The following is a 144179-nucleotide window of genomic DNA, read 5'->3' as shown; positions in this document are numbered from 1 at the left end:
TTCTTTAAGATAATTCTGAAATATATAATATATAATTTTTGAAAATATTATCTTTTAAGAAATACTTTGTCAAAAGAGATAGCAGCGTCAATTAAGATTTTTATAGGAGTTAAAGCGGATTTTTCTCTCCTGCCCGAACAACTTTTTATTTGCTGTCAATCGAGAAGGTTGTGTGGCTGACTCGATTGAAATTCAATCGGAAGTGAATTGCAGAAACTGCCCGAATGATTTCCAGTCGGAAGTAATGCTGAAGTACGGTTCACCCTCCAATTCGGCACATTTTAGTTATTATCTGAAGTCAATAGACATTGAAGCTGCCTACATAGGAAACTTTAATTTGATACATATAAATTTACACCACACATATAAATAGAGATAATGACAATTCTAACCATTAAGTCGTTCGGTCAGAAAAGCAAAATCAAAATCAAAATCGATTAAATGCGAACAAATATTGTTCAACACACACAGAAACACGGAGTAAAAAAAGAACGTGTAAAAATACCAAAAAAAAAGTTTTACGGGTGTGAACGGTGAATCCGCTCTTAAAAAATGGAAAATTTTTCCAACCACTGCTATTTTTATCCTCATTGCAGAAATTAGAGTTTCACACTCACACTGGTACTGCGCTTTTCCCAGCTCAATTTTCACTCAATTATGAGTTTGCCGATACAGAACAGGGAGGCGAACCATGGCCCGGACGGAGAGGAGAAGATCCTGTTCCATTACTTTGTTCGCGGGTATTTCGAAAGCGTAAAGGCAACATCCAAGTACCACGAAATGTATTTCTTTATGGCCGAGGTGGCGCAAAGAATCTCACATGCTTGTATCGTTTTGAGGCCGGCTCGTCGGAACGTGTTCGATTAGCTTTGCATAATGTTACGTTTGGCGAGGGTACAGCATGTACAACTGACCCCGATCTACATACCGGGCGACCGCGTTGTAATCAACTCGACCCAGAAGGACGTATTACGGAATTGCGTCTGTTCGATGTGCCATTTCGCGATGTGAAAATACAACTGGGTTGTTTTTGTGACAACTCGAGTACACTTTATAGTAATGCGCCATTAACCTTTATATCCAATTCACGTGTCATGGAGCTATCATTCACTGTGACTCGTCTAAATATATCGGAAGATTTTGCAGATGTTTACTTTTTCGCTTCATATGAATTTAAAAGAGTCAGTGAGTGTCGTAAACGACTTAAACTGAAAGGCGCTGGCGGTGAAGATGAAATAAAGTATCCTATGAAATCACAAGATTCTAGTTGTGAAGGTCTATCCTGGTGCATTGAAGCGCAAACATTGGAACACTCGTTATTCGTGCAGACATGGGGCTCTTATTTGCCCACAGATCCTACTTCAGAGGACGCTATGCGTTGTCATACGAAAAACCGTTTAATCATATATGCGGGTCGACCGCTAAAGGTAATGCGCGTTATATGTCCGGCGCAGAGCGGACCGAGACCGACATCATTGCATATATTTTCGGAGGATTGGACAAATGGTCAGCCATTATTTTCCAATAAGTAAGTTTGATAGAATCGGTGCATAAATATCGATTGTTATTGTAATAAATTATGTTCTTTTTTTTATTTTAGGCCTGTCAGCTTAGTTTTGGAACCAATACTAAAAGAACCCGGTGATATCGCCTTCACATGGTTGGAAATATATCGCACTCGGAATTCCTTAATCCAACAGCTAGACCTACAAAGCAACACCAGCGTTATGACTGGCGGTACTGTTGGTGGTAATGACACACTAACCGATATCGGATTCTATCCAAAGGAGTCCGATTGCGAATATAAATGCCCCGAGTTGGATGCGTGTATTGCGGGGAACCTGTGGTGTGACGGTAAATGATTTTTATGCATAGTTCTTCATTGCACTATCCAAAAATATTCCATCACATACCTTCTTATCCTGATATTTTCCCACAAACACAGCTACCTGTATTCTGCTGTCTTACAGCTGTATTGGACAGTTTGTTGTTTTTAAGTACAGGGGTTTTACAGGAGAAAAATCGAGTAATTACAAAAATTGAGCAGTATTATATTTGATTTGTTGAAGTAGAGTCAGTCTGTCTTAGTAGAGACAGCTCTACATAACCTTAATAACATATGAGAGAGCTCATTGCACAAACAGCTGCTTTTGTTCATATTAAAGGAGACTTCAACAATGTTAAAGGCGAAGCAATCACTGTAACACTCGCTAATCTTGGGTTAAAACCTAGCTTAATAGGCTTCATTGGCAAAATGCTAAATAGCAGAATCATTCAAGCGGATCTATGAGAATCGGTACTCAGGAGATTGGTGAGTAGAGGTACACCGCAAGGCGGAGTCCGCTCACCGTTTTTATGGAACGCAGTTGTGAATAAAATTCTGTTAATACTAGAATCGGTCTCTGGTAAATTTGTGTCTACATTAAGATACTTAATACCAAATCCTCTATATATACTTTCTAGATGGGCAGAAAAGTGTAGTTTAGGAGTCATATTGTGCACTAGGAAAAATAGAATCACTCAGTTAAGTTCAATTATACTTAAGGGAGAAGCTCTTGTCATTTTGGACTTGAAAGTCAAACATCTTAGAAAGTGTTAGAAAAGCTATCCTAGCTTTTTATGTCTGTAAGAGAGCTTTAGGTAAGACCACGGAAATCAAACCTATGGTGGCTCATTGGCATTATACTGCAGTTATGAGGCCCATTCTTCTATATGCAAATGTTATCTGGTGGTGTGAAATAGACCTAAGAAGCAGAGATCAGCGGAATTAGAAATATGTGGCCTCATGAAAACCACGCCATCCATGGCTTTGGACATCATATTACATCTGCCACCTCGATCTCTTGTGCAAATATTCAGCGGCCTATTTCGCTTTAAGGCTAAGAGCGAGCTCACAATGGAATACTGTCACACATGGACATTCAACCATCTTAAACACCTATACGAATATACCTAATGATTGTGATTATCACCCTCCTATTCTCTTTCAAACGAATTTCTCAGTGAAAATTCTTTCTAGACTAAAATGGCTTGAAGAAAATCCATCACCCAACACACCCGTTGAGATATACACTGACGGATCTAAAATGGATACCGGTGTAGGATCAAATTTTACGAAGTGTGCTAAAAAAATGAGGCGAATTTTCAAATTATAGCAATATAGAATCTTTAGTTTGTTCGTGAGAGGCGTAAATAAGACAAGTGTTTTGCGGGTTTAGCGATTTTCTGCTATCGAAAAAATGGATCAAAGAAGTTGCATAAAATTTTGTGTAAAAAATGGAATCAAGTGCCCAAAAAGACTTGAAATATTTACAGTGGCATACGGTGAGAGTACTCTGAGTCAAAAAAATATTTACAAGTGGTACAAGCTTTTCATAGAAGGTCGGAATAACGACGCTCACTCTGGACGGCCCAGCACATCAACAACCGATGAAAATATAGAGAAAGTGAAGAGAATTGTTTTGGAGAATCGTCAAATTACAATAAGAAAAGTTGCTGAGGATATCGGCATAGTGGTTGGCTCATGCCATGCAATCTTTGCGGAAATTTTGGGCGTTGCGAAATTGCTGTAATTTAACCAAAAACAACATCTCATGAGCATGGCTCAGGAATTGTTGAAAGACTTCAATGATGATCGAGATTTGCTTAAAAGGGTATAACTTGTGACGAATCATGGATACATGGTTATGACATCAAAACCAAAGCCCAATCGTCCCAATGGAAGAGTCCAGGAGAGCCAAGAGTCGATAGCAGAAAATCGCCGAACACACAAAGCACTTGACTTATTTATGCCTCTCACAAACAAACTAAAGATCCTATATTGTTAAAACCGTATCTTCGAGACGAGTGTACCAACATAAAAAAATAATAATCGAAAGTCGAATGTACGGAGCCTACAAAATTTGACACCTTCACCTTATTTTTTGAACACACCTCGTATTGGGAGAAGCTTTTTATCAGAGAATCCTGTAAACGAGCAGAAATTAACGCTTATCATGAAGCCTTAAGATGGTTAGAGATAAACAGAATATCATCAAAAGATATCTGCATTCGATCAGATAGCCAAGCTGCCCTACGGGCTCTGGATGCATCCCAAATAACATCAAGGAGCATCTAACATTGTCGCCAATCTTTTAGTGAGATAGATAAACAGTATCGCATTATCTTATGCAGGGTTCCAAGCCACAGAGATATACCAGGGAACTCAAGTGCTGACCAACTGGCAAGAGAAGGTACCTGTATGCCAAACATTGTAAATAATTTTATGGGGGTAACTCTCGCAATTTCTAAACTTATTGTTATGGATGACCTAATCAATTCTGTAAATCAAAAATAGATTAGTGTCAATATCTATGAAATTTCTAGGCAAACATGGCCAAGGCTAAATTTACGTCTATCCAAGAATACGGATAAACCGATATGGATAATCTATACAGTTTAGGTGTTAAAAACCTTTTAGAATGGTTCAATCTGGAAGGGAAAACGTAGCCTAGCCCCTGTGGCTCACAACGGGCCCATTTCGTGGCCTAAGTGGCATCGCTGTTCCTTTGTGCGATGCGGCTTCCAAACCTACCTACCTACTTGTTGAGGTTGTTGCTACATCTTGAAAATATATGTAAATTGTAGACATGAAAATATGTATTAGTATTTGATGTGAGACAAGTTTTATATTTTTATCCTAAAAATTTGCAAACATTTATTGAAAGCATATGATTAATAAAGGGTTCTGGGACGATTGGTTTCTAATGAAATTAGTCGCAATCGGAATGATGTATCTTGCCCGCTCTCATTAATCTTTCGTTCATACAACACTCCTTACATAAACTAACCTCACAAGTAAATGTACTGTGAAAATTTTTGAGAATATCATAATGAGTTTTGCGGCAGTGCAGCAACCCTAATAGCTGGCGGTCTATACACTCATGAGGCGCAATATTCTCGTAACCCAAATAAAAATACAACTTATTGTATGAAAATATTTTAATTTGAAATACGATTTTTTCCAAAATTTTCTTCTCTAGGTCACAATAACTGCCCATCAGGATTTGATGAATCTGAACAGGAGTGCGGTTCCGCGCGCAAACTACTTGAACTGCCTGGAGGTGTATTTGCAGCGCTTGGCTGTATAGCGGCGGCCGTTACTGCCTGCCTCATATTCTGTATTTTTGGTTTATTGAGGAAGCGTAAAAAAACTGTCGGCCAAAAGATTACCATAAATGGTACACTCAAAAAGGACTTCAACAAGGAGTCACTGTTTATTGATCCAGCCTCTTGACACGGGCTACAGCCGGTCGAGTATATACATGTCGATCGGGAAACGACTGTGTGATATGTTGCCGTTAAATTTTAGTGCTGCTATTGCTGTCGCTTTAACATTACTCCAACGAGTACGGAAGAGGCATACGCTAAGGATTTATCGATCCAGCATGCATGACCGAGTATGTGTATTGTGTGCCCTAATTAAATGATATACCATACCTATATATAAGGAATTTTTCTAAGCGCTTGTTTTCAAAATACAACAATTAAAAGGACAACAACAAAGAAAACAGTTAGAAATGAGCAAACGCAGATAAGCAAAATTAAGATAAGAAAACAATACAATCACTGCCTTTCCGTGATTAAATTTTCAAACAGAATCAAAGATTAATTACACTGTGCGACAAAAAAGACCACCAAGGATCGAAATGAGTTACACGTTTGATAGGAGAAATCTTACAAAGTACTGTGTCCAAAACTGTTGAAGGTATCTTCCAAACTGTTTAGTTTTTTACTTTTAGCCTTTCCATATCTTTAAGTAACAAGGTAAAATTATATATTGTTTATATTTAATCTGAGAGTTGTCACTGACCTACATATCTAATCTTTATTATAACGAGAAGACCGTCGGATTTGTATGTATGTATAATCAAAATATGTACTCATACTCGTATTATCGGTGGTCGCTGTAGCCGAATGAGTTGGTGCGTGACTACCATTCGAAGGTGCGTAGGTTCGAATTTCCGTGAATGAGAGCTCAATTGATAGAAAAGGTTTTTTTAATAGCGGTCAAATCTCGGCATGTAATGGCAAACATCCGTGTGTATTTCTGCCGTGAAAAAGCTTTTCATAAAAAATATCTGCCGTTCGGAGTCGGCTTGAAACTGTAGGTTCCTCCATTTGTGGAAAACATCAAGATCCGCGCCACAAATAAGCGGAGTATCTGGTTAAATATCCAAAAAGTGACAGTCGCTTTATGGCTTCTTAAAATTTGTACCATCGCCATAAGAGACAAGTGAAGGAATGAACAGAAAGAATATACGGGGAAAAAGTTATAGCCGAGCAAAAAGAAACGGAAAGTACTACTCACTAAAATCAGGTTCAAAGCCCCGGTACCGAAATACCAATTGATAGAAAATTTTTTTCTAACGGCGGTCGCTCGTCTGTAACCATCTGCCATTCGGAGGCGGCATAAAACCGTAGGTTCCGCCATTTGTGGAAAACATCAAGACGCACACCACAAATAAGGAAAGTTCTTAAAAAGGAAGATCTACTATATATCAATGAGGGACACCTACGTAGGCTTAATAGATTCTAGAAAAGCAAGCCAATATGCTATGAACTAAGTCCTGGGTCTGCTTAGTTTGTTTTGATCTCAAAAGGTCGGTTTTCAATGGAAAATATGTACATCTTTTGTTAGTTTTTTGACTGAGCTTCTCATTCAATTCAGGGAGCGCATCTTGGCAATGTCCCACAAATGGGGAAACCTGCAGTATTCGAAATACTTGTAGTGTAGAGTGAGGAGTTCACGAAACAGAGCAACTGCCTTGGCAAAAATTTAAACAGACAGATTTACAAAATACTTTTTATGCGACTTGCTACCCATTACCCATTAGCTCTTGAGTAAATTTGGTTGTTTTCTGACAAGAAATTTTATTATTATTATTATTATTATTATTTTCTGACAAGAAGCGGCCACTATTAAAAGAAATTGTTTGTAGCATCTGATGTTTCAAGAAGCAGGATATGAGTGGTGACCTAAAAAAAATATCTAGAAACAAATTCAAAATATGAAATAAACACTCTCAGTTCGAAAATAAGTAATGTATTATTCTCTTTGCTATGCTGGTGAAATTTTGGAAAGTTAACATATGTAGATCAAAAACGTACTTTACCTATGCTGTAATCGAACGTGTACACCTTTAACCTGGTCTTCTCAATTTGTCGCACAGGTTTATTTGTAAGATATTTTTTACGTGCATACTTGTTTGTTATTGTTATAAGACTTTTTTTTACTAAATTAGTTAATATTTTTACTATTATTACAATATTATTAATTTTTATGAAAACAGTGAAAGACACGCTCTTTAAACACATAGCAATAGTGGTGCCAAAATCAAAATACCCAATCAGGGCTTGTAAATGATAACTTAGCAGTTTACTTTTAAGACATTTTTTATATATTTTTTATGGTAACTAAGGTTATTTAAAAAAAAATATTCCGCTGCGGAAAATGTCTTACATATGTATGCATGAGCTTGTAAAAGGTTCTTCCGAGAGAAGTTGTAGTATTCAAGATAAAGTGTCGCCTGGAACTTTGATATAAGGCACTTCATTATAAGGCACAACAATATCTAATGTACAGGGTCCGCCATATAACTTTACGGAATTAAAAATGCTATAAAAAAGAAACTACTCAATATTTTTCCAAACTGTTTTTTTTTTATTTTGAACTACAATCCTTCCGGTTAATGATGGAACACAACTTCATTCATACGGCTGCCTCTGCTAGCCATGCACCATCCCATACGATCGGTCCAATTTTTCACACATTTTCGATTGTATGCGGCTGTATTTTAGCTATGACATCGCGTATGTTGGTCTTCAGTGCATCGATTGTTGCTGGTTTGTTGGCATAACACTGGTCTTTGACGGCACCCCAAAGATAATAATCCAACGGCGTCAAATCGCAGCGCCGAGGCAGCCAAACGATATCAGTATTTCGGCTGATAATGCGACCTTCGAAGACAGTGCGCAAAAGATTGATTGTAGCATTCGCTGTGTGGCAAGTAGCGCCATCTTGTTGAAACCAAATGCCACCAATATCCTCCTCTTCAATTTCTCGGAACAAAAATTCGTTCAACATGGCCCGGTAACGCTCTCCATTGACGGTTACGGCCACTCCTCGCTCATTTTCGAAGAAAAATGGACCAATGATGCCTCTCGGCCAAAATCCGCACCAAACAGTGACTCGTTGTGAATGCATCGGCTTTTCTTCGAGTGCGTGCGGGTTTTCTGAGCCCCAAATGCGGCAATTTTGCTTGTTAACATACCCGCCGAGATGGAAATGAGCTTCATCCGAGAGATGATTTTTCGGTAAAAGTCTTCATCTTCTTCAAATCGATCCCAAGCCCATGAAGCGAAGCGAAATCGCAATATTTCCCAGTGTTATAGAGGCGATTAAGTTAGAATTAGGTGGCCGCCGTAGCCGAATGGGTTGGTAGGTGACTACCATTCGAAATTCACAGAGAGAACGTTGGTTCGAATCTCGGTGAAACACCAAAAGTAAGAAAAACATTTTTCTAATAGCGGTCGCCCCTCGGCAGGCAATGGCAAACCTCCGAGTGTATTTCTGCCATGAAAAAGCTCCTCATAAAAATATCTGCTGTTCGGAGTCGGCTTGAAACTGTAGGTCCCTCCATTTGTGGAACAACATCAAGACTCACACCACAAATAGAAGGAGGAGCTCGGCCAAACCCCCAAAAAGGGTGTACGCGCCAATTATATATATACAATATATGTGTTAGAATTGCTCTATGTATGTAGAGCACTGTTTTATTTACGCTCTGGCAATAACCTTGTTTATAGCCTTTGTGTCCAAGTATACCGCAACATGGTTTTCGTACGATGTAAAAGCGCCACATTTATGACCCACAGGGATTTTCATTTCCAGCAACTCAAGTTTGTGGATTTTACTCGCTACTTCATTAAGCCGAACTTCCGACACTATTGAGAAATACAGTTTTTTAAGTTTGCTAAATACTTCAAAAGTTAATGGCTGCGTAAAACTCTAGCTGCACACATACTATGGCATCCTTGTAGAAGCCGTCGGCCAGCAGGTTGATAGGTACCTTAACTTTAGCGAACTTGATTACTGACAAAGTAATACTGCACGCTACCAGTAACCACATGAACAAAAAGCGTTTTTTTATTCAAATTTTTTTTTTTTATAGAAATCATTTTCATTTTTTATGGAATATACATCCATAATATTGCATATAGCTTAAAACTAATAAGTAATTTTCAATTCACGAAAGTCAAGCCCAAATCATACAATATTGACAAATAAGTTTTGAGATTTCTTTCTGTTTAATCTTCTTTTACCACTTAATATGAAAGCTTCTGCATTAATGCGTGTTTTTATGTGCTTTTAGCACGTTTTTTGAATTAATCTGATATAGTTTTTATAGCTAAATCCCTCTGCAGATCTTTATTGGGCACGTACGAGGGAGCTTCAACGATTCTCCTGATTGCTTTGTTGCTGTTGAAAAACTCAAAATATTGAGAATTGCATGCTGTTACACAAGTGAAAATTATAAAAAAATGTGAGAAGTCAAAAATTAAAACATCTGCAACTTGCTGCAACTATGTTTAGTTTCTGTTTTTATAGATACAGACGTGCATTTGTAGAGAATTTATTTACGGAATTTATACGCACTCGACCAGGGTATCTAGCAGTCATACATGAACACTTGTTTGGCATAATCGAGCCAAGTTGGTGCGTGTACTCCCCTTAAAAATGTGACTACATTAGCGGTATTAGTTAGAAGTTTAAAATAACTGCTGTAACAGCCGACAGTGCAACCGATTCTAAAAACTTCAATAGTCGCCATTATGTAGAGTTACATTGGTAAATGGTCATATTTTCAACAGGGAATAATTATGATGGTTTGATTTGAATTTAACAACAATTATTTACACCACTACATATATACATATGTATATTTATTACGCTCTTAATATCAATTATTAACCATAGTCTTTAGTAAACTGTAAACGAGTATTAATTATTTCAAATGATTGGGTATTTTGAAAATATTGAATATTTGTAATGCAAGTTTACTTTTAAGACATAAACTTAAGAATCGATAATGTTGTATGAGTATGTCCAATCGTAGCGAAAAGGTTGAAATAGGAAAACAAAACTATTGTAAATTAGGTACCTTTTAATTAATGGCATGAAAAAGTAGGTTATATTAGGAGGGATGACAAAATAAATGCAAAGAAAAATCTAAAATGATAGAGATACATTATAGAAACAAGAAACAAAATACTTTTATTATTATTCAGCTATCTCAAAAGCTCAATCAAACAATTGAAGGCAAAACCAAAAATACAAAGCAAATACCGAGAAACCGAAAGAAGCAGCAAAAGCAAAACGTAGCATTTACGAAAATGTGCTCACTTACCTACATTATAAGTACTGTGGCTTAAGAAATGTATTGCTACTTCTTACAAAAACCAAGCATTCGTAAACATTTTTGAAAGCAAGTAGTTAATATTGAAATTAGATGCATTACATATGTCAATCAATACATAGATTCTAGTGCGAACTCATTTCAGTGCCTGTTTTGGATTAAGCTAACGGTCGAATTGAAGGTTTATATTGTGTTTGTATACTTAATTTATTACACACAATAACTAATATTTTTGGCTGTTAGTAATTGATTTTTTACTACTATACGTGTATTAAAAAAATATGTGCTTTTTACTTGCATTTAATTCTCAACATCACTAACATTAATGAAATGTACTCATTCATATGAAAGTCGGCATAGGAGATGTAGGAGGTGTAGGAGCAACACAAATATGAAACAATGCAGGCGCTAAACTCCCAAATAAGATCCAATGATATTTTTTGGTTTTAATCTAGAATTAAAGCAAGAAAAATACTTCAAATTAATACAATACTTAAATTTTCTTTTCAGAGTTGTACTCTTTTACTACAATGTCGACTTAGGCGTGGTAATATATTGTCTAACTGAGAAGAAGAATAATAAACTCAATTATGGCCTGTCCTTTTGCTAAATAAGAACTCCCTGCCTAAATATTCAGGCACTTTATCAATATCTGTATATCGACATATAACTGCCATACTTATTGGGGCATACTTGGTTAGTTCTAATATGAGTAAATTATATTATCTTCACTCTTTTTCTTCATTATGCCAGTTATATCTCAAGTTCTTTTCTCACCATTTAGTTTAAATACTGATTTTTGGTTTAAATATTGATTTAGCCAGTATCCTGTTTCCGAATTCAATGAAAACTGTATTCAATGAGAACAATCAAAACGCATATTTAGTAATGTTTACGAGATTTTGCAGCTAATCTGTCATATGTACATAAATATGTGAACGGGTAGATTGTTTTTTTTTGGGGACTTATTGCTAATTATTGAATATGATAGCACTCTTTAAGTTGCCACGTTTGCTTTCAGTTACTTAGCACATAACAGTGACTGTCGCATTCCACCTGAAAGTAAATCTACTAGCAGATGCGATCCAACAGTGGCATAACCGCAATATAGTATACTTTTTTTAAATTAAATAATTGATAATCATCATATAACCACCCTGTATGTATAATATTCATTGCTGAATGGGGATGGATTGCAACACACAAAATTTCTCAAGAAGTTTCACTTCCTGGGTGTCCACTTACTTCGTAAATACATACTAATATTTAACTGAAACCCTAGGGGTCACTTAATATAATATAAAATTTTAAAGGTAAAGAACAGCCAGTATACTCGTATAATTTCGTGCAGGCAGTGTAAAGGCTCCTAGCGGGCATCACTTGCCGCACAGACAAAAGGCTTTGTTAGCAATATATGTACTTATAGGTATGTTAAAGGGTGGTTAAGTTTGAAGGGCTGGTGTTGATTTTGAATAAAATACAATTTTTTTAGGAAATTATTGTCATTTCTCTTTATAATGATAATATTGGTATGGTTTAATTACGTATGGAACAAAATATTGTCCAAATAGCCGCCGCGAAATGCAGAAAAAAACTTGGCGTTTAGGTGTGGTTCACATTCAACATCGGGCCTTGAAATTTAACCACCCTTTAGATACTAGACATAAAGGTGGTGACCAACAATAACGTTTTGTACATTGGAATGTCACGATAGAGGAAAATAAAAAAAGAAAAAGACGAACTGCGTTGAATATGCATTTGAAGCTAGAAGCACACGACAACAGTGAAATTTAACGACTTTTCGTCATTTCATTTTGTGCTGACATCCGAATGTACACGGCGGAAGAAAAAAACAAATCAGCTGGTCTAGTGATTTCACCTATAATAGATTCATCTTGATACTAGCCGATCAATCAGCCGTATTTATGGTATAAGCAATCCTATCGCCCCTCGGCAGGCAATGGCAAGCCTCAAAGTGTATTTCTGCCATGAAAAAATTATTCATAAAAAACCATTTGCCGTTGGGAATCGGCTTAAAACTGTAGGTCCCTTCATTTAAAACAAACACATAAAATTGGAAGAGAAGTTCGGCCAAACACCCAGCAAAAGGATGTATATATATTCCTTCCGCTCTTATGTGCATATCAAGGGTCTTTCACCTAGATGTTGTTTTAATTTAAGGCATGAAATAATTAAGATTCTTTCGGAATTCATTATTTTTAATCAAAATCAGGCTCTTAACAACTATATGTGAAAAATTGCATAAATGTCTACATTTAAACGCTAATAGTCAGACCCTTTAGATAACAATATCCTCTGACGAGCGTGTATAAAAGTTTGAAAAGAAATTCTCGCCTTCAGCTCACAAATATCTCATCACTTGATTTTCTCAATCATATCCTGAATTGAGAAAATGTTCGACACAGTATGACCAGTCATAAAGCAATTTCAGGAAGTAAACTTACATACCACTCTTTGATCAGGAAGTGATTTACATGCGCAGTGTGACTGCCTGTGTAATGATTTAAGGATTGGCAGACTTGCTGAGAGCACTTTCCTTTCCATGTCTGATGGCTGTTTTTTGTAGGTATAATTTTTTTCTAATTTCAAAAGAAATGTACTGAATATGCAATGCCTGCATTTATGTATATTTACTACACTACTTTTATAAGATTATATTATATATGTACTTAAGTGCATATATTTATATCAGATTAATGCATTTGATTGAACCGCTTTGAAAATTTTGTTCGTCTTATACAATATTTTTAATTATACATCTTAGTGCACCTAAACAGTGCACGACGTTCTACAGGACACGCTTTTAGTTAATCTATATACAAAAATAGTTTCTATAGATTTACTATTTTACGGTACGAATACTTATATATTCAGTATACCTTAAATACACAAAATTTTTGAATTTATTAATCGAAAGAAGAAAACTATTTAGAGGAAACTAAGGTCCTGTTTTAGCAAAACAAACAAAAAACAAAAACTAACCTCGGTCTTTGCAACACATTTGAACTTTTACTTTAACACCGGAAAAATTTATGTACATACAGAAAATAAAAGAAAACAAAGAAGCCAAATGCCTAGACTCGTGACTACTGTCCGAATCTCAGCACAGCCCTATCTTTAAAAAATATTTTATTGAACTACTATTTTTTAATATACTTTTCATTTTAATATAAAGTGGAACAAGACAGGCCCTTACTGCGCCATTAAAGACGCCAAAAAGAAAAAAAATTTAAAATGAATTAAAGAATAAGAAGTAGTTATAATTAAGAGTAGATGAAATATATTCTTTAGGGCACATACTTAAATAAATAAAACACGGAAATTTAAATATAAGGGAGTGGAAGACAAAGTGATGAAATTTATTGTAATACTCGTAAGTACGAGCATCAATGGGAATGTCCAAGTGCCAACACTTAAAAAGTTACGTTTATTAATTGTTTTAATCTAAAGCAAAAGCCATGCATTTTATATTGCATGGCTCCAAAAGTATGTAAGTGCCAATAGTTTATAAAACATTACATAATTTTTTTTTTGAGATACCTGTTTTGCAATAACCCTTTATTTAAAGATAATAACATGGAATTTGCATTCTATAAAGATTGTTCTCCGGTATAAATCTTATTACTCAGATTGCAAGAAGGAAATGCAGGCATCATAACTAATCGGGATCTAACCAAAATAGCCTATGAATTCATTCAAGTAGGCTCTTTTTTTATAATTTTGTGATCTACAATCACCCAGAAATACTCTATTTACTTAAGATTTGGAGATTTAGTAACATAGTTGAAAAACATGTTCAATCCATTATCACTTCGAAGCTCACAAGTTGAGTGACTGGACTACCTCGGGTCGTTATCATGGTGGAATAAACTACAGGGTAACATTTTTCTTGATAGAAAGGTCAACATGTGCTATTTTACAAACTATTGCCAATCACCTTTACTATTCAGATATGCCTGTTACCTAAGAAAGCACATTAGAATAAAACATACCATTGTCGACCCTACGTCTTATTAATTTGGCAATTTGATAATTCTTATTCATCCAAGCTTTCTTTTTGATGGCCACGTAACGTATAAATTGTTCAAATTTATTTTACGAAATGTCTGAGGTCTTGCAGATTTCTTGCAGTGTAAAATCATCAGCCTATCCTTAGCGATTTTTCACCTTTTAATGCAAATGCTTTATCGGGTAATGCTAGGAATAACAGGCCAGTCTCATCTGTATTATAAATGTTTCGCGAATTATATAAATAAAATAAATAATTGGCGCGTACACTTCTGTTAGGTGTTTGGCCGAGCTCCTCCTCCTATTTGTGGTGTGCGTCTTGATGTTGTTCCACAAATGGAGGGACCTACAGTTTCAAGCCGACTCCGAACGGCAGATATTTTTATGAGGAGCTTTTTCATGGCAGAAATACACTCGGAGGTTTGCCATTGCCTGCCGAGGGGCGACCGCTATTAGAAAAATGTTTTTTATTAATTTTGCCTTCACCGAGATTCGAACTAACGACCTCTCGGTGAATTCCGAATGGTAATCACGCACCAATTAATTTATATCCTTCAATCAAATATGGTACCTTTTCGGTAAAAGTTTTATCTTGATGGATGATACACTAAAATCGTCGTAATTGAGTCTCGCTGAAATTTTTTTCGCTTTGCTCCTTATAAGTGTGCCTGACAAAGGAATGCCTTTATTTCCAAAAAACATTCGTAGCACAATTTATCAATATTCAGTCCTTGGGCTTTAGCAGACTGATTAAAAACAAGTTCTTCGTATTTTGGGGATTCCCTCTATACATGCAAGTGTTATTGAATAAGCAACAGCTGTATGACTATGGTAGAGAGTAAACGTAAAAACAATGTTGTAGGCTTTCCGGTTATGAGGAATTAAAATACACTTTGGAGTGAAAAACAAGTGTCCACAACCTGTTATGAGAGAGTTGTCCAATCAAGAGGGACAAAAACCATTAAAAAATGTTAGTACTGAAAAAACTGTCCGTTTATGGGAGGTGTGCGTTAGGAGAGAGTACACTGTATATATATTATGACTCGTCTCAAATTTCAAGTGAATAAATCAACTCCCAAAATTCGAATGCAAACAAAAATAATAATTTGCTCGATTTGAATGCTCGAAGGTTGATTACTCATGGCTACTACATGTATTTCTTAAATAAATTCCATATGGCTATGTACTTGCAAACTCGTATCTGTGTTTACCGGTCATTGGACGATCGGTACACACGTGGAAAAGCTAGGTTTACTTACCATTTAACCCCCATTGCAGAAGCTGTAGGTAGCTTTCAAAGAAGACTGTTCAGACTCCCTCTGTATATGTCCGGATTCGGCAGCTAGACAATTAAGGTCACTCTTAAGGGGATCCCTTCAAAACGGCGCTTTAGTGCTACTTGTGGAGTGCCAGAATCGTACTTCAACCATTACACCTACCTAAACTATGTAAAGGGTTTTCCAATAACAGGTGTTATCTCTTGCTATCGAGAGATGATTAACGATTTTTTATGGCTGGAATTGGCTGGTATTGATCTGGTCAACGTTTATTTTCAACAAGACGGCACTACGTGCGGCACAAGCAACGAAACCATTGATCTTTTACGGGAAAAGTTTCCGGACCGTATTATCTCTCGAAGAGGTGATCACAATTGGCCACCGAGATCTTGTCATTTAACACCTTGTGACTCTTTTATTTGGGGCCACCTGAAAGAGAAGGTATACACTAACAGCCCAGGGTTGATTGAACATCTCAAAGATGGAATTCGTGAGGCTATCGAGGACATAGGGCAGCCACTTTGCAATTCGGTTATGGAAAATTTCATGAAAAGGATATTGTCCTATAAACGTGGTCGTGGTGGTCATTTTTCTTTGAATATCAAAATAACACCTCTTATTGGAAAATCCCTTGCTAGCCGGATAATTCGGAACTGCCAAAAATTGGCTTGCCTTGTCACTGTTTTGGCGAAATGCCAATTTTCTTGTAAAACTTGGAAGCAAGATAGGAGATGGAGTAGGCTTCACAGGATTGCCTTCTGAGCGACGTTGTCAGCAACAAATTTAGGATTTTCAACTCTCATTCCTAAGAGAAAACTGAAAGGTGCGCAGAGTGATTGTAGTTTAGTGGTTTCGTCTATTTGTTCAACAGAGAAAATAAATTAAGAACCCGAGAAGCAAGCAGGGTTTTGAAAGTTCGGAACTCAGAGAGGACGTAGGTTCGAATCCCGGTGGGAGTGCAAAATAAAGAAAAAATGTTTTCTAAAAGCGGTCGCCCCTCGGCAAACAATGGCAAACCTTCGAATACATTTCTGCCATGAAAAAACTCCTCATAAAAAAATATCTGCAGTTCGGAATCGGCTTGAAACTGTAAGCCCTTCTATTTATAGCGCACCTCGGCAAGCAATGCCAAACCTTCGAGTGTATTTCTGCCATGAAAAAACTCCTCATAAAAAAAAATCTTCAGTTCGGAATCGGCTTGAAACTGTAAGCCCTTCTATTTGTAGCACAACATCAAGAGAAGCACCCCAAATTGGAAGAGGACCACCCAAAAAAGGGTTTACGCGCCAATTACTACATATTTTCACCATTTTAAATTGAAATCCATATGTTATACTTTTCTCTTAGTTTTAATCAAAAATATCGGTTTGTAGATAATGTATACCTGTGTATGTATCCTTATATGAATGTAAAATAACTTATATTACTTTGTCTTCCATCCCTTTTCACGTAAGAGAATACATACGTTCATATATTTATAAGAATATATAAAATCTCGAAAGTGTTGTGACGATGATGCACTAATGTAAATCTTTTGTTATACGTAAATAAATAATTTAGAATAAGACTTACACTTGCATACATAAATACCTACAAACATACATACATATAATTAAACGATATGCACATAAGTACGTATGTACATACATTAGTAGGTATGTATAAGGAACCAAAAGTATAGCCAAATAAGAGAACATTTGTATTTACATACATATACCATATGCATATGAGAGCAATTGCTATGTATAGGTACATAATAACATACTTGTGTATAAATATATTATACATACATACATCCATACATACATACATGCATACATACGTACAATTATAATGTAAATTCCTGCACCTGTGGGTAACGACTTTGGTCTGTTGTATTGAATAAAATAGATCATTATTTATAAAAATGCACCACACCTACGAGTAGATAACCAAACCTTAGAGAATATGATTAAATGATGTTTCCAGCATAAATGTTTTAAAAACATATAATAAATAGTTCATATATAAAAAAAACATCACAAAAAATAGGCAAATAAAAACACACAAAAATTAAATATTGCATAATTTATTCTTTGGTGTCCGCACTTTCAATAAACAAACATTAGTAGGTAAGGAAAATCATATGAATTAGAATTGCATCATAAATTCTTTATAACATTTTAAATAGCAAATAACGACTATTTTGATACCCAGCGTATACCCCCCTCGAATGAGCTAAGAGGTGATTTTACCTATACGTCCATACACACTAAAACTCCAGTAAAAATTGAAATATCTGAAAAAAATGTAGTAAGTCACTAAATATGGTCATTAAATGTCAACTGAAAACCATCCCGTAGCAATTGTGTTTAACTGACCGAATTTACCACCGAGAGTGGATCAGCTGATCACCACCCGTCAACCCTTACCTGCAATTCTATTTCGGCCACAAGACCATGACAATACTTAAACTTCCTGTTTCAGTTGACTAATTTGTTTTAATTGTTTCAATTGTATTCCTTGGAGTACATCTGACAGGTTGCATGTGCCATAAGCTATAAAAATATTTTACTATATTAATTTAACCCACTAATTTTTCTTTAAACCTTCAACAGAACACGAAAAAATTAAAAATTTATTACAAAAATTTCCCTGCATCAGCTGCTCGTTCTTTCTTTGTTCATTCACGAAATTTGTCATAACTTTATCTCTTTGAACCATGGTTCCCACTACCCATAATTCTATACTGCAAGTCCAAAGAAGAAAAAATATTTAATTTTTTGCATAATGTAAAACTGTAAATAAATGTATTCGTCCTCTGGATTACCAGTTTCAACAATGGCATGTACGCATAATATCAAGGCGTGTTCGCTCTAGCAACTACAACATTTACATTTCCTTACGATACGAACGTATGTAAAAGGTGATCAATTTAGGGAGATCGGATTTTAAATTGAAATAAAAATAACGAAAATTCAAATTGGCAATCTTTTTTTATTATTGTGTAGAACCATGACTTTTTATTTTTTAAAGATATTCTCCTTTAACTAATGGCCGCAAATACGCCGTACTCCGGTCATCCGTAAATACTAATTTGGAATGACTCGCTGGAGGGCTTCGGTCGGTATCTCGAGAAGCTGGTTTATCCACAAAGCTTTAGATTTACCCTACTAATAAAAGTTCAAAGGTGTGATATCACACGATCTGCGACCCCCACTGGTTCGAGACGAGAGATAAATTTCTCTCCGAAAGTAACGCCGTCTTATCGAAACAAATGTTGGGGAGATCGCGAGCTTCAATTTCCGGCATCAAAAAGTCGTTTATTATGGCGCGATAGCGTTTGCCATTCACTGTTGCATTGGTGCCATACTCCCCTTTGAAGATGTATGGGCCGATAATTCCTCCAGCACATAGGCAGCACCAAACACTTGTTTTCAATGTATGTAATGGCTGTTCTTGAATGGCTTCTGGTTTCTCTTCAACATAAATGCGACAAGTTCGCTCGTAGCCATTAAGCCAAAAATGGACCTCATCGCTGGACACCATAAGTTGGCCTGAGCGGGCGATGAACACTTTTCTCAGAGCGCCGATTTTCGCTACATAATTGAACAATTTGTAAACGTTGAGACGTAAGTCATTCCATTATGAAAAGTCAATGAATTCTGAAAACATTAGGTATTTAGTTTCATCGAAAAAGTATAATACATCCAATCTGATGCACCCTTTATATGCACATATATGTGGATATATGTGAAGACAGTTTTGTCATAGCACTAACTTTAGATTTTCATAGACATCGGTACATATGTATGTGCATGCGTGTTTATAAAAAAAAAAATTATTCAGTCGAGCCGAAAACTTTTCGCTACGTCTGAATTTGTGTCGGCTTAACTTTTTAATCAAATTAGCCTTTTGGCTGCTTTATACAGAGCGCCAAAAATATCCCAAGCACATTTTGCGATGATAAAATTTTTAATGAGAATGAGTTCATTTGGCTTAACGCTCGGCATGTAATTGCAATAGCTTAACAGCCAGACCGCCTTCGCTGGTTCCGCTTTCGGAGATATACCGTCAACAGCACTCAATAAGGCCAGCATGATGAGAAAGTTCAGTTCTTCAGGATAAGCATATATTCAATAATCAAACCAAATAAGGCAAAGGTTCGGCCATCCGAAGCATAATTGTGAGAGTAACTTTAGCTGCCACCAAGACGAATTCACTAAACAAACCGCCCATCCCAACTGACGGAAACAAATCAGCTGATTCCTTTACATGCGCTGAGAGCCGGTTAATGGTTTGTTGAGCAGTGTTGCCAATGTATTATAAACAAGTATTAGTGATTTTTGCTGTAAGCGCAGATACGTATGCGCGTAAAAACACAACTATTATTATTAACTTAACGGGCGACTTGCCCTTAACACCTTTCTGTACAAACATAGCTCATGCAGTTCATCGAATCATAACATATATGCAGAAAATACAAAAAAGGGGATAATGAAAACAAATATATATATAATTGTTTACTTTTGAATTGTCAAAGAAGCGTAAGTCATGTTCCATTTCATTGTACTTACTCTGTCCAAAAAATATCTGGAGTTGTTCATTTAAAAAGCGTGCATTACACATAGGTATGTTACTCTATACTGTCGCAGAGTTTAGGCGTGATCTGTAAATTAGCTTGTTTTTGGCATTTAATTATATCAGTCAACCGCAGGTGTGGTCTGAGATTTTCACTATGGATAAAAATATCAACCAAAGAATTTGTGTTAAATTTAGTGTTTTGAACGGGATTTCGTTAGCCGAAACATGATAATGTTCCAAAAATACGCGTCTACGAGTGGTATAAAGCTTTGCAGAGGGCCGAGAAGCCGTGGAAGATCTGCCCCGATTTGGTTGCACATCAACGTCTTCAACGAATGAAAACGTCGACAAAGTCAAGGAAATGGTGCTGGAAAACCATCATTTAAGTTTCACGGAGGTAGCTCGTTACCTTAGCGTGTCTCACGAATCAATTCGCAACATTTTACAGCATCAATTGGGCATGAGACGTGTGGCTGCTCGACTCGTTCCAAGAGAGTTGAATTTCTTGCAAAAAATTCATCGAAATGCCTGAAGACATGATTGAGCAAGTGAATTCGAGTATATTAGTTTTACATGCAAACCAGCCAACAGGCGGCTGAATGCCGCTATCCATATGAGCCGACCATTTGAGTCGATTGAGGTCATTAAGGGGAATTCGCTGCAGGAGCTGAAGAAGGTCTCTTCAAATGCATTTAAGAGGTACCTCGATGACTGGACTAATCGTTGGCATATGTGTATTGCTTCGAATGGAGCCTATTTTGAAGGCAAAAAAATAAATTTTGAAGGTTAAACAATTATTTTGCGTTTATTGAACAATTTCCAGTACTTTTCTGACAGAATTTAATACACTTTGCTTGTATGTTCATTGTACATTTATATGAGTCACAAAATGTCTGCCAAATGTAAATAGTTTTTGTTTTCGATTTTCAAAAATATTATTTACGGATCTATAGAAGTAACAGGAATTCCATGCGAAAGAAATAAAACGTGAAAAATTGCAATATCCAAATGGATCTTCTACTAGCTTTTCGCATTACTGTTATTACAGTGCTCCTAATTTTGATAGTTATAGTTCTTACGCTGCGGATGGCAATTGAAATCACTTGATCGCATAAATGCATACAAACATGAGTACATACTTACTAATGTATGTACAGATATGAAAATCGTTTTATTTACATATATACAGATATCCTCGCGGTGCCATTGAAAATAATATAATAAGGATTACAAGCCAAAGAAAAATTGTTTCATGTACATGTGTAGTATATTATATATCTACCTCCTTGGACCCTGCAAGATTCGGACAAGCTGCAACTGGTGTCAATATAAATATGAATATGAGACTTAATTGATTGCAGCCATTGTAAGGAGTTCTAATTCCAGTAATTATGTTGTTTATGCTTTTCATGCCGTGTTATTAATTTTTTTCTTTCGAAGTGTGACGTTTATTAATATGTTGGAATAAAAAATAAGAACAATTTAACAACAGCTTTGAAATATGAAGCATTCAGAAGGGAATTAAAATGTAATGACTATAAACGCTCAGACTCTTTTATTCCTTAAGCATTAGAGATGATTAAGTCCAATGTGCGAAACCACTGCGGGATGCTAATTTGCAACTAACTGTAAGTTTGATAAATTGTAAATTTTAATTTATTTAGATTTCGAAGCAAAAAGGGATACTGTTTTGGTGGCATAAATTAATCTTCTTTGGTATGGTTTCTCGAAAAAATCCCAAAAATGTAAAAGCTCGATGGTTTGCTTGTATTTTATATACAAGTATTCCTAACCCACTAATCCGATTGCGATAAAATTTTAGAGAGCTTTTGTGAGTTTGTCTTGGAAGGTTTACAATTTTGTTTGGAACCGATTAGTGGTTCTGGTGTCAATATATCATGGAAAAGCGTGCTTACAGAAAGTTTTTTTGGAAAATTAGACACGCTAAAGCTGTGGTCACTATATTTTTAATCTCTTTATGGATCAGTATTAACTAAAAATACGTGTATTTGAAGATAAGTAAGGAAGGCCAAATGCGGTCAGAAGTGAGCTTTATATGCACATTTTAGTTAAACTAAATTTGGGATGACTTTGAGTTTTAGGAACTAAACAAACTCATTGGCAAAGAGTATTTTGCTGCAGCAAGAGAGCTTGTAACATGCAATCTAAATATAATATTATTTATGTCGGATCCATAAATCCATCCAAGTTTCATCGAAATATTGAAATCATATCGTTCACACGGAAGGACAAATGAAAAGATGGACGGACAGACATCGCTAAATCGATTGCTCTCACCATTCGGAGCATTTTTGAACAGCAGTATTGAAGCACTAAGTCTACGTAAACGTTTGCAATCCTGTTGCAAATTTGAAGCTGATATTCTCTGATATTCGGCACTTATTTTCTTAGACAGGGAAAGGTGAGTAAGAATAATGGGATTTTCTATAAATACTTTCTTTGATAATCTCGATATTGGTGACAATTTGTATGATGCCGATTTATAAGACTTTGCGTGCAATAATGACTGAATTTATGACAATTACAACGCTCTACTTTTGTCAAAATTACCTGAATTTCACTTCGAACGTTATACTTTAAAAAGTCGTGCAACCCAGCGTCGGTGGTTGCACCTCGAACAAGCCCAGTGTCATTCTGAGGGTATAGCTAGACCATGAGTTTAAACGCGTACAGTTTCCCATTCGACACGCATTCGAAATGACCATCCACAAATCGCAAGGGCAGCTACTGCAAGTCTGTGGATTGAATCTAGAAAACCCATGATTCTCACATGGTCAACTATATGTTGCGTGTTCACGAGTTGGTAAGCCATAACCTACTCGGCCGACCGGTAGATTTTTCTTCCTCTTGATTGGCGTGCTAACTTAAGTCATTTTGACCGAGTTTAACAAAGTGCGCCAGTCGTTTCTTTCTCATTCCTGATTGCCATTTACTTAGGAGTGGTAAGGACGATTCTTCAGCGTACGGTACAAGCAGCACACAACTTCCGGGCTTCGCCCAAATATCCTCTGGGTAGCTTCCGAACATCCATTCGATATCGAGCTAATGTGAGAGGCGAGAAAACCTAGTATATCTCGTTGTGCGCTAGGTTTTGAACTTATATCTTCTTCCAATGAAAAAGTAAACAAAGCCGACAGGCAACTCCTTCTTAATAAATCACTTTAGAAAAACAATTTATTTTTCTATATATATTTTGAAAGACTTTTGCTCAAGATCTAAAACCAGGACGGTCATTGATACTAATCCAACCTTTATCGATATTAAGCATCCTGTATTTTCGAGGAAGAGCCTAAAGATACGAGTCTAAAACGTTTCTACGACAGTAGGATCTACGTTACCGAAACGACCCGGATTTACATCCAGCCAAGAACTGTCACACCAGCAGTATTCCCCGTATCTAAGTATGAGGAATGTTTATGATATAACAACAACAACAACGACGACAAGTCTAAAACTAAAATTCGACAAAGTTAGGGTTTTAAAATTTTAGAGCAATACACATACATATATCTAGAATAGCTTTCACTCGGTACTACTTTAACGAATTTTCTATCGTTTATTGCGTTGTACTTATAGGTAACAGGTTTGTTTCCAGTTAGAAGTAGTCATACCAGGTTTTTGCCCCGTTTTAGAAATTATGCTCATAAAAGAGAGATAATCCTATTTACAGATTTTACTTTTAAATTTTCCATTAAATTATAGTTCTACAGTCTTCAAGTACTGGTTATACAATAAAGTCAACCTAAATATTGCTACATTTTCTCTTAAAGTAAATGCAATAAAGGAGTAGCTGTCCAAAAACAAAAAAAAAACGCCTGGTCTAGCATGTCCAAAGTCAAAACATGTTTTTTAGCAGGAGTATATTTACCAACATGTTAGGGCAAATTTTCCAGATAGGCACGATTGGATCGAGGGGATAATCTGCACTGAATTGAGAACTCAGAGACCTCCTACCCGGTCATCGGCATCCCCCTGACAGTTCTTAAAGGGGAACTGTACAAATTATTTCTCAGGAAAACGCAGAAAAGATGGAGCTCCATTTCTTCATATGCTATATCGAAAACCCTTTGGCCCCAATACATCAACAGCTCTGGCTGGCTATAGATATCTTCCTGTTGGGGGTTTCATAATGGTATCAAAACGGCGCTTTAGTGCTACTTGAGGAGTGTCGGCACTTCAACCATTTCACCGGCCTACCCATATTTACCAAATGGGTTTCAAAGCATATGTTGCTATCGGTCATACTACTAGTTTCCAAGTGAACGAAGCCCTGTAAATACTAAATGCTTCGAAATTATAACATAGTCAGAAAGGGAAGAAAAAGTCATTCGCTATAAAAATGAAACTTATGCTGTAATTTATTTTATTTCGATTTCGAACACATTTATTTATGATCAGCTTCAAACTGCACCTCTCTATCTAAATAAAACTCCATGTGAAACTTTGATCGTTCAAAACAGTGCTTTTGTCAGCTCCTCCGGGAGCCGCTTTCTCCCTCACAGCTTCAACGGACTCCAATCACGGACTCCAATTCACCTTAAGAAACATGCACTTTACACTCGAAACACTCCCTTTCATTTCCTACTTTTTCTATCATCGTCCTATTCTCAACAGAGAAATGGTTCATTACCATGCACACAGGAAGAAGGCATATGCAAATACAAGTATGTGAATTTATATACCTACATATGCGCATATACATATATATGCTCACTCAAGTAGGACAGAGCCAGATGTCGAACGTTGCCGAACGCGAGGGCCGATTGTGCTCTTTGTCGTTCGTTCCGCGCTCTCGCTTGCAGTTCAAGCACATTAGCTTATATTACATTTGCTTGCGTACGGAATAGATTCGTATATTTGATATGTCCATATGACTTGTATGCATCTTTACATATAGATTTGTTCTTTTTGAAAATTGCGCGAAATTGTATATGTATATGCATGTTTATATACATATACTAGTATACAACATATCTTATAAGGTATATGGTAAATGTTACCATACATTTTTTCCTTCATATATAAAAAAAAAATTAATAATAATAACATTAAAATAACAGGTATTATTAACAAACTTGGTTTTATTTTAAATTCTTCAAGTAAATCAAATTAATAATAATCAATAAGAAGCCATATGCAAATACAAATACGTGAATTTATATATGTACATATGTGCATATACATACATATATACGCTCACTTAAGTAGGAGAGAGCAAGATGTCGAACGTTACCGTTCGTTTGCTTTGTTTGCTTTGTCGTTCGTTCCGCGCTTTCGCTTGCAGTTCATTCAAGGTAACGTCAATGAGCAAGGTAACGACAAATGATCAAGGTAACGACAAATGAGCAAGGTAACACAAATGAGCAGGGTAACGACACGTTTTTTCGTGCGTGGTGCCGGCTAAATCGAATTATAAGACGTTATCACGTCAAAAGTGCTAGAAGCCTTCATTCCTATACACATCTTTCGGCAAATTACAAGTGTCAAAAGTGATTTCTCCATTTAAACATCATGCGAAATTTCGTGACAATTCTTTGCTTGGTCCAAGAATGATAGATTGCAAGATTGCCACATCCGTAAAAGCATTTCTGGCTGTGACGTAACAATTGGGCAAACAAGAAGGAGAACAATGTATTACGATAAATTCGCTCGTTAATAACAATAAAAATGAGACACAATACTACAATAAAATTAATACATGTCCAATTATTATGTCAACAAATTAGCTGATTCTGCCAAATTCACTGAGAGGGGCATGGCGCTTTGTGGATTGCACCACTTTCTGTATTCCCTCCACCGTGTTTTGATCGGAGCATTTAATATTTTGCAGCCGAAAAAAATACAATTCTAATGCGTTCAACTTACATGGATACACTGATTTCTTTACCGAAAATAAAAGCAGTGTATTCGACGGCCGTTTGTTTCCACAACAGTCGGTTCTATGTTACCGGAACGACTCCGATTCATATCCGGCCAAGGGTTCTCACTGCAGCAGAATGTTTATGCTGATCTAACAACAACGGTCGCTGTCGTTTAGCACACACATAATTGTTCTGGTGCCCACCCCTCGTATACATACATATACTCGCATACTTGTACCTTTGATGCAGACATACCATGCATTCTGCTCACCGATATCTGCTCTTATTTTTGATCTGAGGCTTGATGTTTTCCCACAAAAGGAAAGTCTTGCTGTTCTATGAAGCCCCCGAACCACAGGCTGTTTTAAAAATGCTTATTTCATGTCAGAAAGGCGGTCGAGAGTTTTCCATTGTCTGCCGCGAAGTGACCTTTACTAGTATTACAATAGTTATAAAAACTTTGTCTATAATTTAATGTTGCATGTCCCAAATGGGCATCGAACTAGGGAGGCATCCAACCATCTATGGCTACGACCTAATTATACTTTATACAAACCTCTCATTTAAGTATCGGGTGTTCATGGCATTTATTTTTAGAGTATGATATCCCGCATATGTTCGCTGCGGCTACGAATTACATTGTCCATTCCATCAATCCACTTTTTGACAAGTTTTTCCAATAAATCTGGCCGTATGGCGTCAATGGTGGCTTGAATAAATCGATTGTTAAGCACAATTTTTGCCGTCTTGTTCTTGTTTCGAAAAAAATAAGGAGCGAAGATGCCGCCAATTTCTACAAATTGGAAGTGTTGTTCTGGCATTAAATTGCTCATGATGACGTACCAGAACTTACTGAACAAAAATGTTGTTGTTGTTGTTGTAGCAGTAAATGTGAACAAAAATGTCAACACAGTTTGCTACGAGTATTCTCAGCTGTCAAACCCTAGTTATCGATATCGTTAGTTCTCATGCTGCTAAAAAAACACCCGAATCACGTGAATTTGAATTTCGTAAACTTTGAGAAACTAAAGAGCGAAACATTTAGATTTATGAATGTGTATATTTAATTATATAATTAAAATTAAAGAATGCGTGAATATAAAATAAAATCGTTAAAATATTACAAAGGACAAAATTTTTAAAATTAAAAATAAATATGTATGTACATTATTGCATTTGATACGTAATTTACATGTTCTTCATTCATAAATATTGTAACAATAATTTTTATTTTTAGTATTAAATTTATTGATCACTTTATTATACAAAACGGCAACAGTTTTAAGGAGGTTTTGAACAGCTCCACTTTCTATTATTTCCTTTGAAAAATATGTTTGTTTTTGCATCATATAGTATATGTATGTATGAATGTGTGTGTGTACGCGCACACATATATGCTCAAATGTACAATATATAGGCATATAGAGGAAAAAATATTTCATATGCTAATATGCCAGCAGCTAATTTCTCACAAATATTTATGAGTGCAGATGTTGGAGGCATGCTAGGTGCTACTATTTTTTGGCATTTGTCACAAATACATATGTACATATGTTAATATATATGCGCGCATGCACATGTGAGTTTATATTGTTTTATTATTTACAAAAAAATGTACATAAGCTCATACATATGAATGTAGTTCATGCTCGTGATTTCGTTTGTTCTTTGGCTTTGAAAGGGTGGGTTCAGTTATTTAAGTTAATAGGAGACTTGAGAGCATTTTCCCTGATTTTTTTACTATATGACTATTTGTATATTTCTATATATTTTCGTGTGTATATGCAGCTGCGCATTTTCATTAACAATTTAGTTTTTAGTTTTATTTAATTTTTTTTCACATCACTAATAGAAGGAGCTGCACCACGAGTCGCCAAGTGTCGGACTAAATAATTCTCCTGAATGACTCCGAGGCGGTTGCACATGTATTGTGTGTGTATGTGTGTTGATTGGCGTTGACGCTGGCAAGCATTGGAAGCAGTAGTTTGTACCATAATTATTATCCCAAAACTGTTGCCCTTTACAATGGAAACGTACAGCAAACTCTATGCGTTGACCAATTTGCAAAGAATTACCAAAAAGAAAGAACGTAAACTTGTCTGAGAAACCGTCACACGAGTTCTCGGCATAGTTGGCTTGTAGATCTGCATAGCTGCGCCAATTATCCAAGGTATAACGTATATAAACCGATTTATTAAAGTCCAAATTGCGTACACGCACAGTGCCGGTGATTGTTTGATTGACATGATCGGTTACCGCTGCATTCTCCAAGGAGACTTGTTTCTCTCGTACACGATCTAAAAATTTCGGCAGTCCTCCAGGTTGTTGAAATAACGGCATTAGCAACTTATCGGATTTTGGTCCAAGCTGTAGCGGTGGTTCTGATTCTAAAACTTCCAAATCTTCAAATGCAGATTTTGGTATAGTCGGTATTTCATCCAGAAACGTTTTTATATCCGCTAAATCGAGTCCCAGTACATCTGCGAAACGTACAATTTTCTTACGGCCTGGTGTACCGGGAGGAGTTTTGCCTGTTTTCAACGAAGAACAACGTCTCACGCGTTGCGGTCTACAATCATCTTCTTCGTCATCGTGGCCATCGAACGTGGATTTTTCACCTTGGGTTTTACTTTCATTATGATTAGTTTCAGAAAGTTCCTGAATGCTTGTACGGGCGGATTCCTCGTTTGTGTCTAACCCTATTTGTACTTCATTTTGGGCGGGTTTTAGTTCCGTAGTGGTGGTTTCAGTCGTTTTAATATGCAGTTGGTCAATATTGTCAAAGTTTTCATGTGTAATTGTTTCATCATTTTCCGTTTTGTTATTAGAGGGGCTAGAGTACGCGACCTCGGGAGTTTTATTGATTTCAGTATTTGCTTGAACTTGCATTGACTCAATTATATTTCCGATACGTGCACTATGTTCTTGCAGTTCATTAATTATTTCATCTTGCAGAGTTACAAGATCCACTGGAGTTAAAGTTTCGTCAGCTTGTTCCGTCTCCACCAGTGCCTCTTGAAATTTCGTAGTCGCATTCGATGTATTTTCAAAATCTTCCATGTTTTTACTTGTGGCTGGAGATGTATCGTCAGGGTCTTCACAGTGTTTCTCTTCGTTTTCATCGTGGCCATTATGTAGAGTGGACGGCACACACCCAGATCCATCGGTGGCATCATCATGATGTATATGTTCAAAGTAAGGCACATCGGCGGATCCCCGACTACTCGAGGTCGATGCACAAATGTAACCCGATTCAGCCGCCGAATTATGTGGCGTATTAGATGCCGTTTCTATCAGTTGTAAATATTCGCATTCGTCGACTGGACTTCCTGGACTTTCTAATTCACAATCGAAATCAAAAAACGAGTCGGACTCATGGCGTAGCGGTTGCAAGTCCGTGACCGGATTTTCAGAGTCATTTGTAGTCTGCCATGTACTAGATGTGTTGTTTTCAGGTATAATAGACTCTTCTTCTTGCGATATTACGCCATCGTCGTTCTGAAAATTCAAAAATATTTCGTTTTTAAAAATTTAAATTTATTTTATTTAAGGAAATACCTGTGTGCCTAATGTCCGTAACTTGGAGGATAAACTACGCGCAAAAGCCTCGGCTCTACCACGACATGATGACATACCTAGTGCTGGAATTACAGATATTATACTGCAAACTTGTGTGTCAGGTGTGCTGCTATTATCATTCAAAGGAATATCGCCTGGGCCGTTCATCAGCATTTACCAGGAACTTTTAGTGTATCTGTAATAAAATAAATATGTTACTCACATCCATTCAAATGTATTGTCACATGCAATTCATTCTTATATAATATAATAATAACAGTTTTACAATATATCTAAAGTGACCTCTGTTACAAGTAACATAGAACTCTGTTTAAATATTTGAAAGAAAATTAACTCTCTAATAGCTTAACTTTTGTAGTAAAAAAATAATCTTATTAGAGTAGTGAGCCGTAAGCCCTGGCAGCTAGTGCTCCTTTTTTTTATTGTAAAATAATAATTTATTGTTATTTTCCATATATTAAATAAATAAATAATTTGAAAGAAGTATGATGACGGTATTATTGTGTTCTCACAAATAGCTATAACTTCTATTGAATGTAGGATACGAGGTGTGATACGAGTTTAATGCCGTAAAATACTTTATTCTGATTTCATGCTCATTTACAACCCTAAAAGTGAATTTTCTGTTGTTCGAAACTATGCTTTAAGTCTTCTTCTATCAGTTCCTTCCTCTTTTATAAGGCCCGGCGAATAACCAAACTTGCAATGTCGCAAATACCTCTGGTCACGTGGTCGGCGAGATTCTTAGGTAAACAAAGCCTCAGTTCTCGAATTTTGTGATTCTCGACCCGGATTTATATCCGGCCAAGGACTTTCATTTCAGTAGCATTCCCCATATATGTATGGGGAATGTTTATGCTGCTACCACAACAACAACTCGATATTGCATCCGGTCCTCATGTTCCAACTGTATGGAGGATGACTACTAGTTGAGACTGCGTAGGTTCGAATCTCCGTATATGGAACACCAAAACGATAGAAAGTTTTTTGTAATAGCGGGCGTCCCTCAGCAGGCAGTGGCAAACCTCCGAGTCTAATTCTGCCATGAAAGGGCTCCTTATAAAAACCAACTGCCGTTGGGCTAAGCCTTAGACATATTGACTGTCACTCCTTTGCTTAACTTGCTCATATAGTAGGCATATGTATATTAGTCACCGAATTTCATAAGCAGCTTGAAGCAATTAACGTAAACGTAATTCAGCCATCTATGGATCGTCATCCTTCCATCACCCCTTATGGTACCACAAAGGACCAAATGGGTATTTTTTCTGAGCAACCATTTAACTTAACGCTGGACAGTATGAAAACAGAGCTAAATAAAAAAAAAAAATGTCGTACAAATTTAGTTTTTACATCGGCACATATGAGACACATTTTTCTTGATTAGGACAAAATCATTGTTTATATATGTATATTCATATATACTTGGCGCCTTCATTCTTGGTTAGGAATACCATTGAACTCCTCTTTTCATTTTTGCTATGGGTCTTGATGTATGTATTTGGTTTTTCATAAAGAGTTTTTCTTTTTCAAAAATACACTCAGAGGTTTGCCATTGTCTGCTGAGAGGCGGACACATTCAACTACCGCGGCCGCTAAAAATGTGCATTATTTACATTCTACGTATGAAATAAGAAAAACACATATTCCGCGCTGCAGTTTTCGCCCGAGGAACGCAACTTCGGTCGTTTTTCTAAATATGTGAATCAAGTCAATTGAAAATAATATTAGTTTGTTAAATAAGCAATATACATAGGTATAGCTGTAGTTCACTTATAGGAGCTTCAAATCAAATCGAAATACTCGAGGAAAAGTGTCGGCATAAGGCGGCCGCCGTAGCCGTATGGTTTGGTGAGTATCTACCATTCGGGAGTGCTTAGGTTCGAATCTAAACACCACCACGCGTCAATTATAGTATGTACATATATAGGCCTATTGGAGGAATAAAATTCAGAAATACCTGTACAGAAGGCGCACAGTGGGAGCGAAGGGGGTGCGTCCGACGAAGTTTCTTGTACACGTACTATACATTAGCTACGATTCCATGGCAAATGATTTTAAGCAGTTAAGTTCATAGAATAAATCTTCATAGAAGTTTCGTACTTTTCTTGTGCTTAAAATTTGGATAGCTTTATGAAGCAACGAGAAAAATTATTCGTATTTGTATTACTTATGAATTAATGCAACAAATTAAGTAATTTATAATTGTTATGGGTCAAGGTAAAAAGTAAAAGTTAGAAAATAAATTTTATTGATGTGAAAAATATTTCTAACCAATAACTGCTGCGAAACAAGAATTTTTTTAGATTTACAAAATATGGCAATATTAGCAGTTTTAAAATTCAGCTGCTTTCGATTTACGACCCACCTAGCTAATTGCGTATAAAACAACAGTTGGCTCGAGGCATATGTATGTGGCACTGAATTAATTTTTCATTGAAAGTATTGAAATTGAAATTTGAAAAAACGTATATAAAAATGGATAATAAACGATTAAATTTGCGAAGTAACTAAGTTTTAATTTACAAATATAATTTACAATTTAAATATATGAAGACTATTTACAATAAGAAAAAATTGCATAAGGGGCTGCTGCTCCCTTAATTTGTTGTTGCTCAGTGATAATTGTACTAACTTACCGAAAAAAGTAATTTTTCATGCCAATTTATAGTTTTGACCATAGTGTAATAATAAAAAGTGTGCCAGGTAGCAATGACATTATTTTTCAGAACAGTGTCCTTTCATTATATTTCATCCTTCAAGAAATTTTTTGAAATTTAAGATTTTGAAAATAACAAAATTGTTTAACATAATCTTTATTGTGCAACTCATTACCCTTCCGGTTGGCATAAGGTTGTATGTAAATAGGAAAGTTAATACTGACTTAGGTACATACATACATATTTATTTATTATTAAAATGAGGCCGTATATGTAAGACTTTTGGTCTTTAATCAACGGGTTGAAAGTAACAAAATTCGAAATGAAATGTTTTTATACAAAGCAAACATAAAACTCTGTATAAGTGAAATCCAAATACACGTATGTATGTATATCACTACATATTATAAAACAAAGTCGCTTTTTCTGTCCCTATGTCCCCTTATACGCTTAAATCTTTAAAACTACGCAACGGATTTTGATGCGGTTTTTTTTTTAAAGATAGATTGATTGAAGAGAAAGGTTTATATCTATATAATGTGAAGAAATATATAAAGGGGGCGTGGCAATCGGTCAAAATGTGGCAAAAAAACATAATTTTTTTGTTTTCACGGCCATAAATCATAAACGAATCAACCAATTAAAATGAAACTTTCTTGAAGTTTAACTTTGAAATATTTACTTTCGTTCTGCATCAAAAAAAATAATTGATTTATTTGTTATTTAACCAAAATTGTTTAAACAAAAGCAGCTCTTTTTCCAAAAAAGCTGTTTGTGTGTGTGTTCGCTGTCAACCGAATGAAGCAACAGGCGTTAAGCGATAATCTCACCACACCTCATTAATGTTGAATTACATCGTATGGTGACGTATGTATGTATTTACGAATCGCTCGCATTATTTCATTTCGGACATATGTACATATGTATTTATGTATGTACTGAATTCCATGTAATTATATGTACATACATACAATTTTACAGCGAAATAAAACGCTATTTTCAGGTTCTATATTAGTAAATCGCACATAATTAAAATACAGTTTGTGAATAGTTTTTATTGATTCGGAGCGCGTTTAGTTTGCTATCAATTCCATACAATAACATTTTTTGTCATTTACTTTTTACGACAACTAATAGCTTATTTTCAAAGCGATTTCAACAAATGGGTACAACATTAATCCTTATCCAATTAAATACCTTAAATACATTGTTGTTTTCATATAGATCTATGTATATGGCTCTTTACAGCATATAATTAAAAACAATATTTTTCAAGATATTGCATCAGTAATTAGTAATTGAGATCTACCGGAAAAATTGCGTTAGCTGTTGCGTCATCCGGCATTGCCGCTACTCTTTTGGAAAGAGTCTTTTGGAAAGAGGCCGAACCACACACTCTACAATGAAGCACCCGCTGAAAATCGCCACCGATGATGATAACAGCGTCTGTAGTGTTTCTAGACAGAGCAATACAGGAAAATTGATGCGTGACTGCTCATTAATAGTCTGGGACGAAGCTACCATGTCAAACAAGACGTCTGTGGAAGCACTGGATAGGACAATGCGCGATTTGCGCAACAAAAATGCACCTATGGGTGGATGTACAATTCTGTTCTCAGGACCAGTTGTGACTCGAGGAACACGTGCTGACGAAATAAATGCTTCGCTAAAAAGATCCCACCTTTAGTCGTATGTCAATAAATTAGAGCTTAAAACTAATATGAGGATTTCATCATCTTCACGTGAGAACAGGCTATTTCCAGAGATGCTGCTAAAAGTTGGCAATGGAGAATTAACACAAAGTGAGGGAAGGATTAACCTAGAAAACCTTTGTGTTTTGATAGACAACATCCAAGAGTTAGTCAACAATGTCTATCCAGACATTGATAACATAAGTTATAAGACAATATCTTGGTTTAAAGAAAGAGCTATTCTGTCACCAACTAACGAACAAGTAGATAAAGTAAATAACTTGATTATTTGAAAGATTGATGCGCCGACGAAAATATACTACTCGGTCGATACTGTTCTCGATTTGGAAGAAGCTGTTCAATTTCCTACAGAATTTCTAAATTCTTTGAAACCGTCTGGACTCCCTCCTCACAAAATGGAGCTGAAAATAGGTTGTCCTGTTATTTTATTAAGAAACCTAAGTCCACCTAAACTTTGCAAGATAGAGTGCACAATACTCACAGGATGTGGTACCGGAGAAGATGTATTGATTCCCTGAATCCCTCTGATACCATCGGATCTACCATTCCAATTTAAACGCTTACAATTTCCGGTAAAGACATCTTTTGCAATGACCATTAATAAATCTCAGGGTCAAACCTTCAACGTTGCAGGCTTAGATTTGAGTGTTGACTGTTTTTCACATGGCCAACTGTATGTCGCTCTTTCAAGAGTAACCTCTAGAGAAAACATGTTTGTATTGTCTAATGACAAGAAGGCTATGAACGTTGTATATAAAGACATTCTGTAATATAGTATTGTAATTGTTGTAAAAATAAAATAAATACATATGTAAAAATGCAAAAAGTTAATATGCAAAAATGTAGGGTATGAATTTAGATATCCCAAAGATAGCAGGAAATCTTCATGCTATAAAGAAAAGAGAATTGTTTTACTCCAAATTTAACGCGTGCGGGCCACGGGCAATAATGAATAAGCCAAAACTACTGGATCGATTTTAATCATTTTTTCAGTGAGTGACATAGGGTATATATTTTATACCCGTGCGAAGCTGGGCGGGTTGCTAGTATTATATAAATATAGGAATAGTGAGACATATTAATAGGAACATGGAAGGTGGGCATTGAGACAGAGTAATTACTCCTACTGATCACACCTTAGATTCAGAAATTGAATGCATTACTGAGGACAAGTACAAATATTTGGGGACAATCAGAATTTGGTGCCTATTTGATCTCTTATTTATCGTAAGGGTATTTGCGAGTTCTGAATGCAATTAGCTTATACGTAAGAATACAGTTTCTAGCCGCCAGATAATCCAAAATGCTGCATCCTAGAATTTTGTTTTTCCACAAAGTAATCTGGTAATATGCTTTGAAACCATAGAAGTAACGCTGAACATAATTAAACGCAACATCAATTTTGTGAGATGAAATAGAATCAATCTTACACGAGTTCAGACTACGTGATATGTGATACAATGAGTATAATAACTAGCTTTCTTCTAGTCTCAAATGGCGTAAACCACGCTGAAATTCTTAATGTACGTGAATCAGTATACAGTTATTTACAACTCTATTTACACGGCGGCCGCCGTAGCCGAATGGGTTGGTGCGTGATTACCATTCGGAATTTACAGAGAGAACGTTCGTTCGAATCTCGGTGAAACACCAAAATTAAGAAAAACATTTTTCTAATAGCGGTCGCCCCTCGGCAGGCAATGGCAAACCTCCGAGTGTATTTCTGCCATTAAAAAGCTCCTCATAAAAATATCTGCCGTTCCGAGTCACACAGTGCGGCCGATTCCCGAAAAGCTGGCCAAAACTCAAAAAATTAAGTAATTGATTCAAAATTTCTTACTCGGGGGTTGTCGGGGTCGCTGATTACGAATTTGACCTTAAAATTTTGAAAATCCACCCCCTTCCACCCCTATTGGCCACCCCCTCACGTGAAATAGCGTATATTCTAGAACATAATCAAGATGCATGTTAATTTATATGTTTTCGGGGTCGCTGATTACGAATTTGATCTTAAAATTTTGAAAATCCACCCCCTTCCACCCCCTCACGTGAAATAGCGTATATTCAAGAACATAATCAAGATGCCTGTAAATTTATATGTTTTCGGTTTGAAAACTCCAATTTTATTAAAAAAATTGCAAAAAATGTATCTACGTATTGCTGCAGCTAAAAATTTTGTGTCGAGGTATTGATATGTACTAAAGATTTCTCGTATTTTACTAATCTTCCGAAGATGATTCCATTTGGTTTTGTTCAATTTACTCCATTACAAATTCTTTCAAATGTGTACAACTTTCACTATTCATCGACAGTAATACGATGCTCAAACGAAGGCCACGTTGCGACTGAAAATGCAGAGGATACTTAGGGTACAGGACGTTGCTATGAACGGTTTTCACTACTCAAGGCATTACTGTAGCCAACCCAAAGACAAAAAAACTCTATCTAGAAACTTTTTTTTTCGACTTTTGGCCAACTTTTTGGGAATCGGCCGCACTGTGAGTCGGCTTGAAACTGTAGATCCCTCCATTTGTGGAACAACATCAAGACGCACACCGCAAATAGGAGAAGGAGCTCGGCCAAACCGCGAAAAGGGTGTGTGCGCCAATTATATATATATATATAATATGTATATATATATATAATGACGATTGATTGCTACACTAAGTTTTCTGAAAACTATTTCAAATGGACTTATACCATTATTCTCACGTAGTCTATAACTTGTTGTTGTTGTAACAGCATAAACATTCCCCATATATACACGGGGAATCCTGCTGGAGGGACAGTCCTTCGCCGCAGATTAATACCGGCTGGTCTGGTAAAGGAGAATCAACTGTCGTGAGAACATATAAGTATATACTCCTGGTCTATATACTCGTCGGTATGCATGTTTGTTTATAAATTTTGAGTAATACCGAATCGTATGCACTCATTGTGTTTTATAAGCTTGAATATTTTTAATCTGAAAGTTTGATTGCTTTGAAAAATTTCTTATAACTAATAAACCAAAAAAAGAGAAAAAATTTAAATAATCTGAATTCTAGGTGCATTTGCTCATGATAACAAAATTGAATCTAATTAGCTTATATATTATACAATACATCAATAAAAACAAAACAAAAATCGAAGGCAAATTTCTTTTTTTTGCACTGTTTGTATTTCTGTTTTTTTGTTTTTGTTGTGCTCTTTTCGGCTAAAAATATTTTCACTCTCTAACTATGTGGCTCGTGTGAGACAAACAATTTTTTACTGTTCTCATTTTACTAATTTTGATTACCTTTTAGTAGATAAATACGTACTTACATACATATACACAAATTCCTTCACACACATACATATGTATATATGAATACATAATGGTGAAGCGCAATTATTTGTATACCACATGCAAAGCAAAACAGCAAATTAAGAAGCACATAAAAAAAATTTTATTTCACTTTTTAGTTACTCGTATCTCTGTATGAAAAATCGCAGAAATCGAATTCGCATACACAATGCATATCTACAATAGATGTATGTGTATTTGCTTTCATTCACTTTTATATATTCGGCGAAATAATCTTTCAATTCAAAAACGTTATGGAATCAAGAAATTTTCGCAACAGGCATATACAGTGCATATGTACACATAAGTACAAGTATGTATGCACAAGCCAGCAACTTACTAGTTTAAATAAGTACAAATACATTCATAGCTATGGACGAGTATATAGATTTTTGACATTTTTTTGCACATCTGTTCATATACTTTAATTATATAGCAAGCCGAAATTTATTCTAAATATAAGAAAAATATCAGGGATTTATAATAAAAAAAAGATTCGCGGCATAGAATTACTATGATATTCTTTCCAAGTGGAGTAATGATTGCCTTCTCTCTTTGTTTCTGTTAATTACGAACGTGTGTAATTACCAACTCTTCCATTATTAGAAGAAAAAAGTGGCGCGAAAGCAAACCACTTTTCTCTCTGATTGGCATCATAACTGCCTAAACGATTTTAGCCAAGTTCAAGCAAAGTGTGTGCTATGCCCTCTTGAAAAACAAAAAAAAACAAAATTTGGCTCTGGTAAATAGTAAATATGGGAGAAAAAAATAGCAGAACTCGCAACTCTTTCTCCGCTTCTTATTTCCAATATATGGAAGATATCTGTATTCCCTCTCTGCCATCGTTAGCATTCAAAGCATGAATTACATTTAGGGTTGCAGACCTTTTATCATTTCACACAACATGACCTATGTATATTTAAAGTTACATTAAACGTCCGCCCTTTCTCTCGAATACTTTAAGACTGGTCTCGTTGCGATGCTTGATAAGACCCTTACAACGGACGAGCATGTTGAGACCACTTTTTGGTAAAACTGATTCTCCTGTAAGTTTCAAGACAAGTATTTTTATAAATTTAAATACAGATTTCCAAGTGAAAAAGTTCCCTACTACTCATTATTACAATACGCGAAAACTCTGCTTGTTTGTGTGTGGCCTCTTTTTTTGCCAAGCATTAGCAAGTGACGAATAGATGAAGCCACTGGTATAAAAAAGTATATCTTAGCAGCGCAGGAATAGAGCTGCCTAAAATTACATTTCTTTGTAAAATAGTTAGTTATACCAGTTTTATGAGGTGTATGCATACTCGCTTGCGACGAATCTTGCTCAATAACTTTGTTGTTGCGTTCACATGCAAAATTTTCGTCAAGTGAGCCAAGCAGAGAGATAGCGAGCAGAGAAGTGGGAATAAAAGAGACCTTATGCATCAGTTCTATCCGCTAAGCTTATTTCGCCAATGCAGAGGATAGTTTCATGAACAACATTTAGTTGACGAGTTTGCGCACAAACAAATCAGGGTTTTCAGAATCGAATCAAAATATGAGACAAAATTGCTCATTTTGCATTCATAACACTATCTAGCCTTTGCTTGGGAATACCCAATTAAAACAATAGCTTTTCTGGCTAAAACGAAAAATAAACCATAATTCAAATATCCAAAACCTCAATTTATTCATTTTGAAATGATATTCAAAAGCTCGTGAAATTGTTGTCAATAAATGTTTTTTTTTTCAATATTGTTCAATATTTTTTAATTTCATTAAATGTATGTAAATGCTCTCCACACAGTAGCCCCAGCTTAATCTAATCGTGTAATTACTCGAAATATAGACCTAAGTTACGTAAGAACTTAAAGATGTTTACGCAAACTGTCAAATCAACTTACGCATACAGCGCTATGGAGATCTTTACTCAAGCTGTCAAATCAACTACACACATAAATCATAATAAAACGTACACTGTCTCATGCCAAATAAATAACAGCACGCAATTTTTGCGCATGTTTTCTTCTCAATTTCATTGAGCTCGATAAATACTTTTAACCAAAAGTAGTCCCTACCTGGTGTAAATCGATACTTCTGATCTAAACGTGTCCTTCTGCTCTCCCTCAATATTTTAATTTTTAACCCAGATGGCTTCTTATTTTTTACTCGCTAAAGCCCATCTACGTCACCTATTTTATTGTGATGTGCAATGTTTTCGAAGTAAAATAAAATCGGATTTTTTATGCATTTAATCAAAGTGCTTTATTTTTGTATACGGTAATCGATATTTTTCAGTTTTCGTAGGCACTTTTCAACTTATACATTAACTGAACAAATAAATCTCTTTTTCTGGTTAACTTACATAAACTCGAAAATTAGCGTACTCGATTAGACTTCTATGGTTAAAAGGCACATGTTTAAGGCAGGCATATCGTTCATAGTTAGCCTGGACCTAATAACTGTAAAAAGTGCTGGCTCTTGAACATGCCTTATCAAATAAATGTATGAAAATATTGAAAAGGTTATTGAGTTAAAAAGAAATGAATCATACGGTAGCATGATTCTCTAACCGCTCTCAATTCACGCAGTTTACGTAACTTAAGAATCCATAATCAACAACTATCTAAATTGTTTACGCCTGGAATAGTCACCGATACATTTTTCCCATTTCGCGGGTTGCTCTAAAGTTTATTAAGCTACGTTAAAGTCTCGAGTAACTGAACTAAAAATCAATAGTCTTACCATACATTTATTTTTAGGAGGCATCTTTAAAAGCTACATATGCAGTATGTTGTAAATTTATTATGTCCAGGTTAATTAAGAACGATATGTTTGCCCTAAATGAGTATTTTTTAAGAGTATTGTTTAGCTGAGGGAACGGGAGACCGAGTTTGGAGCTAGGATCGGATTACAGTAGACAGGGATTACTTTTTGTTAGGGGTATTTATCAAGCTTAATGAAGCAGAGAAGAAAAACATGTAAAAAAATTGCGTGCTCTTATTTAGTTGGTATGTGGCTGTATATGTACGTAAGTGGACTTCCCAGATTGAGAAAAGATTTTTAACGCTTTTACATTTTTCGTTGGAATAATTCGCAAGCAAAAACTCTCTCCTATCATCAAGAACTGAATACGCAATAAATTATTTTTTGTTAAAGTTTGAGAAAAATAAATAATTTCGGTAATCCTGTGACATTATATTTAATTACAACAAACAACATCGCGTATTTTGAGCGGTGATGCAAAAGGGTTAAATTCTTGCGTAACTTAAGTTATGTTTACGTCTAGAGTAATTACACTAGAATACCGTCTGAATTGATCAGAAAGCGAGTCGAGAGAAAAGCCAATTAATTAGGCATTATTACTCTCTTTATTATTTCCGCAAATTAAGGCTGATGGTAGGCTGTGCGCTATTACCAAAACTGTATGTAAGTATGTAAGATGGCAGAGTGCATGTAGCTTCTATTTTCGTAATAGCTATCATTGGTTTTTATCACTAGAATGGTTTTCAAGATATTACAAAAACACAGAAAACAATTAAAACGCCTTTGAAATCCAACATAAATATGTAGATTAAAATACTAAGCGAATTAATTATGTTAATATTTTCATTTCATCGCTTTTGTTTTCATTGCTGGCACAATCTTTTCAATATAGTTTTATCGCAAAGATTTTAGCGTTTACTATGCCGTCAGCCTATTAATAGACATATGTACATTTATTGTTGACCGGTCATATGCAGTAAAATTTATCAAGTATAGTAAAATATACACATAAATATGTATGTATGTAGAAACATGCGTTGATTGACTGACTTGTTTGCTTTTGAAAATTCGAATCGTAATCGAAAAGATAATTTATTGTTGAAAATTTAAATTGGTAGCAATTAAATTTTTTGTGATGTTATCTCCTTACCATATGTGCATATGTATGGCTGTGTGTATCTTAAATTCTAAAAAAACCTGAACTTATACTACACAATACGTTCACATATGCATTAATTACCAATAAATCCACAAGATTAATCTACCCGTTCACATATGGCAGATTACCTGCAAAGTTGACAATCAGCTGTCAATACTGTTGTGAAAGGTTTTTCTTCATAGAAATTATTTTGGTGGAATATTACGGTGTTTTTGGTATGTTTAATTATTACGAACGATATGAAGAAGTTACAAGGAGTAGCAAAAGCTAATTTAATTGCGCAATTTGCTGCTAATAATAAACAGTTGGAGGAAATCCGTAAACTACTGAGATTTCAAAAAATTATGGCTTCGATACGCATTCGAAATCCGATATAACATTTTATAATAAGTACTAAGAGGACACACCCTTTTTTTCTGTTATATGAATGCATAGTTAATAATACCTAACAAACATTTTATTAGAATTATGTCTACAAACCTGTTTTCTTTGCCTTCATCCATTTTATTAAGTTTTTACTTTGACGGTGTTTTTTACACGCGTAAAAATAATGATCTATTATACAGAAAACACAGGGTTGTATGTCAAAAAGTATGGTTATTATCTAGGATTATTTTATAATCTCAGATTTTAGGAGAGAAATTTTGTATGGGAAATCCCGCTTTTTAATTACGGATAGGAAGTTAAGCACGAAAAAATAGATAATCTACTAATATGTGAACGTATTAATACTTTGAAATAAGTTTGACATGTGGATGAAAGTGACTTTCCAATTTTAGCCAAGCCTTTAGATCTTCGAGAGCTCAATTCAAGATTTGACTAACATAAGCCGACAGACCTCACGAGTGAATTTCTGACAGAAAATTAAATTATCTGTATTTGGTTGTACTATTAGACGCATATTTTTTTATTTTATTTATTTAATTGGCGCGTACACCCTTTCTGGGTATTTGGCCGAGCTCCTCCTCCTATTTGTGGTGTGCGTCTTGATATTGTTCCACCAATGGAGGGACCTACAGTATCAAGCCGACTCCGAACGGCAGATATTTTTATGAGGAGCTTTTTCATGGCAGAAATACACTCGGAGGTTTGCCATTGCCTGCCGAAGGGCGACCCCTATTAGAAAAATGTTTTTCTTAATTTTGGTATTTCACCGAGATTCGAACCAACGTTCTCTCTGTGAATACCGAATGGTAGTCACGCACCAACTCATTCGGCTACGGCGGCCGCCATTAGACGCATACGCCTTGCTATTTTAATCTATTTCCGAAATTGCATTTGACGTGAAGGGCCGCGTATCCATTGAAGCCATTTAAGACGTTAGTTAGTTTTTTTTTTTAAATCCGAATGAAATTGAATCGACTCCATTCATTTCGACGACTCAGAGACAACAATTTTGAAAGAAATTTTTTTATTAATTAGAATCAGAATAACGAGTAATTTTTTTGTTTTTTTTTATCCCAACTAAGTTTTTCATAATCAGAATTGAGAACAAACATATGTATGTATGTATCAATATTATAAAATTATCTAGCTTGGTAACGACATCATTTCAAAAACGGTAATGCATTGAGATGGAAAATTCATACCTGATCGTCTATGCTGTAATATGGTTGGCCGAATACCTATAAAAAGAAGGATCAAGACGACTAAAAACTTCTAAACGTCCTAGCGTTACCAGATGGAAAACCATTTTTTCTTTATTTAAGAAGTTTCAGGAAAATTGGAATCAAATTGATCAAACCAAATATAAAGTGGTATAACAGGAAAAAATGTTCCTATTAGCAAAGCAATTTTACCTCCCGTTATCCGACCCCTTGGTTAGTTGGAGTGGGGATGCACCAAGAACCTAATTATTGCTTCCGCAGCATTTTGTTGCCACATCATCGCTACCAACAAGTTCTACGATTGAGAAACCTTATAACTGACCGACTTTTACTTGCAAAAATCAGGAATAACTATTGCAAATTACTGAATTGTTAAGTTAAAGTCACAAAATAGTGGCAAGACAACTTGCTTGCTTTATTGCTATACTTAACTTTACTGCTTCGCTTAACTTGAGACTGCATACCCTATGCGCATGCACCTCTGCTTATACTCGTATGTCAAGAATGATAGAAAGAAGATTGCGCCCATCAGAGCGTACGTGACGTCACGTTTGCTGAGTTGTGCAGTATTGCCAACCATTTGCTCTTCGCAATAAATTTAGTGCTTTTTTATACCGAAAATGCGAAAATTTTGAAGTTTCGTGTTTGTTTCTTTTTTTTAATTTAAAGCTACCGAAACTTTAGGTTAAAAAACAAACTATATTATTAAACAAAAAAAGGTTAAAAAAAGGTCACTCTGAGAAGATTTTAGTGCTAATGAAAATTTTTTTACTCTTATAAAATTTGATAATTTGAAAGTGCAAATTTAATTTTTGGCTCCATTTAAGGTTATGCAAAAATATTAAATGCCCCACTCCCAACTCTTCTTAAGATTGAAAACCTTTTTACACATTCTAAAAAGCCTTTGAATTTATTGAATGCGAATTAAAACCATAGAGGTGTAATCGTTCCTTCCGGTCATCAATCCTTAGTGAGACATAGGACATTAAGAGTTATATTCATTGTAAAAATAAACAAGAAAATACCAGAAAATACTAAAGAAAGAATACTGACATTTTTACAAAAAGAGTACCAAAAAAGCAAACAAGTCGTTCCCTTAACAAAAAACCTCATAAATTTAATTGTACATAAGCATAACACATTTATTTAAAAAAACGCACATTTTAAAGACAATTTGTCACGCATACAAAGTTCTTTAAGTGATTCAATAAAAATTTGCTGGGTTATTTTCTTTTAATGGGCATTTTAGTGCGTTTTTATATCCAAAGCTAGGCAACACTGCAGTAGCGAGAGGGAGAGTTGACTGCCGAAAGCAGAAGAACACCAACAACACCTGCAATCGCGGGCAATGCCACCAGATGTTAAAAAAAAGTAAAGCTAAATAAAACTGAGTGAATTATTTGAATAATTATTAAAAAATGTATATTTTACAAAATTATAAACATGACATTTTAATTAGAACAGCTAGAAAAATGTCATGAAGAAAGAACTAAAACTCCGATACTAAATAAGAAAAAAAAAATGCTAAATCAAGTAACGAAAATGGTAATCTGGCCATACTGGAGCTAAAATCACGTAACTAGTTGTCAAATTCGCTGAGCGCAAAGTAACGGGACCACGATAGGCGCCATCTCATTATTCTTTCCATCATGCTCGTATGTAGTAACATAGACATATATTAACTATCATAATTTTTAGGCTTGGCAACTTGTATTATCTGGCCAGTTCTGTCTCGCCTCAAAGCGAATTCATGTTTTTATTTTAGTGTCTCACTCGCTCGGTATTGTTTCCAGTCGGGTCACGAAATTTCTCATTTCGCTGCAATATGTAAATATTGCATTGTAAAAAAACGCGAATGTTCTCGAATCGACTAGAAATACCGCGCGAACGAGATACCAAAGCAAAAACATGAACGCTAATTAACATCAGATGACGAGGCTGAAGTCGCCAGAAGATACGAGTTGCCAAATCTAGTTATCATATTAAGCACATGTACTTATACATAAGCAAAGGTGCATGCGCATAGGATATTCAGTCTTAAATGACAAGTAAAGCAATAAAGCAAACAAGTTGTGCTGTCATTGATCGAACTCAGAGGAATCATTGTGAGACATTTTATTTGAATAAAAAGGTAACAATATGTAAATATGTAGGTGCCGCCACGGCGTACAGAATGCAGAGCCAACACCAGACCGTTAAACGACTCTCAGCAATTTGAAGGAATCTGCTGATTAACTGACATGACAGGGGATGTAACAGAGGTTTGTTTACGACTATACTGTCTTGTGTTGGTCATAGATTATAAGGTGCAAAACTCTTTCTATCGACGAAAGAATGGTGTGTACCGAACGAGTTTTTCTATTGGCCAGCATCTGAAGCTCTTCGCACGCACATATTTCCCCCTCTCATTTCTTCTTTCGAATAATAACTCTCTCTTTATTTCTCAACTTCCAGTAGCAATCCTATCACATCCTTTCTTTCTAGGGCATCGTGATATTTCTCGTCGTACAAATAGTTTCTTCGGGCTTGCCGAAATCCGGTTGCTTCTTCGGCGGCAGTACAAAGAGAACGACCACAGCACTTAACGCCTTGAACACGAAGATAAACCGTGTCCTTAATAGAGCCTGTGGGAGATAACGGTTCTAGTCGTGTTGGATCTGTCAACGCTTTCGATACAGTCAACATTTCCACGCTCCTAAATGATATGCAGCAATCCACTATGCCGCCGAAACTGAAGTAGTGGTCTGCAAAATTATTTAACTTATCAGCGCCATCGATTAGAAATTTGTTCACAGTTGGCGACATTTACCACCATCCATATTTCTTAGCTAACAATAATAATAGAGCTGCTGATCGCAATTAACAGAACAATAAATCTATTTAATATTTCTTCTTCAACTCGTCATATAGAAGACATTTTTGAAAGCTCGGAAATTATTTTGACAGTGTTCCCGGTCCTAGTGCTCGTTTCAGTTCAAGACCAATTATGGTTTTCGTTCGCCAATTAGCATTTTATCAGATCCTATTTATAGGTTTCTATTCAGGGTTTCTATTAACAGATATTTACCTACATATATGGAATTTTTGTTCAAAACTTCGTATTGATGTTTTGAGAGATTACAGTTCATGTATATAACCAACACGAAGTAGAGAATAAAAAGCAAAATGGCTCTTGAAAACCGCTACTTTCTTCTTGGGGACTTTGACAACCAGAAAATAAACAAAGTTAGTTGTTTGTGAGTCAACCAGTGAATATTTGAATTATTGAATTAAACAAAATAATAAAAATATAATGCCGCGTGTTTAATTGTAAAAGCGCGAATGACAATAAAGCCTTCAAACGCAGTTTTCCACCTTGCTTCCCATCACGATGCATTCTACGACACTTGGCTTTCTACTTACTTTCGCTTATTCTTTCTCTTCTTTTTGTTTGTTTATTTTCTCTTCTGACCTCACGTCCCTGTTGCTTTCTATGATGCTTGTGTAGTCAATACTACACGAGTAGACATTTTTTACCACGAGAATCCTACGCACCCCAAGCTTGCAAATTACAGTTGCATTATTTGTAGATGTGGTATACTTCTAGCCCAATTTCACCGCCCTCACATTACCGTCCTTATGGAAAATTGGTAATGACGCAAAGCACAACACTTCCAAAACCAAATCGTTTAAGTTATTCTATAAAACAGCCAAATTCCAAATCAGTACCCTAAGTTTTTAAAATATGATCGTTTTCGGGCAACTTCTACGTATATCTTTTTTTACTACATAGAAAAGATTATTCAGCCATTTAATCGTTTACTTGCAAAGATGATTTCTCTTTCGACCGCAGCACACTAACAATTCTTATCTCTTTTATAACTGACATATGTATGTATCTCTAAATATACGAGAATTCTGATCAAATGGCTTTTACCGAAAGAGTAATTAGTTATAAATAAAGGTGTAAAATTTCACTTCGTTTGCCTGTTAAATACTCACTATACATTCAAAATTGGTTTTTCAGTATTCTCACTATGTCTAAATTGCAAAGTTGAGAGCCTAAACTTTTCATTTATCTCTGGTATGTAAGCATAATCTACTTTATCAGGACATTTTGGAGATTTATAAAACGCAAATAAAAGAAAAAACTTAAAAACATGGATGAATCCCTCAAAACGCGGTTTTACTTTACTTTCACTTTTCAAATGCCTACTGTCAAAGTTTCCAAAAGGTAACAAAATACATATTTATGTAAATAAAGATGCACATGTACTTGTAAATATGATGACAGCATAGAATTCGCTTCAATGTGACATCAGCTGCCGTTATTGCACTCGCCACCATATTTGCCCTCCCTTTTAAAAGCGATTAACTAATTTCACTGCGCAGAAAAATCGCAATACATTTTTTGCATTAAAACTCATCGTAATTAATTTTTGGAAAATATTTTCAAATATTAAGGTTTGAGATTTAAGCTTTTTTCTATAATCAATGCCTCTTGAATTGCAGATATGTACATACTATAACTGTAGTTCAATATTTTATGATTTTCCCCAACATAATTTTCCATTAGTGAATCTTGCACAGACACACGAGGCGGTTAATTATCAAAACAAAATAAATTGAAAAAACGGAAAAATAAAAAGATGACACTTGCGCATGCATACATTAATATATATGTATTCATATATAAATATATATATACATATTTATGTATGGTTATAAGTTTTTTTGTTTTTTTTTTGTTTTACGTTCACAAACATGAGCGCATTGTGAAAAGTACATAATAAAATATATTAAAATAAATTTTCGACATTTAAAAATAGAATTAAAAGTGGAAACACAAAATCTCAAATTGTTAGCAAATTAGGTATAATTGAAGAGATGACCCTTTGCCCTGTGAACAAGCACACATTCATACATACTTGCAGACACAGCTGTATAAATCAAAAAATAGACAAAAAACACTTATCATTGCGAAGAAATTTTAAATTTAAAATTAGTTGCTTTCTTTCGAATAATTAACCACCGCTACACAATCGCTAGCTGTATACGACTTGCCATCTGTGGCGCCCGTTTGAGCATATTTAACAAGTACTTGTAGAAATTACGGCGTTGATTAGCTTTATTTGTTTGTAATAATTGTAATTTTGAGAATGTATGTATGTAGTTTGTTTCTTCTTATCAAAACAAAATGCTAAATTAGTTTCACAACACTTTTTCACCACCAAAAAGAAAATTTATAAGTCGTATTGCTTATTTAACAGAGGCACTGATTCACTTTAATTAAATATGAATATGTTGTATTATTATTATTTCACATACATATGGGTGGATTTGTTTTGAGATGTGTATCAACCTTACAAATTTTGCTTTGACCTCACGTAAAATTTCGATAGTGAAATGTCACAGATTTAATGTACCCCGTTGTAAGCGCTTAATGGTGCATTGGAGAACATTTTATTTTAATTGATTGAAGTTGGTTCTTATTGACGTGAATTTTCCTTTTTTTTCATAAATAAGCGAACGCATGAACTACACACGAAAAGGCAAAAACACACAAAGTTCACTTTTAATATTTGACTTCTACCGTTGCGTCGCTTTTGTGCTCGTCTTCATCTTGGGCACGGTGCGCACAGTAAGAGTGTCATTCAAGGGTATTGCAAGGTCGTAGCGCAACTTGATGGGTATGGCTCGCTGGTATACGAATCCACCGCGCTTGCTTTAGCTTCAACGGTCGGTAGTCCTCCGCTCTCCGATTTATTTGTATCTCATTTTGTGCAAACATCACCCTGTTCGTTAATTCTGACGGTATATGCGTATATGTATATATGTACATATTTATGCACGGTATATATTTTTTGATTTTCTCTTCTGACATTCGGCTCGTGTACAGACTTTTAGATACTCCCAATTAGATTCGTTCAGATACACAACAGCTGCTAGTAGTATGTATGTATGCAAATATGTATGTATGTATGCATATAGAAAACCAAAACAAAATCGACTCTGTCGCCGGCAAACAGTCCCAGTATCAATATTCACGTGCGGCACTTACATACGTGCCTCATGTACCATACTAAGTGGAGGTGATAAACTTTCTCAGTTGAAATTTGGCATTTGAGGGGCGCAAAATTATACTGACTTATACAGATGTTTGTGTGCGTATACAACTGCTCACTACGAAATGCTCGTATTATATTATATTTGCAGCAACAATGAGTGTACGAGTTTTCTTATGCTCTTATCTCTCCATGGAAACTGCAGTCTCGCTCTCATTTATATTTATTTTGTGTTGACCACTGCATTCCTGACTTTCGCTTTCAACTTTTGCATTTCGATAATATTTGTTTATGCCTTGGCTTTTCACTCTTGTGACGACACACTGCAATTAAATAGTGTTTTATTTATGAAGTATTGTTCTCATATTTCAGTCATGTTTATTTATTTTGGAGCTCGTATCAGAAGCGTACAATCAACATTTTCAATGTTTACTAAAAAACTTTGCACTTGCCTAGTGTTTTAATGTACTCTGTACTCATATATGGTATCTTACACTCATTTATAAGTATAAATTCAAAGGCAGCATATAAACAAAGGTGGTGTGTAAGAGAGTCAGAGACTTAGTGGTGATAATATACAGAGTGAATTCAGAGTGAAATTTTACAATGTTGCCACTAAACAGATATTTTGCGTTTGTGGTAAATTTATTTTATTTAAAATGAAGTCATTTGTATGGTATTGCGTAGGCTCAGTACTCTGATATTATAAAAAGAAATAGAAAAATGTATCTAATATCTATTAAAGCTATTTCAACCACATCATAACAAAATCGCACATTTGGAAAAAATGTCGTAATCCACCAAACCAAAACATTGAGCACATCGGAATTAAAGTTATCGAATGCCGTTGCTGCCTAACGGAAAATAAAGACTTAAATATTTTCTATGAATTTAAATTTTTTAGAAAACATAAAGAAGAGCTGGCGATAACTCTGCATGCTTACCTCAAATTTTTAATTATGTAGTTATATAGAGGGTTTCGACACGGTAATAATATAACTTCTGCATACTTACCTTAAGGTCAATAATTATATCGTTATTTACTGGTTTTGGTACGGAAATAATAAAACTTTTGCTAACATTCCTTTTAGGCTAATACACTAAATTCCTGAATGGCTTTAGTTTAGTATAAATATTTGTGTTTTTGTATTTATCTTTATTTATTTCATAATTATTATCCTATGATATGTTTTTATCAGTTTTATTATTATTTCCATCCTTATTTCAAACCACACCTCTTACCGTTGTGAGGACCACACCACCTTTGTGGTAGATCCATCACTTTTTTGTTTGCAAAATTGCATTTCCACCACATCTACCACCATAAGCTTAAAATCTACCATAAACTTAAAAGTTTCGCATTCTAATACTTATACAAATTTATCGTGATTATGGGGAGTCTTGGCTCATTCTCGTTGAAGGATCTTACTTAATTCGCCAAAAGATCGAGATCATTTAAAACCCTTTAGGGATGGAAATGATTTTTCTTGGCATCATTTTGGGTACACATGGCCACGAAAAGTTATATACGTTTGAATACTACCGTTAATTAACTTAAAAACCTATTGGAGCTTTCAATGTGTTTAATATGACATTGTTTCATGTTTTTTATTTATATTTTTTATGAGAAACATCTTGCATGGCAACCTCTGCGGTAATGCGCAAAGATAACAAGAAAGTGTAAATAATCTGAGGTAAATATATATGTGAATATGTTCATATACATATATATGCTGCTAAAATATGCAGATAAATACATAGATGTGTATCGCTAAATAATAAGCGAAATATTAAATAATTAATTTAAGAGCATCAATTAATTCCAACAAGTACAATTTAGAAAACTTTGAGTTATTTATAAATGATAAATTCATTTACATATATTGTATGTGTACATATATAAATATATATTGTTATTACAGCATAAATATTAGCCGTGCTTATCTTCCACTTTGTGGAGTTCATTTTGATGTTGTTCAATACAATGAAGTTTTATACCGCCTCCGAACGGGAGATGTTGTTTATGGGAACTTCTTCATAACAGGTACCTATGTATAGCCATTATGCGTTACTTTTCCGATCATTCGACGTTTTTTGTCCTTACAGCGAGCATTATTGTGTATTCTGAAAATTTCGGTAATAAATAAATCAAATGTAAAATACATTTAATTATGAGTTGCTTGCATCTTATGATCAGGCTCAAAACAGTCTCTCAAAACAGTCGACAACCTCCAACGCAGCCGTGAAATGGCTGAGTCATTTCACCTAAAGGTAACGCGGGTCCCTGGCGAAACTCGGCACCAAATTGACCGATGAGTACATAGACAATGTCATAAGGATACCCTTACAAATATGTAAGCTACTCATCCTTGAAGAAATCGTAAGGAAAGCAAACGAAAGATGGCATAATGAAGCCACCTGCAAAATCGCCCGTCAACTATGGCCGACTCTCAATGCTAAACGCACAGAATCTCTGCTAAGCCAAAATAAACACAGTCTTAGCACACTGATTTCAGTCATAACGGGGCACTGCCTAATAGGTAGGCACGCCCAAAGGATGAGTGGGCAAGCACATGGCTTCTGTAGATGTTGTCTAGATGAGGACGAGGAAGAAACAATCTCGCACCTACTTTGCCACTATCCTGCTCAATCCAGACGTAGGTTTACTACTCTAGGTAAACAATTTTTTAATGAGATGGAAGAAATTTTTGAAAAGCACACACTGATTTTAGGATAGATAGGGACAAGCTCCCCACGCGGCATCACAAGGGGCTATTAGCCCGAGTGTGTCCCACAACCGCTTCAACCTAACCTAACCTATGATCAGGCTCTTACCAACAGCTTTCCGAGCTTTCCATTTTACCCTCTTCCCTGGCCACTATAATCCCATGAGCTATGGAACTGAAAATTTATTACTTATGTAAATTGAAAATAAGGCAACCAGTCGCTCCATATGCTATCGCTTCATCGGCCGTCCCAATTCTACAATATAATGTATACATTTTTGATCCCTGAACATTTCGAATGTAGTCCTGAAATTCCGAAAGTTCATCCCGAACCATTATTCGTATAATATGCTTCCACCAAAAATAATGCCTGAGTTTGCAAGGTTATTGTGTTCATTTTGTAATTTTATCTCAAAATAATAGATAGTGAGGGGGAGGATGGTGCCGTATGGAGAAGGTCACGCAAGGGGGAAGATCGCCATTCACTTGGAAGTGGTCTGGACAAATTTTCTGCATTCAGTTGAAGGAACTCACAACTTCCCCCAAGTATCCTCTGGGTAGCTTCCAAACACCCGTTTGGGAGCCAGAATGGCAATGCTTTCTGTCCACAGTTGGAACATTTTCCCTTTACGTCGACACATCCGTTAATGGACTGGGGCTGTCTGACTTTGCGGGACAAGAAATATGGTAGTCTGCAGCACCATAGTCCAGCACAAAGAAATTCATCAAGCTGCGTGGCTGTTTCTTATCGAAAAAAAAGAAACCTGGTCGATTATTTTGCATTAGATGGTAGACACGCTTCCAGTATTTTAAATGTACGTACGAAGACGATTAAAGTGCACAACGGTAAACTTTCTGGAGAGCGAATAGCAATTATACTGTAAAATGTTTCTTAAAACAAGTTAAATTATCAAATTACTAATACTATTGGGTATGGGAATAAGTTTCCGTCCTTTCTTAGCCAAAGTTACGCATTATTTAAACAATTATACCATTAAATAATACATGCTATTATGTGAAGTATGTGCCATTGGAAGCTACAGCTTTATTCCATCTTTCAGGCAGCATACGGATTCCTCTGACAAAATATTCGAGTTCTTTTGACGCATTGATGCATTTATTGAGCCAGTTTGCAATGCCCTGGTAAGAGGTGAATCGCTCTCCAATAAGGGCTGACTGCATTGGTCGGAACAGATAGTAATCCGGTGGTACAATGTCTGTGGAATTCGCCGGGTGGGGCGAGATTTTCCAATTCAGCCCCTTTAAATATTTCTGGACTAATTTAGCAACGTGTGGTCCACCGCTGTCATTCAGAAATATCAGTTTGTCATATCTACCGCCCCATTCCGGCTGCTTTTCTTTGAGAGCTTAATGCGTTTGAATTTTCGACATCTAACTCTTTAGACATATCCTCATGTCGAACCCGTGCCTTCATCCCTTCGCGATATTTCTCACTCACGTGGAAATTGCCACTTTGAAAGCTTCGGAACCACTCTTTACATGTTGTATTTAATGGGGCGTGATTACCATAAATATTGATCAATATACGATAAGTTTCAGTTGCACTTTTCTTAAAAAGGTAATAATGAAGCATGACTATTTTTCCTATTTTTTCAAGACGAGCGTAGACTTTTTTAACATGAGATAAAAAATGATATTTACGCTTCAAACGAGTGTCAACTACTGCGATCGAGACCTCACATATACACCTTCAAATCACCAGAATATTACTAGAGTAAACACAAAAATGGTATTAGCAGCGACGATTCTTTTACGAGGGTGGAAACTTAATCCCATACCCAATAGATGCAATTGTATAATGCTAAACAATGTCTAATAATCGTTAAAAAGATGTACGTACGATACGAAGACCCAACATCGACTCGGATCATTATAGTGCTGCTAAAATCCGTATGGAGATCCATATGCCCCAGTCGTTGTTGACGGGACTGTCGTTCCGTTAGCCGACCATGACTAGGTGCGAATAGCAATAACGCGGCTAAAGAAGAATAAGGGCGTGGGGGTCGAGGGTCTGCCGCTATTCAAACGTGATGGAGAACGAATAAGGTGCATGCATCAGCTCCTATGCAAAATATAATCGGATTAATGCAGGTTCGATTGGAATTTAAGTGTGATCTTCTCAATCCATAAGAAGGATGATTCTGTAATCTATGTCAATTACTGCGGAAAGACTGAAGCGCACCGTCAACCAACTGATTAGACCTAATCAGCGTGACTTTAGACTGCACACACCATCTTTTCGTCGATTTTAAAGCCGCATGAAAAGGAGTTACCTACATGTATGCCGCGAGGATTGAATTCAGTATTCCTGAAAAACTAATAAGGCTGTGCAAAAGGACGTTGAGCAGCAGCTCCCATTAGAATTGGGAAGGCCTTCCTCGAGCCGCTTGATACCAACTGATTTTTCAGACAAGGTGACTCTATGTTCCGTAATTTCTTTACTTTCTATGGTACTGAAAAAGATTCTGTAAGCCACAGAACTTAACCGCTCAGGCACCATTTATTACAAGAGCATGCAATTGCAGGCGTATACCGGTAAATTAACATCATCGGTCATAACAACCGCGCTGTTAGTTCTGTTTTTTCTAAGCTGCATAAAGGTGGAAAGCGAATGGATCTTATGGTGAAAGAGGGCAATTAGACGAAGTACAGAACTGTGTTATCAAACAAGCAGTTGGCGCACTCGCGTATCGGCACCCACGCCACTAGTAGTAGCAGAAGAAAAGGTGGAGAAGAACTTGACTTCGCTTTGTGTGTTCAATTGGCTTCGGTTAGCATGGGAAAGAAATTGGCTCGTTTGGTTAAACTTGACCAAAATAGCTTAAGCGGTTAACGCGCCAACGAAGAAGAAGAGAAGATAGTGAGGTGACAGCATATTACTAAATTTAGAAAAAAGGATACGGGAGAATAAATTGTTTTATGTGTACGTATTACGATGTAGAGATGATTCTTATAGAATATATAAAGTATATGTATGTTTAGATGTATACATTTTAGACACCGGCAACCAATTAAATTGTCTCAACTGCAAAACATTGTTGCCATGTTTCAATAAGATACAAACATCCTTGCATGCAAACCCAGCATGAACAGGTTGTGAAAAATAGGTTTGAAATGTATTTATGTTATGATATTTGTATGGGATTTGACCAGTGTTTTGGCTGGTGTTTGTGCGTAAACATGCTAGCGGCATCAAACCCAAAAGTAGCTATCGAGGAAACGGATTCAATAAATATATTTCCTCTAGATAAGGTAAATAGATATCAATATTAAATAAATTTCTTGAAAATTTAAATAAAAGACTATTGAATGTTATTTATTTAATAATACAATTATCATCTGGCATACATATATGTAAAACCAGTCGATGCTTTGGTAAGTGCTTAAAATCCGTATGGTCTCATCGCAGATCTCGAGAAATAAACTCGTATTGTATGTAGTATGGAAGGCTTATTAAATACTTACCGCACAGTTTTTAAAAATGCATTTTTTTTGTTTTGTTTAAATACAATAATATAACAGCATTTAATTAATTGGTTATTAACGTAAAGAAGCAGGAATTACAATAAAAAAATTTACAAATGTGCCATGTCTGCCGATACCGCCCTCGCTTAAAGAATTATTGATCGATATGTTAACTGGATGTGTATATAAATAATTGTGAAAATATAAAATGAGTATGCGACGTATTTGTATGTCTATGTTTTAACATATTTTGCCTTTGTTTTTTTTTTGGAAATCATATTCATTATGTTAATATTTATAGAACTTTTGTTTTAATGTTCAACTGATTTGCACATAACTGAACTCAAAACATTTACCAATACCAACAGGTATTTTACATACTGCATATACAAACAAAGAATTAGGTATGTGCATATGTACATACATATCTTTAATACAAACAATTTAGCGCAACATATTTAGACTTTTCCAAAATTCATATGCATATACATATGTATGGATATTTTTTCACCAATGATACCTCATATTGAGATAATAGCATACATACATATACATATGTGAGCTCTTAAAAAAAACGTATTTAAGAGAAGAATTTATTGACCTAAAAGAAAAACTGCTGAAGCCAAATAAAATAAGTGGTGTTGTCAAAAGTTCACAGACACGTAAATTTGCATCGGTTGATACGCATATGTAAAGATGTACATATATTTATACAATATTTAGATATTGTTTTTAATTAGTTAAAAATCACAATGCACATACATATGCTACGTAACATAAACAACTTTCCACTTTTACTTGAATAAAAACTCTCTCGTCTAAGGCTTTCAAAATAGCTTTAATCGGACAACTAAACCACGCACGAGTATTTTTCAAAGCTATGTATACATTCATGTATATGTATGTATATATGAGTTGTGACTAGAAATTTCGCATCAATTTTTTTTAACAAAGCACATATGTACATATGTCCATATGTGTTAATTGGGGAAGATTATACCTTGTATAGTAAACGCTTTAAGTACCTTTACATACTGCCTCTGAATAGGATAAATTTATGATTTATTTTTAATGTAACGTATGCATGAAAAATAATGAATTCGAAATTTAGTACTAAATTTACTATAATACTGGTAATTTAAATAAACAAATAAATGAAAATTAACACACAAAACTTCATAAAATCCAGCCATGTAAATTGATCAAAATTTGTTCTTTATGTCGTTGCGAAATCTCACTGGAAATCTGACATTCAGCTATGCACAATATAAAGTGTACAACAATGCAATAACAACAAATCATCCTCGTCCATTTAAGTGTTTTTAAGGCGCCAAAATTTTCTGTGGAATATGCGTAGCGAGAAATTGTTTGTGTAGCCGTTGAAGACAGAATTGGTAGAACTCGATTTCGTTCGTAAAATTATGTCTCACAATGTCTTTCACTTTTTCGCTCACTGGTGGTTTGAAGTTATTCTTGTTGATCTTTGTTAAGTACTCGGCGCTACCTATAGAAATAAAAAACAATAATCCAACAAAAATTATTAATTTTATATGCTAATGAATCCAAAATATACATATAAGTTAAAGTTCATTGAATACATTTCTATCCTGACACCTACATTTCCCTAGCAGAACTTAAATCTAAAGTCTGAACTAAATCTGAAAAGTCCCAGGCCTAACACATAGTTAACACTAGTTTTATTGCATTCACTTCTTTTTCCGTTAGTACTATCCTTAATAAGACAGATGTTAAAATGCCATTAGGTACATTCTATTCATTAGTTCGTGAGGTATTGTGCTAAGAGTGAAGGCACTTCTGTTATTTTCAAAACAATGGTTCAAAACGAATTTCGTGTTTTAATTTCACACTGCTTATTGATGGGAAAAAATACCGTTAAAGCGAAGCAATGGCTTGAAAAGTATTATGGGGACTCAGCTCTATCAGAAACCACAATATAAAGTTGGTTTGCTGATTCAAACGTGGTCGTCGAGACACCGATGATGTACAACGTAGTGGACGGTCAAATGAGGCGCTACCAGAAAACATAAAAAAATCCACAAAATCGTTTTGAATGATCGAAAAGTTAAGTTGCGTGAGTTAGATTACATCTTAAAGATATCAAAAGGACGTATTGGTTTTAAATTGCATGATCATGTGCTATGAGAACTCTCTGCTCAAAATGAATGCTGCCTGCTCACAGTTTTCGCAAAACTCATGAATTGAGCTTCGAAATGCCCCCACATCCATCGTATTACCAGATGAGGCTCCCAGCTACTGCTGGCTGTTCGCAAACCTAAATAATGCTGACCGGTAAGAAATTTACTGTAAAATATTCTCCACAAAATATAACTTAAACTTTATATTCGTTTGTAAAACGTGAACACATTTCATTAGCTTGTTGTTTGCATGCGGGACAAGAAAGTGCTGAGACATATTTCGCGTCGCCCTGGTCGTCTACAATCAATGTACAAATCCACACATCGGTAATCGAGGTTTAGCGGAGCTCTTCTGACTACGTTTTTTCACCGATCCCGCAGAAGTTCTACATCGATAAGTCTGGATTGCCTAAACTTTCTAGCTCAACACTAGAATACCGTACATTTTTAATAACCGAAAAAGTGGTTGGAAGTAATCTTATAAAAATGTTGGGATCTTATTGTAAATTTAGAGAAACTTATTAGTAGATTTCATATCTAGCACTTCCTATCTAACGATAACAATCAAATCAAATCAATACACTTACTTTGGTATATCTCTCGTACTCCTTCAAAGAATCGTGGTATATATTTTTCAAACACCGATAAGGTAGTATTCATATCTTCTAAAACGCCAACAACAGCATACTGGCTTTCAACGGCGAATTTTGCGCGCTCCAGTGCGCCAATCGTATTAAAAGGTCTGCAAATATTATACCCAAAAATATTATTTGTATACAAAATATGAAACTGAGTATTTGAATATTTGTAGTTTTCATGCTTACGTGCACTCATATGCATGACCACAAAAGAATAGACTCTGTCGGCGATGATCGCCGATGCCCTCAACCGTCACACCCTGGGTATAAGTGCATTCCTGATCGCCCGATAGCACACAAGTTTCGAAATCTTTCTTCAGCCATGCCGGATGCGGTAGTGGTAAGTCGGGAAAAGCAGCTTTGCGTTCAACAAAATACCAAGGCGCTCGCACATAGTAAAACCAACTTATCACACGCTCAATTGGATCTCTTACAACATTCACATAAATCGGTGTGGGTAAATTGTATTTGGTAAAGTTTGTATAGCAAACATGCTTGATGAAAACCGAAGGTTCCGGCAAGTCAGTTATTACCTCGGCCAGTTCTTGTTGTTGATCGTCGGCCAAACGAATTGTCTCGACTTTTTGTACAGCATCTCGATGAAATTGGAAATTATTGCGCTCCGAAAGACGACGTAGTAGTTCCATAAATGTTTGACTACCAACTTTTGGTACTCGGTTAAAGAAAACTAAGTCCAACTCTGCTTTTCTCGTATTATTCAATTCCAGTGCGTTTAGCAATTGCATCTGTTGATAAAAAATAATAGGGATAGAATATACGTGAAAAATATAAAAAATACTGTAGGAAAAAATTTTCAATAAATTATCCTTCCATTTCAATTATTTCATAGTGTCATTAAGTCGATTTCAATTCAGTTACGGCATATCATCATAAATACTTAACCGAGTCTCAAAATCTAAAATTAAGTGACAAAAAAATTTGCGAAAAACTTACATTATTAACTCAATAATATAAAATTTACACGATATCAACATTTTTCAAATGACTAAGATATTTTGTGCTCTATTTACGTGTATGTGATATATTGCATAACCAATACTGAATATATATGTATGTGCATATAACTTTTAAAATATTTCTGAAGTCTTTTGGGTAAGCAACTTATTTGACTTCAACCGTCTTCGCTTTCCGCTGAATGAATTTTGATCTTTTAGATTATTTTTTGATTAACTACAGCAATCGAGCAAGATAATTTAGTGCTTAATATTAACAAAGTGTAAAGTCGACTTAAGATATTACGAGAGAAGTTCACAATTTAATTAGAAATTATAAATACAGTCTGTGTCAGAAGAAAAGAACCGGTTTTTTTCTTGTAACTTCAAAACTATATGTCGTTCTGCTTATTGTTGCATAATAGTCCCACTCAAGGGCTACGACGCCAGTGATAACTCAGGTTAGTGTCGTTCGAAACTTTCCCGTAAACGCAACCAAACAAAAATGAGTGGGAAATACGCGAATCGTTTTGAGGCGGTATTTTTATGCACGCATTCGAAAGGGCCGAAATTATCTTACGCCGCTCCTGCAAAAGTAGTTTAAAAATCAAAAAAGTTTGTTGTGATGTGGAATCAGGAAAGTTTAAGGTGTGCAAAAAAGTTGATGACTTTTCCAAACGCGGCTGAAGAGAGTGACCGCAAAAAGCAGGATAAAGTGATCGTCCAACTTTTTAAGCGGGACCCTTCTTTGTGACTACGCCAAGCACGATTAGCTCTTGCTAAAAAGTAAATAGATGTAAGTATCAACATCATCGAACGACAACTGAAGGAGGTGAATATATCCTACCGTCCCACATCGTCAAAACCACTACTCTCAGAAAAACACATTGAGAAAAAACAAGAAAATGGCGTCACAGTAATGGACTGACCTTCTCAGCCCCAGATGCCAACCCCATTGTAAATGTGTGGGGAATTATGAAAGCGTATCTTTTCGAATATATAGTCCACGATTTAAAGCAGCTCGTGCGTTAGGTTTGCAAAATCTAGTCCTGTTTGTCGACGAGCTACGCAGAAAAGCTGGTTCAAAGCATGAAAAAGATGCCTAAAGATGGCTATACTCGACAACGATGAAGACTACACGGCTTATTGAGTAATTGCGACTTGTAGTTTTGTACATACTTTTATGCAAAAAATAAGTTGAAATATATATCTTTTATATTATGTTTCATGAATAATCGCGGTTCCTCTTTTCTGACACAGACTGTAAATACTTTTATACAATGGCGAACAGAATTGGTTAAATGTTTGCCCCATTCTGTAAAGTCAGTTTTCAAAATATGCTATCAAATTTTCAGGTTAAATGCTTCACTTATTAGGAAGTAGCAGGTGTTAATTAAGTTTAACAAATATTTAAAAATGAAAAAAGATATTAGAAAAACTACAAAAAATTGTATTTAGCCATGCGCTTAGGTCACTAAAATCCGGAAAATTGGTCTGTAAGATATTGAAATAGTATTCTCGTTTCAGTATGCCGAATATTCGTACCAATATACCAATATGACACAGCGTAAAGCAGCCCCACACCATAAGGCTACCACCGCCATGCTTAATGGTTTTTTTTACTTGAAGCTTTTGCAGCTTTTTATGCAGTCGGTGGCAGTAGTATTGCTTCCAATCCGACTGAAAATGATTATTAATAGTCCCATCAGTCGTCAGCACTCCAGCACTCACGTTTTTGTCAGATAATGCTGGCTTTTGTGGCTTGATGGCGGCCTTCAACCTGTGTTTTTTCAGCGCTATGCGTGCTGTTCAATCACTGGCGGGCTTTTTAATATTTTGTGCGGCTTCTTTTGGTGTTTTAGTTACTTAATGACAATCGCTTCATTGTACGCGCATCTCTGTTCAAAAATAGGTTGGGTCGCCTTTTTCTAACCTTTGGATCTTTTTTATTCCGTCGTTTCAGAACATTCGGTACAGTGAGGACAAATTTCCAAGCGTTGTGCTATTCCTTGATATGCCTTAAGTCAAATAGACCAAAGACCAAAAAAGCGTTGCTCACGAATTTGAGCACGTGCAAGGTTGACTTTTATAGTACCTAAATTAAATAAAATCTTTTTTATTTCCAAATACTTCGAAAACTTAAATTAATACGTTAAATAATAAACAAATGAAATATTTAAGCAAAAATTTACTAGCATTATTTTAAAATATGACTACAGCAAACAAAAGTGCATAAATGAGGCAAACATTTAGCTCTGCTCTCCACTGTACATGTATGCACATACACACACATATGTAGATAGCTATATAACACAATAGAAATCTATGATATTATACAATATAATTACAGTCCAATCGTGATAGTCCGACACATACGGGTCCGACTCGTTGTCGGATTATCAAATATTCCGGACTACCGAAGGTTCCATTTAATGACACGAAAAGACAGAAAAAAATCACATCAACACCGTCAGAAATCGCGAGAGAACTGGCGTCGTTCAAATTTAATGACAAATTCGTTGTGACCGGGAAACAAAACACAATCCCCCTCTGCTGCTATGCTACGACTGATCAAAATAAAATAATGCCAATTGCATCCATAGACGTTATGAGGTTGTCGGATTACCGAACGTGTCGGATTAAGAAATGTCGGACTATCACGATTGTACTGTATTATGAATACTCTGAAAATAATTTGTACACATTGGAAATTATTTCGACTGGTTCTCATCGACACAACGATTAATAGATGATTGCAAAGCAATGCAGATAGTGCAAAATCTGTAAATAAAAGCGGTATTTGAATGCATTATTAGAAAAAGTTTACTCATATACATTACTTGATTAGGTTTTTTACTACTCACCAGCATAATTTCTTACACTTAACTTCACGCGGGTATAAATTCGAGCAACCTCAGGTACTCACATAAGTAAGTTTGCACTGCGTAAGGGTAATGTTAATAGATTAAATTTTTTGAAATGTGGCATACTTGGAGTGACATGCGTTTTCTTCGCAAAAACCGATATTCCATTTGCCTGCATCGATTGTTGTGATCGCATTTATTTTCTGTTAAAGTATTTCGCGTGCATTGGTATCAGTCGAATTTCAGGCGTTACATAAGTAAATTTCCCAACGGAAAATATTACTGGTGCGTCTTCTTCTATAAATTTGGTTGTAACATACAATTGTGATACAAAATGTATTATGAACAAGACAACAATTTTTTGAAGTTTTAGCTGTTGGTAAGTTTAAATGGTCACTAAAAAACATTCACAACCACTACATTTCTACCTCTTTAGATTCCCATCTAGTAAGATTTCAGCAACAAACCGTAGTGGAACGTAAAATTGTAATACAGATTTATAAAAACAGCGATTCCAATTGCTAATATTTTTAAGAAACCGCATACGGCATTTAAAAAAGTCATAAGCGCGTTCTAGAATAATAAGCGGACAAACCTTGTAAAACGACCAGCCAGACCACGAGTAGCAACGAAATGAGTTGTGGAAATAATTAAAGCAATTTCAAACTCAAATATAATACATTATTGTCATTTCCGAAAATTCGTACGCAATTGCAAAGCGTAGATCACGAGGCTCCTTCAACTCAAACTATTCGCAGAAGATTGCATGGAGCTAGCAAGCATGGACGCGGTATAAGAAAACTTCCATATACATACATATATCGCTTTTCCTAGGTAGAGTCCACTTTTCGTCTCAAGAGTTTACAGACTTCAATCAACTCTATTTAAGCAGTAATTTATACAAAGCTCGCTATATCCTGATGGCACCTTCGATTCGGCACTTCTCTGCTCGCAATGTTTGGGCTCTGCTCGCTTGACGAAAATGCAACATTGAAGGTAAAAACAAAGTTATTGATTAAGATTCGCCCCTAACGAGTTGGTACAGCTCACTATTTTCAATTCTACCATCTCGCTTTTCACAGTAGTTTCATTAGACTGTGTTCAGATACGGCAACTTTTGTTGTGACAGCTTGTTACTTTTGGTAGAGAGGTCGACGGGGAAGGGATAAGGCACCGAGTTGCTCATGCTCGGGGAATATGCTAGTGGTTGGCGAATCGAAGGCGCCTTAAACTAATTTTTCCACATTTGCAATTAATATTTTCTGCACTGTTAAATAAATTATACACCATTTACTCTTTATTTTTATATTTTTGTATACAATACTATTTCTTTTTAATTTCTTTCAGTTTATTTCATTTAATAAATGTTATTGCATTTCATTTCATTTGATTTGACTTAGTTAAGTATAACTTCATTTATCTATAACCACTAGCCTAATAATAAAAATTCTCATTTAATTATTTGGAAACTCTTTTGGATTAAGAGCTATGTATTGCTTATAGAGCCGCTGTTTGCAGAAGTAATAAAAATCATATTCATTCGTAAAATTTCTGCGTATCATTTCCTTCACTTCTTCTGCCACATGTGGCTTCCGATTGTTTCGATTTCGATTTGAAATTTCGGTCTTATGCTCTAGAAACGCAAAAAAATATACGATACAAAATATATAGAATTTTATATAGGAACGCTTAAACTTACTATAATACTCGCGAGCTGCTCCACGAAAATATCGTGGTATATAATTTTCCAAAACCGTCAATGTGATATTTGTTTCTTCCCAAGTGCCCACCACAGCAAATTCTTTTTCCACATGATGCTTAGCCAACTGTACAGCGTATGGGGAATCGAAAGGGCTGCAGAATAATTTACGTGCACAATATACCCATATACGGATGTACAAATGGATGCACAAAATGTTTACTTTATAACTGATTTTAAATAATAAATAGATATACAGTAAGAACTCGGTAATTCGCGATCGTGCACCTGACAGATCGGGCAAAAATTTAAATACTTCCATATTCCACTTGGAACATATACCAGGGTTGTCTTTTATATTGTGCACCTTTCAGGTACTACGTGTCGTGAGTTATAAATCGTTATTTTTATCAAAAAGTTTTGCATTTTTGTACTTTAAACTTACATATAACGTTTTCACTTACGAACTTTATTTGTTCTTTTTTCAGTGAGTTGAGAAATTCATCTCGCCCGAATAAACGAATTAACTCGTAAAAATTTTCGAACAATGATTTATTATGATTTTCGACGTAGGTTATGAAGTTAGTTGAATACTTCAACATACTTCGAATTTCGGCGAAAAATGGCTGTTGTACCCGAAACAAACGATTCTGTGCGTCATTCGGTAACGTAGGATCGGCATACGACACATCGCGAGGTAGAGGCATACTTGGGCATTAGTGTACGCAACATATGTACATACATTCAATATTGCATGAACATTTAGTTTTTCAAAAGATTTGTTTCCGCTGGATAGCATATAATTTGAAGGATTCCACTTTTTGGGTATTTGGCCGAGATCTTCCTCCTATTTGTGGTGTGCGCCTTGATTTTGTTCTGTTTTAAGCCGACTCCAAATGGCAGATATTTTTAAAGAGGATCTTTTTCATGACAGAAATACATTCGGAAGTTTGTCATTGCCTGTCGAGAGGCAAGCTCTCTCTCTCCTTTTTCTCCACGTTATATCTTTTTTCTCTCTCGCGGAACGGAAATGCCGAAAACGTTGCATGACCTTAAAATTTTACTCTCCATTCTCGCTCGTCCATCGACGCCTAAGAAGTTTCACTTCAAAAACTTTTTCTGTTATTTGGTGTTCCATGCACAGAGATTCGACCCTGTGCACTTCCAAATGATAGTCACGCACCAACCTATTCGACGATGACAATGGGGAGAAATCTAGAGAAACTAAAAACAGTCAATTCTGAGTGGTGCACAACCAGGTTTGCCAGGAGTTTTCCGGAGAATTAACGAAAACCAACCACCGGGCTCTCACGTATCAGTTCACACAAACAAATTTTTGAGCACTCAAAAGATCGAATTAATTGACCTTCGATCTTAAAGCCCTGATTTGGCATCTAATGATTTCTTTTTGTTCTCGAACATCTAAACTAAAATGCGCGTTCAACATTTTTTAACGCCTAAAGAAGCTGTTGAAGCCTTTAAATATCTCATTTTCGAGGTATCCACTTCTGGCAAAAGTGCTTTGGAAATTGGCTTAAGCGAATGCAGAAGTATATGAATTTTAAAGTAAAATATTTTGAAAAACAATAAACTCGTTTTATTATTATTTTACTGTTTTCATTGGGCGCAAAATATAAAAGGCAACCCTCGCATAAGTCGATGAATGGAAACGATCAATAACATCAGTCTTCAGAGGCCACTTCAGAATAAAAATACGAGTTCAAGAACGTTGAAAAAATCAACAAATACGCTTATAAAAAAATACATCATCACAGTCTGTCATTACCACGTACTTATTGTATTTTTTATTTTTTTCAATACTTACAGGCAATCCGTACTATGTCCACAGAAGAACAACGACTGACGTTTGAAATTCGGAATAGGGTCCATAAAACTATACGGAACAAATTGGCATTCAGGATCGCCACTAAGTACACATTCGTTGAAGTCCTTTGTATACCATGAAACCGGTTGTAGCTCTAAGTTTGGGGAATTTTGAAACATATTGGCATTCTTATAGGAATTTCTTATATAGAAAAACCAACTGATCACCCGCTCTACTGGATCTCGTACTAAATTTACGTAGATGGGTTTCGGTAATCCATAGTCATGAAAGTCAATCCAACTGATGTGTTCCACGTAAACAGAATATGCACCCAAACGAAAAATATAGTCGGCGATTCTTCTTTGTTCTCTTGGTTCCAAAATACGCTTAGCTGGTTTTGCTACACCGAGGTGATCGAAATTAAATTGATTTGTGGTGTTCAATATTTCCAATAATTCAATCATAGATTCGCTGCCCACTTTTGCACACCGATTGAAAAATAGTATATCGATATCTGCATTACGTGTGTTGTTCAAAGACGAAGTACTCAAAGATTTCAGCTAATCTCGTCCAGCAGATTTTTGTACGTATAAAAAGATATATTACTTCATAGGCATACTAGTAATTAAGCAAGCGTACCATTATTACCATACATGTGTACATATATTCATACACAACACAACATATAAATTCTGACTTTAGAATGCAGACACAAAGCAACAATATGGTAATTTAAATATGTCAAACAATAAACACATAAATAATGCAAACAAAAAATATCCTAAACTTCTGTACTGTTGGCCGCATTTAGCCTTCACTGTAAGACAATAAGAATAAAAGTTGTTGTGTGCTTTTGATTGATGATTTAGACGCATAGACACTAAGTTCGAACTGTTATTTAGTTTACGATTGCAAAACTTTATAAATGTTTGCATAAAAGTTTGTATAATATATAAAATATGTGAATATTTTAAAAGGCAATAATATGCTTATGATATGCACTTTATCAAAGGGAAACTAAACAAAACCGGCCAGAATTAATAATCAAGAAAATGTCGCGTCAGGTGTGAGTGTCTTTAGCACTAAGGATGCTTTGATGTGAAAGATGTAGTGATATTTGTAGTCATATTCGAATTTGCATTCGTATTTGCCTTTGACCAGGAGAAACTCAACCGACTCTATCTGAAGCCCGAAGTGCGAGCCTCCCCCTTTTTCATTTCATTCGTATTCATATTCATAATCGTATTTGCATTCGTATTCGTGTCCGCAGAGAAACTTCAGGTTTTGTGGGATAGGAGGCTAATGTTATATATAGTATGTACGTTCATATCCTTAAGGCTTAAATACCTTATCATACGCCGAAATGAGAGAAAAGTGGAATTTTAACCTGCCAAGAAACCAAACTTGATGCCTTTCAGCCGAAAAAAATATGTGAACGTGTGTAAGAGAATATTTATTATAGCTGGTATTTCGTGCTTCGTTTTTAAAAGAGAGTACGTTTTTGCATATTCATTTACAAATTGAATACTACTAGAGTAAGTGTATAATATAATAGAAGTGATCAGAATGTGATTCAAGTCATGTCACATTCAACTCCTTACCTGTACCATATTAGCCTAAAAATGGTAAACTCGGGTTTGTCCAGATTTTGTAATATGGCTTTTTACTCACACCGTACACATCTCTTATTTCACTATATTAATAAAAATAAGCCAGCGCTGATACAAATTTAACTTGAATGTTTGGCCGTAAATGCCAAAATAAAAAACTCCTACTCTGTTTGTCTATTCTAATAAAGAACGCACTTTCATCACATCTCTGCCAGTTCCACCATTTCGTATGTGCCAAGTCTTCAAAATCATTTATTTCTGCTCTTCATTATTTCAGTCTTTGTTTCATTATTTCTAGACTCCTTAGGTAGCTTATTTATCTGCTGTATAGTGGCGATGCTCTTCGTCTTACCAGTAGTGATTGGAGGTGCAGTCCTATTGCCCATAGCTATACATATCTGCAAGATCAGGGCTTCCTTGTTTAAATTGAAAGGCAAGTGTGAAAATTTTCAGCTGTTGTTTCTTCAGACGTTTTTGAGATACCACCAATATTGTGATGGTTGTGTACAACATAAATGTGAACCCACGAGGTAAAAAATTGTGCTATTCAAAAAGTAAAAATATAAAATGTACACTATTTCTATGAATGGAAGGTATACTTCGAAAGTATGTTAAAAATAACATGGCATCCACTCAGATGATACTTCGCAAGTGAAAGCATTTTGCATGTGCCATTCTGCATGTAAAAACCTGCACTACTACTATTAAATAAATAATTAATTGGCATACGCAAAACTAACAGGATTTTTTATTTAACGAAACTTTTTTTATTTTACTCTATTTTTTCTTATTTCGGATCAGAAGGTTCGTTAAGAAAACAGTGGCACTATTTAAACCAAAGCGTCTTTCTCTCCTACACCCAAACCCCTTGTCTTGTCCGGCTTGTCTTGCTTCAAAATTCATTTTCAATTAAAAATATTATATATATTATATAATGCGTTTTCTTTTGTTTATTTGAAACAAATTGTCTCTTTATTTTTATTGAAAAATGTTCTAATTTCAACTAATTTAATTCATTACTGGCCGGCAAATCTTTCAGACTCACGGCGAGATATTGCTTGTAGAGGCGTTGCTTGCAAAAGTAGTAAAAATCATACTCGTGAGTGAAATTTTTTCGTATCATTTCCTTGACATCCGGATCAATTTTTGGCTTCCTCTTATTCTTATTCCGGTTTGTTATTTGGTAATTGTGGACTGCAAATTATTATAATTAGTATAAATGTACGTATACTAAAAATGCATGGTCTTATAATAAACCGATCAGGGCCCTGATTACTTATTTTATTTGGCTGATCAGTCCGTTATCAAGATGCTTATATACGTACTATATGTATATACACTGCGTTAAATACCTATGGCACAGGAACTTATTGACAAGTTTTGACGATTTACCATATTTCTCATTTAATTTTAATAATTTTTTTATAAAAACATATGTATAAATAGTGCATATTTCTACAAAAATCATATAAGTCAAAGTTTCAAACTTTGTACAAATTAAAAGACAAATTCAATAATTTTTTTTTTTCAAAACTTGAAGTATCTGAAGCGAAATTTTCAGAAGAAACTTGAGTACGTAGTTTTATAGCTCAATGAATTTTTATACAATAAGGTGGAAATTTCAATTGCCTCGAAATTGCATTGATTTTTTATCATTCTTTTCCTGGCCGTGTTACGCATTTTCTCCATTTAAAAAGAAGTTGTGCATTGAAATACTCGTATTGATGAACATTTGTCGATTTTTTATAAATATTGTACAAAGTTTGAAACCTTTATTTATCTGATATTAGTTGGAGAATGAACTACACTTTTTTCAAAAAATTTTTGAAAATTAAAAAAAAAATAAAAAAAGGAAAGTAGTCAAAACTGATCAAAATATAGTGGCCATGTTCCTATATTAAGATAATCAACAAGAAACATTATTTTCTTAATGGTACCCCCTAAATCTGTTCTATGGCCAAAAAATTATGCCTAATTAGATACCTAACTTTTAACCGTCAACGCTTTGAAATTTACCATTGAGTTCCCGTATATTGGGTTTCCAAAATGCAATTTTCTGTCAATTTAATATTAAATGTTTACAGATCGATAATTGAAACTAGAGTAAGATAAAGAAGTTATTAATCATTTTATAAGTTTTAAATTTTGTGAATACTTCACGATAGTATTTAAATTAATATACTTTTATTTTATAAAGGCAAAGAGTACTTTTAATAAAGCAAAGCGTACCATTTTTTGCACTTATAAAGCGTTTTTCAACAGGTGCGCTTCAACTTTTTTCCGATAGGGAGGGCGAACGACGCAATATTTTTTATTTTTCGCTTGTCATTTGTAAACTTCATTAGTATACATTTCTTCATGGAACGCTACACACTTGAGTAACGATTGCAAATCGTGCAAATTTTTTATAAAAATAATCGTTCTGTTGCTGCTACTTTAAGAGCATGATTTTCCAAAAAATCATCTTCAGGGATGAAGCTCACTTTTGGCTCAATGGCTTTGTCAACAAGCAAAATATGCGTTACTGGGCAGAAAGCAATCCACACGTGATTCATGAGGCACCGTTGCATCCCGAAAAAATCACTATTTGGTGCGGTTTACATGCCGGCGGCGTAATTGACCCATATTTTTTCGTTGACGAGAACGATCGCCACGTTACTGTGAATGGAAATCGATCCGCGACATGATAAACGATTATTTTTGGCCGCAATTGAATGGTATGGACTTAGACGACATGTGGTTTCAACAGGACGGGGCCACAAGCCACACAGCACACGCTACAATTGATTTGTTGAAGAGTAAGTTCGATGAGCGCATTATTTCCAGAAATGGACCGGTCGAATGGCCGCCGCGCTCGTGTGATTTGACGCCCCTAGACTATTTTCTTTGGAGTTATGTGAAGTCATTGGTCTACAGTAACAAGCCGGCGACGATTTGTGAGCTCAGAGCCAATATTGAACGCGAAATTGCTGGAATTTCGGCGGATTTATGCAAAAGAGTGGTCGAAAATTGGGTTCAACGATTGGACTTCGTGAAACGTGCTCGCGGTGGTCATGCAAAAGATATCGAATTTCATACTTAAATGTATATGTTCAAACTCGATAATAAAAAAAAAATTAGTTAAAAAAATCAAACAGTTTGTGTTTTATTCAAAAAAAAAGTTGAAGCGCTCTTACTGAAAAACGCTTTATGAAGGAAAAATAAAGAGGTAGGATCAGGAAAAAAAATTTTTTTCGCATGTATACATATGTACAAAAAAATAGAACTACATACTATCAAAAAGAACTTTTGCGCCATTGAAGAAACGTGGTATGTACTTCTCAAAAACGGTAAGCGTTATATTTGTATCTTCCCAAGAGCCAACCACTGCATAATCACGTTCAACATGTTCTTTTGCCATTTGAATGGCAGCTGGTGAGTTGAAGGGTCTACGGAGGTTAGAAACAGGTTAATTATAAGGCTAAAGCAAATTCACACTTACTTATAAGTTATATAATTTTTTTTTTTACTCACAAACAATCATCGCTATGACCACAGAAGAATATGGATTGCCTCTTGAAATTGCCTGTATAATCTTGAACTGTATACGGTATATATTGACACTCAGGATCACCACTACGTACGCAATTGTTAAAATCTTTTTTATACCACTCGGCTTTCATTATTGGTTTATCGGGAACTTTGCGATATTCTATTGCGTTCTTATAAGCGCCTCGTACGTAGAAATACCAACTTATGACCCGTTCCACTGGATCACGCACCAGATTTATGTAAATCGGTTTTGGTAAATCAAATTCTTCAAAATCAATCCAATTTACATGCTCTATGTATACCGAACCATCATCAAACTCAGATATGTTTGTAGCTAAACCACGTTGTTCCCATTTCGGGAATTGACGTTTCGTACCCCGTTTTAAGCCTTCTCGCTCCATTTTCAGGTTGTTGAAGTCCTCTAATTTATTGAAAAGCTCAAGAAGCGCTTCACTGCCAACTTTTGCACAACGATTGAAGAAGATAACATCAATCTCGGCTTTTCGTGTATTATTCAAGCGATATGCATTTAAGTTTTTTAACTAAGAAAATAAAAATGTAAAAATTTTGTGAACCCGGATTGGGCAGTGTCACGATTTCGTATAACCATATATCTTTATATGCAGTTATGTTAACGACGCAAAAAGTCTGCATACAGATGTACTTTGATAGTAAAAAAAATAGTGAAAATGGAAGTAGATATAAGGAAGAAAAAAAGAAGAAGAAAAAGAAAAAATCGATAGTATCCCAATCCGCTGTTAAATATTTTGTAAACGTAGAATTTATAATGTATCCCATTAAGACCATTTTGATATTTGGGCAATAAGACAGTTCATGCGAATAACATTGCAAATGCAATGCCAACACTACATTATGAAAATGGCATAACGTTAACTCATTTGCACCTAACTATGACTTGTCATGTTTCTTTGAAAGCTCTATTATAATAAAGATTGTAACGCAATAAACCATAGTAAGCTCTGAACTCAAAAATTCGTAATGCCAAATCGTAAACTTCCCTTCACTTTTTCTAGAGTTTTATACTAGCGGAGAAAATTTATATTTATTTTTTTTTTATTTAAGCTTGATTCAATAATAAAAGGTTTGCTCAGTAAACAGCTTTCTCGTTCCCTCTTGACAAATCGGTTCTCTAAGCAAGGCACTGGGTTGTTAGCTCTAGAAATTTTGGGTAAAAATGGAGGAAAAGTAAAATCTGTAGACAAAACATTTCATGTTCAAAATTGTCTGCTTACGAGCAACAACTCGCTCAAGAGTTTGTATCGGTGACATGTGACATTGTGACATGGCATGCATCCTGACATGCTACTAAAGTCAGGACCTGATGGAGTAATTGAGGCAATCGTAGATCTAAACATTAATGGAGCTTTATTTCTTCTGAAAGAAATTCATGCTTTGCAAGGAGCTTCATGTTTTCCCAAAAGTTACAACAGGGAGAATAATTGGATAGTGTCGACGCGATCGGTAACAATGCAGGTCTCATTACAAGAAAGTCGGAATTGACGGAACTTGTTTCCACTGATCCCACTGGATGAAGTGTCCAGAGGAGGCTTAGCAAAGCGCAGTACCAGTTTTCTGAGTATTTCTAAAACATTTGAGGTAATGTTCAAAAGTTTTAACAGCACAACTATTCGGCATGCGCGGCAAAGCTTATTACGTAACCAGAGCTTGTGAACGCCAGCGCCAACGGCAAGAACAATTTTTCAAAGCAGGTAAGTAGGAATGTATAAGTAGTTAGTAAAGTAAGAATAATCGTGTGTTGGAGATCAAAACTCCAACCTTACGTGGGCAAAGCGTAGTACAATAAGGCGGAAATATTGTGTGTTCAAAGTTTGTTTTTAGTGAATTGAATGTGCATATGATAAATCTATTTCTTCTATGAAATAATTCATTATAACCCTATTTTGTTTGGGTATAGTAACAAAACAGCTTCATATCGGCGCAAGTTCGCTACTTCGCGATCGGTTTTAAATTTAAAAATTAAATCACAAAATATAATCCTGCATTAAGTGAAACATATTTTTTTAATATCAGACTCGGCAATTTCCGGTAATAACTTCTATTTGAACAGTTATTTGCATTCAAATATTAGTTCGAATTTATTTTTTAAGCCGTTCTCAGATGATTTCCAGTAACAAATACTTTTTTGCTACTATTTTTACCAAACAGGACTTAATTTTTTCCACTTTCTTCACATTTTGTAAGGAACTGTCAAAAATGTAGTGTTACAAGTGAGCAAACCCTTAATAATTGAATCATGGAACTTACGTACATACATTTCTTAAATCGCTAAAATTATATATTGTACATACATACAATTACGATAAAAAAGTCCAAATTTGTCACTGCAAAACTTCCAAAACTTTTGGACTAAATTATAAATATGACAGAAAGTTTGCTAGCTGTACAAAAAAAGACTATTGCAACAATAAATACGCACATAAATACACAGTAAAAGTAAATAATGCTAATATAATAATGTTAATATCTGAGCAAAGCGAAATTTTTCTGAGTCTTCTATTAACTGCTATTTAAATTATTGCCTAAAATCGATAGTCCCGTACATTTCGGGAGAATTTTTCCGCTGATTTTAATTTAGCGATGAATTTTCTCCTAAATAACCTTTTATATTATACATATATATAAACATATATATATAATTGGCGCGTACACCCTTTTTGGGTGTTTGGCCGAGCTCCTCCCCACAAATGGAGGAACCTACAGTTTCAAGCCGACTCCGAACGGCAGATATTTTTATGAGGAGCTTTTTCATGGCAGAAATACACTCGGAGGTTTGCCATTGCCTGCCGAGGGGCGACCGCTATTAGCAAAATATTTTTCTTAATTTTGGCGTTTCACCGAGATTCGAACCTACGTTCTCTCTGTGAATTCCGAATGGTAGTCACGCACCAACCCATTCGGCTACAGCGGTCGCCGTATATTAATCAATTTTAATTGAAATCATCCATTTCGATTTCCAAATCTCTCAAATTTATTTCAATAACACTTTACCAACATTTTTCAAATCATCGTAGTACGGTATTTGGTTTGGTAAAATTCTTCGCACACTGAATTCGACCCGGATGATACAATTTTAGTGTCGCACCATAGGGTCACTTACAGACGGCAATCTTATGAGGACTAAGGCGGAACTAGGAGTCCTCACAATATTCTTGGCAATAGCTGCAACGACGAAAAAGAGAAGGAAACTAGCAAGCACTTTCTGTATGACTGCCTTGCACTAAGTAGAAGATGACAACAATTTCAGTAGAATTGAAGATATGGCCCAGATTCATTTACACAGCATACTAGTTTAAAGAGTTTCTGGATCGATGTGGCATCACAAAAAGCAAGTTTACCGTGCAGCCAAAAATTTTCAATAGCTAAATCAATCTAAACTAACTTAATTGAAAACTGACTTTCTTCCCTTTTTTTCAAAAACAAATTGAATTTTTTCGATAGAAGTTTGGGCAATACAGTTGCACAACCATCGTCTTCACCTGATTGAACCTTAACTTACTGAAAATACCACTCTGGGAAGAGATTCGTTATCAATTTTTGAATGAACTGGAGGTCGTTTTAGAAATACAATAGAATTTAACAGCTGTTTTGAAAATTTCAAAAAAAACTTGGCATAAGTACACATTACTGGACGAATTTAGTCTTAGGCGAACCCGCCACTTTAGATGACTACACGCGACAGTCTATCATTTTATGTGATAGACGCACCCAGAAAATCGTTTGAATATTTAACAGCACTGTCAATCTCTGGGCTAATGAACAGTTGATTGACGGGATAGTGGGCAGCCCAAAACCACTGTAAAAACAGTTAATCTTTACGGTAATGCCGAGATATAGATATTTTGCAGGAATTTATATTCAAATGAGAGTGAAAAATAAAAATGAAGAAGCTTAATATTCAAATTAGTGCAAGGTTGACATTTTAGGCCAATAGATTATATTGTAATTCTATATTTTTGGCAAAAAAATGACAAAATCAAAGAATAAGTGGTTTTTAAGGGTGGACAATAAGTTCCCAACTCCCAAGTCAGGAGAAGGATATAATTGAATTCGCATTTTTGTAAGTTATGATATTTAACAAAATTTAAAAAAGTTGTTTTCTAAGCTATACAAATTAAAAGTTGTCTATGTTAATTTGTTTGTTGTTTTTCAAATTGTGTTTGTTACTCAGTTTACCATATGTTATCTGCTAAGGTTTTCGCCTTCGTTATTTTCCCTTTTTAAAGTTTGATTATTTCATTTAAATTGTAGTTTTTTTAATTTTGTGCAGGCAAATATTTCATCTAGTAAAAATTTAATTTGAATTTAATTTGCCATATTTGACTTTAACGCCAACTTATAAGACGACGGTACTGCAAGCCAAGGTAGTAACAGTTTTTTTAAGGATTTTAAAAAGGCTATTACTGACATCTAACTATTAGAATAGTCAATAAGGGGCTAAATTTTATCGCACATCGTTTCATGCTTGCCGAACGTGTTAAATTATTTGAAAATATTATCGAAATTGGGGCTCAATTTTAAATACGCAACGTGAATATATCACCATCGGGCGAGGCCCATTTTCGACTCAGCGGCTATGTCAGCAAGTAAAATTTGCTATTACGATAGCAGAACAAACACAATCCACAAGTGTTCGATCAAGTATCAATGCAATTGAATTTTTGTGGCGGTTTATGGATATCGATAAAGAGCGATGTTAACCAAATTTCTATAGCCTGAACTCGACGAAAACAATATATCCAAGCAGTGGTTTCAACAAGATGATGCTACATGTCATCTACATGAGTTATCTCACGATGAGCGTTCACAAATTCGCCCCCGCGATCAAGCGAATTCACGCCCTTCAATTATTTCTCTTCGTCTGCGTCAATTAGTCTATGCAGGCAAACCAACCACTTTCAATGAGCTTGAGCCCAATATTTGCAACGATATTGTCGGAATAACACCGAATATATAAGGCCGAGTGATCAAACATTGGACTAGCCATGACCGAGTCGGCCAATTTAATGATCTACCCTTATAACTTCATATAATAGCATGAATGTAGCTTCAAAATAGGACCTTCAAAATTTGGACCTTTGCACGTTGGCAACGGCGAGTATCGCAGACGATGGAACGATGAGTTGTATGAGCTATACGACGGCATAGACATTGTGCAGCGAATAAAGATCTAGCGGCTACGCTGGCTGGGTCATATCGTCCGAATGGATACAAACGCTCCGTCTCTGAAAGTATTCGATGCGGTACCAGCCGGTGATAGCCTCCTCTGCGTTGGAAAGATCAGGTGGATAAGGACTTGGCTTCAATTGGTGTGTCCAACTGGCGCCGGTTAGCATGAGAAAGAAACGACCGACGCGCTTTGTTAAACTCGGCTAAAATCGCGTAAGTGGTTATCGCGCCAGTTAAGAAGAAGAGAAACTTCAAAATAAAACCCGAATCAATTTCAAATCGTACACCGTTGTTATTCTATTTAAATTTCTTTACTTAACTTTCTTATCTGGTCATGGTTCTCATCAGTATAAGCAAATTTTTGAAAAAAAAAAAATTGAAAACAAAAACAAACACAATGGAGAACGCACAAAACTAATTTTTTAACGAATTTATGTACAATTATATTAAAAGCGTTTATTAATTTTTTTTACAGCTGTCTTGTGCAGTTTCTGTAAATCTTTATCAAAGGTCATAAGTTCATTCAACTTAACAGCTAAGTATTGCTTGTGTAGGCGTTGCCGGCAAAACTGATAGAACTCAATTTCTCGTGTAAAATTTTTACGCACCATTTCTTTGATATCTTCGGCAATGAGTGGTTTCATAGGATTATAGTTTTTCAGGTCTTTCTGCATGCCCGCTGTAAAGGGATAATATTTAATTAAGGGCCAATTGCATGCAAGGTCAATTCACTCACAGTAATACATATTTTTAGCGCCCCGAAAATAAGATGGTATGTAACTTTCCAAAACGCTCAGCGTCACATTGGTGTCTTCCCATGTACCCACTACGGCATACTCCCGCTCAACATTTTGCATGGCAATTTGCATTGGCAGTTTTGTATTAAACGGCCTGCAAATCGAATAAAAATGAATTTCAAAATTTTATTGTATTTTTTTTTTAGCTTCAATATTATAATCCACATGTTTTATAACTTACATGCATTTACGTTCATTGTGGCCACAGAAGAATAGTATTTGACGGCGATGATCGCCGACTCGCTCTAAACCCGACCCTTCAATGTAAGTGCAGGCTTTATCACCAGTCAATACACATTGATCAAACTCCGTATTAACCCATTGTGGATTTGGCATTTCTCTATTGCTTTTGCGACGATTCGGCACAAATATCCATGGTGATCTGATATAGTAGTACCAACTAATTACCCTCTCTACTGGATCGCGTACCATATTCACATAAATCGGCTTTGGCGTGTCGTATTTTGTAAAATTCAAATAATTTACATGGCTAACAAAGACAGTACCGTCATCAGCATTCGCAATATTTTCAACTAAATCACCCTCTTCATTCTCGTTTAGTATGGGACGTATGCCACCATTCTGGGGGTCAACCTCAACATCGAAATTATGTACTCTTCCCAATTTACGCATTAATTCAATAAATTGAATGCTACCAGTTTTCGGTACACGATTAAATATTAGGATGTCTAATTCGGCTTTTAAGGTATTATTCATTTCGGTTGGATTCAAATTGAAAATCTGTGAAGCAACATTAGAATAAAGTGTTCGCAAAAGTAGTATTTGTTTGAAATTTTCAAAAACCGCCATGAGATGAATGATGAAACAGCATACCAGATACAGTTGAGAATTGTTTAGAATAAATATTAACGAGAGATTAGAAATACAGTAGAATACATTTTAGAGCATAGCATTTTTGGCCTCTACGCCTTTCGAAAAGTTCGATGAAAAATGATGTGGAGTTTTAATTTGACAATGCTTACATATATATATCACAAAGCAACAAATATTTAATAATTTGGCGATCTCATAACAAAAAAGTTTACATTACTTTAATTCTACCACCAATAGTTGAATAGATTGCACTGATTTACAGCAAAATTGAGTACCGGATGCCACTATCCAATTCCTATATAAAAACGCTCGCTGATACCGAATTCATTTTTTATGAACACATCTTTAATATATTCAGGCCAAAAACAAAAGTGGTTCAACTTAATCACTTATATCTTACAAACAGTTAAATAATCTTAATACGATTTAAAGGAGATAAAAGATAGCAGTGTATACATCACTTTTCGATAGATATAGTAGTTTATGAGAAATTGATTAACCGTTTCAGATTTTATTTTTTTATGAAAATATTAAAAAAAATTGGTAATAGTGTAAAAGTTTAAGAAATTAAAATTTAAACTTGTTCCCTCTATGTAAGGCAAATCTTATTGTTTTGCTCTATATAAATAAATGTATGTACATACAAGGTGAAGTCCAAAATAAACAATACTGAGCTAAAATAGAAACGACAGGAGCTTTGTTCTGATAACTTCGAGTTTATTTATTCAAAACAGTTCCCTCTGGTCTCGATAAACTGTTTTGTGCGATATAAAAACTTTTTGAAAGGGTGTTTCAGGTCATTGACCTTGAGCCTTTGAGACGGCCTCTACGGACGCAAAACGTTTTCTTTTCATGGCCAAATGCATTTATCCGAATAGGTAGAAGTCACAGGGCGCCATATCAGGCGAATACGGTGAGTGATTGATGGTTAAAATGCGATTTCTAATAAAAAAAATCCGTCACATTCCTCCATCGCGGTATTCAGAGCGAATTCGACGAATGCGATGCAACAAACGCTTCAAAACGCCAAGATAGAAAATTGCATTGACGGTTTGGCCAGTTGGCATGAACTCCTAGTGGACAAATCCCTTGGAATCGTAAAACGAAATGAGCATAAACTTGATTTTTGTCTTCTCCAAAAACGATTTTTTGGGTGGTAGCTTGTCTGGGGCCTTCCATGCGACACTTTGACGCTTAGTTTCAGATTCATGTTGGAAACATCACGTTTCATCACCAGATGTGACCAAGCTTTCACTGGAACTCAGCTAGGGATGTAATTTCCAACGCAATAACTTATTAAAAAGATGTCGCCATCAAAAACACTTTTCTGACGCCAGTCTGGTTTACTTTGGACTCCTCCTTGTATATAACACATCTAATGTCTATACATATGCATTGTCATTTCGCGAATTGGGTATTTTCATTTGATCATACACAACTTTCCTGTCTATCAATCGGTTTTCTTTATTAGCAGTTTGATTTCTTCCTAAATGAATGAAATTTAATATAGAGGAAAATCATCTACAATTAATACAAAAACTTCGTTATTTTTTTTAATTATTCCCTTATTAAATGTTTTCTAATTTTATCCGTTTTGGTGTATTTTATTGTTTTTCATTTGATATGATTATTTTTTCATTATCATTATTTTTCATTTCATAAGATTGTTTTCCTGTTTCGTTAGACATACGTAGGTTCCGCATTAAGTGGAATTACTTTCTTTTGTTGGCTGAATAACGATAAATTGCAAATATCTTAAAACATTTCCCAGAAAACAGCCAACGCTATTTTCGGAATCAGTGACCATACTACATAAGAACTGGATGGTGGTATGCGAAGGACAAAAAAATAATTGGTATTTGTTAACCAGTGTTATTTAAATAATTCACAAAATGCTAGTTCCTGATCTTTATTTCGAAATTATAGGCGTGTTTGAGATTTGTTCTACTTGTTAAACTTTCGAACTATTTGTTGCAAATTTTTCCGAATAGCTCATTCATGTGTTTTGCCCTTTAAATAAACTTTGCCAATATCACTTTATTTACAACAATATTCATAACGTTGCTTCTGAACACTTGCAATGCACCGTGGCGAATCAGACATATTTTTGTTATGATCAGCTTAGCGAAGAATACAATTCAAAACATACTGGGGAAAGTAAATACATACATATATATAGAATGTGAATGGAGAACATACATAAAGGTACATCGCGTCGATACCGATTATTGTACCACAAGTATACACCATCCACTATTTTAGCAAGAAATATAAACAGTGTACAGTAAAGTTACGGCACGTCACGCAATAAAGCTAATTTATACTCGAAGCGAGAAAAGGCTCGTCTCGGCATCCTGACTTCATGTAATATACACAAGCAGCAGTATCATCTAGCAATCCACACAAAAATGTAATAAATCAAGAAACCCTGAACGGGTTAAATTCATACATAGCCTCTGAATGGATGTAGTAGAACGTATTTAGTAAGCCTTTAAACAAGGTGGCCTAGCATTATAGATATACGTATTATGGGCACTGATAAAGCTAATAAATTGATAAGCAAAGATGCCACTTAATGGTAATTTGTCTCTGTTCTTCCTCTGTATGACATCACAATGGACGAATTTGACTCTTTTTCTAAGTGGGTCTTGACTTGGGCAGCCATTTATACTCCTAATTTAAAGTAAATGTATATAATCATACGACTTGAATAGCTTGTACCTATATGCTGAAACAACACGTCGTCTTATGAAACTCCTACAGTTTCTTGGTATGCCTTTAGCAGAAGGCGCACATCTATACCCTCGAAATTAAAGTGAAAATTAATATCCTTTCATATCCCCCTCAAATTGGCATAACATTCGGTTAGACACGACAAAGTTTCTGTCGGTACTGGCAAAGCTAAAGTAAACTTTCTCTGCTATTAAAAACCAAAAGGAAAAAGGACTTGGCTGTGTTTTAGTATTCAATTAATTTTAGAAAGAAAAGAGCTCTGTCCTCCCAAACTAACAAATCTTGGCTAAAAAAAATGTACGATTTACTAGAGATATAAAGTTAAGGGAAATTAACTCAAGAATCAGAATTAGCCCAATCCGCACCTATCTATGTTATATATTTTGTCAACTCATGCGTATGGATACAGTTGGTCACTGAAGTTACTTTACCTTGTCTTAAAAAATTAAAAATAGGACATAACGGCGTCATAGCAGAGCCACAAACACATGGGTATGTATCCATCACAAACGACATTAGTTTTCCACCGGCTTAGCACGTATTGCTAGGACTCCTTTCTTAATTAGTTGCAAATGCCGTAATTACTATATTTAAAAACTTGCACATTTACAGGTAACGATAGTTTATTTCAGTACTATAATTATTATTATTTTTTGGTTTTTAATTTAGTTGTACATAAAGCATACAAAGGCTAATTAAATTGTGACGTAACTTCATCTTTTTTAATGGCAATGTATTGCTTGTAAAGCCGTTGCTTGCAAAAGTTATACAATTCGATCTCAAATGAGAATTGTACTTTCAGTTTTTCCTCAATATCCGGATCCAGCTCATTCTTATGCGGTGTGGCATTTCTGTGAAAACGTTTAGGGTCACCTAATCGTAAAAGGAATATATTTTTAAATAATTCTCTTGTATGTGGATGTTTGTAAGTTTACTTGAGAATTCTTATTTGTCTTTAGAAGCATGTCAAAAGAAACATTTTTTAGCCTGTCTTTAATATTTAACCACCAGGCACTGGATATGGTCATACAACCCGAAAAAACCTTTTTATTTTGCTCTCTTTATGCTTTGGAAAATATGCATAAACTAAAAACACATTAAAATAACTACTGAAAGATATTAGATAACTTACTTGTACCAATGGATCTGAATAAACTGAATCCATGTTGTGCTTAACTCGGTCATCCAAACTAAATTTCTATGCATTTCGTGTAACTCGCTACAAATTCAAGTAACTAAAGAACTACAAAAAATGTATCTAATTCGAACTTTTCTTTACAAATACAAAAATCTATACCAATACGATTCGAGAACTGCACTACACTGTAGTTTTATTCTTTTTTTTTACAGAGATGCCATAAAAACAAGGCAATAGGAAAACTGTTTTGTGCCCAATAACACTTCACAGGTATTTATATCAAAACGTTGCTCTAATATTTTTCAAATAAATTTCGACATTTTGTTGACACATAAAACACTGCTATTATCAGGAAAATCTGCTCTCACGCTTTAACCATTTTTCACTCTTCGACATTCATGCTTTGTTCGACATGCTTCTAGACTCTATATGCCCTGGATGCATATACATTTTGTATGTATGTACATAGAACGGGTAAAATTATTTGGCAAAACGCAAAAAAATGTTTGATTCCAAACTTAGTAATTTTAGTAATCAGTCGCAAGAAGTGTAGTCCTTATATATGTATTTACTTGTGAAATTGCTTTGTGCAATCCAATTTTACCCGCCCTAATGTATGTATTGCACACGTTTATATGTATTAGTTCACCAATATATGAATTGTTAAAGAAAACCTACTATAAAATACTTTGGTGGCGCCTTTGAAAAATCTTGGTATGTAATGTTCCAAAACTGTAAGAGTTATATTTGTGTCCTCCCACGAACCGACCACAGCATACTCTGTTTCAATGTTACGTTTTGCTATTTGAGTAGCAGTTTGCGAATTGAATTTCCTGTAATACGTATAAGTAATATTTATGTATGTGTATTATGTGATACTAGTTGATATCTGCATATATGTACATATGTATATATATATTTAACGATATATATGTATGTGCAATTTAAACACAGTATGATGTACCCTGTAGGGAAATTAACAGGTGAGCATTAAGTTTGTAGGTTTTCGGTTCTAGCAAGGCATTTATTATATTCTATTTAATTTTGTATTTTTGTTTTTAATTTTTATTTGACCAACTCAAGGGGCAGTAAGAATTTATTTATCATTTTTGTTGTGCGCATTTTTGCTTTTACTACTTTTTCCCCACTCAATCCTTTGAAATGAAAAATTTAATTAAATTATTTACTCTTTTTAAATACTCCATTGAGCCAGCATAACTCAGCCTAAGAGGTGAAAAAAGGTAATTTCATTTTAAATAAAACATCTATAAAATCATCATTCCATATTTTCTGAGAAACGGCGAACGCGCCAAAGTTCCTCATAAAACGATTTGCCGCTCGGAGTCGGCTTAAAACATCAAAACGCACGCCACAAGTGTCAAACAGCTGACAGAAGTGAACATCCCAATTATTATTACTATAATTTTTTTTTTTTTTTTGTATAATAGACCTTTGGTTGGACCTACAGAAATACACTCGGAGGTGTTAACATTACCTACCGAGGGGCGACCGTTATTAGAAAAGCTTTTTCTATCACTTGGTGTTTCCTGCCCGGTATATCAGACACTACCGAATGGTAGTCACGCATCAACCCATTCGACTACGGCGGCCACTTCGACAAGAAGGCTAATAACCGAATTACAAAAAATTGAACCAAATAGATCGATTATTTGATGCGCTGAGTTGAAGCCATAGATCGTCGAAGTTCATATATTTAAACTCAGCTCACTAAAAGCCACTACGGCTCCATAACCGGAATTGCATTCTGAGCAGTGTATTCCAAAAATATGGCAAATGATGTAATCGCTGCGAAATCAGGATCAAACTGTTACTAACTGTGAAGGTATTGGTCCTTTAACATAGCTGTTGAGTTGAAAAAGCATCTCGTCGGAAATTTATTTTAAATAACCGAATAATTTGTGCAACGTGGCAATAACTTTGAAAGTTGGTTATCAATGTTTCGAAAGCTTATTCAAGCGAAAAGCGATTCCACACAGTTTTGATACTGCGTTTCTGGCCTTGACCAACATTTCATTTGTGTTGGCATTGTATGTATGTGAATGCTGGAGCCTACTCGAGTTTAACTGTTAGTACAGGGTGGGCCATATAGCGTTTGCTTTTTGAACCACCGATGTTTTTGAGAATGGTAACACAAATGACATGTCAAATGTGTTCATAATTTACTTAAAGATTTGACATTTACGAAATGGGACGCTATACGCTTGAACAAAATTGGTAAATATTGAAAACCTATTTCCAAAGTGAGTCTTCTTCTTCTTCCGGGGTTACAGTAAATGGCGAGCGTTACCGTGATATGCTCAACGAGTTTTTGTATCCAAAAATTGAAGAGGATGACATGGACGACATTTGGTTTCTACAGAACGGTGCAACTTGTCACACTGCCAAAGTTACACTCGAACTTTTGGCAACCGTTTTTGAAAACCGAATAATCAGCCGAAATTCTGATATGAATTGGCCGCCTCGGAGCTGTGATTTAAGCCCGTTGGACTATTTTTTGCGGAAAGCCGTTAAGGACAAATGCTATGCGAACCATCCAGAGACGATTGATGCTTTAAAACATGAAATCGAAGTTGCCATTCATGAAATTGGAGCCCAAACAATCGAAAGTGTGATAAAAAATTGGGTTGATCGAATGGCCTACTGTAAAGCCAGTCGTGGCAGTCATTTGAACGATATTATTTTTCATTCATAAATGACAATGTTCAATCTTCAAAATAAAAAAAAAGTTTGAAAAAATATTGATTAGTTTTTTTTTATAGCCGATTCAAAAAGCAAATTTTACATGGCCCACCCTATACATAGCTTATAAACTTGTTAAAATATAAATGGTATTTTTCATACTCTTATTTTTCTTAACAATCCCACTTCAAAATAATTCCATAAGTATCTCTGCATGCTAGTCGTGACGTCATAATTGTTAAAAATTACGGAACTACAAAACTCGGTACAAATTAATTGATGATTTCCCTACAGGGTTCCATTTCTATTAACCCTCCAACGGCCATGGCATTTTTTTTTTGTCTAATATCGCAAGAATTAATTTGCATGTACAATTTATATCTCATATGGCTAGAGTGGATAGAAAGTTGTCTCAGAGGAAAAGAAACATGGAAATTCAAAAAAAAAATATTTATTTCTGATCAATTTAGACAATTAAGCGAGTGTATATTCTAAATATCCTAAACTATTATTTAATTGTGGAAACACTTGCAGAATTATAACTTGAAAACTAAAGATTTGAATGCTAAATCGTATCATATCAGCCGACGTCTGTAATTTAGTGACCTACTGGATACCCCACTATGTATGAATTCACTCACAAGATTTCTTAAGCTCATGCGCACGGTGTTCATTTTACCACATTTATATCAACTCTCTTTTTTGGTTCACTTTATGACAATAAAGAAAATGTTACGGTAATCGCGTTTATGGTTTGATACTCCTATTGGAATCAAAATCTCTAAACTAAGCTATAGAGCCACTGCTGAATTATAAATACCCCTTATTTGGAGCAATTCAAGATCTCCCGTAGTCTACAGCTTAGTATATGTACATGCATATAACCGAATAGCTTTAAACACTGTCAAGCATAAACCGCCAAAGCTAATGTCTACAAATTCTATATAGCCCATCAGTTTTCCTAAAGACAATGAATTTGAACCGTTGGAGGGTTAACAACGCTGGTAGTAATTATATATGTATACATATGTAGTATTTGATTATCGCGAAAGGTATGTATGTGTGTATGCGTGTACATAAAATTCATGTTCATCAAGTACATCATGCAAAAGTATTATTTAGTAAGTACTATTTTACTATCATAAATATGTAAAGGGTCTTTCAAAAGACGCACCTAGATGTTGTTTTAAAATAAAGCATGTAAGAATTTATATTATTTCAGGTTTCACTCTTTTTATTCAAAATGCGGATCTTAAAAATTATATGTGAAATATGACATCACTTAAATGTCCATCATGAGCACGTCTTTAGGCTGCCAAAAGATACTTAAAATGTTCAAGGATTCGGTTATACAACACCGCATTGAGTTCGCAATCTCGATCAGACTTTTATGTTTAAGTTCTGGAATCGTTGTTGCCTTATTCATATATAATTCCCTCTTCAAAAAACCCGACAAAAAATAGTCTAGTGGAGTGAGAGTGGAGTGATGATGTAAGTGGTCATAAATAACGTGAAATTAATCGATCAATAGTGCAATGCTTTCGCATAATGTGTGACTTGTGGCTCCATTATGTTGAAAATAAACATCGCTTATGTTTATTCCGTCCAGGACAGGCCACACAATATTTTCATCACTTGCCTATAGCGATGTCAATTAACAGCAAATGCTCTTTCATTTTCATCTTCGAAGAAATACGGGCCTGTTATTCCACCAGCCCAAAAACAACAGTACATTTTGGTAACATGAGTGATTTAGTAAATGAGTACAGATGCTTTCCATTTCAATTCAACCGGGCTATTCGGGTCATGTTCTTCGATTTCGATGTAACTTAAATATGTTGCTCTCTGGTTGAAATAATGAGACACGTATTTTTTTGTTCGCCCGAAAAAAAATTTTTTCAAAAGTTATCGGCAATTTTGTTTTTCGCCTCAAACTCGATTTTTTTTAATTAAATAAGAAAATTTTTTTTTTAAATGCCCATAACTTAGTCAAAAATGAACCGATTTTAATAATTCTGGGTTCAAAATGATCGTAATTACTTACACAAGCGACTTCATGTAGAAACCATTGCAAAAAAGTAGTTGAAAATTTTTTATTTAGCAAAAAAGAAAAAAAATTTAAATTTTTTCAAAATTCAATATTTCAAAAAGTGTATTGTTTTTTTTTTTATAACTTTTTCCAAATCAAAAAAACATCTCAAACTTTAATTGAGCTGCATGCCTAGTAGCTAAAATGAGTTGTTTTTGAGTAATGAATTTTTGAGTAAACACCCTGTTTCGCACTTTTTATTTTTTGCAAAATAAAAAATTTTCAACTACTTTTTTGCAACTATTTCTACATGAAATCACTCGTGTAAGTAATGACGATCATTTTGAACCCAGAATCATTCAAATCGGCTTATTTTTGACTAAGTTATGAGCAATTAAAAAAAATTTTCTTATATAGATTCTTTCCATTTCAATTCAAAAGGGCTATTCGGGACATGTTCTTCGATTTCGATGTAACTCAAATATGTTGCTCTCTGGTCAAAATAATGAGACACGTATTTTTTTGTTCACCCGAAAAAAATTTTTTTCAAGAGTTATCGGCAATTTTGTTTTTCGCCTCAAACTCGATTTTTTTTAATTATATAAGAAAAAATTTTTTTTAAATGCTCATAACTTAGTCAAAAATGAACCGATTTTAATAATTTTGGGTTCAAAATGATCGTCATTACTTACACGAGCGATTTCATGTAGAAATAGTTGCAAAAATGTAGTTGAAAATTTTTTATTTTGCAAAAAACAAAAAGTGCGAAACAGGGTGTTTACTCAAAAATTCATTACTCAAAAACAACTCATTTTATCTACTAGGCATGCAGCTCAATTAAAGTTTGAGATGTTTTTTTGATTTGGAAAAAGTTATAAAAAAAAAAACAATACCCTTTTTGAAATATTGAATTTTGAAAAAATTTAAATTTTTTTTCTTTTTTGCTAAATAAAAAATTTTCAACTACTTTTTTGCAATGGTTTCTACATGAAGTCGCTTGTGTAAGTAATTACGATCATTTTGAACCCAGAATTATTAAAATCGGTTCATTTTTGACTAAGTTATGGGCATTTAAAAAAAAAATTTTCTTATTTAATTAAAAAAAATCGAGTTTGAGGCGAAAAACAAAATTGCCGATAACTTTTGAAAAAATTTTTTTTCGGGCGAACAAAAAAATACGTGTCTCATTATTTCAACCAGAGAGCAACATATTTAAGTTACATCGAAATCGAAGAACATGACCCGAATAGCCCGGTTGAATTGAAATGGAAAGCATCTACATTTAATGAAATTAGCTCCATTACTAAAGATAGTTTTGCGTGAAAAACCAGAACCAATTCACAAAATGTATGCGTTGTTCTATCACGAAAGTGTACATGGTTAAAGTTGTGCATCTACAAAACAAATGTCATAACATGACATAAAAAAGGTACAACGTAGGAATTATTCACTACGGACCTCTAGGCGTCACTTTTGAAAGACCCTTTATACATATATATACTCCTATATGTACTAAGACCTACTCTTATACATATACTTCTTCTGATGATCTTTAACTTACACGCATATTTCTAAATTTCCGCAAAAATGCATCGCGAATCTTCGCCAATCTGCATTGTATGAACTATGTGAATCGTATATGCATTCTTTACGCTTTTTCCTTATGCAATCGTTAAAACTTGTATCAAAATATTCCTTTTCTTCCATTTTAAGTCCATTTTGAACGTAAAATGCAAAAACCGCGGGATGGCGTATGTAATAGTATGCGCTTATCACTTTTTCGATGGGATGTCGCACCAGGTTAATATAGATCGGTTTAGGTTGACCGAATTCGGTGAAATTGATCCAATTTAAATGTTCTACATACGAAAGTGGTTCATTTTCTCCAATTAGTTCTTCAACAATTTCACGTTGAGTCTCCACATCCGTTAATATCTCGTTATGCTTTGCGGGTGCATTCCGGTAGGGTACAAAATTATTTTTTTTCGAAAGCATATTCAAAAGTACGGACATTGACTGAGAACCTACTTTTTCTAAGCGATTAAAGAAAATAATCTCCAATTCAGCTTTTTTGGTATTATTCAGTTGGTCCGGATGCAATGTATAGAGCTTTAAAGTTTAAGAAAGAATTAGCGAAAGCTTTTAGGAGTATGCATATATTGAGCTTTTACTTTGAATGTATTATAAGTACATGTGGGATGTCAGAAGTAATGTTTCTACCGCAATGTAATGCATTTCTATTCTGTTTTTATAGATGATGTATTTGAAAGAAAATAAGATACAAATATCCATGACAATTGTTGTTAATAAACTGCGGTATTAAAATATGAAATTAATATTACTTTTTTTTTAATTTTAACTTCTATTTTTTAACTTTTTAACGGTTTGATGTCTGTGTAAATATTGAAAAAATGAATGGAAAATTTTTGAAATGCCTATTTCCGGTGAAAAAAAAGATATTGGAACAAACTCAACGGTGTTCGAAAGAAGAAGACTTTTACTTTAAGATGCTGTGTTTGTGTTTTGTGTTTTACAAAAAAGAAAAAAAACCGCTCAATTGTAGCACTTCTAGGATACAATATTTCAGATTTGTATTCAACACGTCGAAATCTTTGGAGAAGTGTGCTCTGGTTTCTGGTGAAATATTTTCGCTTAATTGGGGCGAATTTGATATACGCAGCAGCACTTGTACATATACTCGTACATATATCAAAGAGTTACATAACTTTATAACGGATATTTTCAGATGTATGGTTTTGATAGAGATTTCCTTCTGACCACCTAATCCAAGTAAACCACGGTTTTTGCATTTCTCTTCAGTACAGCACTAGGCAAATTATTACAGGAACAACGTTTACAAAACTTCGAAATTTATTTTCACAATTTATTATCATAAATTCATCCGATAAGGACAGCCAACGAAATGTTACTATTCGTACAGCAGAAGTCATCGTCGCTGTAAAAGCAAGCGAGGCTTCAAATATGTGGATTCGAAGCCGTTCTAAGGATTTCGATATCTGCCCGTATGCTGTGTGGAAGATTTTGAGAAAAAATTTCATTTATAGACCCATAAGATCCAGTTAGCGAAGGAACAGAAGCCGTGGTACCATTGCTCCCGTGGCACATTCCGCGAATGGGCTGAAAATCATTTGGAAATTGAACCGTTCCACTGAAATTAGTTCTAGCATTTCTGGCTTTGCATGTTTGGAGTGAAAGCCCTAACGAAGTAGGGCATTACATTCCAGGATTGGCCATCCGCTATGGTGAAAAACAAAATTGTGAGAGTTACGTTGACTGCAACATCACTTTGGACTCGGCTTCAGAATTTAGCCCGCTCATTTCACACATTTGTCGTCGGTGTGGTTTTCATACCGGAGACATTATCAATCACCTGACGACCTGGAAGATGATATTTGGCGCATTATTAACGGGATAACCAGCCTTATGCAAAAAAAGTAGTACAGCATGTGACCGAAATAATGATTGAGCACCATGGATGGTACGAAATTTATAATTAAACCACAATACTGACTATTTCATTAATTTTCTTGTGTTTTATTCAAAAAAAAGTGACTATGTTATATATTTGCTAACCATGTTTGCTAAAAATTTAAAATTTAACTGAGTTTTAAGAGGGTAGCCGATTAAGTTTTTGTTTTCCAAATACACCTTTGGAAAACCGCAAGCTTTTTTCCTATATCTCCTTCTTATTTCTTAAAGCGACTTCGACTTGAATTTTTATTTGGTGACAATAAACTCGAAGCTTAGCATTGCCAGCCGAGTGATGGCCGTTATTGCACAAAACTTTCTATTGCTTGGACATACTAGGCTTTGAACTCACGACCAACCAGATATAGTACGTATGATAATCATACAAAGCAGCCTATAAACTTTGAGAAATCGATTTATTTTAATTTACTCGTTCTTTTTTTTCAAAGCAATTGAATGATCATTTCGGTAAATTGGAGCTTATGATAAATAAAACATTTGTTTGCATGCATACATACATACATTCCGCTCTAAAATATTCTTAAACTTAAATAAAATTCTAACGGGTAAATAAATAAGCAATTAATCAATATTGTTCTCTTAGCCATGTAACAAACATGCACGATCATATACATACTTGCATTCAGGAAGATTTCCACAGAAATGCATCGAAAAACGACGCCAATCATTGTTGAATTCAATATGTGATTCAAATATACAATCGGGTATTTTGCCTTCTCGTACACAATCGTTGAATGAAATGTTGAAAAACTCAAATTTTTGTGTCCTTTTCTTGGGATTTCTTAACAAACCATTGTTATATATATACGGGTGTCTAACATAATAATATGCACTCATCACTTTTTCAATTGGGTGTCGAACCAAATTAATGTATATAGGTTTCGGCAGATCCAGTGCTGGAAAATTTATAAAATTCCTATGCATGATGAAAGCACTTGGAATGCCATAATCCAAAATTTCTTCAGCCAACTCTTGTTGTTCTTCAAACGTATCAAGAATGTGTCCCGCATTCCGAACTCTTATATTGTGCGTGAAACCATGAATTCGTGATAAAGTTCTCAAGAGCGTGCTCATCGATTGACTACCCACTTTTTCCAAACGGTTAAAGAATAGAATATCAATTTCCGCTTTTACAGTGTTGTTGAGCATCCGTGGGGATAATTTATTGAGCTTGATTAAAAATGTAGACATAAATGGATTTTTCATCAAATATTCACCATAATTTTGTGAACTGATTGTGGTGAAAGTGAATTGTTAAACACTATTTATAATGAATTAAAAGCTTCGGAATAAAAGTCTACAAAACTACTAACTCATTTCTCCTCTGCAATGTGTGTTAACAAAAATAATCAGTGCAGTTGTTTGCTAAAGAACCGACATTACTTTGAACACACTTTGCCAGAGTTTTAGTGATGGTATTTAAACCAAGGTCCATAATAAAATTTTAGTCATGTTTTATGAATGCTACATAAGTATGTATGAAAAGGGCAGAAATATTTAAGGGAAATTGTTTAATCTGGGGAACACCCTTGCACAGTCTGAGGAACACCCTTGCACAACTGTGATTATTGCGTATTTTTTATTAGTACCTTAGTCGGAAACTAAGTTGGAAGCAAAGGCTGCGACTAACTTGTCATATTTGTTGTTAAACTGGTCAAATTTCTATGTAAAATCGGTCGCTGAGTGCAAAAAACCTAGATATTTTTTAAAGGAAATTTATTTTAAATTCACATTGCTTGAGTAATTTGTATACCCAAGTATCCTCTGGGTAGCTTCCGAACACCCGTTCGAGAATGAGCTAAGGAGAGAAGGCGAAGCATTCCAGGATAGGAGGTTGTGCGCTGGGCTTGGGACCCGCCACTTAAAAATCCCCCAATGAAAAGATTAAAGTTTGGTATTAGAAAGACCAACCAATGATGTCACAAAAATCGATTCTGTGTTGGCCACATGATAAATTTTATTTAAGTTTACAAAATGCAAAAATTAGTATGTTTATTCTCATGCGAATAACTTTTGCATTTACTGGATGATTTTTTTCATTATATCTTAAATTGTAAGTAATAATAATCGAAAATGGTTTTTTATATATTTAAATTAAAAATTGTATATTAATATTTTTGCAAAAAGCATCTTTATTGTTGTAAAGATCTTGAAAACTTTTAATTTTAATGAAAAATGCCGCAGAAGTGAGAAATAGCAAATTTCATTACCTTTTACTTGTTTTATGACTTATTTTGATTGGTTAACGCATTTTCCAGGTATTAGAAATTCGCACGACATTAGAAATTCGCACGACACCGCTATTTGGTGATATCTCGAAATCTATATGACACAAAAAACGTATGTGCATTTTGGAATTGGTAAAAACAACAATCATAAATTATTTGTAAACCTGTGTTGTTTAGCCAGTAGGCAAATTAACATGTGCTGGCTCAAGCGATTTAAATTGGGTAGAGTAATTCTTAGTGACAATGAAATAACAGATCGTACACAAAATGGATTTCCCCAGAGAGCATCGAAAAAATTTGTGATCTTATTAAAAAATAATAATAACTCGTGATAAACGAGTGCGCATCGCGTTTTGAGCGAATATTTAGATATTTGAATCTGAATATAGAAAAATTGGCAGCACATTACTTTGATACTATAATGCATCCTCTCAAAGCTCAAAAATTGTGAGTGAATATCTGAGAAAAAGATAAATGATTTCATTATACCATTTACTGTAGGAACCTCATTTGGCACCCTGCAGGTACGAGTAAGATTTTCAATAGCAAACCATGTAAAGATCGAAGATAGGTTCCAGCATTACGAAAATACTACTTTTTAAAAAATTGAAAATTGAACAAAGTAAATATTTAGAAAACAAAAATAATATAAAATTGTATTACACATATACAAAAAAACAAAAAAAAAATATTCAATTACAACAAAATAAACTATTAAACTAATTTATGAAAAACATAGACACCATAGAGGCTGTTGTCGTAAGTCGGCTTTCTTTCACAAAAAACTGGTGGAATGTTTGCTGAACAACTTTTTTTCAACGTAAAATAAATTTCGTTAAAGCAATTGATATTCGTAGCTACCGCTTTCCGCTATCAGGATCGGTTTTTTTTAAATCTCCATAACTTCGTCAATCACATCGCTTTGTAAATTTGTTTGGAGGTTAAATTTGCTTCTTTGGAGATTTCTATGGAAGGGTCACTGTCAAATTGCAATTCCAGTTGCAATAGTTCTTAGTAAGGGAGTACTTGGTTGTGCGAGGCAGTTCATTTATGTCAGTACCCTCCATACCTTCAAAATTAGCCTCTCTAGCTAAATTAGACATTTCATTACGAACAGCTGGTGTACCATCAAATTCTGTAGCGCCTATTCTGTGAACACATGCAGGTCATATTTTACGCCACACACCTAACTGGTGTCATATTAGGTGGCAAAAATACAAATTTCTCGTTTTCTGGCAACTCATCAACATAAACTGGGTAGCCAGGAGCATTGTCTACAAGGACCAAAGCCTTGAAGTTCAAGTTCTTCTTGTTGCAATAAGCTTTAATATCTCGAATATCACAAGTGTAAACCCAGTTTTGAAATACTGATGTTGTCATCTATGCTTTTTTGTTTGCTCGCCAGTTGACAGCAAGCAGATTCTTTGAACAAACTTTCATAGCTCTAGGATTTTTTGATTGATAAATGCTGTAGATATGAAAGCTCTGTTAGATAGACGTTCCCAAAATAACCCAGTCTCGTCAACATTAAAGACTTGTTTCGGACCATAGACACCTTCTTGAATTAATGCTTTTAACTCTGTCGGGTAGAGTTCTGCAGCAGTTATATTAGCGCTAGCTGCTTCGCCTTTAAGAGCAATGCTGTGCAGATTTGCTCGAACCTCGAATCTCTCAAACCAGCCCTGACTAGCTTCAAATGCTTCATTCTTGTCTGTATTACTACCATGAGCATTATCGTTGGATACTGCTTTACTTTTTATGTCATCAAATAAGTTGTTTGCTTTCGACTGAATTACCATTCTACTTAATGGTATTCTCTGTACAACTTCATTTTCAATCCAAATAGAAAGCAAGAACTCCATTTTGATCCTCAAATCACTCCTTGTACGGGTCATCGTTTTAGCGTCTAATAATGTTGCAGATTTTGCAGCCTCTCTTATTTCTAACAGTTGTTGCAGCCAAACCAACAGCTTTGCTATCTCCACAGCCTTCTCTGCCTTATCAAATCGTCTCAGAATATCTAATTTTGTCTTCAAGCTGAGTTTTTTTTTATTTTTAGATATCTATCAACAGCGCCCTTTCCCCTCATTTGGCTAGAAATATTACAAGTGCATGTAAAAAAATATAACCTTTTTTGTAACTAGAAACAAAATTTCTATAGGTTTATTATTCTCTTTAAAAATGGCACAACACTCAAAAGCACACATTACAACACTCTACGCAATTGAAATTGAACTCTAAAATTAGCAAAACGAAGTGAAAATAAAAATGTATTAAAATTGCGTTGATTTTTAGTTAGAAAGGGAGTTCTCGAGTTTTGAAAATTAGAACAAAAATGTTGCCATCCTTTGGAAAAAACAGGAAATTTCAAAAAAAAAAAATTAAAGACTAGAACCCAAAACAACGCAACCTCGAAAATCTAACAACGCACAGTGAAAATTAGTACTAATTAAGTAGCGACGCAACTTCGCAAAAACGCAAAACGAAACGACGCAAAGCGAGGTATTGGTGTATTATCTACTCCCGCGCTGAACCGAAAACTTCATGAATCGATTGAAGCCGCTATGACCACCATGACAGCCACCTACGCACTAGTGCAGTTATAACGGAAACCCCTTAGAACTTAAAATGTCAACAAAATTGTCCCAAAATCTCTCAACAGTTACATTGGTGAATCTTCAAGATGTTAAAGTAAATTTTAAAATTCCAGTGTAATTGTCACACAGTTTAGAAAAGTCAAGGAAAAGGAAATGGTTCAGTACGGCGTTTTTTTTTTTCGTTGCTGTTTTTCTATAATAACTTTTTGCAGACAAATTTGAAATTGAGAAAACATTGCAAAAGATTGGAGAAAGCTTATTTAAGAATCCCTAAGTCAATAGACGGTCACCGTAGCCGAATGGGTTGGTGCGTGATTACCATTCCGAATTCACAAAGAGAACGTAGGTGCAAGTCTCGAGGAAACACCAAAATTAAGAAAACAGTTTTCTAATAGCGGTAGTCCCTAGGCAGGCAATGGCAAACCTCCAAGTGTATTTCTGCCATGAAAAAGCTCCTCATAAAAATATTTGCCGCACACCACAAATACGAGGAGGAGCTTGGCCAAACACCCAAAATGGGTGTACGCGCCAATTATATATAGGTATGTGTATATAAGTCAATAATATTACTAATTTTTTTTTGGATTTATGTAGTTTTATACTTCTTAGGCAATAAGTTTTTTTATTCCCTTTTTTAATATATAATTTCATTTACTGGACCGCTTAGAAAATTAAACTTTATGGGCAGCCTTCACTCCTAATAATAATATGCTCTGTTTTGGAAAACCATACAATCTCTTCCTTCAAAGTTAGCAAAATTTTCCATATACTATATTAATTTTACATGTCTAATGAACATATTTTTTTTAATTGCAGCTTCGAAATAACATTGAGTTAAACTCAGCAACACACAACCAGTTTTTTGGTCGTAATAACTTTTATGATCTCTTAAAAGTGGTATACTTTTAAACAGCGTTTTCGAATTTTTTATGACTCTCAAATAAAAGTTGGCAATTTAAGAAGCAGAAAATGCAGCGCACTAACTTTTATGAAAATTAAAAATAAAGAAGTAAGTGTTAAATTCGCTCCAAAACGAATTTTATATACCCGTTCATATTTTAGCAAAATTTAATTTGAGCTGGCTAATAATTTTTGGAATAAACTCAAACTCATAGATAATTAAAATTTAGTATTAATATACAAAAACATTAACCGATCTCAATACTATTTATGTCAGATCAATAGGTGGTGAGGGGCAATACGTGTACCAAGTTGGGGCGAGTAATCGAGATGCACGCATTTGCCCAAGATTTCCACAAGCCAATATATGGAATTATGTTGACTAAGTCACCCATACAAAAATAAACTAATAGTTGAGGGTGGTGGCCAAAAAAAGCACACGCGATGATGTTTCGCAAGTTTTATATATATTACCTAAACCTCTTCAGCAACCGCGCCACACATTTCTCGACCGAACTTACGCGAACTGAAAACTTCTACTGCCTCATGAAAAAAACACCGTTGAAAATTATATTATATTAATTATTATTTTACAAATACATTCTTGAAGCTCACAACAGTCACACATACATTACTGCTAACTTTCGCTTTCCGCTATTGCTAATCGTTATTTTTTTTAATTTTTTAATGCAAAGTATTGTTTGTATAAACGTTGTTTGCAAAAATTATAGAATTCATATTCCTTGGTAAAGTTTTTTCTAATCATTTCCTTCACATACGAACTTATATTTGCTTTCCAGGGATTAGCATTCATTGGTGTAGAAACTAAACCGTTTTCCACATCTGAGGAAGAAATTTAACAAAACATAAAGGTAAAACCTGTTTATAATCACAATCAAGTCCTTATTCATACAAATGAAACAGTTTTAAAATTATACGACCAGACAAGTTATGACAGTATTAAAGGAATGCATTTAAATATCTAATCCCGTGATTTCGGGATTGTTCTTAGAATGAAATTAAATACAAAATCATTATACCTATCTCTACTGAAATCCTCTTCATATACTTTATATTCCGGGTTTTTTGTATTACAAAAAGTTCTCTAAATGCAGGTTTTGCATAGCTTGGTACTACAAGTATATGGTATATCTGTCGCCGAAGCAATAAACGTCTAAGTCGAAAATCGTGTTTTCGAATATAACTCGGGGCCATATTTTACTATCAATAACAAAACAGTGTTGGAAAAAAAAAATCGCTTGGATATGTACCAGTTTCGTTAGCAGGCATAGCACAACATAACTCAGTTTTTTCTTATGGACTTTCTAAATCAACTCACGCAGTTAATGTTTGGGACCATAAATAAATAGCCTCTCATTGCCTAAAATTTGCATGGAAATATGCCGAGGCTGGTCGAATCATTTTCTCTAAAAAACTGTCCATATCATGAATAAGGTTACAACAATGTATGTATAGGTGTGTGTGTTTTTATTTACCAAAATATAGCTGTGTTACGCCACGGAAAAATTTTGGTATGTAATGCTCCAGTACTTTTAAGGTAACATTCAAATCCTCCCACGAGCCCACAACCGCATATTCTTTCTCAACATTTTTTATAGCCAATTGCAAAGCGCTTTTTGAATTGAAGGGTCTGTAATAGTTTTAATTCACAATAACAAAATATGATGCACTAAAAATGGTTCACAAAGACATACTCGCAACTTGGATCGTGACCACAAAAAAATAATGTTTGCCGTTTGTGATCTACAATCGTATTTTGAAATTTCGAGCCCGTCTCGTAACGACATTCTGCATCATGTTGTAGCACACAGTCTTCGAAGCTCTTCTTATACCATTGCGCATTGCGAAATTTCTTAGTCAACTTGTACATTTGCACTGCTGTCCATGGTGCACGCCTATAATAGAACCAACTTATAACCCGTTCCACAGGATCACGTATCATGTTGATATAAATGGGCTGTGGTAAATCGAATTCTCTAAAATCAATATAATTTACATGCGCTGAATGGGCATGCGGCTCCTCGTAACCGATTAGCTCATTCGCTAATTCCTCTTGTTCCTCATCCAAAAGACTTTGTCGTATTGGTTCAGAAAATAGTGCTCTACTAGCCCCAAACCCATTTATAGTACTCAAGCGCCGAATAAGTTCAATAAGATGTTCGCTGCCAACTTTCGGTACCCGATTAAAGAAAAGTAAATCGGTTTCGGCAAACTGGGTGTTATTTAAGCTCTTTGATATAAGCGAATCAAGCTGAATGTGGAACAAGTGCAAGAAATATAAATAAAATGATCAGCATGCGTTTTTGTTGTTGTTTTTCTTTTTCTATATTACTTAAAACAGTAATTGCGTATAGCCATGAATGACATTTCCAGAAGTCAAAAAGCATTTCTACGTAAATATGAATTTGGCATAGATATTGGCCGTAAAAGCAGAAGCAGGAAGTGAAATCGGAAAATATGGAAAAAAGAAAAATCGATCAAAATAATTGAAAATGCCATACAATTTTTTTTTATTTTTGTTTTCTAATACTTTGGACAAATATATTGTAGTATATTCAAATTTAACCAAATTAATAGTCTTGGTTGAATATTTCCTCATCCTCATTATGCTCTGGTACTAGAACATAGTCGTCGTTGTCGATGCTTTTGAATTTACTGATTGCGCCGTATTGTAGATATAAACGTTGTTTACAAAACTCATAAAACTCAATTTCATTGGTAAGATTCTTGCTAAGGATGTCACGTGTTTCCTGGCTCACTGGTCGCTTCCCAGCATTTTTATTCACCATCGATAATTTTTCTCTATCCACTGAAATGTTCAAGATATTTGTAAGCGTTATTAAAAAAAACGACTGCGCTAAATTAATTTTCTCTTACTATAGTACACCACTTTCGCGTGTTTGAAAAATTTCGGTATATAATGCTCAAGCACAGCTAAGGTGATGTTGGTATCTTCCCATGTCCCAACAACTGCGAAATCTTCGTCTACCGTTTGTTTAGCTTTCTGCATTGCCGTAACAGAATTGAAGGGCCTTAAGGCGAATGGAAGAACAAATATCAATTTACAATTTATGTTTTCCGTATAAGCCGCATGCATATATTCATACTCATGCACAAGTACGTGCATTAGAGTGGGTCGCGTTTAGGCATAGCTTCAGTTAAGGCTTCCATTGAAAGGGTTCCGAAAGCAAAATCACAATATTTGAGATATAATAATAGTAACAAGGCTAAAATCCACCAGATGGTACTTCCACCATGTTCGGACTTCTCGAAGGAGCTCAGATTTTCCCAACAAATTTTTTTGTTTGTTTTATTATCAATCAAGCAATTTTCGAAACACGTATTATTGTTGATTAAAACAATTTCAATTAAAATTAAAAAGACTTCTTTCGTTAAACAAAGTATTTTTTTTTTTATTAAACTCATCCTATGCATTTATTACTACGGCAAAAGTAAGAGTACCTATACCTCTTTAGACTGTGTCTACAAAAGAACGATGAATTAAAAAGAGATATCGTTGGGAAAACATACTATAAAATATTAAAAGCATTTTTGTAGAAAGGAGACCCACAGGGATTTTTAGTCCGCGCCTGGATACTCCTACCGTTTTCTCCCCATTTTGATATATCTTCCCATCTCATGATATTAAAATAGAACTGGATTTGAATTCAATATTTGAACTAAGAACATTTCAACAACTCAGAGAATCCATCCCTTTTAAAATTATTTCCTCATCAAATATCTTACGTGGCTGCATTTTCTTAATTTATTTACAAAAATTCTCAAAATGAACTAAATCTGATTTTATATAAATGTTTCCAAACATTGGATCAAATGAGAGATGGGCTACACCAATTGCTTTTTTTTCATCGGTCATTACTAAACATTGGACGTAAAAATAGATCGTCATCTATGATTTGATACGAATATTGAGTAGTCATCGAACTGACAAATGTAGAACGATAGTCTAACGTACTCGCGCTTGAAATTCTTCAGTGGACAATTTTTTACCCACATTATTGAACAGTTGAAATGCCATTAGTGAGTCCTATACCTGCATTTGCTGATAAAAGGCTTCCTTCTATAAAAATGTAACCGTTACGTAAAAAGTATAATATTTCAAAATTGTTGGTAACGATGGAAAGAAATACACAAATACTAAATGTACTCATCTAAACACGGTAGGATGGTGTGTTTCATCATTTCAGTATTTATTTTTATATGAGTGCCAATATTAAGGGGCTAATCTCCATACCACCTTGGCTAACTATTCGAAAAACATTTTCAATGTCCATTTAAAGCAAAAATTTGTATCAATTAGACACATAAAATTATGATTATAAGCTCAATTTGCCTTTCGGAACTCTTCCATTATAAGCTGCCAAATTTTTCATTAAGGACGATCTGTGCTAATATATATGTACTTGTAGTATTGCGCATACTACCCACTCATGTTTGTATGTAAATGAGCATGCACATGCTGACTGAAAAAGCGTGTGCTACTTACATGCAAATTTTTTTATTTTGTCCACAAAAGAATAGTGTTTGCCGGCGATGGTCACCGGATGGATTTATTATCTCATCCTGATTGAACTGGCAGAATAAATTGTTGGTTTTTACGCAAGTATCTAAGTCCAAATTCATAAATTCGTCTGAAGGACGTAGTGGCGCTAGATGTCCCATCTTTTCCTTCAGATCTTGATAATACCATTCGGCGCGTGTATAGTAATGCCAGCTAATAATACGTTCGATAGGATGTCGAACCAAATTGATATAGATAGGTTTGGGTAAATGGAAACGGGTGAAGTTTATGTAGGCTAGATGTTGATTGTACGCATGTGGCTTCGGCTTCGCTAACAACTCCAATGCTAATTCTCGCTGCTTACGTGGTTCAATTAAAACGGTCTCGTGACCTTTACTAATATCGCGTGATGTTGTAAAACCATTAAGTTTACCCAAAGTAGTCAAGAGCTGCATCAATGATTGACTACCCACTTTTGGTACCCTATTAAATATTATCAAATCCACGTCAGCTTTCTTTGTATTATTCAAATTGTCAGCATGAAGGTTCAATTCCGAGGTCCGCTCGTTACTTTCGTCACTGCTTGCTAGACTGTCAGATGCAGTGGCGTCACGAACGTCATCGGCTCCATCATCGTCATCGTAAGAATCTTCAAAATTATTGTCATCTACTTCTTGTGACTTCACTTTATTTTTTTTATGGTAGCGGCCTTTCTTGTGTTCAAGACGCTTATGAGGTAAAATTTCTTCATTATTATTATTATTACCAACGCTTTCTCTATCGATTTCCTTATGATGTCTGAGCGGCTTGAGAAGCTTTCGCGATCTACTCTGTTAGGGAATTGAATTGCATTTCTAAAATGGTTTCGTATAATTGCATTTTTTCTTTACGTTATGAGGGCGATTTAAACCATAACCATTTGCAGGTCGACTAACGAAAATGAACAGAGACAAATTATAAGTAGAGTGGGGGACAGATAGAATCCCTTGTTGAATGAGGGTGTACGCTACAAGTACACTGAAACATCGACTTGAAAAAATATTAGTATCTAAAAGATTTTGCCAATAACATTTAATACTTAAAAGCCAAAATAAGCACAAACAAATGTCAAATTAGTGGAATTCATATACTTCAATATCCATATTTGCCATTTTAAACCAAACAAATTTTTTGGTATTTTTATTAAATGCTATAGTAAACAAACTCAAGTGAAGTAAACAGAAAAACTGTAAAATTCAGATGCCACTTCAGAAAGTTAGTAAATTGATAGTACATATACATATATACATATACTACTTACATATAAGGACGCACAGTAAAAAACAAAGCCCAATATGAACGAAAAATTGAACAAATTTAATATTTATTTGGCTTTACTTGAGATGGCTAAGATTTAGGACTTTCACTCTTTTACGAGTATGTGTGTAAAATACATAGATTTCCTCGTATACCTCATGAATTTCATCAGTGGTACGAAGGAGCTATTCATATTCTTAAATATTCATGTTTCAGTATTACAATAACACAACCAAGAACTCTCGCGAGTAAAAATGTATTTTGTCTTGAATTCTTGAATCTTCTTCAAATGCAATTCTCCAACTCATGGCGCTGGTATGCTAAATTGCCCATTTGATTCAAGAATATTAAAAATTTTTAATCTGTAAAATGGAGGGGGTTCTGCAATACTTTTCTTTTCCAAGCATAATTCAATTTCCATTTAATGCGCTTAATTTAGTGTCCCCTTTGTGCGGGTGATAAACGCTCGGAGTAGTGCGCGTTGTTGCCATGGTTTGTGTCCGGCGTTTACCTACACCGGTCGACCCTTCTCCGTCTTTTGTAAATTTTGTCTATTTCTATTCTCTGCAAATGTTGAGAATTTATTTAGATATATATTCTTTCTCTCTCTCTCTTTCTCATTCTCTCTCTGAGTACTACGCTACACGCACTTTTTTTAATTTATGAGCTTGTGGATATACGATTTTTGCTATTTTGTAATTCTATATAATAAAATATATAAAATACCACATTAATAACGCATTCGTTGCGGTAAATATGGCGCAACAACAATGTACGCGATGAATAAATATCAGCTGATTTCCAGTCAATCAAAACGGCTTTTTTGCTTACTGCAACGCTTCCATTGTCAGTTAAATGTCGCAATGGGCGAAACGTAAACAATCTGACTTTAAAACTAGCTATTTTGACGTTTAGTGCAACAAGAGTGCAGAAAGAGAGAAATATTAGTATTTAAAACTATTACAAATTTCAATTGTTATTCGTGAAGTTTCCACTTCAAATTATTTTATTACAAACTTTTTTATTTGCAACAAGCGTTGTGTTGCTCCATTGGATTTGTAGGGGTGATTTTACATTAAATAAGTAGGATTCCAAGGTATGCGTTCTAAATAAAGAGATATAAATGGTTTTGCAAGAAGTGCACATACATCGAACTCCAAACACCGCAATCTTTTTAAAGTGAAGCACTCTCTTTCGTATACAATACCTCTTGCTTGTGTGGCCAAATCAGTATATCCATAGCTATCGTGAAGCTTGAATACCCAAATGCTATAACTAAACCCAAAGGCCAAGTACAGCAGCACCCCAGGTCTGGAGCATCCGCCTTACAGTATAAACTCATTGACGACAGCACTTCACCACGTAATGCAAAAAGTTTGCCTTGCCTGCAAATAGTGTCTTAAAGTCAGTTTCTCAAATATTTTTAAAACGGGAGCGACATCACTTGTTCGTTGTGATATTTTTTGCCTCCTTCGCCTCCTTTGTATGGTGTTTAGCCGAGCCCCTCCATCAATTTCGTGGTGTTTTTCCACAAATGGAGGGGCCTATAGTTTTAAGCCACCCTCGTATGGCAGACAGATTTTTGGGAAGACCTTTTTCAATGCAGAAATACACATGCCATTGCCTGATGAGAGGCAACCGCTTTTACAAAATATTTTTTCTATCATTTGTTGTTCCATGACCACTGTGGACTACAAACCCGCAGCTTTCTGAATGGTAGTCAAACTCATACATACCTGATTGCATATGTATGTAAAATTACAAGTGGTCATTATGAATGATAAAACTTAATTGTTAGTCACTAATTTTTTATTTACTTTCTTATTAATTGGTCAACTTATTACGTATGTACAATTATGCAATCGTGACAGCTACACAATTGTTCTTTTGCTATGGCGATAGTGCAACAAATCACATAAGAGTATATCCCGTTATATTTCGTAATATCTAATATTTCTTTAATTTTATGGCAATATATTGCTTATAAAGACGTTGTTTACAAAAATTATAAAACTCGATTTCATTAGTCAAATTCTTGTGCAATATTTCGCGAACTTCCTGCGAAACACTTGGCTTAATGGAATTTCTATTAACTTGATGTAGGTTATTCTCAGCCTCTGAAAATTCAAATAACAAAGAATAGTGTAAATTAAGCCAATACGTATACAAAGTTCATTTCAGCAAAACAGCATTCAAATACATTAAGAGGCATACTTTCTGAATATAATAAAAATTATCGCTGCAATTCATACCCGTGGATGGATGCACATTTTAAGGACGCAGCGATAATTTTGGAGCATGTGCATTTTTCTTTGCACGAGTATATGCGAGGAAATACATACATACATGTGTATATACAGATCTACGTAGTAGCCCAAAGACAAAATTTGTATTCCTCCTTAAAACAAGTGTTGAATCAGCCTTTCCAATCGTACGTCCTAAAGAAATTAAATGGACTAACAAACTAATAGATGAACAACAAGCTATTTGGGTATTGTTTTTTTTTTTTTTGCATTTAAACTTAAGAAGAAATTCAGTATGAAGGTCCAAGTGAATTAGACATTTTTTTATTAATTTTAGTTTGAAGTTTCAACAAAGTTACGATTACTGGAGATCGTAAAAGAATTGGTTGTCCGAGTGCTCTGGTTTAACCGAATGTGCCGTACAATTCCTCCAGAAGAAAGTTCGATATTTGTGTAATCAGCTGTTTAATTAATACCAGTTGGGTTCCTCAGAGCTACGATTTGCCACCGTTTTATTATTACATATTAGAGAACGGCTGAATCTCGACTTCGGTCATGTTCGACCACAAAAACTCAGTTCAGTTTCGGTTCGGCTTTGGCAAAACCAAATCTAAACATTGGCCAAACATTTCTTAACAAAACAGTTTTTGTAATTCACATCACAGCAATAAGATTTGCTGTAATAACACCAAAACAAAAAAAAATTGTAACATTTTTGAGTAATGGTATCAGAGCCCAAATTTTCTGTTGAAAAAAAAAAAAACACAACCTTTATATTGTATTATATATAAAAATGAATGTTTATCTGTATGTCCTCGATGAGCTCACAAACTACTGGACCGATTATTATAAAAATTGGTATATATGGTATATGTATTTTTCCACGTAGAAGGTTTGTAGAGTATGCTCATTGCTGCAGAGTGGCAACTTCTGCCCCGTTCAACCGATTTTTTCGAAATAAAAAAAAATCAATAAAATGGTTTAGAATGAATTGAATATTTGTGTACTGATTTTTCTTTAAAGTTGTTTTTCTTAAATTTATTTTAGTTGTTGGCGTAGCAACGTGCGCCGGGTACAGCTAGTTTTAAATATACACAGACGGACAAAAGTATTTTTCACTTTGCCTATTGGTATTTTTCTAAGCAATTGCTTAAACAAATATGTATTATCACAAAAAGTATTAATATTAAGAAATATTTACATACATCAGTTTATTCATTTCAAAAACCAAATAACTTCATTTATAATTTTATTTCTAATAAAAGTATGAAGTAAAAATTAAACATATGAGTTATGCGGGCAAAAGTATTCGTCCCTTAAATCCATTACTTATTAACATAAATAAAAATAAAAATTGCATACGAAGTTTGCATTCCATTTTGCTGAATAACTTCTATCAAGCGCACTAATTTTATGTTTTCTAATAGGACTATGAATAAGTTCGTGCGGTTTTTTCGAAATTTGAAACTTTATTGACGTAAAATGGTTACAAATTTAATATTCAAAATATTGTCCATCGCTTACTACTACTTTTTCCCATCTTTCTGGCAATTCACGGATTCCCTTTGTGAAAAATTCGGTCGGTTTTGCCGCAATCCACGAATCGATCCATTTTTTGACTTCATCGTAATTCCGGAAGTGCTGGTCAGCCAGGCCATGTTGCATCGATCGGAAGAGATAGTAATCGGATGGCGCAAGGTCTGGACTATACGGCGGGTGGGGTAGGACATCCCATTTGAGCGTTTCTAAGTATGTTTTGACCACTTGTGCAACATGTGGCCGAGCATTGTCATGTTGCAAAATAACTTTGTCGTGTCTATCGGCGTATTGCGGCCGTTTTTCTCGCAGTGCTCGGCTCAAACGCATCAATTGTCGTCGGTAGACATCCCCCGTAATCGTTTCATTCGGTTTCAGTAGCTCATAATACACAACACCCAGCTGGTCCCACCAGATACACAGCATAACCTTCAGGCCATGAATATTCTGCGCCGACGTCGATGTTGAAGCATGGCCAGGGTATCCATACGTTGCCCGACGTTTTGGATTGTCGTAATGGACCCACTTTTCATCGCCAGTCACAATTCGATGCAAAAAACCCTTTCTTTTGTGCCGTTGAAGCAGTTGTTCGCATGCCATAAAACGGCGTTCAACGTCTCTTGGCTTCAATTCATACGGCACCCAATGGCCTACCTTTCGGATCATTCCCATGGCTTTTAAACGTTTGGAAATGGTTGATTGATCAACTCCCAAAGTTTTTGCAACCTCTTCTTGCGTTTGAGCCGGATCTTGATCGAGCAATTCCTCCAATTCGGTATCCATGAACTTTGGCGGCGCACCCTCGCGTTCTTCGTCTTCCAAGCCAAAATCACCACTTTTAAAGCGTGCAAACCACTTCTGGCACGTTCGCTCAGATAGAGCATGCTCACCATAAACTTCCACCAAGATACGATGACTTTCGGCTGCTTTTTTCTTCATATTAAAATAATGAAGAAGAATTCCCCGCAAAAACACATTATTTGGCACGAAATTCGACATTTTCAAGTGTGGTAAAAATATTGTTGTTTACGCTTCAAATAAAAAACTTATACTGACGTTTGTGCCTTACGACAGTAGCTCTCCAATGAATGTTTGGAAATGTGGATCGATGGAATAATAATCAAGTTACGCCATCTGTTGTAAAACCGCACGAACTTATTCATAGTCCTATTAGTTTCTAGTAATTCTAATTTTCGACAAATTTTGCTCTAAAATAACTAAATAACATATATATATATAATTGGCGCGTACACCCCTTTAGGGTTGCCATATCAACTTCCTTATTGGCCTCTTTTATAGAAAACAAGAATTGAAATATATCGTTAATGACGAAAACTTATGTATGCCCAAGGAAAACTTAATTTATTTATAAATATAAAAAAACAAAACAAATTAACTGCTATAAAATGTTATCAGACCAAGCATTAATAGAGAAAAATATTTCTACAGATCTACAGAAGTTTTGGAGCCATAGGCTTCTCCAAAATCCATTTAAACTTAACGAGGAATACTTTTATCCTACTGTGTATATCTTTCCTCCTGTGAGTGGGAGTATTGAGCAATTGGCCAGTGCTGTAGGTCAGCTCTATATCAATAGACCGTGCAACTTGAAAAGTGACAGAAAATGCCGATAAGATATTGTTTTTACATTACATTAATATATTAAACTATAAGTGTTAAATAATTTCTTTTTTGAATATACTGAATTTTCAAAAAGGTAGTGCTTGTTTGTTATTTAGACCCTTGAAGATGTTCGATTCGGCTATAAAAATCGGTGTTCAGCCGGTCTCTAATTATTGTTATTTTTCGGTAGAATGCGTTTGAAAATCGCGTTATATCGAGAAAAAATTCAGAATTTATTTGGCTTAAGTGTCTAATTCACGCGTACCACAATATTATTTGTACTATTAGTGGAAAGGGACCTTAAACTGTTTGAAGTATTGACAAGATGAGCTACGAGTATAGCTAATGATTTATATTTTACAAAATCAGCAAAAAAAATAGCAAAACTATTGAACGATGTTTCTTAATGCATTTTTAAAACAAAATCAGCAGATGACCCACCTTACTTTTCAACTCATCAAACAAATATGTATAGCATGCAGATAAATGAATACATTATTGATATGATATGAGCAGATATGATGATATCAGACTATTTGAAATTTACAGAAATACAGAAATTTTGTACGGTGTTCATTAAGAGGATGTCAAAATGATGGCATCTCAAATTTCTATGTAAAGAAAACATGTGGTTGCTTCAAGTAAAATTGAAAATAAACATCCATAGATATTGATTAGAAGTCCTCGTAAGAACTTGGCATTTCTGGTTACACAACAGTAATAGTTTATCATAATAATATCTCGCTAATTATTCGCTGAAGATATTGAATGACAAAAATAAAACAAAGAACAGCTACCGAAGTAATTTGTGTTTAAAAAGCCGACGTCGAAGAGACATTTTATTAGAGTGAAAGCACCACAAGGAATTGAATGAGTCTGGTTATGAACAAAACCCGGCCACATCATCTCCTGCAATTAACGATGGACCGAAATAACAATTTAACAGCATCACTAGAAGAGCAAAAACCATACTTTAAACGTCCCTCGTCAAGCTCATGGACAATGGGCAAATGTTATGAGTTCTCTCTCTCTCTCTCTCTCTCTTAGTATTCGAGAAAACAGTTCTCTAGAAGTTTAAATTATCTTTTGAAATGATGTATGCTTTTCTAATCATGCAATAATATATCAGCTTTCATTGTGCTTAATAAGGCAAACACTAGCAATGGCAAAGGGAAGTCCAGTGGGATCAAGAACTTGGCTTTCCTCAGGGCTCGTAATTGATGCCACCTCGGTAGAGACACAAAAATTGGAAAGGCTCTCATTCAAACTCGGTTTAGGTGATAATATTTGCAACCAAGTTTAGATGTTGATTGCTGAATTTTTCTGCAGGTGATTTTTATAAATAACTGCATTAGTTTTAAATTTATGTGCATGTGTGCATATGTATGTTCCTCTGCATATACAAAAATTTTAACAAGTTCACGCATGCTTGTGTTGTGTACTTTGGGGATTAGAGTTTGCGTATTTTCCAACCACAAAATATTATAGTACATATGTACTTGTATAATGCAATTTTAAACCAAAAGAAAATATACTGAAATCAAATTTTTTGAGACGCTTTGAGATGTCTTAGTTTGCAATTAGGTGCAAACGACCTGTCATCATGCCATTTGCAAATTATGAAGGCAAATACAAGTATACATACATATAAGTATATGTTTAGTTGCTATATTACCATGATAAATTGTAAATGCCATGATGTCAGATTTTTGAACATAATTGTGAAGTGCCTTTATGTATTTTTTGTTTGTTAGAAAACACCCATACCCCTAATCGCAAACATGCTTTTACTGCCACATTATAAATTATTTTGAACTGCATAAAATGTTTATAAAACGAGATATTACTGTAGTATGTCTCAGTCGCTCCAGCAAAGAACCTCGGTATGTAATGCTCCAGTACCGTCAGTGTAATATTAGTTTCCTCCCATGTACCAATTACAGCGTAATGGTTTTCAACATTTCTTTTCGCTTGTTGCATAGCCTGGTACGAATTGAATGGCCTAAATTTTTATATGCAAAAAATAACAATAATTTTACAAATGTTTACATATCCCTTATATAGCACCCAACTCTCTTTCTACACGGTCTTTTTTACACGGTTTTTAAAATATCACGGTTCACTAATACATTTCATTTCACGAAATTTTCGTTCTTGCAGGAATCTCAAAACAAAAAGGGTTTTTCAAAACAAAAAATAATTCCAAAAGTAAAAATGTTTCGTATAAGATTAAGAAAAAATACATTAATACATATGTATGCAACGATGCAATGAAAACATTTTAAAACTAGCCAAGTCCGACTGTGAATAAAAATTTCGAGATATTTCTTAGGTTGCATGTAGCTGGATAACAAGTATTGTATAAGATGGCGCAAAATTAATCATTAAATTTAGTTTTTGAATCACTTTTTAATGAATAAAAAAAAATTATTTCGAGTGACGGAAATCTTTATTTGGCTTTAAGAGCTCCATTGCTTTTCTGTTCGTATACTGCAGCTGCATAGTTCTCAAGTGTCAACTATGATTGACGTACGACGCCATTTGAAAAATTATCAGTTTTTCCATAGGGCAATTGATTTTGCGCCTCCTTGTATAAACAACTCGTGAAAGCAAAAAATAATGGCAAATAATGGTACAGTCCGTAATAAGCGTGCATCAAGTAGAGATTAATAGTTGCGAAACTGATTTTTTGTTAGAAATTTCGATTTGAATTTTTATACAATATGTTTTTTACTTATGGATTGAATTTTCACTGTACCACTAATTTTAATTTTTTATCATAAAAATGAATTGTTTTTTGTAAAATATTTGCGCAATAATTTAAAACTGTTTTATGGTCAATCTTTAGCTCCTGAACGATGCTACGATGGCATGTTAGCCAGTAATATCGATTATTTTTGTGATTACATCGACTTTATCGAAATTTTCTTTAACATCAAAAATGCCTGAACGGAATCGACGAAACCAAAATTGCACGTAATTAGCTCTGACAGTATCGGCGCCATAAACACCATTCTGGCTTGCTTTTTCGCCTTTAACGAAGAAAACTTGTAAAATGCACCTACCGAATTTTCTCTTTCTTGACTTCCAGTAACTCACAACTGAATGGAATAAACAACCTACAGCAAACAAATTTTTTTAGTGTGAAATGACACCTTGACAACGACCATAAACTTTAAATTGTTTGATCTATACTTTACGAGATACCGATCACTACAGCCATCTACAGAGAAAATAATGGATTTCTTTTTCCCCAATCGAATATTCCTGTATTTATATACAATATATGGATTTCATTATTACTTCTTTTGCACTTTTTTTTGTGAAAATATTTAGAGATTTTTCATCTTACACGATTTGTCAAAGTTGTGAACATTTCCCCAAATTTACTATATGTCGAATGTATTTTTTACACGACTTTTTTGTGCACGATTTTCCAAGGAACGTGTCTACCGTGTAAAACAAGAGTTAGATGTGTCTATTTTTTATAATTATATATTAAATAATGCCTGCACAGAAACTATAAGGAAAACTTCTATGATCCCAGTTTCTTTTTCATTATAAAATTTCAAGATCTGAATAAAAAAATTTAAAACTAAAAAATATCGCACAAACTAAGCATAGTTACTTTATTATTATTACTTTTCAATGAGAATTTAAGGCATGCAACAGTAACTTATTTTTCCAATCTTTACCAATGAAAATAAATGACCTAGCAGCTAATTTAAGAACTGGACACGATCATAAATTATTTTACTAAACATATGGGTGGCGATGGCGGGTATCCCACTCGTTTTAAATAAAATGACTATACAGGTCAACAATTTCCAAGAAATCATAATCTAGAAATTGCTTTCAAGTTTGCAAACAAAAATCAAAATATTCAAAAAAAGCTACAAAATAAAGCCAAATAAAGTATCAGTTAATTTCCTTTACTTAGAAATTGCTTCTCAGAATATAAACAATATGAATGTGAAATAGTTGTTTACAATTGTAATTAAATTACTAGGGTTACTATTTACATTTCTGGCATAACACTGGAAAAATTAACATTACCAAAATTTTATCGCCATTTTTGACATTTATAAAAGGACCTTTTTAATGGCAGAGGACCTTTTTAATGGCAGAAATACACTCGAAGGTTTGCCATTGTCTGCCGAGGTGCGACCGCTATTAGAAAAAACTTTTTCTTCGTTTTGGTTTTTCACCGAAATTCGAACCTACGTTCTCTCTGAATTCCAAATGGTAGTCACGCACCAACCCATTCGGCTACGGCGGCCGCCTTTAGGTACATAATATAAGTACATACCAGAAAGAGTGCGCGCAGAAGTGGCTGCAGAAAATATTGATTTTGAAAATATCTCAAGCGCAATTCATTTACAAGAGAAATTTAGAACATTTTTTGTACACAAGCCTTGCCTAGTGTCACTGTAATATAGGTTCTGAATAATCAAAAAAGGCCACAATCATGTATGCGCTAACAATAAAATGGTTTCAGATAAGCAAAACAGGCGGGGATCATATCAGATCTTGGCTAATTTTGTTCCTTTATTTTTGTACCAAAGTGTCGTTCTGAATGTCTGAATGTCTGAAGTCGATTTGATGCCAAAAATTGTAGACAAAAGTCTTGAAAATTTGAGATGTATTTAGTTATTGTGAGTATTTAGTTAGTAATATAGCGCAAGCACCAAAGATTTATATTTTTATTGTTTGTCAAAAGAAATTGCCGAAAAAGCGCACAAAAATCCAGGCGATCCTCTCAAGGAGATATCAAAAACTGGCAAATTAAGAATTGAATCTTTTTAAACCCTTTTTTTTTACATAAAACTAAAAAAAAGGAAATATAGCTTGGAAATGTATTGTAGCTTTCAAACAAATATGAACTGTTGCTATTTTTGAATTTCTATTAAAAAATAATAACTTGGTATTTTTGCTTTGAATCTTTGATTTCTTGGAATCCTTTCTCAAATTTAATAATATCACATATAAATGTGTATTTAGTATGTAAGTAAATGCGAATTTTTTTACTGTATTTAACTGATCTTGGCATTGGCATTTGTTGTCTGATTTTTACGTTACTACTGTCAATTATCGGTAGCCCGAAATCTTATTGTCCTTAAGAGGCCCTATAAACTTTTCAATAAAAATTCTTTCACAATATTTCAATAATATTCTAAAAATGTTTACTCACATACATAGTTCGTTATTTTGGCCGCAAAAAAATAGCATTTGGCGACGATGATCGCCCAAACCTTTCTTGTCGCCCTGCGCAAAAATGCATTCCGCATCATGTTTTAATATACATGAATCGAAAGATTTCTTCAACCACGCTATATTAGGTACTCTATACTCTTTCGGGAAATTCTTTTTACGCTCGACAATGTACCAAGGCGCACGTACATAATAAAACCAACTAATTAAGCGCTCCACCGGATGGCGTACAAGATTAATGTAAATGGGCCAAGGCATATCTAAGCGTCCGAAATCTATGAAAGCCACATGTTTTGAATATGATGTCGCATCTCCTTCCTCCATTATCTCATCGACTAAGCTTAGTTCGAAATTAGGTGTCAACATTATTGTCTCCATTAGGGAGGGCTTATCACGACGTGCCTCAAATCCATTGCGTTTGGCGAGGAATTTAAGTAGTCCCATCAACGTTTGACTACCCACTTTGGGTACGCGATTAAATAAGACAATATCTATTTCAGCTTTTTTTGTTGTGTTGACACTCTCAGGCGTTAGATATGGCAGCTGTAACGAAGGGTTGGATGGCAGATGTAACGAAGAGGAGACAAGGATAATACATAATTTAGAATGTATATATGTATACATATGCGTATCGAAATAATTATTTGTACTTGAAGGGTACATAAGCGAAAATATAAAGAAGGTCGATTTTAAAGTATTTTATAGAACTCCATATATGCAGAATGAAAGGATAGGGCAACCTAAGCGACAAGCTTTTCAACAAACTATTCAGGGAATTTAACTTCGCTAATTCAAAAAATTGTTTTGTAAAATTTAGAGTTTTACCCAAAAACTAGGAGTAATAAACTGAATTACATTATTTGCTAATAGGTGCCTATACTAATCTACTTCTTGCGTTGTATGAGCGCGATTGCATAACTCAAGTGGCGTTAAAAAAATAAAATTTCATTAAAAAAACGTATGAGGCAGATTTGCCATTACTTGACTTAATGTTATATGTGCGACCACTAGAAATAGAGTAAAAATATGGGGCAAATGCAATCCAGATGATTGAAATGTAATAGATATTTATGGTTCCGGTTTCGTCAGTTGCATGCAATACATTTTATATAATATCAACCAAATACCCCGCTGTAGAAGGGCTATTGTCGGAAATGTCGGTGAAATAACGACAATCATCTAATCTGACCATCTTGTAAACAATTTACGTTTGGTCAGGAGCTAAAAATTGCACAACAATCTATTTGCAATCACTTGAAAAAGCTCGATACTAAAATAAGATCGATGTATGAGCGCCCTATGCTTCAACTTGGAACTCAAGGAATCAGTGATGATGAATGAATGGCAGGCGAATTAACGAAAAAAAACCTGATGGACCGAATTTTCATCGGCGAATCGCTGGGTGAATCGTGATGAGCCGACGCAAATGGTGACCTAGATAGGATTGACAGTCAGGAAGGTTTTTCTGTGCGTTTGGTAATTTGAGGAGTAGTAATTTGAGAAGAAAATGGAAAAAGCTGAATTTCGTGTGCTTATTAAGCCGATTCACGCTTAGAAACCCACTGTTTCGACTGTTGTTTGGTCTCTGGTGTGTGGTAATATATCCATGTTTCATCCACGGTTACAAAACGGCGCAAAAACTCCTCCATATTGCGATTAAACAACGCCAAACCTTCCTGTGAAGTTGTTACACGATTGCGTTTGTGGTCGACTGTGAATTACTGGATAGTTTGATAAAGGTAGCTGTAAAACACAAACTAACTGACGCAGCACGTTCAAATTTTGACAGGAGTCAACTGACAGATGCCTGTTGACAAGAGCAGTATTTCTTTTTCAGTAAAGAGGTTAGAAATACAACAAGTCACGGACTTATTGACCCGCCCTCGTATGTTAACAGGATGCGTTGACTGTCAAGCCAACCGAGACAGCTTCTTGAATGAAGTCATGTTCCATAAACAATGGGAGCATTTGCTATTTAGAATAAACTAATGATATACCAAAAAAAAATATGTTTGTTAATTTTTAAAAAGAAACCACTATGTGGGCCAACCTTTGTATTAGGGCGTATCTGTATTAGAGCGTATCACGAAAAAGTGCAAAATGCTCAACTCCTTTTTCAATCAAACTTCGACACACCCGGCATCATTCGTACGGAAAGGACAAACGATGAATGGAGACTCTTACTCGGAGCTGTCTTAACTTTCTCGATGACAGTGATTGCGAGCATTGCCTACCCATATATGAAATGAGCCCGGCAAACACTGTTTTCGCATTTTCACGGATGGCTCCAGGACCGAGCATGGCTCCGCCTCTGTGATCTACGAGGAATCCAGCAGGGCAAAACTGCCCTTTGCTTTTGGAATGCATGCATCTGTGTTTCAAGCGGAGGTGTATGCAGTTCAAGAAGCGATGAACTTCGTTGTGGAAAACCGATGGAGAGGCAGATCTATATGTGTCTGCAGCGATAGGCAAGCTGCGCTTATGGCCTTAGACAACCACCCAACTATATTACATCAGGGGTAGTCGAGTCCTGTAAATCCAGGCTGAACTATGTCGGTAGACATAATAGCCTGATGCTAACATGGGTCCCAAGAGACGTGGGTATCGTGGATATCGAGACATCTGACTCCTTAGCTAAGATGCCACGTTTTGCCACTCCCTTCTGCGGCCATCACGGCCACGGTTAGCAAATGGGTAACTACCACTCACAAGCGAGCTTGGTAGGCTGAGAGAGGCTGGAGATGGACTAAACTGATGTTACCTGTCATGTCCGATCGACTGTCGCAAACCCTTCTGTCATTAAGCAGAGGGGAGTGCAGACGGTTGCTTGGACTGATGACGGGCCACTTTCTATGGGCGAAGCACATGGAAAGGTTGGGCATCTGAGACAGTGTACTCTGCCCAGCTTGTGAAGAGGAGGATGAGACGGCGGACCATTTCCTATGTGTCTGCTCCGCCTTCGCTCGAATCAGGTTTGAGGTCTTTGGCACTGATGTGTTAAGAAACGACCATCTTGGCTCCTTGGCACCACAAGATCTACTCATCTACTGTTAGTTGTCCCGATAAAAAAAAAACAAAACAAAAGAAAACCAAAAACCATAAATGTATGAAGATTTGTTTCTAGATCTTTTTTTCGTTTTATAGCAATTCCGTAGAGCATTTTATTTCCCAAATTCCCTTTAAATATAATTTTCGCGCTTTTTTGTTTTAAAAAAGATCAATTCGGCCCGTACATTGGCAAAACATTCCTGTTACACTTTTTATTAAGATGTTTATAACCAAAATTTCTGAGTTTTCACCGCTTGTTATTTTTTTATTATAAAATATTTTTAAATATGTTTGCATAAATTAAAAGCATATATTTATTATAAAAAAATATTAATAAGTTTCAGTTCCCCACAAATCCTTAAACTTTTTCTAAAACTCTAAAACAAAGTATCATGAAATATAAACAAGAAGAAAGGTCCCCATTAATTTTTTATTAGAATATTTATTTTAACAGTCATCCCAGAAGCATTAAAATAAGTAAAAACATAAAAAATATACCAAACAACTGGACCTGCTAACTAGAGTATCGATTAAATTAATTAATTGTAATTTTTTCTGTTATTTAAAATATTTAGTTAGCAAGTTAAAAAGAATTGTAAAGTTACATAAGTAAAAAAGTTAACAATGCATCACTTAATACACACATACATATGTATGTATAAGTACATGTTTAGGCGCATATACTATAAAGATTATGTAGTGCTTCTCATTCAACCGGAAAAGTTGGCAACAGCGGGCGCAGAGGTGCCTAAGAAAAAACAACTATGGAGACAATGACACGCGATATTCGAGATGCCACAAAACTGCCTACTGCAAGCATAAATATACAAATGCATATACATACGTACTCAATATAACCTACAAATGGTTATGCCAAACCACTTTAATATTAGACGATCGTGAAAATGAAAAATTCTATACACCAAGGCAAGGGCATGGTAATGTACTACTTTTGGTGATAACACTGGTGGCAAAACTTATTACGTCCGGATAAATATATCACTTAGACTAAAAGCGGGAGCATGTATATATAATATATATAAATATTTCAAAGGAGTATTGACAATATTTCTAGATTAAATAATTCAATTGCCTTACTGTTTACATTTAAACTTTGCAAATGATATGACTTATGGCTTCAAAATATGTACTTAGTATATCCTCACATAGTACGTACATATAAAAGTATGTACATTCTACATTCCATATATCTACTTCAGCTGTGACCTAATACCAAATTTAAATATTGAGTAAAAGATGTTTTCAAAATTAGGGCGCACTAAAAATGTGCTTATCAAAGAAAACTTTTATTTAATCTAGCACAGAACCGGATGTTGCGACAATACTCTCTGCCAACAATGACTCATGATACTTTGTATCAATGGGATAAGGATGAATTCCTTTATATGAAAAATTTTCTTTTTCACAACAAAAAAGTAAAAAATCATCCTGCATCCAGCCTGTCCGAATGACGATCAAAATTAAGCCTGGATCCCGTCCCGCCGAAGGCAAGCCTCTTAATAAAACGATGCACCTTTGCAGAAAAATAACTCTGTATTCACCAAATTATTCTTAGGGCATTAACTGTTTCAAAATTCCATGTTAATTATCCTTACAGCTCACGAATAACAAATTTAAATAAAACAAATCTAATTTTTGTTATTTTTTGGCTTATTGGATTCACGATTTCATATTGCAAAAGTCTTATTTTGTTTTATTTATTGAAAAGAGGAATATTTATTTATAACTATTATTAATATTATAAATATTTATATAATAATTATATAATTATTATAATTATAATTATTATTTATATTATACTATTATTTATAAATAATAATTTATTACATTGCTAACGACAATAGCCGAAGGCCTTAGCAGCCAAAATTTTTCTTTTTGTTTTTGCTCGGCTATTGGTTTAAGTAGTTTGCAATGGAAAGAAAGAAGAAAAAAGAAATTATTATTACAGATTGTGCTAAGTTTACTATAGGCTAGCTTCAAGGTAATAATGCATTATACCTATACTGGAAAAGATAGTACAACCGAAAGTATTTGTATATAACCTATGTGTGCCAAAAGCCTATGAAATTAAATTTTTAATTTACAGTGAAATATAAATTTATTTTCGAAAATCTTACTTCATATTTGTAGCACACGACGCCAAAAAGTAATAAGTTTCAAGTGAACCCGAAGAATTTTAAAACAATACATCCACCATATTGAATTTGCCATTTTTGTTGTTCAATTTTCGTTCTAGAGGTATTTTTTTTAAGGGGGGAAGCTGGTCTAGAGCGCAAAAAATGGGCATATTTTATGAATTTATTTTGACTCAACAAAGGAATCAATCGAAAATCTGTGAAATAGGTTTAATAATATAGCTTTCATGGTACAAATACAAATTTTTTCGTCTGAATTAATTTCAAAATGGCCGCTGTCCAGCAGTTCTCCTAAGGCGCCTTTTTTTCTAGTGGGTCCATTGCCGAAGACGTAAACTCCTTAATTTTTGTCCTGGATCAAAAAATAAAATTTTTTTAGTTTCTATATAACAACAGAAAGAGACGTACGTAGGATTTTTTCGATATTTTGTTTTTTCGCGAAATGGAGCACGTTTGAACAAAAAGTTACAATTTTCACTATAAAGAACGACATAAAATTGTTGATTAAAAAAAAAACTATGTAATATAAATAAAAAATCCTACGTACGTCTCCGGAGAAAGGTATTTCGAATGTATTGTCAAAATTTCGTAAGAATCGGTAAAGATTTGTTCGAGTTATGTCTTCGGCCAGTTTAAAAAAAGTGATTTCGAGAAAAACGCGTTTAAAGTTGTAAGTAGCGTTCGGGGCATACCTGCGAGGCACTGCCGTCGAATGAAAAATTTGGGCATTTAGACATTTTTGCTGGTATATTATTTCTAAGACCCTAAAGCACCTTTTAAGACAAAAAAAAATTTTTCGATTTTTTCAAAATTCTAGACCAGCTTCCCCCCTTAAATAAATTCTCTACCCATAGAAAAATTATTTAATCACAACCTGTTCTGATTCACTTGAAATAACCAATGTTTGCGTGCATACATGAAATTTTGTACCAAAGGATTTTTTCACCAATCTGTTGTCAGCTCTTGGCTAACTTCGTACAATGTGCTTTTCTAAAGAGCGGTGGATATAGAACCGTAATTTCACTAATTTCAAGCACTCAGCTTTGGGTGAGCGTGACAGAGAGTTTGCGCGCTTCAGCCGGCGCAGACTTCAGAAACTCTAATGACGTCAATTTATTTTATATAATTATTTATCTCCTTTCAGAAGTACGCACCACCCACCCATGGAATAAGTATTTAGTCGAACTGGATTCTATAGTCTCCCCTACCTAAAAAGGGCTAGTAGTAATTGCACTTTGTTCTTACATCCGAAAAATCTTGGTTTTGAAGTATTTTAAGAAAGCCGAAATAATACGTCAAATATCAAGCTCAATCTAGGAGTATAACCATAATCTCCCATTCCTATCGCACCTAGGAGTGTTTAGTTTTTCACCGCTGAACCGGTTGGCCAATTTATATGCAGTAAGGACAATTTATATGCAGTAAGTTCAATACGAGATTAATAGTAACTGCACTGATTCCAAAAATAGTAGTATCTGTAAGGATAGCAAAGTCTGCTTTGACCCTAGATTACTCTATAGATCTTACGGCCACTTTGCCTGCAATAAAGATTTCAATACAATAGGACTATCTAACACTAGTTTATGCAGGTTCTGCTGTGATAAAGAGGAGTCCATGGAACACTTCATCACCAATTGTAAAGCATTACACCGGCAACAAAAAAACTTGCGCTCGTATCTACTAGAGGATGAATACCTACAAATGCTTCCTCCTAAGGAGCTGGTTCGATTTCTCGCGTACAATGATTAGCATTACCATCAGTGTCTTGTATAATTTTTAATCTACCGAACAATATTTCTGTAGCCGAGGGCACCTCAATGTTCAAGTTTATTCAAAGAAGGTTGGATTCAATCGCCAAAAGTTAAAACAAAAGTAGAGTTTCAATGCGTGGCATCTCCATGGCATACATATTTCCTTACAATGCATAAAAACTTTCAAGATAATTTGAATTGAATAATATAAAACTTGTAATCTGTGTAAGTAAAATACATTTTTGGTTATCATGACAAATTCATAGGTACATATAGAACAAGACATACATTTAGTCACTACGACCAGCGCATTTTTTCGATCATCGACAAATATGCATATATGTATTACCTATTTATATTGTATTACTTATAAATAATTGTTTCCATCAAATATATATATATGTATATATATCAACAATTCCTTGCTCGATGATTTTTTAATGGATGCCTGCGACATGTATTATCCCACTTAAAAACCCCCGTTATGTTGCAGTTAAAAGGATGAAAAAATTTACCAAGTGATTCAACATAATTTGCGGAATAAGCATTTTTCGTATGCACTTCTTGAAAATTACAACAACTAATTCGTAATTTCAATAAAAGATACTTTTCAAAGAGTAGTTTCCACCATTATTGCACAACCATAAACACAGAATGTTAAAAAAGAAATGTAAAATGCTTAAGGAGGTAAAAGTATGGGCCAAATGAAGCAAACAAATGTTAATAAACACGGTTCCGCAAACGGTTTTGGAGATATGGCAAACTATTATTTTTGTTTAGCTCATTTGTGCATATTTTTATTGCACCTTTTTACTCGAATATTCTCATCACAGTTGCCTGATGTTTTGTGAAATTATTTTTGTTAAATCCGAAGAAAATTTTGCGTACTAATTATCGATAAGGGTTTTAAATATTCTTCAATAATTCAAATATTCTTAATCATCCGAAATATAATTTCAAATTCAACAATTGGACAAGTTTTCATTTACTCCAGCTGTTTATTCTAACGCGAAGCAAAAATAGTAAGAGTAACTTCCACTGGCACGTCCTTACTCTACAGCACATTGGAAGAATACATCAAAGATTGCCGGTTCATTGAGCAAACCGGTGATGGTGGAGGTCGTTATTTAAACCTGCAGCAGAAGCTCAAATTCAAACTCAAGCGGGATTAATGGTCCTCTTATTTGCTCTGGAATGCTTCTGAGACTCTCTCTGTACAAAGTTGGTCACGGATAATTTTCTTCGAATTGAACACGTATAATTAAAGCAAAACATGAGACAATACAAAAAACGTGCAAATAACAAAGAAGTTGAAAAAAAAAGAATAATTAGACAGTTCTGACCCATGTTCACAACATTTTATTTATTTTACATTCTTTCTTGACCACCTTGCACATATATTATATTAAGCTGATTTACACTTATACATATATAAATACGCTTATATATGTAAGTATATATGCATATCTTCTATGTTTGCTGAAATTTTGTTTTCGCCTTGAAGACATTTCAGTCCGGTTTACCTAAAATTGCTGTATGTTTATATATATCAAAACCATATAATTATTTTCATTCTATTCATTTTCAAATCACTGTTTTTTCCTTGCTTGTTGTTGTTTTACAATATTAACTCCCTACAATTTTTCGTTTCTTTCAGATTGAAAGTCCCTGACACAAAGTTAAAAGGTTAGTGGAGTTGCCAAAGCATAGTCCAAGTACGTAGAATAGAGAAAGAGAACAGACAGTATTTGTAAAGAGTGTTTAGACTAACGGCAAAGGGCATAAGTACATAGATAGTAAAGAACTAAAGAGGCGATTTTCTAGGTATTGAGCAATCAATGGCTTTTATGTGTGATAAAGTATGGCCTACAGAAAGTAAGTGTATACTCGTATATGTATGTATGTATGGATTGATATGTATGTTTGTAGGCATATGTATACGTATGTGTATGTTTGTATGTATATGTATATGTATGTGTATGTTTGTATGACATGTATGTAGTTATGTGTAAATGTATTTATTATGGATCTGCTTGTTTTATAGCCCAGTAAAGAAGGAGATATGTATATAAATAATTGAAGAATGGACGATATAGTCGCACATAATCTTTATTTGCTACAATGTGGCTCAGAAATGATGTATCGGTCACCTGACAACAATGCAAAATGTAATAATAAATCATAATAAGTACATATATTTTTACACATAAATAGATGTGATCGTTGGAAACGCACATTTGCTCACTTTTCAGATTCGTAACATAGTTTCAATTTTAAATGTAATATAGTTTTGTATAATACTTTGTTTTATAAGTTACATAATTAATAGAAAATAACTGCTGTATTTTTACAATAGTTAAGCTGTACTTATAAGGTAATTCCAATTAGTTTTACCTATTGAAACTGTAGAAATATTTTACTGTATATTTAAATATGTAAATTTATTATATAAATATTTATCAATGCTTGCTTAAAATATATTTTCTTCCTGCCCTATATATTCTGGTAGTCAATATTATTTTCATTACAGTTCTCAAAAACTGTTGCATATTTTCAGGCTGATACTTATCATTTCTAAATGGGACCATAAATGCGGAGAGACACATGCAGTAGAAACGATGCCAATTTGAGGTTATGAAAATATGATTTCTGAAATAGAGTTTAGAACCAGCAAAGCGCTCAATACACTTCATAGTTACCGATGTTGAATGAACGACATGATAACGATATGTTTATACTATATAACTGGAACCGAGACGACCATGACACCATGAAATATAATATATACCATAAATGTGCTTTACCAACAACGATTCGATGCAATGGATTCGATGAGTAAGCAATGTTTTTGTTTTTTAAAACTCTAAACTTACCTGGCCGGTACTTTTTAAGTATTGATAGGTGCCATGAAGTGTGTTAATATTATCACGTCCTGCAATTGGAAAGGAAAAAATTGTATAGTATTAGGAGGTGGTGCAAGACAAAGAGACAATATACGCCTCTCAATGATATATGTATGTATGTATATGTACATGGTACACAAATGTGCATGCAGTAAATAGGATGGCACAGGTATTATTTATTCATTTATATCTCCTCAAAGAAAGGCAAGATATACAAACACTAATTAAAATACTTATACATATGTACATATATACGTAATTAACCCTTTGTGTAACTTTGTACGAAATATCTCTTACTAACAATACTTTTGTTACAGAAGTTAAAATTTTTGTTAATAAAAGAGATATACATTTTAAACCATTTTTAGAATAACTTTACATTTTTTGATATTATTTAAAACATTTTACGAAAAAGTAAGTCATAAAATTTGATCGATCTGTTTTTCACTTTGAGCCAGATTTTCAACAAGAATTAAACATTTTTGAATTCAAATGAATGAATTTTTTTATAAAAATTTCTTAATGTATACTTTTTTAAATGAAATATTAAACATATTTTTGGTTTTGCGTTCTTAAAAAAAATATAAATAAATGCCATACTTCTTTTGTGAACTTTTTACGATAAATTGTACTATAGGTATTCGCTGGGATATAAAACCTAACAGGATAATTTTTTTTTTGATTTTCTTACACTTTAAAATTATTTGGCACTTAAGGAATAGTCAGATTTTTTAAAAATTTTTATTTTTTTTTATTTTCTTAAAATATCTTAAAAATGTTGTGTGAAAAATTGAAGTGAATCCGACACATAACTTTAAATGCGTTTTTCTCAAAACTATGTTTTTTGATCTGGTGATCACTGTTACTTAAAAACTGCTTGGTAGATTTTAATAAAATTTGTACAGCTTTAAAAAAAAATATTCAAAAATTTCGATTTCTTTTAAGCAACTTTTTCTCGAAAAACTGAAAAATATTTCCTGAGACCGCCGTTATGTTAATTTTTCACAAAAAAGCTGCGATCAGACACAAGCTTATCTATTAATAAAACAAATTTTTCTTCTCCGATTGATTTTAGAAGAATTTCCAAGGTCCTGTGATGATCACCGCAAGGGACTTCTGGAGAAACGGACTGCACACAAACACCGATAACTTTTAAAATTATTATTTTTCTTTTTTTAAATTTTGCCAAAATCAAGTCGAAGCATGATGTATTAATGCTATGTTTTTATTTTTGTGAAATAAAGAAATTAGCTAGCAAAAAAAATTATTGAAAATCATCACTTTTCCGCGCCTCTGACTACCCCTAACCCCTTAAAGGATACAAAACCAGCTATTTGATTTTTCCACCACTAATATGGAAAATGAAAACACACACAAGCACATGAGAAAATTATCCGAAAATAAATTAGTTAATAATACGCGCATGCGTGATAAAAATATGCTCGAGGTCCAAGTGTACAGTTGATATTAATCCAACATTTATTATTGACATGATATTGATACCATTTTTGTAAATAGTTTCCAACAAGCCATTTCAATCGACCGTACTACATCTACGCTTTCAGTAGTAGAAGAAGGGCATTTGTTAGCACTACTACCACATTTTCTATAAAATTACGCTTACATATAAAAGTTGTAGCCTTTAAACTTCTGGAATAATAAATTGAGTATCGGCATTTTCTTTTAGAAACATTTCTTAAAAAATAAGTATGTCATGTATTTTGAACCCTGTTCACTTATGTATTTCAGTGTTCGATGTAATTCTTTCGCAGTATTCAAGTAATGCTAGTTACATAAGCAAAAATATTTGCTTGCTTTTAGCACTGAAGGGGGAAAAAATTACCGCAGTTATGCTAAAATTACGCTCGAGAATACTAATGTTTCAATAATTAGCAATGAGCACAAAGTGGCACAAAATTAATCACCTTATTGTAAGATTTATAATTTTTGCTAATGGTTTCATACGTCAATCCTATTTGACACTTTGGAACTAGACAGCTCCAGCAACAGACAAGCAATGGAACGCGAAAGATCAAAACATTAAACATTAAAAAAGTTATTCAAAAACAAAATTGTGTAAATAATTGGTGTGCCACCTTGTACAAGTAAATTCTGTGAATGTTAAGTTTTTTTCTTGTTTACATTTGGTCGCTGTCACTGTAGCTCACTCTTTTATTTGCAACTGCAGAGGCTCGTCTATAAACAACTTTCGTGCTGGGATCACGCTCGCTTCGCTTTGACAGCTAAGATGAATACTTGCATGCATTTATAAGAAGCTTTTTACGCAAACGCATCGCGTATAGTTGGTTGGGCGCGTGTGTTGACAAACAGCAGGTACGAACAAACAAAATTATTCAAAAAATTGTGAATGCGAGGGAAATTGGATTATAATTTATACATTTTACTACCTTAATATTATGCAATTCAGCCATTCAATGATTTCGCTGGCAAAGCGGTGATTGTAGCATACACTCCATCACGCGTTGCTCGCGTTTCGTCAGCTGAATGAGACACGAAAGCTGTATGAAAGCAGACCTTAAGCTTTGGCATAAAACTATAGATCCCTCTAATTGTGAAATAACTGTATAACAGTTTGGCCTAACCAACTTTAAAGGATAGTCTGTGTAATAGATATATGACGTGAATTGTTAAAAAATGCATTTGCCAAAATTGGCTTAAGGGGGGAAACCGGTTTAGGAGGCCGAAATTTTGGTGTTCTTCGTGAATTTTTTGAACAAGGAAGGAATAATCAGAAATTGTTCAAACTTGGAGGGTATTTTACTCATATTTTTAAGTACACTTTAAAATTCTTTCAAACCATTTCCGCCGGAAATAGTGGCGTTAGAGCGTGTTGTCCATGGACGATCGCCATCCGAGTATCTTGCTGGTGGGCTTTCCAGAAGTTGCAATTTTTCTCCGTAATCAACAACAATTTTTTTTTCGTTAACAACATGTTTCCTAAGAATATGAACCTAACTGTGATAAAATAATATTGAAAATTGCATATCTTTGAGGCGCTTGAACATAATGTAATTTTTCCATACCATATTTTTTTTTTTTTTTTGTTTAAAAAACATATTTTGAATAATAATATAATCCCAGAATTAGGTTCATATGACTAAATATGGAATAAATAATACTCCAAAAAAAGTTTATAACGATTGGTCGATAACTTTTTGAGCTAGAGAGCACACCAGTTGAAAAAAGTGGTTTCGAGAAAAACGTCGTTCTACTATAACTAACGCGCGCTACAGTGCGGAACCGAAGGGCAGTCATTTACGTGCTTATAGAATCGGGAATAATGCGAATTTCGCTTTAAAATTTTCACCACATATTCTTGAGTAGTTATACTAACAATTTATGCAATAAAAAAAGTCTATTGTTTGATAAGTCTAAACCGAGTGTCGAAGTTAATAAGAAACAAATCGAAGCCGTAATAGAGTCTGATCCTCTTGTAAATGTGTTATAGAATTTGAATATTGAATATTTAGATTTCACGCGAATTGAGCTGTCGATGGTTTTAAGACAATCGATTCAATCGCACTAAATTTGTTTAGTTTTCTAATCACTATTCACAACAATTTTAAATGCAAGCATCCCAAGTCAGATGATGGGTCTACTTCTTTGTTGCTTTCTTTTTACTACGTCATAGACCTGGTAGTGTCCAGATTTGAGACCCGATATAGAAACGAAAAACCAAAAATTATAGAAAATGTTTTTTTTTCTAATAGCGGTCACTCTTCGGCAGACAATAACAAGCCTCCGAGTGTATTTTTGCCGTTAAAAATCTCCTAATAAAAAGCCATCTGCTGTTAGGAGACGGCTAAAAACTGTAGCTCCGTCCATTAGTGGAACAACATCAAGACGCACAACACAAATTAGAGAAGGAGATCGGGCAACCGACAAAGGAATTAAGCGCCAATTACATATGTATATACATATGCATATGTGTAGGTCAATTTGCATGGAACGATAGCGTTGGTAGCAGACTCAGATTCTACATACGATTTTAAAAACTAAGTCCATTAGAGAATTGCTCTAAAATCAATTTCGAGAGCCTAAATTTTAAAAGAAGATATCTTTAATTAATACGAGGTTAATATATCCTTATATTATTTATTAATAAGTCGCACGAAGTTAATATAATATATCACTCCCTATCACTATCGAATACGATCTATAGTTTGGCAACTCACCCACTCACTGGGGGAAAATTATTAGAGCGCGATTGAAAATTAATAGCGTATCCAGTATATATCCCTGGCTTTGTACCTTCAAGCTACGCCTTATTCCTAAGTTTACAAAACGCTGAATTTCACTAATGGCGATGATGGCTGAGAATGCAATTAATTAGTTTTTTTTGCCGATAAGAAATGAAAGTGCTGCGAGTGCGAAATTGCAAGTTTTCAAAAAACGTATATCTAGTTGGTCACATTTTTGTTTATATTACAAAAATTACTTCCTTACTGGCTACTTATTAACATCCAGTTTTAATTTCAAAATTTCAATAACTAGGAACTCAATTGTAGGGGGCGTATAAGTAATTTTAGAAATAGCCGCAGAGATAAAACCGAAGGTTACGCTGGATGAATGAGTAATTCGTAACTCACGCAATTTTGCCTGTTGCGGTTTATCAAATCAATTCCTACCAAACGCACGCCGGTGACCGGTAACCGGCAACCCTTCACAATGTAATCAAGGTGAAAGACACAACGCGCTTCCTAAAAAAAAATATCACCGTCAGCTTCTTGGCCGACAGACTAACGTAAGCCTTCTTTGGCTTCGATTCACCCCGAGCGGTCTACCGTTTCGACTGGTTTCTGATATATTGTAGTAAGTCCAAGTTTCGTCTTTGTCAAGCAAAATATTTGGGTTTGAAGTGTAAAAAATGAAACGATTCGGCCGTGGCAATACTTTGACAATATTATAAAGTATTCTGAAATGGCATCACTTAAAATTTTTGGAGAAAAGTAATTGGAATTTTAAATCTTAAACTCAGATATTTGAAGACAATTCAAATCGGCAAGCAGTAACTCTTCTGAAGGCAGCGATTTATGTTCTGATTTTAATTGATGTTCGACTGAGTTTGTCATTGTTTATTATAGATAAAATTAGAATTTAAACTGTAGGCCGTTATGGTCATATGCATATATGAAGAGTCTGCATGCAAGTTTACATATTCAATTAACATCCTTTGAATCCAAACATCAAATTTTGTACTTACTTGATGACTCCCTTGAATTAATATGGTTACCGGTTAAGCCGAGTGCTGAGAACTCCGACGGCTGCAATTTGATTTCCATCTCTTTGAGGCGACTATTAAGTTTATTTGTATGCATAAAAAGAAAAAATGTGCAGGAAATTGCTAAAATAGCGATGAGTTCAACGGATCTGTAAAAAAGACAGGTAACTACATAAGTATATTTTTGAAAGTATATACAATATATAAATGTTTTTAAAATTACGAGCCCAAATATTCAAGGGAGAACAATGCAAGAACAATGGCTCTAAATGATTACTTACACCTGAAGCCTCCTTGGGAAAATGTTCGCATTTATCAGGCCTATAAGAGAACGATGAGGAGATGTAGAAACTTTTTAGGACGTAGGGTCTTTACTAACGGAAAATTAAACTGTCTGGCTTCAGAAGAAAAACTTTGCCTTCTCCAACATCATTCATGAAACTAAGTCGATGTTAAATTCCGTCACGAAATAAAATAGAACTTATGTGGTTACATTAGAGTGCTTAGAAAAAAGAACTGGCAGGCGAACTGACAAACTGCCGATTCGCGGGCCTTTGTACAGTAGAGTAAATTATTTGCATCAAAGTGATTAAGCGCGCTTCTCGAGCAAAACTCCCCGTAGCACCGTTCGTGCAGCTTGATTAGCTGCAGAATAGTAAAGTGTTTCTGGAAAAGTCTGGAAAGGGTACATGGTCAATGTGGATAGCATATGGCCATTGTCTAGAAAACGAAGACAATACAGAGAAGTTTCGTCTTATTGTCCGAGTGCTTCAATGTAAAACTGTTTTAATTGGGTGCGCTGAGTACTTTTGTACTCGACAAATTTCAGGTATGTTTGCAGAGTGGTAAATAAAAAAACACCTTATTCTCCATTTCCCTGCACATACCTACATATATCCTTTTTTAGGCCTTAAGTATCGCGGGCAACTATGTCGAAGTGTTTGAGTATCTTGTTTTTCCGACCTACTCAATTCCACCCATTTATCTTAAATGTTTGGGGGGCTACATTTTACGGGTCTTCTGTTATTTTTACTTTTTCAGAATTGCATATTTGAGCAGCAAAATGCCTTTAATTATGTGTTCAAAGGAGTATTATTTTTATATTTAGTTAAACCCCAAATACTGATATTTAATAAAGTCTAATTTTAATACTGCAAGCAATTGAAAGCAAATAGATATTTATGAAACCAAAATATGGCCCTTCAAAAACTGATCGACAATGTGGCAAGGCACAATCTAACCATACGGCTTCAAAATTAAAATCAAACTATGAAATCAAATGAAACTATGAAACTAAGAAACGCACTGTTTAAAAATTAAATTCAATAAATTGTATAAATAATTAAAACCACCCGGATTGTGAATGAATGAAATGAAAGAAATTTAAGAAAGCATATTTAAAAAAAATTTCTTAAGATGGTTGTCACGTGTTTTAATTATGTGTTATTAATTCAATTTAATTATTAAATTAACTGAATTAAATAATAAATTAATTAATATGGATGCCAAACGAGGGAGGTATGAAATGTCATTATTTCGAATATATTTTTGAGTAAGGTTGCCATGTGTTAAAAAACTAAACTCAGTAAAATCAGCATACTAATAAATATTGTATTATTCGGATTGATGAAGACTTTCTAGGTCTTATGTATTAAAAAGAAATTTTCATATTGTATATAGAACAATTACTAAGTTGTCGTATTCCCTAATAGTCATTTGAACAGGAATACACATTAGTACATTACAAAATCCATATGCGAGAAATGAAACTTTTTGCTAAGTTTAGCTTACATTTTTTTTTTTTTTGTGATATGCTACAAAAGTTAGACTTTTCAATCATTCAGAACTTAAGTTAAAAAATATTTTGAAACCGGTTATTTTAACATTTGTCTAAAATGTAAATTATTCTCGCCTACAAATTTCTTGGAGTCTAATGAAATTTAATAAAAAAAAATCTAGTAACATGATTTTCTCACTCTTTAAATTTCTGTTATTAACGTTTACCCCATCATATCGCTTCTCCTTTAGAAAAAATAACTGTGCATTTGGGTGATTTTCTAGACTGTCGTTTTTTATGACGGAAGTCTGTGTTTTGCAGTTTTTTAATTTGAAGTACGCCAGGAAAACGAAAATCTAATCTATCGAAAACAGTTATAAAAAATGCGAGAGCTGTGAAGTTTGTTTAAGTGAAGTGCGATGATGATTGACCTTAGGGGGTCGATTCTCGTTCTGGGTAAACGTGAAATTAAAAGCCTTTTCTCCCGTTTTCATTACACTTTCGATTCGCGCTCCATGAAAAAACAAAAATAAACGTCAACATATGTACTTCCATATGAAAAATTTCTTTGCACTGACAATTTGTGTGTGAAAAATAAAAAAGGAGGTCCGAGGCAAGCGTACAAGTGCGAGTATAGTTGCACGGCTACAAAACTCTATATGCCCAAAATGTTTCTAAAAATTTTGTTCAAATTTTTGATGAAAATAATTTGAGGAAAATTCGATATATTTTTTTGACTTGAACAAAATTTTAATAAAAATCACTATCAAAGCCCATTGTGTTGCTGCTTTAACTTGATGAAAGTTGTTTGTATACATCCGCGCATGTTGTTGGCAATTTATTAAGAGTGTGTCGACTTATATATGTATTAACTTAAACCATTAACGAAAAATCAGTTGTGCACGAAAAATGTGGCAAATAAAAGTAAAAGAGAACACTGGACCACTTTTTCTGGGAGCCACGAGCCATCCAGGTATAATTTATATTTATGATTAATATTATAGAAAGAGTTTATTTGAAGTATTTTTATTTCAAGCTTAAATATTTTGCTAAAACCGAATTACCTTTAAGCAATAGTTTTAAACAAACGTAGCTTACGTTTTTGTTAAAAGCGAATGGAAAAAAGTTATGGATATGAATAAATTTTATAATTGAAAGCATACTCCACTATTTGCAAAAGTCATCTTTTTGCAATGTTCAAAATATCACGACTTGAAATATTTGTAGGCGAACTAACTACCTCAGGTTCCTCAAAGTATTCTGAATAAAGCTCGTCGTATAAATAGTTTCAAGGCTAGAGGGGAAGCAGAATACTTTTATCATGACAGAAACGAAAATGGCAAAATAATCGTTTATGAAAAGACAGAGTGAAAAGTGTCTGTGAAAACGAAAATTAAACTTTTGTCCACTTCCCGTTTACACAGAACGAGAATTGACTCCCAAGGGTTAGTATCACTAAATGTAACCCTTAGCTGCAGTAAGCGATGCTTAAAATATTTTTAATAATTTAATGAATTCATAGAAAAACGGAATGCAGAACACTTTTCTTTCATAAACAAGCGTCCTTAAATTCTTTGGAAAGGTGAAAATTAGCTGATTTTCCGTATTTTCATTATGCATACCTACTGATAGAAAATAAAGTCCAAGAACAATCTTTAAATAAGGCTGGTTTGAACTTAAAAAATCTCTGTTTTCTCCATGGCCAGCTGTTACTGCTAGGCGTGGTACTCCGGATAAATTCTTCATCTATGAACTAAATGGGATAGCCAAACATATTGTTTATCCACTGGGTTGAGATAAAAATTAATAAAAATAATTTTGTTTAATATTTTTCTAATTGATTGTTTTTGCTTTACTTATTGTGGTGTAGAAAGGCCAGTTTAACATAGAATCAAGTGGTTTGTATTATTGCACGATCTTAAAATCAAAATGTTTAATCAGTCCTTTTTTATTCAAAGTAGGTAAATATACTTTTGTCAATTCTTAGTATCCACAACGAATTCGTTTGTGGCATTACAAAAAAAGTTCAGTGAATATTAATTTCTATTTGCGCAGATACACATACCTATAACTAATGAAGACTACTCTAATAGACAATGTGCTTTCTTTATGAATTCATAAGCATCTTAAAATATTTAGAAAGGTTAATGAACCTATTCGAATCAATCCCCTTAGCTTGTTTGCTAATAGCTGCAGGGCAGGTAATATGGCGTTAAAAATGAAAAATTGCTTAGGAGCAAGATGAACAAAGATAACCCGAAGATATACATGCTTATGTATGTATATGCTTATAAATGCGTATATATAATTATTTGTTTACACATACAATGAAGATTGGCAAGAGAAGGGTTCAAGCACCTATGCTCTCGACGAATAGTTGTTCAATAAATTAAGTGGTCAAACTACAGGTCGTCCAATCAGCAAGAAGAACGATGAATCGTCAATAATAATCTGAATAATGAAGGTATAGGTCAACTCGAAAACCAGTTTTTTTCCTAACTCAACAAGTAGTGTGAAATTCGAAATTAATTTTTTTTATTTAAAAAATTGGTCTGGCTTGGCTGGAAGTTCAATGAACATTTTATCTACGAATAAACGCTGAACTTGTAATTGCATGTGTGAAATCGCTTATGCAGTTTTGCCTTTTGCTAATAGGCATACAGCATAATTTTTACTAACTGTAATTTATAAAAATACATGAGAAGCTATTTGTCACTTGCCTTAACCACTTTTAAATCGTACTATCCCCGTTGCAAAATTACAAAACTTTCAACTTCTTAACCCGAATTTTTAGAAATTTTCCTGGTATGCAGTTTTACAGCTCATTAAATTTTTATACGATAAAGTGCAAATATTAAATACCATTGATTTTTTACGTTTTTTGTTGACGGCGCAAAGTTTTTTTTGTTTCATAAAAAAAATCGATAATGTAATATATTTTCTATGAAAGAAAAGGTGCAGACGCCAGAGGTGGAGATCATTTTCAAGGATGACCGTCCCCGTTATACAGTCGTATAGCAGGACAGACTGGACGCATGCGTTGAAAATTCGCACTTTGGTATGCGTAGTTATGTTATTATTTTCCAAGTACAAGAGTACAGAACAGTGCCTCAGCCTTGGTAATTCTGCTTTCAACGTCAGTCTCACTTCCTGCTCCGACGACGCCAAGTAGTAAAAATTATCCACGTTTTCAAAAACCTGCGCACCCACTCTTAAGGGGGTAGTATGGTTAATTCGGTGTAAAACAAGCATATTTTTCGAAATTTTTTTTGTCGACACAGTTGATTTATTCAAAATTTTAAAATTACTTCATTATAAAGTCATATTTAAAGAATATTGTGTGAAATTTTCATTGATTTTTATGAAGAAATGAGTTGGTGGCAGCGAATCTTCGCGGACGTCTCATAAAAAAGTTTTATTGCGGTGTCCCTCAGAACTCATTACTGGATCAACTAAAATCAAAAAACCAAATTGATTTCATCAGCTAATAAAGTTTCGCAGGTAACAACGTCGAATTTTTTTTTTTTTTTTTTTTTTAAATTTTTTAAAGCGCTTTGAAGTCAAAACACCGATTTTTCATAAAAAAAACTTGAAAACTTTGTTGTTTTAAAATATGACAAAATTAAAAAAAAAAAAAAACTCGACGGAGGCAATGTCTCTCAAGTTGCTACAGTCGTTCAAGCCACCTTTCTTTGCCTGCTTCACAATAATTCCTTCTTTCTACTCTTAACGATAAGATACACCATCCCGCACAGATGCTATAATTAGGAACAATATTTCAGCAGAGAACATTACATGGCTTTAAGAAGCTCAGTTGAAATGCCATCAATGCTCGCGGTATCATTATTGGAAAGTTTTTTTACCGCAGCAGCGATTTCCGACAAGTCGGATATGCAGTTTTGAATTTGGCATTCATTTCTATTGTTCTACTGGAGACGGAATGTTTGTCTAAAGCGGGTCTAAAAAATTGTTAAGCGATTATATAGTGGTTAGGGCAAGTATAATATTTCTCGAGGGGATTTTTATGTTATTCTCAATTTTTCTGCCCTCGGAACCAGCTTCAATAAATAAGGTAGTGATTAACATTATTTGGCAGTCATATAATTAGTTATTGGGAATGGTGACTCTATTTAGTCATATTTTATTAAAACCAAATATTAAAAATAAATGGATGCGAACTCACAAAAAAGTAAATTTGTTCTATGAAGCAATGGTGAATGTCACAGAAACAGAGTGATTTACAAATGTGGCTTATTTTGAGTGCCCCTTCGATTCTTATTTCCGTTGACTCTAATTTGAAAACTTGTGATAAAGGTATATAATATTGGTATTTTAAATTACAATTTTTATCCTTTATATAGGATAAATTGGTTCGTAATGAAGAACCTTGAATGATTTGACTAAGTAAAAAAGACGTTAATGCGCTAGGCCAACTGATACAGGCCATTTGACGCGTCCAAAACAAGAAGTATGTAAAATATGAAATTGTGTGTAAATTACCGTAATTAATAAATCAATGGAAAATTGTAGGTTAAGCCCGAAATAATTCTTATTTTGTAGCAGGAGGTACGCACGGACTGTCTAGTATTTTATCATAATTTTTAAATAATAATTTAAAAAAAGGTTAATATATACTAAAGATAAAACGTGATTTACGTTTTAAGTTTGAAATTAGCTGAAAAATTATATTTATTTTTGTGTATTCTTATTTTACGGAAATATATTTGAAAAATTGTTTTGCATTTTGGATTTATATTTATCGTGACCATGGACATGAACCATATGCACATATATGTAAGTATATATTTATATTATAAAGAAGCCAATAATTCTTTTACGTGTCAAACTGACTGAGGTGTTTAGGCTTTGTAAATACACGATTATGATTCATCGGCCAAAGGTATTTTTTCCATTATTCGATTGACCGATTGGCATGTGGTTTGATCCACTTCAGTAGCTTTTGAGTAGTTTTGTTTAATTGCAGCGACACAGCTATTCAAGCCGCTTTCGTCCAATCGCCGTATTTCTGTTGTTTTTACTCTGATTCATTGATTGATTTTAGTCAGTTCTTTTATCGGGGACTATTTCGAATTGGTAGCGCCACTAATCAATTGGGTGTGTTAATTATCTAAACAGACTTTTACTGAAATCCCATGGAATATTTACGCGGTGAAATTGAATGGTTGAATGAAAATATGTAAACATTTAAGGAAATGTTTTTGGTTAGCGTAGTATTGTCAATTCTGGCAACCAAAATTCGATACCAACTCATTTACTAACAGAAATTTTTTTATATAACATCATGTCTTAAAAAAGCATTATCAGAATACTGATTATTTTTTGTATTCGGAATGACGATCTGACCTCGATTTTACCACCATTTATTTCCCTTTTCCATGGAAATGCTTCATGCGGAATCACATATTCTATAGAAAAAGTACCTGGAATTCATCGTTCACAAAGCCCATTATGCAGAATTTGAGGAAGAAAATTCGTCGATGAAGACATGATTTGGAGGAAAAAACTCAAATTACCACTTCGAGTCACCTGAAGAAAATTAAGGCGTGAGCTGAAAACGACAGTCTAAAACTTGTTTTAATTATTGAATTACAATATTTCTTAGCATCAGTGTATACTTTTGGAAGAGATCTACTTTAAAGGCACTGCAACACAGTTTAATTAGTAAAGAACAAGTCCCTAAACCCACATTTAATGCGTGCATGGGCCTGATAAGCAAACACGATGTGCTACCTGGATTTTCAGAGCATTAAAGGAGTTTGGTATAATGAAATCCCTTAAGGAAAACTACTACGTTATTGTTAGTAAAAGAGACGCGACAAAATTATAATACCACCGTTTTTTAGAATGCACTAACCTAACCTAAAGGTTATACGGGTTGGCCGAAGCCTCGGAGGAACTATTTTGGTCTCTAGTGATACCAGATCAGAATCCTTTTTTTAACGCAAATATACATAATTCAAGATTCGCTTACTGTTCGCGAATTTTAGGAGTCACTCAAACTCCGATTCAGGAATAGACTCTAGTATTTCAAAACTGAGAGCACACAGGTAGCCTAGTCTAGTTTTCGAGACACTGCAACTACGCAGTGCCCTGTTAGTAAACCAACTAAAGTTCCTTCTATCGAACGATATAACCGATTTCGTATACTTGTCATCATATGCGTTTTTACATAAGCTAAGCCATCTGCCTTTCGCCTTTCTTAACATATGCCCCTCTAGCTCCTTTTGAATTGTGCGCAGGGGTTTAAGTACCTGACTCATTTGATCCTCTGCAAGTCTCGCGCCTTCTTTAGCTATTCCGTCCACTATATCATTTCTCTCCATGCTTTTATGCCACGGAACGAAATATACACAAAACCTGTGGTTACGAACAGCTTGTTAATTACTTCCTTGCTCTCATTTTTTTATGATAGACAGTATGATTTTATCCACGTGGACAGTAGACAGTATGATTTTTTTACACAGTTAGTTGTTGCGTCTGTACATACAAGACCTATTGCTTTCTTTACAGCAAGTATCTCAGCTTGAACCACAGCGTCATAATTAGGGAGTTTAAATGACCTTTTGATGCTTATTTCCGCATAATGTATCCCAGTGTCAACTCTCTCTTCCATTTTTGATCCATCGGTAAATAAATTGATTGTGCTACTTCCCGGAACTAAGCCTTTGCGGCATCCATCGTCTTCGATAGCGGTCTTAGCAGTTTTTCTCAAACGCATACTTGGAACCATATATAAGTAATCTGAATTGACCGTAGCAGTCCCAGTAACAGAGCTATGTGTGAAGGTTCTAGAGGTGAGCTGAGTTTGCAGCCCGATTTTCGGCATAGAGATCAATCGGTGTTAGGTTGAGGAGTTTATTTCATAGCTCCGTGTCCACTATTGTATAATTGGCGCATTTTCACAAATGGAGGGACCTACAGTTTCCAGACTCCCAACGGCAGATATTGTTATGAGGAGCTTTTTCATGGCAGAAATACACTCGGAGGTTTGCCATTGTCTACCGAGGAGCGACCGCTATTAGAGTAAAATGTTTTTCTTAATTTTGGTGTTTCAGCGTGAGCGAACCTACGTCCTCTCTGTGAATTCCGAATGGTAGTCACGCACCAACCGATTCGGCTACGGCAGCCGCCAATTATCCACTATTACTCCTAGGTATTTGGTGCAGGATGTCAGCTATAGAGAGACGCCATCGACCGAGGGTGTTTGGATGCGCTGAAAAAATGTATGCTGCAGGTATAAAAATGGCAAATAAGCGCGCTAACGATAACACTGGAGAAAGTAGAATGCTACGTAGGCAACAGCAAATCGATATTTTGGAAGCTGCTATGACGGCTGAAGAACTGACCATGAATAGATGGCACAGTGTAAGTATATAATTAAATAAATCGTATAACTCTACGTAAATCGATAGCAAAACTTTAAATGCGTTTTTCTCAAAACTATGTTTTTTGAACTGTTACTCACTGTAACTTAAAAACCGCTTGATAGATTTCAATAACATTTATACTGCTTTTGAAAAACATAAAAAACTCGTGCCTGATCGAAGTATTTTTTTTTTTAATTTCGATTTTTTTTAACAATTAGTTGTCGGTTTTTTCTCGAAAATCTGGAAAATATTTCCTAAGGCCACCATATTGTTAACTTTGAAAAAAAAGCTTCGATCAGGCACAGGATTATCTATTAATAAAACTAATTCCTCTTGTCCAATTGATTTTAGATGAATCTCCAAGGATGATCATCACAAGACCGCAAGGGACTTCTGGACAAACGGACTGCACACAAACAGCGATAACTTTTACAATTATTATTTTTTTGAAATTTTGCCAAAATCAAGTCAAAACACGATGTATTAATGATATGTTTTTATTTTTGTAAAATAAAGCAAATACCTAACAAAAAAAATTATTGAAAGTCATAATTTTTTCGGGCCTCTGACTGCCCCTAACCCCTTAATTGATCTTTTGCTCCTGGGCAATGCTACTACTACTACCATACCGGTCCACTTCGATTATTTCTGTGATTTTCTCGACATTATCGATATTTTCTTTAACATCAAAAATACCAGAATGGTCGTCAATTCCAAAATTGCACTTAATTACCTGTTGCAGTATCTTCACCATAAACACCATTCATAATTTCAGCGGCCTGGCTTTATCAAAGAAAACTGTAATATGTATCTAATTTTTTCTTTGTTGATTTCCATTGTTAACACCCTACAACTCACAACTGAAAGGAACAAACAAAAACAACAAAATAATTAGCTTAGCCTGAAATGTTACCTTAACATAAGCACAAACTTTAATAGATACTTTACTAGATATCGACCCGTGCAGCCATCTACCGAGAAAATAATAGATTTCTTTTTCCCCAAAGTAGTAATATACTTATATACTCGTATGTTAAGGTCTATTTACGCACATCAGTGCCGTGTCAGTTCAGTACCAGTATCGCTAAGTGGTACCAATTCACACACATTGGTGTATATATGATTTCAGTGAACTTCCAATATAATAACGTCGGATCCTCAGTAAAATACAAAAAAGTATGTAGCATTGCCGACGTACATATTTATAAGTACAAATCATAAAACAGACACTGGAACAACACTGATGTTAAAAAACATCACTGTGTAGGAACTTATCTGCAAAGATCCATTCGATTTTAACGAAAAACTGTTTTATTTTTCACTAGCAATGACACTGAACTGAAAAGGTATTGTTTTCAAACAATATCCTTTTCAGTGTTTTTTCATAATTGGAAAAGAATAAATATTTTTCTCTTTGCTTAAAGCTTTCTATCCTCGCACGATGTCCTCTTGCTAAAGACTGGCAAATATCTTTGTTGTTTAATATTTCATTTGAAAATCTGAGAAATGGAGCTCTCTCAAGCAAGAGTAAAATATCGTAATTTTTCACCAAGTGAAATCTTAACCAAAGCGGTAGATCTTATATGTAGTATTGTTGAAGTTGTTGACATTTCAAAAAAACATAAAATAAAATAGATCTACAGTTTAGTCGGAAGTACCCGCACACAAATATGTACATCGAATTACTTTTCGAAAAATAAAATATATTTGCACAAGTAAAAAAAGTATTTAAGTCAGTGCTGGAAGAAAGTCATAACTCAATAGATCAAGAAAAATCGCCTCAAAGTTTCAATTTGCTATATCTCCGAAGTAGAAGTAGAGAAATATTTTCATCTAATGAGATACTACCATGATAATATAGATTCACCATAAATGTTTCACACAACATAAACAAGGAGCTACTGATCATTACTGCATACTTACGTAAAAACAATTTTTTTTTTAGTTATGACCTTCTTCCAGCAAACGAGCGATATATTATTTTTCGTTGCATTCAACTTTTGCAGTGGATCAATAGATATTTATTTAAATATGCAGTAAGTTATATAACCAGAATAAATAATTTAATCGTTCACTAACAATTTTAACTACTAAAATAATATACATATATTTACAATATATTTGCAAAAACGCGCATAAACGTGAAATGAAGCTTATTTTAGTCTGCAAACTAAGTTTGGCTGAACGAAATTCACTTATTAGGCTGTTATGCGGGGGTAGTATGAGTGAAAAGATTATATTTACTAGTTTCTAATAGATGACACCCGAAATTTTGTGAAAGTTACAGTGCTTTTTTAAGTGGATATAAATTAGCAAGACCAACTTTGTGAAAAGTTATTACTTAGGCACAAAAAAAGAAAACAAATAGTGATTCATAGGAGAAAATTGCAAAGCCATGACGGGAGCAGGTAATGCTAATCAATTTGAATGTGGCTTAAAATTACAAATAACGATGGATGGGTGCGCATGTATGTACATACACACATACATATGTACACGTATAGTATTTCAGTACATATAGATTTTTTCATATGCTTTTCACTTGACAATGAATTAATGTGATTTAACTGAGTATTACATATTGCTTTTATCTTAATGTGAGTGCATAATCATAATAATAACAAAAATGGAATTCTCGTATAAATAAACCAATTGTTGAGACTCTTAAAGTTACACTTTTGAACGTAATAAGAATTTAGAATTCATCTCTCTAATTTTGCATTTGAATTTCTCTTGTTTTAGAGGTATTTAGGGTTTAGAAATTTGGATTATTTACACTTTATCTTAGACTGGACATTTTAAAGGAGATAGAAATAGAATTAGATATTTCCTACTTCTAGGCGTTATAGTTCAGTCTATGCCAAAATAATTTTCATAAAGTTGCTACACCCTTGTATAGGAGATATCACGGTCTCTTATTCAGTCACTGCGCGAGATTTACTTAATATTTCTCTTCTCAAAGAACATATCATACCGATATCGGCCGATTTTTAAAGCCGCTTAGAAGTCTAGGAGAAATATGCAAACAGAAACTTTGCGCTCAAATGAGGTAAATGTATTGCATATAGACAAATTTACCGAGTTTACTCGTACCAAAAGGCTCGGAATGATAAAGAAGCAAATTTTCCATCCATACGTCCGTTCATCCATGCGCACGATAACTCGAGTAAAAATTAATATATTACTTTGGATTAAAAGAAATACATTATTCCTTCATAAAATTTTTGCGAAAATAGTTTAAAACTATTTTATTATCGATCTTTAACTCCTTCTTTTGAATATGTGCCGAAATTTCGTCAGCATATGTTGAAATAGAGTAGGTTAGATTAGATGGTCGTCCCTTATTAGACTCAATTTGTCTCAAGACATTTTGTAATACCGCTGGGAGGTACAATTACCCGTGTCAACAAAAACCAATTCCACCACTCTGGCACTCGGAGCTGTTGATGTAATAGAGAATATTGATGGGATTTAGGTTGGCGCACTGCCCCAAGCTGTCAAAGAAAGGAGCAACCAGTAACATTAATCGTCTAGCTGCCAACCCGGACATTTACAGAGAAAGAACTTACAATCTCCTTCTCTGAAACGTCTCTCAGTTTCTGCAATGGGGTTTAAATGGTAAACTTAAGTTTTCGGCGGGTATGGCGATCGTCCAATGACCGGTAAATAAAGCTACGAGTTTGGAAATTGAATGGCGTGCCCTCCGTCTATTGTACTGGAACAAAGGGCTTTCGAAATACCACTTTAAGAAATGGAGCTCCATATTTTCTAGGCTTTCCTGAGAAATAAGTTGTTCAATTCCCATTGAACAATTTCATTTGCCTCTATGTTCCTATGTCCTGGGGCGAAGTCAATCAGAGAAATTTTACCTGCACACCTATGAGATTGAATCTCCTCCTTACAGTAGTTGACTAGTTTGGATCTGCACCATGGCGTCAGAGCCTTGATCGCGGATTGACTATCGGAAAAGTTTTAATATCTCCCAATTCATACTCGAAACAAATTTCGTCAAATTCCTTATATTGACGACCGAGCTCTTTAGCCTTTTTTCTAGATAATACCAGACAATGGTAAAGAAGGTATTGTATAGTCTACATCGTGGCAACTTCTACATAAATCGTTCGTAATCTGGCAGCTCTACTCTATATTTTATATGAACATGCAAACAGTAGGAAAATCCGGAGCGGAACGAACAACATAATCCTCAACTTGCGTATATATACATATAGGTATAATATATAATTGCCCTTACACCTGCGTTGGGGTTTTCTACTTTTTCACGCCAGGAATACACTCGGAAGTTTAACATTGCGTACCGAGGAGCGACCGCTATTAAAAACACTTTGTCTATCATTTGGTGTTTCATGTGCAGAGTCTTAAGCCTGCGCCCTTCCCTCACATTTATACCCTTTACTAAATTGAACTAAAGTCGTAAAGTCCATTAAAACTACTCTATAATGAAGAAATTTCACCCATCTGCAAATTAGTAACGCAAAGATCTGCAACAAAAGCAAACGGATATGTTTCTATGTACTCGTATGCATATAAGTATGTGCATATGTACATATGTAGGCTTATAAAATGCAATTCGCATTTTAGATCAAAGTGTGTAGTTGCCTTCAAACGTACGCATATTTGCACTACATAGATAACCAGTTATTATTATTTTCAATAGCCAACTTCCACTTTATTTGCCCGAAAATGGCACTTTTGGTACTCGTACACACACTTAGTATTAGGCTAGCTAAAGTGTGCGTCTAAAACAATTTATACCGGTTTTCATTTAATTCGAAACTAGGTGATATCAATTTGGAACAACTCCTCCGGCCTGCAGCTTACTAGTTTCAATGCTTTTGTTTTTGGTGCTTTCTAATGCTCAAATATTGTTTTTGTTTTTCTTATATATTTTTTTTAATGTCATTATGTTAGGAGTACAAGCGTACCATTTCGCTATAAACTCTATGGCTTCTTTTAACTCTCACATGGCGTCATTTCTAAGACGACTTCCATTCGAGTTTAGTAGGTTTTGGTTGTGAATGGGTGAGAGCGAGAAAAATTGGTCAATTGTTTTGTTGTGCAACTGGCCACCAGGAAGCACTTTTTTATGGTAAGTATTTATTTGAAAATTTCAAGAAACAGATTATGTGCAGATATTTTCCTATTTCCTGTAACACAAGTTTGCCTATGTAGAGTATGGATAAGCACGACGATTACTTACCTCTTTGGGTATGGTATTCTCCGATATTTGAAAGCATTTTCCACATCACGCATTTTCATTTTGAACGATTTATCCCCGCCCAAATTCATTTGTCGAGCTCAAATATCTTACGAATTTTATTTAAGCAAAATGTTAAAAATATTAAATACAAAAATCACTAAAACTTCTTTGCTACACTTTGAATGTATTTCGATTTGTTACACATACACAATTAATTAATTAAATATTACTTGTTTACTATCATTACAAGTGCATCTACTATTATTGCTTTGGACTTTGTATTTGACTTGATTCTAACTATTAACGTGTGAACTTGAAAGCCTGAAAGCCAGTGGAAATAGTGGCAACAGCTGTATAAAAAATATAAAAGCACGAGTACTTAAAACCGACTTCAGCACAAATGAACTTTCAAAAAATAAAAATACTTGTAAATAAATAGCGCACGAAATGCAATTGAAATCTTTGAAAACGTCTTAAGCGATTGGCAATCGCGGTTAAACTGAAAATTTCTGTCGGTCTCTGACCGCTTTTTGGCCAACTTGCTAGCTAATTGTTGTCGGTAACAGCGTCAACGACAGCGACAGCGACAGCAGCGCAGCTGGAGCAGCAAAAGCAACCGCAACAGGCAATACAAGACACAGCCATAGACAGAACCGTCACATCGCGTCTCATCGTAGCAACTCAGCGTTTGCACTCGATGGAGTTGAGCTCGCAACGCTTCATGTCTTTGCCGCATTTCTACTTTTTCAGCTTCGACGATCGTTTCTGCGGCATCATGCTCTTATTTCTTTTTTTTATTACATAGCTTTCATTTTGCTTCTTGCATACCTTTTTTTGTCTTTGCACAGCTGCTGCTACTCAATAGAGTCAACGTGTATGCGTGCCAACATACGTATGTAAGTAGGTACACACAGCTCCTGCCCACTGAATTATAAGCGATGAGAAAATATGAAAAATGTTAGCCTAACTTTAACTGTGATTTAACTGATTAAAGTTTAACTAATTGAATGAATTAATTGACCATTTTATTATATTTAGCTTATACCAAAATATTTTGTCAAAGCTCTACTATTTAGTGCCCCTATCAGGCACCTTAGACATATTTTTTTTAACTACGGCGGCCGCCGTCGTCGAATGGATTGGTGCATGACTAGCATTCGAAATTGAGAGAGAACGTAGGGTCGAATCTCGGGGAAATACCAAAATTAAGAAAACGGTTTTTCTAATAGCGGTCACCCCTCGGCAGGCAATGGTAAACCTCCGAGTGTATTTCCGCCAGGAAAAGGCTCTGCCGTTCGAAATTGGCTTGAAACTGTAGGCCTCTCCATTTGTGGAACAACGTTAAGACGCACACCACAAATAGGAGGTGCAGCTCGGCCAAACACCCAAAAATATATAAAAAAATGGTCGACCTTCATGAACCAGCTGATATATTTTTCTGTAACTGAACAGTTTTAGATCACGACACTAAACAAACTCCTGCTTTCCCTGGCCCGGCGCCAACACAAAAACTATCCGTACGCCATGCGTACTACGCTTCTCGTGCAGGTTGACCGGAAGGAAGGTGACCATTTATTTTTCAGCCCTTCTCCATTTTGATTAGTTGTCTCAATTTTTGCTATTCCAATCAACGCCATTACCCCACACATATTTGTTGTATTCTTTAGAATTCTCTATCGCTGAGTGCCTCTGTTGGTTTACCATGGCTTTGGGATAAGCTTAGCTTCAAGGGAATTATTTCGGAGAATTATAGAAATTTGTGCGTTTTAGCTATGTTGGCTTTAGCTGTATATGACACAGTATTTCGTGCTGCATAAAAATATATTTCAGTTTAGTCATAGGTGCGCTCTGAGCTGTTTCCAAAACACATATAATTGGCGCTTAGACAATGTTTTGGATGTTTGTCCGTGGTTCTTCTTTGTGGTGTGTGTTGATGTTTTCCACAAATTGGTGAACTTTCAATTTTACGCCGCCTCTCTTCGCGTTGCTTTTCGATTTCTCAAAGTTTCTCAGAGTTTGCGTTGTCTAATGAATCCCGCCTCAGTGCTCAGATTTTATTTTGTAATATTCTGCTGCAGAAGACTTTGAAATTCCAACGATTTCAGGTATTTCTACCTAGCTGGAGTTTTACTCCTTCCATAACAGAACGGTTTTTTTTTACTCATACTTAAAATATACATTACTAAAGATTGGATTATATCCGTTCGTATTTAGATTTGGGTGTTTAACCTTTCCCCACATATTTTCCCCAATCATACAGATTTAAAAAAGAAATGTCTACCCACTCTGCTGAAGAGTAAAATACACATCCATCGGCTAGTAACCCTTTAGCAAGTTTGCTTCCTAAATCCGAGAGCTATAAACACTCATCGGGCATAATTCGGTGGTTAGGGGCTGTACATGTGTTTATAAATGCGTAAATGTGTAGACAAATAAAATATGACATATGTATACATGCATGTTGTCTCTCTATATACCAATGTAAGCTTATTTAAGTCAGTAACAGTTAAGCCAGAAACTGAAGCTTAGACGGGAACTCAAATGCAATCGCTCGGCTGTGGCTCTCTTGCCGCAATAAAAAGTTGGGATACTTTTGCACATGGCCATAGATCACCATGGAACGTGCATAGTAATATGACTTTTGTAGATAAATATCATAAGCATACATGGTGAAGTTGGTTTGGAGCTCCTTCTTTAATTTGCTCACCTTCACTGTTGGACCAAGGTAGTAAGGAGAATTTGCTGTAATTTGGCTAACCGTTAGCAGTAGTCGGTAGTGTTGTTAAAATTGTTTGCGCTCAAGAGCATAGATACGCACAGGTGTTACTACGCATATACCATTGTGAACATACAAACAACTAAGAGTATGGTTACAGTTTGTGGAGCACAAATATGGTTATGTATGTACATAAATGAGCACATATGAATGTAGTGTGTTTAACCATTTGTTGCTTGCAACGTTGCATACACAGGTGTAAATGATTAAGCCGCATATGCACAGGTGTCTTACGTATGTATATATGAATGTGAAACATGC

General features: G+C 34.7%; 7 protein-coding genes and 1 pseudogene across 16 annotated transcripts in view; 1 reads left to right on the top strand and 7 right to left on the bottom strand.

The window, feature by feature from the left end:
* Window positions 1-7288, top strand: part of LOC128862552 (uncharacterized) — a 21880-nt gene extending 14592 nt beyond the window's left edge. Inside the window, exons 11-13 of the mRNA XM_054101252.1 lie at window positions 597-1528; window positions 1601-1854; window positions 5022-7288. Coding sequence (XP_053957227.1) covers window positions 597-1528; window positions 1601-1854; window positions 5022-5275 — 1440 coding nt within the window. The 3' untranslated portion in view covers window positions 5276-7288. The remainder of the gene's footprint in view (window positions 1-596; window positions 1529-1600; window positions 1855-5021) is intronic.
* A 19975-nt stretch (window positions 7289-27263) lies between these two features.
* Window positions 27264-49111, bottom strand: LOC128862550 (glycogen-binding subunit 76A). 9 transcript variants are annotated; one of them, XM_054101248.1, is made up of 3 exons: window positions 49042-49111; window positions 29767-29962; window positions 27264-29706 (listed from the first exon to the last, which is right to left on the bottom strand). In XM_054101248.1, exons 2-3 carry the CDS (start codon window positions 29938-29940, stop codon window positions 28054-28056), a joined length of 1827 nt encoding a protein of 608 aa, XP_053957223.1. In that variant the 5' UTR covers window positions 29941-29962; window positions 49042-49111; the 3' UTR covers window positions 27264-28053. The 9 variants fall into 9 exon arrangements, with proteins under 9 accessions (XP_053957223.1, XP_053957214.1, XP_053957215.1 ...); XM_054101239.1 differs by lacking the exon at window positions 49042-49111 and adding an exon at window positions 48309-49024; XM_054101240.1 differs by lacking the exon at window positions 49042-49111 and adding an exon at window positions 48343-49024.
* A 6162-nt stretch (window positions 49112-55273) lies between these two features.
* LOC128862551 (heparan sulfate 2-O-sulfotransferase pipe-like) lies at window positions 55274-141796 on the bottom strand. 2 transcript variants are annotated; one of them, XM_054101250.1, is made up of 6 exons: window positions 141143-141766; window positions 126742-126908; window positions 121488-121546; window positions 58238-58797; window positions 58001-58155; window positions 55274-56761 (listed from the first exon to the last, which is right to left on the bottom strand). In XM_054101250.1, the coding sequence occupies exons 1-6, from the start codon at window positions 141229-141231 to the stop codon at window positions 56580-56582; spliced, it is 1212 nt and encodes a 403-aa protein (XP_053957225.1). In that variant the 5' UTR covers window positions 141232-141766; the 3' UTR covers window positions 55274-56579. The 2 variants fall into 2 exon arrangements, with proteins under 2 accessions (XP_053957225.1, XP_053957226.1); XM_054101251.1 differs by lacking the exons at window positions 55274-56761; window positions 58001-58155; window positions 58238-58797 and adding exons at window positions 102921-103163; window positions 108296-108450; window positions 111640-112202 and having other exon boundaries at window positions 141143-141796.
* LOC128860662 (heparan sulfate 2-O-sulfotransferase pipe-like) lies at window positions 63245-65973 on the bottom strand (annotated as a pseudogene).
* Window positions 68006-77255, bottom strand: LOC128860661 (uncharacterized). The gene is made up of 6 exons (XM_054098311.1): window positions 76720-77255; window positions 76478-76632; window positions 76215-76420; window positions 70516-71075; window positions 70276-70430; window positions 68006-68196 (listed from the first exon to the last, which is right to left on the bottom strand). Exons 1-6 carry the CDS (start codon window positions 77253-77255, stop codon window positions 68006-68008), a joined length of 1803 nt encoding a protein of 600 aa, XP_053954286.1.
* LOC128860660 (heparan sulfate 2-O-sulfotransferase pipe-like) lies at window positions 80723-93572 on the bottom strand. The gene is made up of 4 exons (XM_054098310.1): window positions 93246-93572; window positions 87534-88081; window positions 81922-82076; window positions 80723-80978 (listed from the first exon to the last, which is right to left on the bottom strand). The coding sequence occupies exons 1-4, from the start codon at window positions 93570-93572 to the stop codon at window positions 80797-80799; spliced, it is 1212 nt and encodes a 403-aa protein (XP_053954285.1). The 3' UTR covers window positions 80723-80796.
* LOC128860659 (heparan sulfate 2-O-sulfotransferase pipe-like) lies at window positions 96696-97615 on the bottom strand. The gene is made up of 3 exons (XM_054098308.1): window positions 97568-97615; window positions 96923-97479; window positions 96696-96858 (listed from the first exon to the last, which is right to left on the bottom strand). The coding sequence occupies exons 1-3, from the start codon at window positions 97613-97615 to the stop codon at window positions 96696-96698; spliced, it is 768 nt and encodes a 255-aa protein (XP_053954283.1).
* On the bottom strand, window positions 97771-100901 carry LOC128860658 (heparan sulfate 2-O-sulfotransferase pipe-like). Its single transcript, XM_054098307.1, has 4 exons — window positions 100881-100901; window positions 99736-100580; window positions 98106-98260; window positions 97771-98037 (listed from the first exon to the last, which is right to left on the bottom strand). The coding sequence occupies exons 1-4, from the start codon at window positions 100899-100901 to the stop codon at window positions 97799-97801; spliced, it is 1260 nt and encodes a 419-aa protein (XP_053954282.1). The 3' UTR covers window positions 97771-97798.
* Window positions 141797-144179: the final 2383 nt, after the last annotated feature.

Source organism: Anastrepha ludens, chromosome 4 (genome assembly GCF_028408465.1).
Source record: "Anastrepha ludens isolate Willacy chromosome 4, idAnaLude1.1, whole genome shotgun sequence".
In the NCBI taxonomy this organism is placed as follows: Eukaryota; Metazoa; Arthropoda; class Insecta; order Diptera; family Tephritidae; genus Anastrepha; species Anastrepha ludens.
The sequence above is the reverse complement of the archived record's forward strand: the minus strand, read 5'-3'. Positions and strand labels throughout refer to the sequence as shown.

What these genes read in the sequence shown, in the direction of transcription:
- LOC128862550 (XM_054101248.1), bottom strand. Translation starts at nt 29,940, where the DNA reads ATGCTGATGAACGGCCCAGGCGATATTCCTTTGAATGATAATAGCAGC. An exon ending in TACGGACATTAGGCACACAG is followed by an intron (nt 29,707 to 29,766) that starts GTATTTCCTTAA and finishes TTGAATTTTCAG; the next exon opens with AACGACGATGGCGTAATATC.
- LOC128860661 (XM_054098311.1), bottom strand. Translation starts at nt 77,255, where the DNA reads ATGAATAATACCTTAAAAGCCGAATTAGACATCCTAATATTTAATCGT. An exon ending in CACAATGAACGTAAATGCAT is followed by an intron (nt 76,633 to 76,719) that starts GTAAGTTATAAA and finishes TTCGATTTGCAG; the next exon opens with GCCGTTTAATACAAAACTGC. An exon ending in GGTCATAGCGATGATTGTTT is followed by an intron (nt 70,431 to 70,515) that starts GTGAGTAAAAAA and finishes TAACCTCCGTAG; the next exon opens with ACCCTTCAACTCACCAGCTG.
- LOC128860660 (XM_054098310.1), bottom strand. Translation starts at nt 93,572, where the DNA reads ATGGAGTTCTTGCTTTCTATTTGGATTGAAAATGAAGTTGTACAGAGA. An exon ending in GGAAATTTAGAAATATGCGT is followed by an intron (nt 82,077 to 87,533) that starts GTAAGTTAAAGA and finishes TACGTATTACAG; the next exon opens with GAAATTCAATTCGCAAACTG. An exon ending in CGCCACCAAAGTATTTTATA is followed by an intron (nt 80,979 to 81,921) that starts GTAGGTTTTCTT and finishes TTTTACGATTAG; the next exon opens with GTGACCCTAAACGTTTTCAC.
- LOC128860659 (XM_054098308.1), bottom strand. Translation starts at nt 97,615, where the DNA reads ATGCTTTTTGACTTCTGGAAATGTCATTCATGGCTATACGCAATTACT. An exon ending in CATGGCTATACGCAATTACT is followed by an intron (nt 97,480 to 97,567) that starts GTTTTAAGTAAT and finishes TTCCACATTCAG; the next exon opens with CTTGATTCGCTTATATCAAA. An exon ending in GGTCACGATCCAAGTTGCGA is followed by an intron (nt 96,859 to 96,922) that starts GTATGTCTTTGT and finishes AAACTATTACAG; the next exon opens with ACCCTTCAATTCAAAAAGCG.
- LOC128860658 (XM_054098307.1), bottom strand. Translation starts at nt 100,901, where the DNA reads ATGGCAAATATGGATATTGAA. An exon ending in TGGCAAATATGGATATTGAA is followed by an intron (nt 100,581 to 100,880) that starts GTATATGAATTC and finishes ATTCCCTAACAG; the next exon opens with AGTAGATCGCGAAAGCTTCT. An exon ending in CAAAATAAAAAAATTTGCAT is followed by an intron (nt 98,261 to 99,735) that starts GTAAGTAGCACA and finishes ATTCGCCTTAAG; the next exon opens with GCCCTTCAATTCTGTTACGG.
- LOC128862551 (XM_054101250.1), bottom strand. Translation starts at nt 141,231, where the DNA reads ATGAATTTGGGCGGGGATAAATCGTTCAAAATGAAAATGCGTGATGTG. An exon ending in TAATTCAAGGGAGTCATCAA is followed by an intron (nt 121,547 to 126,741) that starts GTAAGTACAAAA and finishes TTCCAATTGCAG; the next exon opens with GACGTGATAATATTAACACA. An exon ending in AGTACGAGAGATATACCAAA is followed by an intron (nt 56,762 to 58,000) that starts GTAAGTGTATTG and finishes TTATTTCTATAG; the next exon opens with GTAGCGCCGAGTACTTAACA.